This window comes from Sardina pilchardus, chromosome 15 (genome assembly GCF_963854185.1).
Source record: "Sardina pilchardus chromosome 15, fSarPil1.1, whole genome shotgun sequence".
NCBI lineage: Eukaryota > Metazoa > Chordata > Actinopteri > Clupeiformes > Clupeidae > Sardina > Sardina pilchardus.
In genome coordinates, this window is record NC_085008.1 from 29,799,049 (window position 1) to 29,925,198 (window position 126,150).

Genomic DNA, 126,150 nt, shown 5'->3' on the forward strand with positions numbered 1-126,150 from the left:
ACCTTTGCGTCTTGCGGGGTCAGTAAGCCCTGGTTAGCGTCTGGCGACCAGGCGAAAGGCAATGGCACTTGCGACTGGCGGTGCTGCCAAGCCTAGGGATGTGTATATAGTGTATATAGTTCTTTATCTATCTATCTATCTATCTATCTATTACCGGTGTGCTCGGTCCGCACGGTCTCCTCCCGGGGTGTCTTACAGGGGTTCCCCGTACATATGGAATATGTAACGGAGTGGAGAGATAGTCTCGATACGATAGAGAACGTTCGGTTTCGTTGTAACCTTTGTTCTCTGAGTGAAGAGACTATCTCTCCACCAGAGGGCCGCTCGGAGGTGTGTGTCGATCAATATGGAGCACTAGTTCCACGCCAGCACAGGTGTTTTAAACAACACTAATCAAGGGCGTGGCCGGTACAACCGGTGTGTCTTAAAGAGTATCCACGTTATTCGATCCGGTAGGTCGATTCCCCGTACATATGGAATATGTAACGGAGTGGAGAGATAGTCTCTTCACTCAGAGAACAAAGGTTACAACGTAACCGAACGATATGTCATCATGTGTTATCTTTCTCCAGGTTGACCAAGTGTTCCCTCACAGAGAAGAGCTGTGCTGTGATAGCGTCAGCTGCCAGATCAAACTCCTGCAGTTTGAAGGAGCTGAACCTGAGTAGAAATAAGCTTCATGATGCAGGAGTTCAGCATCTCTCAGAGCTCCTCAAGAATCCCCACTGTAAACTGGAGAAACTAAAGTGAGTCTGAACACACAACAACAGATCTGTATGTGGGGGAAAACCCAGTGATGTGTGAGTGGGGTGCTCAAAGATATCTGTGTGTGTGTGTGTGTGTGTGTGTGTGTGTGTGAGAGAGAGAGAGAGAGAGAGAGAGAGAGAAAGAAAGAGAGGGAGAGATTGAGTAAGTGAGTGTATTTGTGTTTGTGGGTGTTATTGTCTGTGGGTGTGTGTGTGTGCATGTGTGTGTGTCTTGTATAGTTAGAGATACAGTATGTGTGTGTAATAATCAGATATGTCATCATGTGTTATGTTTCTCCAGGCTGGATGAGTGTCTCCTCACGGAGAAGAGCTGTGCTGTGATAGCGTCAGCTGCCAGATCAAACTCCTGCAGTTTGAAGGACCTGGACCTGAGTTACGATGAGCTTCATGATCATAGGCGTAATTTGCGGGGGGGTTAGGGGGGTTATGACCCCCGCAAAAATCAGATCCAGCTAATATAACCCCCCCAATATCAAATAAAAAAATTATAATAAAAAATATTATCAAATTATAAAATATTCTGAATGAATAACTTTCGGTTCTTTTCTTTATTCATTTCATTTTCCAGCAAGATAGTATCATGTTTTAAATATTCTGAAATGTACCCCCCTGCCCACCGACTACTTGGTATTACCCAACCTGCGTTCTCAACCGAAAGTTTGTTTACTATTTTGCGCAGTCGCTGGGATGAATGGTTGGAGAAAGCTCTCAACTCAGGTGAGATTAAAAAGACATTGAAAGGCAGCCAGACAGCATTTTTTCATTGTTGGTTGACACCAACCAAAAATAGGAAAAATCCTGACCAAATGGAGGTATACCCCTATTGCTAAGTTAGCTGTTAAATTAGCTGATGACTTGTTGACTGGAGTTGGCTGGCTAGCCCTATGAGCCCGACGGACGCAAAGTGCGTCAAAAACACACCCATTCTTCGCTGTTACATTGCTCCGGGATAATTAGTCACAGCGAAATGAGACCTATATTGCACGAAAGAGCAGAACCGGGGCTTTCCAACGAGACTAGACACTTGTCTGTACGATCAAGTATGAAACTAAAATAAAATCATGAAGTTAAATCAAAGTATATCATATTTACAGTCTATATTGCTCTGCATTCACCCAGGCATCCAGTACTCTCGCTTGAATTACACGCCATCGGAAAGATATGGCACGCATGTCAGATGAAAGAGGAGAGCTAGAGCTATCCACAGATACCAAATACAACCTTCTAGGCCATAAAACAGACGAAGTGACAGCAAAATAATAACTTCATTTAGCTCCACTTACCCCATGTTTTTGTGTGGCATAATAGCCATAATATGTTCATAATCCAACGTTATCATGTGTTTCAGTTTCTCTATGGCAAGTCACGTTCATAATACGGTTTTGAGATCCTAACAAACTCCTGTATGGTATCCAATTCAAGACTCATATTGCATCCAAATTTGTTTGACAAATAAACACTTTTTTGCCTTTACTTTGTTCATTGCAATACAGTAAAAAATATTATAGAGAATCATCATCTGTGCACATCATGTGTGCTACCACACAAACAAGTCAGGTCAGATCAGCAAATATGGAGCACAAAAAGTGTCAAAAAGTCATTTCTCATCACTAAATAAAAATTGCCATTTATTTCTGGAAGGCACACACCACGTATGTCTGTAAATTGCTCAGCCCCAAAGTAGGCTATACCCAATATGGTTCTTATTGCAAGTCAGGCCTACACAACCATGCAAGTCATGTCGAGCTGTCAGCTTGCTGTGGTGAGATACATGTCAAAATGTAAGAATGTGTAGTATGCTTTTTAAATTTGTATTATTTAAAAATCTAAATCAAATCAATGCAAGTATTACTGTAATACATGTGGTAGATCTGGGTAGCCTAGACTGTGCTGAAAAAAAAAACAAAAAAAAAACAATATGTAGCATGTGTGAATGGCACTTACAATGACCAGGATAAGTGCTTCTAACTGAAAATGCCCTTAAAACAGCCTAGGGCTCATAGGGCTAGTGCAGGCGCGCACCTACACACAAGACGGTCCATGTGAGCACACTGAATTTAACTACTGTGTCATTATGGCACAAACAGTCAAGTGAACAGCTTAGCCTAGCCTAAATCATCATGATGTATTTCTAATAAAGGAACGGCAAATTAGCATGTTACCTTTTGCAGAAGAAAATGATTCAATAAATAAATAAATTGATAAATATGCCGCAAGTTTAACCCCCCCAATGGTAGACCCAAAGTTACGCCCTTGTTCATGATGCAGGAGTTCAGCATCTCTCAGAGCTCCTCAAGAATCCCCACTGCAAACTGGAGAAACTAGTGTGAGTCTGAACACACAGCAACAGATCTGTGTGGGGGGGAGAACCCAGTGATGAGTGAGTGGAGTGTGTGTGTGTGTGACTGACTCTCTTTGTTGAAGTAGGATATGAGTATGTTTGTCAGTGGCGTGGCAGTGGGTTTTGTTTGTGTCTAGCAGTAGCTCCCTATTAGGAACTAATGATGATGAGGTGCTGTGTGTGTGTGTGTGTGTGTGTTGTTAGGGGAGCACCTTTTAATGGGGTTTGTTTGTGTCTAGTAGTAGCTCCCTGTAAAGAACAAATGATGATGAGGTGTGTGTGTGTGCGTGCGTGGTATAGTTAGAGGTACAGTATGTGAGTGTATTAATCAGATATGTCATCATGTGTTATGTTTCTCCAGGCTGGTTAAGTGTTCCCTCACAGAGAAGAGCTGTGCTGTGATAGCGTCAGCTGCCAGATCAAACCCCGGCAGTTTGAAGGAGCTGAATCTGTGGGGCAATGAGCTTCATGATGCAGGAGTTCAGCATCTCTCAGAGCTCCTCAAGAATCCCCACTGCAAACTGGAGAAACTAAAGTGAGTCTGAACACACAACAACAGATCTGTGTGTGGGGGGAGAACCCAGTGATGAGTGAGTGGGGTGCTGAAAGATCTGTGTGTGTGTGTGTGTGTGTGTTTGTATGATGTGTGTGTGTGTGTGTGTGTGTGTGTGTGTGTTGTATAGCTAGAGGTACAGTATGTGAGTGTAATAATCAGATGTGTCATCATGTGTTGTGTTTCTCCAGGCTGAAATATTGTTCCCTCACAGAGAAGAGCTGTGCTGTGATAGCGTCAGCTGCCAGATCAAACTCCTGCAGTTTGAAGGAGCTGAACCTGAGTTACAATAAGCTTCATGATGCAGGAGTTCAGCATCTCTCAGAGCTCCTCAAGAATCCCCACTGCAAACTGGAGAAACTAGAATGAGTCTGAACACACAACAATAGATATGTGTGTGGGGGGAGTGTCCAGTGATGAGTGAGTGGGGTGCTCTAAGATGTGTGTGTGTGTGTGTGTGTGTGTGTGTTAGGTTATTAGGGGAGCTCCTTTTAATGGTTTTGTTTGTGTCTAGCAGTAGCTCCCTGTAAGGAATAAATGAGGATGAGGTGCAGAGTGTGTGTGTGTGCGTGAGAGAGAGAGAGAGAGAAAGAGAGAGATTGAGTAACTGCGTCTGTGTCTCTGTGTGTTAATGTGTGCGTTTGTGGGTGTTATTGTCTATGTTTGTCTGTGTGTGTGTGTGTGTGTGTGTTTGTTAGGGGAACATCTTTTAATGGGTTTTGTGATGATGAGGTGCGGAGTGTGTGTGTTTGAATGTGTGTTTCTGTTGTTGCTTTGTGTGTGTGTGTGTGTGTGTGGTATAGTTAGAGGTACAGTATGTTAGTGTAATATTCAGATATGTCATCATGTGTTCTGTTTCTCCAGGCTGGTTATGTGTTCCCTCACAGAGAAGAGCTGTGCTGTGATAGCATCAGCTGCCAGATCAAACTCCTGCAGTTTGAAGGAGCTGCACCTGAGGGACAATGAGCTTCATGATGCAGGAGTTCAGCATCTCTCAGAGCTCCTCAAGAATCCCCACTGCAAACTGGAGAAACTAGTGTGAGTCTGAACACGCAACAACAGATCTGTGGGGCTACCATGGTCTTGGTTACCCTGGGGGGGTGGAGGGGAGAGGGGTGGGGGTGTCTGTGTGGGGTTACCATTGGTCCTGTAGGGGAGGGGTACACCTGGCGGGGGTATGTGTTGCACTGAGAGTGAGAGGGGAGGTGTGAATTAGGCAGTTAAGCAAGCAAGAGCAGTGTCCGGGGGTGGTGGACAGACCACGTCCATTCAAGCTAGAGCAGGGCAGTCAAACCTGTTGTAGAAGTGGTTCAACTGGTTCACCCTGTCCAGATCTCCCTCCACAGAGCTGCTACTCCTCCCCAGGCCAGTGATGGTCTTCATTCCATCCCAGACCTCCTTCATATGTTTCTCCTGCAGCTTCTGTTCCACCTTCTTCCTGTAATCCTCCTTGGCCTCTTTCAGCCTGACTTTGAGTTCCCTGAACGCCATCTTCTTCCTATTTAGAAGGGTCTTGACACTGCTGGTTAGCCAAGCCTTGTTGTTTGGAAAGCAGCGCACAGTTCTTGTGCGAACAACAACGTCCATACAGAAGTTCAGGTAGTCAGTCATGCAGTGTGTGAACTCCTCCAAATCTTTTCCATTCTGTAGTACACTCCAGTCCATGGACTCAAAACAGTCTCTCAAAGCCTCATCCGATATGTTCCAATATGTTGTGTGTTGACTGAATGAGTAATGAACTGTTGTGTTTGTGTCTGTCTGTTTTTGTGTGTGTGCACGTTTGTATTTTTGCGTGCAAAACTGGATAAACTGTGTGCGTAAACATATGAGTAATCATTTGTCTTTTAGAGTGGATGGTCGTACCTTCCTGAAGGAGAGTCCAGCAGCAGCAGCCTCTGCTAGCAGCTCCCACTCAGATGAAGTCCAGCAGGACCCAGGAGCACAGCTGCCCTCTCTGGACACTCACATGTGAGTCTGGTGGAGAGGGGTGTAATGCTCTTTCTCTCTCTCTCTTTGCATACACACACACACACACACACTTTCTCACACACACACACACATACTGTAGATATACACACACATACATACATACATACAAACACACATACATGCACACACGTGACATGCAGAAAGACACACACACAATGACGCTAGCAAGTGGCCAGACATTCAGTGGCCACCACCTACTGTATATACATATACGCCTATTTGGTTGATAAGTGGTAACACATGGAAAACTAAATGCCTACATAATGTTGTAGTCTGTGGGTTTCTCCATAACATAGCTGTTACTTTCCTGTGTGTGTGTGTGTGTGTGTGTGTAAGAGATTATTTTCTCAGTCGCTTTGGTACATTTCTCATATCAGAATTGAAATTCTCAAAACTACCTGTTCAATCTTCACATCATTGTGTCACTTGTGCACATCAAAAAAGCAGTTTCTCATTCCTTTGAGCAAGTTGCAAATGTACGTGAACATGTTGTAATATGAGAATCCTACAGCACTGCATAGTTATAAGGAGTTTGTCCTATGGTCACATTTCTACTGTTTTTCCCTTTGTACTATGCAGTGCTGTTTTTTTTTCCTTTCTGTATCGCAATGACATGGTCTGTCAACAAATTACAGTAAAAAAACAGTAGATGTGAATCTTGTCCAGTCTCTTGCGTTGCGATCAAACTCCCACATACACTAAGGTGTAACCTACAATTTACAAAAATTGTCATCAAAACTATAGCCATCAGAACATCCCTCCAGAGTACACCGTTATACTGACAACACGACTAAGCCATTTGACTGTCTCATTCGTACACAATAACACAAGGACTTGTCATTCTGATGTACTGACATGTTCATTGATACAGATATTTCGTTTTGAGAGATGAACTAAGGATTTTGCGCAAGAAACTGGCTTTTGCAGGTAATCCATGGTGTTTTGGTATTTGTACAAATTGTTTTGAGAAATGCACTTACTGTGCGTTCACACCAAGACCGTCAAAAGCGGCAAGAGCGCCGGAAATCATTCATTTTCTATGAAGAGTCGGCGTTACCGGCGTCAAAAGCGTTCCGGGCGTGAGCGTGGCTTCATGAGCTTCACGGGCGTCAAAATAAAGTTGAGCCTCAGTTAACTTTATGGTAATTAGCTGTGACACGGTTCGGCGTCAACCAATTAGAATGTCAAACTCGCAGGATTGCTGCTTGTGATTGGTTCGAATGTTTCACGTCTTGGATTTGAAGCTTTCACCGCTGAACTGAGTTGAGCGTCGGGCTACGAGCTTCACCAGCGATTTTGACTCTTTTGACGGTTTCGGTGTGAATGCACAGTTACTGTTTTGCAAATCTCAAGGATGATTCAAGAAATGTACCAAAGCGACTGAGAAAAACTGTCTGGTGAATCTAGGCTTAACTATCTTCTGGTTAGCTTGCGAAAGTTCACGGTGTGTGTGTGTGTGTGTGTGTGTTTGTGTGTTAAAGGGAGGATCACCACATTGATGCCCCACAGAGGAGCTGTGAATCCTGTGCTGAAGTTCCAGACTCCAGCCACTGGGTCCTGGTGAAGCCTGAAGTCTCCACAGAGAAGAGCGTCTCCACCTACAGCCTGAGCTCTCCTGCAGGGAGCTACGAGTGCTCAGAGTCTGGTCTGCGCTGGACGTGTGCTGGTCCAGTCACCCTGCAGTACCGCTACATAGACTGGCATCTCTTGGCTGATGAGCTGCCCCATATGCAGTACAGACCAGCTGGCCCTTCAATGGACATCAAGCTCATGTCAGGAGAGCTGGAGGAGATCCACCTGCCACATTTCCTCTGTTTGGGAAGTAGCTCGTCTTCCCTGAAGGATGCTGTGGAGGTTCTGCATAAGCAGGACAGTGGAGTGTTGATAGAGAAGTGTGAGCTGAGTCGCTTCCATGCCAGGCTGGTGAAGCCCTCCTTTTCTCCTTTTGGGGTTTTCTACTCTCTCATATCTAATGTTTTCACTGGGAAGGAGGAGGAGAAGCAGATTGAGGTCCATGCAGATGTTCAGGTGTACCTGAGCAACACGTCACTGCCTAGTATCCGCACGTTCCGCACATACCTCCTGCCAGGAGACGCCCACCATAGGAAGTTACTGGAAGAAGAGGAGAGGAAATTGAGAGGCCACATGCTCCCCAAGCCCCGGCCTGTGAGACCTCTGCAGATGAATCAGTTCTATGTGTTACAGACCGACTGCAGCTCCAGGATCAGTCCAGATGACCTCAACCTCATGTACAGCACCATCCCTCCCAACTTCTTTGAGGTGCACATGAGGGAGACTGTGGACTTCAAGATGGAGCTCCTCAGCTCTGTAGACAAACGGAAAGTCTGGCAAGCAGAGATCTTGGGAATCGAATGCTGGAACAAACTCCAACAGGACAATGTGAACACCTCTACTGGAGTTCCTGTCTCTGCACGCCCACACCCTGCTGATATCCAGAGCCCTGTGGAAGGTAGTGTGGAGCTAGTGCTGTATGTGTAGTGTGTAGTAGTTTATTTATGTCCTTCCTCTCTTTGTGTGGTGCTGATGTTGTGCCTCTCTGCCCTTAGGCTCCTCTAGCCCAGTCCAGCCAGCCTCGTCCTCCATTACGGCTCACACTGGTGGAGTTGCTGTGGCCCCTAGTCTCTCTGGCAACACCTTCTATGGACCAGTGTACATGCCAGTCAAATTAGGTATGAAAGTTCAAGCACATTCTGTGTTTGTTGAGAGTGTGTATTACTACCATAGTTAAATCACAACTCGTACAACATTTTTAGTATTTTTTATTATCTATTGTTGAAGGATAACATTCTCTCTCTCTCTCACTCTCTCTCTCTTACAGATCCAATATCACCAAGGTGAATTGCTGAATGTTGCTGAAACCTTTCATCATCATGTTGCTGTAAATGGTAATCAAATAAAGCTTCAGTTTAGTAGCACTCAGGATTTTTAATTTCACAATTAAATGAAATGTAATGTTTATACTACAAGCCTCTGTGTAACATATCATTTATGTACAGTATAAAGTTCTGATTTCTTTAAGCTCAATGATTTTCTTTAATAAGCTTTAACTTCAATAAATAAAATCTAACCACAGTCATTTAGAGAAATACTCATTTCATGATGTATCTTTACTGTGAGGGTTGTATTTACCGGTGCTTATTTTCTCTGAAATTTGTTTTGCCTTTGTATACAACTGAACATGTACAACAGGAATGTTGTCTTGTTATAATTGTTTAGATAGATAGATAGATATACTTTATTTATCCCCATTAATGGTCAGTTAGTGGATGCGTTGTCATAGTGGTCAGTTAGTGGATGCGTTGTCATAGTGATTAGTTAGTGGATGCGTTGTCATAGTGATCAGTTAGTGGATGCGTTGGCATACGTGTCTTTTGCATTTTGAGTAGTTAGTAGGTAAATGTCATTTATACGCTACATTTTAAGACCTTAAATTCTTCACAAAGAAACAGGAAGAGAAGAAATGAAAGAGACAGACAAGCAGTATTAACAGAAAAAGAACCCTAACCAGACAAATAGTATAACATCGTCCTCCAAACCCCAATCAGTCAAATAGAGGAAGTCTTCAGCCGCCATTTCAAAGCAGTTGGGGTCGGTGTGTTTCTGAAGTCCATTAGGAGATTATTCCAAAGTCTCATCACAACGACAGCAAATGCACATCGTCTCCTTTGTGTTTGAGTGGTGACTGGTGCAATGAGCAGTGATTGGGATCATGCAGACCTTAAAGGCCTTAAGGGAGTATATACTATTGATGCAGTATATCAGCCACATTTGTGAGACCATGCAGAGCTTTGACAACAAGCAGCGTACTGAATGCAGTCAGTGTTAAAGCAGTGTACTGAATGCAGTCAGTGTAAAAGCAGTGTACTGAATACAGTGTAAAAGCAGCGTACTGAATGCAGTCAGTGTTAAAGCAGCGTACTGAGTGCAGTCAGTGTAAAAGCAGCATACTGAATACAGTGTAAAAGCAGCGTACTGAATACAGTCAGTGTAAAAGCAGCTGCAGCAGCACCAAATTTAATCGAGGTACCCTTCAGCAACATTTCCGGAAAGGTACCTCGATTAAATTCATTCTGGACTCTCTATCCGACCACATAAACACCTGGGGATACTTCGGTTTGGCTTTATGGACCCTCTACTCACTACCACGTAAGTGTATTGTTTAGCGTTTTGTAGCGGCGAAAGGACGTGCCACGTTCACTTCCAGGCTAACGAGTTTTGGATAAAAACGGTAAAATCGAACTTTCTCAAAACACATCCGAATGACATGATTTGATGTCAACTCACCGTATGTACTCCCAATCATCCGTAAATTGATCTACAGTGCATTTCTCCGGATAATCCCTTTAACTACTACTAATAATAACACAGAAGAACATGACTTCAGTCATGAAAATCCCTAGGCTACATCAATATCCCTATCAATATCCTATCAAGTCACTGATAGGTTTCTCCAAATTTACATACTGAACATGCAAAGCTTCAAAGGAGAAGCCGCCTATATAGAGAGCCGAAGTCCCGCCCCTTCCGTTTGCCTCCATGGGACCTATCTTTGGCAGTCAATGGGGAAAGATAAATTCTTTTCTGGTCCCGATTGTCTTGTGCCTTGATTTACCCATATGATGTTTGTCAATTTTAATGACAATTTGTCATGTAAAGACATTTGAAAAGTATGTCGTAACTAGTGAATTACAACATTGTGAAAGATCGTGTTTCCAACGGCTACAAACACATCAGTCACGTGACGTTAGACCAATTCACAGCCACGGGCGCCAGCAACAGGTTATAGAGAGCCGAAGTCCTGCGACTTCGGCTCTCTATTTGAGGTTCCCCCTTGCCGATGAAAATATCATGAGTCAGAGGATTAAACACATCAGATAAGTTGTATTTCATTCATAAACTGTACAAACACTACTGTTACGTGACTTAGCTGGCAGCAAGATGTAACCATTAACTAGCATAATAGCTAGCTAACTAGCCAGCCTCTTGTTTGCTAGTTGGTGACGTGCATCGTTTGAGACGAGAGATGTAGGCTGTGTCTGAAACATCAGTACGCATGCTGGGCAGTGTGCATTTTCCGGAAGTTACGTCAGAATAGACTGCCGAAAGTCAAGCGCTCTCACTAGTTGGGTACTTCGTTTGGCGTGATTTCCAAGCGTGCATCAATGCATCTTTTTTGCCCTCAGGTATCCCATAATCCATTGCGCAGCGCAGGTCAAGCTCCACACGTCATGCAAATTGTCAACACACCCCCCTCCCCGAGTCAGGTGACGCCAACTAGTTAGTGCTGTCCAAATGTATGTTGGGACGCATACTGAGGAGCAAGCTAACTAAGACGCTACTGGTAAGAAGGTACTATCCAGCGTGCACGCTTGACTTCTGGACACAGCCGTAGTCCACTGAACGGATTCGCACAAAACGTACATAACTTTTAAAGGGTCACTGCACCCTAAAATAGGTTTTTTGAGCTGTTGATTGATTGAAAATACTCATAAGTGGTGAGCTGTACTATTACCAGGGTTAACATTGACAAAAATCGTGTTTCTCGACAAAAGTAACATTTCGTCTGATTTTGTCTCGCGCATACTACAGTTTGAACACATGCCATGGCATGTTGGTCCAAAATACTATTGGAATGCTGACGTTGTCCTGCACTTCTAGTTCGACACTACGTCACCGGGTCGTTACAAATTAGGACTGAAACGCCCCAACACCTGCTGCCCTGATTAGCCTACCTGTGATAAGCCATGTCTGCAGCACTCATTCCCAGATTGACACGAAATCACCATGGTTGATTGGTTGCAGCAGTGCTGCACTCTCTCTCCAAATTTCAGAACGTCTCGCCCATTTTGAAAGCCGTTTTCAGAAATGTGAAGTGGGTGGAGTTATGGGGTGAAGTGACTCTTTAAAGTCTAACGAAAAACAGAACTTTATTAATGTGAACAATTTTTTAAATTCCCACACATCATATGTGAAATGCACGGTCCAACTCGAACGGGACCAAAAAATAATTGTTATCTCTCCATTGACTCCCGTGGGCCGTGCATAAAACATCGTGAAATAGGTCCCATAGACCGGAAGTAGAAGGGCGGGACTTCGGCTCTCTATTAGGGGCTATTTCAACAAAAATCTTCAGAACTTCTTACTTGTCAATTCCTATGTCCTTTTCTATGGCCAGCAGAAGGAGCTCAGACAGCCGCTCTTGACCACACTGATTTCTGAGCCTTGATTTTACCAGCTTCAGCTTAGAGAAGGACCGTTGCAGTGGACACGGGTAGAGTGGCATATATTTTGATAAGTTTGAATAGTGTGGGGAATATGATGTTAGCATTGTTTTCCTTGAACACTTCAAGCCTGGACTTGACTGTCCTCTTGGGACACTTGTAAGACACATGGAAGAGTCTCAGCTCTGTTTGAAGGTTGGTCTCTTCCCCCTGAAGACCATAAAAGTCACATAGCTGCTAGTGAATGTGCTGTATCAATACCAACAGCCATTTTGTTCTCGTCCAGGGGACATTCGATTGCTGGGACGACAACACCAGTGTGGCCATCTTGAGTGATGTCTGTGCTCTCCCAGGCGCCAGGTGTAATGCTTAGTCCCTTGAAAAATGTACAGTGTTAAGGCAGACTTTGAAAATTACTGATCAGTTTAATACAGCATGAAGTAAACAATGCATACATCATTCTGGTTTCAGACTTTTGGCACCTTTGTATTCCTTAACAAGCTAATAAAATCAGTATCATTACAATGGTCAATCATACATAAAGCAACATTTATTACCTCAATGTAATCTGGAGGGTTGGCAGGTGTTTGCATCAAGCCAACTGTCCAAAGCTGGTTTGGTGTGTGGTTGCCCTCTGAACGAATGGAATGATTGTTCCAACCCTGTGTGAATGAATCAAGATCCATTTGAATGCGGGGCATAAACACATACTGGGCACTGAAAAGGTGTGTGGTGTTGGTTGGGTCAAGCAACCCATTCTCCTCCAAGGAATGGAGCAGATTGTAATAGATGTAAGACACAGCATTCCAAACATCCCGCCATAAGCGTTCGATTTTGAAAACACACAGTCAAACCATTTAAATGCCATTTAGAGTACTAAGTAGTATATACCCTCCTAAGTATCAAGCTACCAAAGACATGTTACTGCTGAAGGAATGCAACCCCCTCCCTGCCTATCAAGCAAACATAAAGTGCTTTAACTCAATACAGGGACTAAAACATGGAGAGTTCTTACCTCTGGTTGTGAACGCTTTTTCCAGAGATGAAACTCCTTGGTCTCCTCGAACTCTGAGGTGCACAAATTTGAAGCAGTTCATGAATACGTGTGTGGTCATAATACTTATAAATGTATTTACAATAACACTTTCAATAGGTAGGTTATTTGTCCGTCTGTCTTCCCATCATAAAAGTGTTGCACAACTAGGTGGTTACAGTGTTACATTGTCTGTTAATAATTGGATTTGTACTTCCATTACTTGATTTACAACATTATAATACCTTGAAGGACAGCCATGTTGCTCAACAGATTCAAGAAAAAACTCCAAAGCTGTGGCTGCTCTGTTGTTGTTCGCAACTTGTAAGTACATGACCTACAAGTCAATGAGACACACTAAGCCTGTTTTCAATGACAAACATTGCATGGTTACAGCTGTCTGGTCCATGTTACAGTTAGCCTAAAGGATTTTATTACTTTCTTTACAGTATGAGGGTGCATTACTAACTTTTCGGGAATACCCATCAATTCCCCCGAAGATTACAATGCCATATCTGTGGGGGGCCAAAGAAATAACAGTTAAGTTACTCACTTTCTGAATTCCCTCAGTGCAATTTAAGACTACACATTTAACAAAGGACATTTAAGCAATATAAGTGTCTCATATTGTATGTGTAAGGCTGCTGCCAGTACTATGAAATAACCTTATCAATTTGTGGTTCGTGTCTATGTGGACTCGAGATAGAGGTGCTGGCACTCTGTACACCCTCCTTACAATGCATCCAACCTTCCTCATCCTCTCATATATACCAATGGAATCCACCCGGTGCATAGACTCCCACACCTCATCCATTGGATTCTGTATCCTTTAGCCCTCAAATGTCCCTTAACCATGACATGACCTGTAGAATAGAAACAAGGATACAAGGATGTTTGTCACATGCATTTGATTGCAACTGTAAATAACGCAGTTCTTTTGCTTATAGGGGGGAATTCTCCCATTCGCGTAAGGGTGCGTTAGTCCAAAAAACCGTGCAACTACGCGCAAGAGTTGTATGTATAAGAAACGCCCAGATTTTGGGGTTGCTCCACCCAACACGCGCAACTCTCTCTACCACGCGTAAATGGCCGACTTAAGTGGATGGCAGAATCCGCTTAGAGGGAAACACGCGTAGTTGCGCGTTTTTTTGGACTAACGCACCCTTACGCACCCTTACGCATGGGAGAATTCCCCCCTTAGAGCGTTGCTGTATGTAGCCAGTGAAAAAAATAGATAATATGGTGTACCATAGACTCAAGCAAACTTCAGGCTGAAAACGTGTGGATGGTTTGGGTTAGAAACTGGTGTGTAGTGTAGGAATGTTAAATGATACAAATGATGGGCGCTGTCAGGCACCAACCTGCATTTGGGGATTGACTTTTAATATCAGAGATTAGGTGGTCTAACTCTTCATCTGATATTGTACTGTAGGTCTCCGTTATTGAGAGACCCAACTGCCGCATCCTACGGGACACAGTCCTTTCAGAGACACCAACCAACTTAGTAATGGATGGCAATGAAAGGTCCATTTCTATCAAATATTGAAGGTGCTCTGCAGAAATAATATATCTCGGGCGACCCATATTCCCTACTGTTCTCTCACAGACATTAGTTCTCGGACGATCAATTTCTTGACTTAAGAGGGACAGCAAATGACGGCTGAAGAGATTTAAGCAAACACTTCAAATCTAATTCTGTTATAAAGGGGACCAAGGCGCAACGAAGCTCATAAGCTCATAACCATTTACTTAACTGACAACACACTAAATACTACCCTAGGGGGCTACCGCCGTTCATTCCGACATACCAGCACTCCGACATTGACGTCCAATTGTCGTAGTGGAGGCATGTCTCCTTATGGGAGAAAGTCCCACCACTCCGACATTTTTTTTTTTTTCATGGTCGCAGTGGCGGTATTTAACTTTTTTTTTCAAACAACGTGCCATTCCGACATGAGGTCATTAATAGGCTATTAATGTCATAACTATATCCAATTGTGTAAAATAATAAAGATTCACATTTAAAATGTCATTGTGAAGACTTCTTGATATGGTTATGTGTCTGTTACGTGCACGACTCGGGGAAGTGAAAGCAGTTTTCTTCTCTGTCTCATCATTCGCGGACTAAGTGGAGCTAAATTAAGTTATTATCACTTCGTCTATTTTATGGCTAAGAAGGTTGTATTTGGTATCTGTGGATAGCTCTAGCTCTCCTCTTTGATCTGACATGCAAGCCGTATCTTTTTAGCCACGGTTTCACGAGTAAATCAAACGAAAGCGGTAGCCGAAGCTATATGATTCTTATTTATTTGTCACTTCGTCTGTTTCTATAACACAAAAGGATCGATGTGTTTGGTATCAATGGAAAGCTCTGTTTCTCCTCTTTCATTTGATGCGTGTTATGTCTGTGCGATGCCTGGTCCTGGAGTAATTCAAGCGAGAGCAGTGGCTGCGTGGGTGAACGCAGAGCAATATAGACTGTAAATATGATATACTTTCATTTAAATTCATGATTTTATTTTTATTTTCATACTTGATCGTACGGACACATGTCTAGTCTCGTTGGAAACCCCCGGTTCTGAGCTCTTCATGCAATATAGGTCTCATCTCGCTGTGACTAATAATCGTGGAGCAATGTAACAGAGAATAATGGGTGTGTTTTTTGACGCACTTTGCGTCCGTCGGGCTCATATAGGTCCGTTAAATTGACGTGGGAAAAAAATAGGATTTGTAAACTGTCGGAATGGGGGTACTAAAATGTGTCGGATTGGCAGCATGTCGGAATAACACCATGTCTGAATAGCGGCATGTCGGACGAAAGGGATGTCGGACTGGCAGGATGTCGGACTGCCAACATGTAACCACCCTAGGGCCATGTTGCATTGGCTTGCTTATCAGCATTATTCTAATAACCAAGAGCGTTCAGCTAACTAAACATCCAACAATTACACTGTTTATTGTTTGGGTTTATTTGAATATTATATAGGCTTACAAGCTACATTTCTCTATAGAGTACAGATAACATTAGGTCCACTGTGTAGGTCCTACTGGTAGGAACAACCTGGAGTAGGCTCCAGCACAGGCCCCCTTTATAATCGAATGTAAGCCTAGCTCACTAGGTTACAGGTGGATTAGGAGTTTGTGCATGTTTTTGAGAGGTATTTCATTTTTATCTCAAATTGTTGACATCTCCCTTTACTGCCTGCCCCACAGGTGAACGTGTACCTGCGTTTTGTTTTGGTATTTTTGTATTAACGTGGAAAGTCAACAGATGTGATCATGGAAGTCTCATATACTTTTAGCGGTCTAAAATGCTTCATAGGGCGTACTCACACTAGGCAATTCGTACCGTACCCGACCAGTGTGATCGCTTCATTCCGTACTGGGGTACGGTACGCTAGTACGCTTTGAGGAGGTGGACTCTGGTACGGTAGCATGTAAGCACAGGATGTCATTAATTACGAAATAAACAATAACGTTCCGAACTTCCAATTAACAATCACACGTTTGCATAAAGATTCTAGAACACAGCAACTCAATCGTACCCAAGTACGGTTTGATATGCAGTGTGAGCGCAGACCAGGGACCAGAGGCAACCGTGCTCCAGTAGCCGGCTACCGCCGTTCATTCCGACATACCAGCACTCCGACATTGACGTCCAATTGTCGTAGTGGAGGCATGTCTCTTTATGGGAAAAAGTCCCACTACTCCGACATTTGTTTTTTTCATGGTCGCAGTGGCGGTATTTAACTTTTTTTTCAAACAACGTGCCATTCCGACATAAGGTCATTAATAGGCTATTAATGTCATAATATCCAATTGTGTAAACTAATAAAGATTCACATTTAAAATGTCATTGTGAAGACTTCTTGATATGGTTAGCGATGTGTCTGTTGCGTGCACGACTCGGGGAAGTGAAAGCAGTTCTATGGCACGTTTTCTTCTCTCTTTCTTTATTCGCGGACTAAGTGGAGCTAAATTAAGTTATTATTTTGCTGTCATTTCGTCTGTTTTATGGCCTAGAAGGTTGTATTTGGTATCTGTGGATAGCTCTAGCTCTCCTCTTTTATCTGACATGCAAGCCGTATCTTTTTAACCACGGTTTCACGAGTAAATCAAACGAATAGCGGTAGCCGAAGCTATATGACTCATATTTGTTGTCACTTCGTCTGTTTCTATAACACAAAAGGATCGATGTGTTTGGTATCAATGGAAAGCTCTGTTTCTCCTCTTTCATTTGATATGCGTGTTATGTCTGTGCGATGCCTGGTCCCGGAGTAATCCAAGCGAGAGCAGTGGCTGCGTGGGTGAACGCAGAGCAGACTGTAAATATGATATAGGCTACTTTCATTTAAATTAATGATTTTATTTTTATTTTCATACTTGATGGTACAGACACGTGTCTAGTCTCGTTGGAAAGCCCCGGTTCTGAGCTCTTTCATGCAATATAGGTCTCATCTCGCTGTGACTAATAGGAGCAATGTAACAGAGAAGAATGGGTGTGTTTTTTGACGCCCTTTGCGTCCGTCGGGCTCATGGGTCCGTTAAATTGACGTGGAAAAAAATAGGATTTGTCAACTGTCGGAATGGGGGTACTAAAATGTGTCGGATTGGCAGCATGTCGGAATAACACCATGTCTGAATAGCGGCATGTCGGACGAAAGGGATGTCGGACTGCCGACATGTAACCCCAGTAGCCTACGGTACGGGTGAAACGTACCTAGTGAGTGCGCCCATATATGTTTTACTGCGCGAGCACAAGTAAAGTTAACCATTTCTTAATCTAGCTAGCAAAGTACATTCTTCTTCTTCTTTTAAGGCTGTTTCTTGTACAGGGCAAAGGGAGAAATTAAACCTACCACAACTTCAGTGTCGTCCTCCATTTCCAGTGTTTCACCGGTCTACATGAATGTACCAGCGTTTCAGAATTAAGGAAGTGAGCTGATTGGCCGTTCAGTAAGCAGTGCTGTGATTGGCTGTTTAGGTCACATGACTTTTGGCGATTGGTAAAAAAGTTTTGCACTCCTGTAAATTCGTTTCGTATCCGCAGATCTGTTTCGTGTCTGTAGAAAACAGATACGCACTTGCAAAGGGAAAATCTGTGCGTGCAAAAACCGTTTGCAAACTCACAAAACTTTTTTCCACACAGTGACAAAACGGATTTGCAGATGTACGAATAATTTTTACATGCACAAAAAAAATGTACAACTACAAAATATTTTTGCATGTGCACAAAACATGTTTACGAACTCAAAATATTTCTACAGACACACAAAACTTTTGGCGAGGATTTTATACCGTAGTTATTGTCATCCTGCTTGATTATCGTCTGCTTTACACAGGTGTTAGCTAGCACCTTGAATGGCAGCTCTCCAGAAAGCACCTCCTCATATAAAGTTACTACTAATCACTACCTATAAGTAGGCCTATTTATTTATTATTACTATAGACTGTATAATAAGCAATTGATTGTTACATCTCTTGCAATGTAGCTTGAATGTTATTCTCCCTTGTAAGTCGCTTTAGATAATAGCATCAGATAAATGCCTAAATGTAAATGTAATCCTGTCCATAGTTATGCTATCTGGAAAGACCTGGAACTAAATACCCTAAACAATGTGTGACAACAAGGTTTTTATCTATTATATTATCCTATTATATTATTCTAGGTGCCAAATCTGATGACCCGCTGTCCCCTGACTGGGTTCCATCTGTCTTCTCTCACATCCCTGCCACCAAAAAGAAGAAAAGGGAGAAAGACATGGAAAGGTTTGTCTTTGAAGCCTGTAATAAGGATGTGTAATTCCAATACATATTTTACAATAGTAGTTATACAGTATTTATGTAACAAAACATCTCATTGTGTCCTTGTTAAAGGTACGAGCAGCACAGCAGAATGAAAGTCAAGAGGATGGAGGCAGAAAAGAAACAAGATCCTGTGGATGCCCTCTTGGATCTGTCTTCAGAGCCTGTGCCACAACAGTGTTTCAGCAATGACTGCGGAGATATTGCAAAACTATAGAAGGAGTGTGAAGACCTCAGGAAGGAAAACAGCAGGCTGAAAACCAAACTTGGAACATTGGACGAACAGGTTCTTGCAAATGACAATGAAAAAGTTAAATCACTGACTGGACTCCCCACGTTTGCCAAGCTGCAAGTAGTTCTGTATAGTATTCTTTCATGTCTTCCAACACACACAGCCCTCTCTCCTTTCCAACAACTTCTTCTAACTCTTATGAGGATGAAAATGAACCTGTCTCTTGTTGAGCTTAGTGTTCTCTTCCCAGTCTCGATATCAACAGCAAGCAGGACTTTTAGAACTACCCTTGACATGCTACATGCAAAGCTTGTACCTGCATTTTTATTTTGGCCACAAAGAGAAGAGCTTCGGCTGACATTGCCCATGGTATTTAGACAAACTTACCCTAGATGTGCCTGCATAATTGACTGTTTCGAAATTTGTATAGAAAAACCCAAAACTTAGCAGCAAGAGCACAAACATATTCGACTTATAAACATCATCACACTATGAAATACCTAATAGGCATATCCCCACAAGGAACAGTAATATCCAAAGGATGGGGAGGTAGAACATCAGACAAGCGTGTCACAGAAAATTCTGGGACAGTTGACGCTCATTATTCAGACGGTAGATTCGCTAACGTTATCTGATGTCAGTCGTGTAATCTTAACATAAACGTGGTTGATATGAGGGTTGCAAACAGGATAAGCATTTCCATGTCGCTGCCGTGGCTGCTCCCGTCTCCTTTCCTTGGGTAGCTCAGCTAGCGCTACTAACAAACTTTTCCGGAGCTGCCTTTACAAAAAAATACTCTCACCATATTGTACAAAAAACAGAATAACTGCCTGAAACGTGGGAAGTCGATGTAATGAAGAAAAGAAACCCCAAAGACGATTGGAAATTGGACTAGCTGTTTCTTTGTGGAGTAGACTACAGCAGGTAGGCTGCGATGTAACTAACGTTATCAGGCTAGTTGGCACTGGCAGACGGTTTAAAATAAATAGATAAATAAACTGCCATCAAGCTGTCATTCACCGACAGGCAGGGTGTAGCCTATGAAATCAGATGAGGACTTAAATCACACGATGGAACAGATGTAATTTTACTGCCTTTGTAGAGCTGCAAACATTAGCTAACGTCAGCGAGTAGCTAGCGACATAGTAGCACCAGAGGGTTAAAGCGGAGCAGCAGTAATGAAGGATCTTTGGTAGCACTCACCTTTGCTTTGATGATGAAGACATCCCTGTTTTTCACCTCCCATATGACAGCGCTATTTACCCATCCACTCTTGGAAAAAGATAGCTGTCCGTACTTTTATAGGCTTTCATTTTTTGTGCCGTATATGGTGATGGATTCTCGATCAGATGAATATAAATGTCTCCAAGCTCCAAGTTTGGCAGCGACTTTGCCAACTTCAAAGAGATGAATAAGTCAGCAGGTGCAGTATACGGATCACACGTTCCGATTATAGAAAGCTTTTCTTGATACCTATTTTTTTTTTCATTTTCTGACATATGGTCTAAATAGTGGTTTGAATCTAGTATCTTAAATCGGCAAGTCTGTAATTCCTCTGGCTGGCCACTGTTCGTCACCATTTTTCCAACGTTTGTTGCCCGCCAGGTAACCATGGCGGTCACGTGACTGCAAAGTATGAATATCCTTCCACTGCTCTGGGTCAGTGAGTCTATGTAGTGACATCACAATGTTGTCCCGAGTCTTCCCTTCCCCGTAAAATCTTCTCTCAAGCTCAATCTGTCCAGAAAGGTATAGTATGTTCTTCCCTGGGCGTTTCTTAGATTAAGGGCCAAATTGGGTTGCTGAAATTTTGAAAATTAAAATTCCAAATGTCACTAATTGGTATACATCAAATGATTGGTCCTTTAGTCAGGAGTGATGTTATGAGCTTGGTTGAGACCATACAATGGGAATTTATTATTTTTTTCCATTTTCTTAACTATGTCAAGTAAATGTGTCATTACCATCACATCATCAAAAACATGTAAAAAATAAAGCTAAAATGATAAATCAATGCTTTTAAAACATTTTCTGGTTTCTCATGAAATCTACTTCGTCTTTAGCTTAATGGGATTGTTGGTTTTTACTTGCAAGATGAATTATAGTCATTTAAGCATCTACATTTCTGATTCATCAATCTACCCTAGTTTGGAATATAAGTTTATTTTAAGGAAATGCCATAAATCAAAACTTTTTTAATACAGTGATCATTTAGACTGTCAAACATTGTCAAAATATATAATTGTTGGATATTTTTGTAATTTTATACCTAATATATTGGCAAAAATATGTATGTGATGGTGATGACACTGCAGCTCTGGTAATGACAGTTTGATGCGATAATGACAAATTACTGATATTAACCTAATACAGTGATCATCTAGACTGTCCAACATTGTCAAAAATACATAATAGTTTGATATTTTTGTAATTTATACATCATTTATTGCCAAAAATATGTATGGTGATGGTAATGACATTTTGTGGTGGTGATGACAAATCACTGATGAAATGTGCTGGTAATGACTGTGCTGGTAATGACATTTTTGCCAGAAAAATAGCTTTCCAAAGCAAAGATGATGACTAATCAAGTGTAGCTAAGCTTTCTATGTGTAATGTACGTGATTTAACTATTAACCCTATAATGCCTGAGACAATAAAGAATGGTCAGAAAATTCCAGTTTTTTAAATCTGAAGTCTTTATTAGGCCCTTTATCACAATGTAAAAAACAAAAATTAAAAAAATATTTGTAAGTATGTTTTTCTGTTTGTATCACATTTGATACGTTGGGCATTACACACAATTTGGGAAAGAATAAGAACTTTGTCATATGTACGATTTTTGGACATCTATCACATCCAAATCTGTATTTCTTTCTTTAAACAGCTGCCTTTTTAACCAGGTAGCACATGAAAACAACTTCAAAGACTTTTTCTATGCATAACATCTGCATGTTTGAACGCTGAAAACAACAGTCTCTTCTTTCTTTTACTTTGCCAAATGGTAATCAAGGAAACAGTTTCTGTCCTTGTTTAGGCAGAGGTGGACATTGCATTTCCCACAGAACACATGGGAAAAGTGAGGGGTTCCTTTGCAGTGCTTGCACCTTTGACGTTGGCCCCAGGTTGGGAAGTGGTCAACTCCATCTCTCCTCACATCTGGAGGAATGCTGCACTGTGGCCTCTTCCGTGGTGGGGTATGAAGTTGTGATGGTGAGGAGCTTGGTGAAGGGGAATGTGATGGAGAGGACAGTGGCCTACCGACCCTGACTTTGCCTTTCCCTGCGCTTGTCAGGCACGAGCCAACTGAGGCCTGAAACCTTCTCAGGGGCATAGTGTCTCTCTCCTGGTCTTGTGCCCGCAGGTCTCTTCTGTACAGGATCCAGGCATTGATCAGTGCAATTGTGACACTATGCCACCAAATATACAAGTACCATCTTCTGGATTTCAAGCTGTATTTGTACAGGGCAGAGAGCATATCCAAAAGGTCGACACCACCCATACATTTGTTGTAGCTCTCCACAATGGCTGGTCTTGGAACCATAATGTATGTCTTGGTCTTCCGATCCCAGCGTTTCACCTGACTTTGGGGAGTGATGCCAACAAAAGAGGACACCAGGTGAACAGATTTGTTGTCATACCACCGGACAATTATCATGCCGTTTTGGTTCACTCTATGATCCATGGACCCTCTTCCCTGTTCCTTCAGTTCTTTTTCCTCCTTCATCTGGCAGTTGCGTACCCTGTTCATTCTGATGGTGCCAACAAAGTGATTCCCTCTCTCCTGCAGGTGTTCCAGCAATGGGAGTGATGTGAAATAGTTGTCTGCAAACACTTTGTGGTTCTTTCCTGCAGGAAGGGTTGATGTCAATTTGAGAACCACATCTCCACTCACACCAACATCAGACATTTCCCTTTTTGGATCTGCTGGCCCTTGACAGACGTCAAAGTCATACAGGAACCCACTTTGTCCTGCACGTCCCCATATTTTGAATCCCCATTTGTGGGGTTTTGCTGGCGTGTAGACTTTCAGCTGAGATTTCCCCTGGAAAGGAACAATGATCTCATCGACTGCATGATGTTCCTCAGGATGTATTTGAAGGCATTGCTGTCGTAGCTTTTCAAGCCATGGTCTGAGTTTCCATATTTTATCCTTCATTACATCTTCAGTCACACAGAGATTGTCTTCGAAGTGCAGCAGCGTAAGCAATTTCTGAAATCGATCCCGTGTCATTACATCTGCAACTTTAGGGTACCTTGTATCCAATTCCCAAAAGGCTCTAACATTGGGCATCTGCACCAAGCCCATAAGCATGTACATACCAAGAACTTGCTCAATTTCTTTGACAGTAGTGTTGACTGATTTTCCTTCTCTCTGCACAAATTGCTTGAAGTACATATATGGTGTAAACTCAGACCTTTCTTCAATTGTTTCATCTACACTGTCATCAAGATAAGGAGAAAAGTCCAGGCACTCCAGGAATGGTGATGGAGGAAGGTGAAGTTAAAAAGCCTTTATTAGTAACTGGCTACATAGAAAACGCCAACATGTTTCGACCACACTTGGTCTTCATCAGGGCATATACAAATAAATGAGGACTCAAGCCTCACCTATATAGGGTCATGAGGTCATGTGACCAAGGAAAAAAGTGGATACTCTACAACAGGTGACCCACAATACATCATCATAGCAAAGAAGCACAACAAGGAAATACACAAAAACAGTATGTGTAATAAAAAATACATAATATTCTACATTACTATAGAAAACAAGTGAAGTCAATGTCTTCATTAAGACCTGGATATTCCATGGCATTCAGGCGATGTATCCAAAAAGACTCTCTTTGATTTAATCTCTGTAGCCTGTTGCCGCCCCTTGTCATAGGTCTAACGTGCTCAATGCCCTGTATCATTAACAAAGAGTCATTTTTGTTATGGTACTCATTAAAGTGTCTAGCGATGGGGTAATCTTTATCAAACACTCTGATGGCATACTTGTGTTCGGCAAGACGGTCCCTTAAAGGGATAATCCGGAGTGAAATGCACTTTAGATCAATTTTTCGGACTATTGGGAGTACATACGTTGAGTTGACACCAAAATCATGTCATTCGGATGTATTTTGAGAATGTTCGAGTTCACCGTTTTTAGCCAAAACTCGTTAGCCTGGAAGTGACCGGGGCAAGTCCTTTCGCCGCTACAAAACGCTATTTTTATACCTCTTCTACTGTTCCAACCAACACTACACTTACGTGGTAGTGAGTAGAGGGTCCCTAAAGCCAAACCGAAGTATCCCCACGTCTTTATGTGGTCGGATAGAGAGTCCAGAATTAATTTAATCGAGTCCGTACCTTTCCGGAAATGTTATTAAAATGTTGTTAACGCGTTGCTAGCTGCAGCAGTGACATTTCCGGAAAGGTACTGACTCGATTAAATTCATTCTGGACTGGTAGAAGAGGTATAAAAATAGCATTTTGTAGCGGCGAAAGGACTTGCCCCGGTCACTTCCAGGCTAACGAGTTTTGGCTAAAAACGGTGAACTCGAACTTTGTCAAAATACATCCGAATGACATGATTTTGGTGTCAACTCAACGTATGTACTCCCAATAGTCCGAAAAATTGATCTAAAGTGTATTTCACTCCGGATTATACCTTTAACCGTCTTTTTGTGCGGCCGACATAAAAGAAACCCTCCTCACAGGGACATGCCAAACGATAAATTACGAATGTTGTGTTGCAGTTAATAAAATCCCTCTGTTCAAATGTTTTGTTGGTTCTTTTGTCCAAGAACGATTTGGATTGATTAACATTAGCACAATGGGGGCAATGCATACATTTAAAAGTACCCACAGGTTTTTTAAGCCAAGAATCTTTTCGCTCGGGCGGGAGGTATGAACGCATGAGTTTATCCCTTAGAGTAGGCGCGCGTCTGAATGATATCACTGGAGGTTCAGGGAATACTTCTCGTAGTTGCCTATAACTCTCAATGATGGGCCAATTTTTCTTTACGATGTTTTTAATTCGTGCCGCGTGTTTACTATAAGTAGTGACGAAGTATGGTGTTTGTCTGTTGGTCCGTTTATGTGTTTTCTTCTCAAGTAGGGTATTGCGTTGAAGTGTCTGCGCTTTATTACTGGCTTGGGAAATAGCGTCTGGTCTATATGCCCTATCTGAAAACCTTCTTGCCATAGATTCAGCCTGTTCACTGAAGTCACTATCTTTGTCACAAATGCGTCTCAAGCGTTGGAATTGACCGTATGGGATATTCCGTATGAGGTGAGGGGGGTGAAACGAGTCTGCTCTAAGGATGGTGTTACGAGAGGTACTTTTCCTGAACGGTTACATGCTGCCACTCAGACATGCCACCACTACGACATGCTTCCATTTAGACATGCCTCTATTTCGACATGCTGCTATTTAGACATGCTGCCAATCCGACACATTTTAGTACCCCCATTCCGACAATTTACAAATCCTATTTTTTTCCAAGACAATTTAACGGACCCTATGAGCCCGACGGACGCAAAGTGCGTCAAAAAACACACCCATTTTTCTCTGTACATTGCTCCGCGATTATTAGTCATAGCGAGATGAGACCTATATTGCATGAAAGAGCAGAACCGGGGCTTTAACGAGACTAGACAGTGTCTGTACGATCAAGTATGAAAATAAAATAAAATCATGAATTTAAATCAAAGTATAGGCCTATCATATTTACAGTCTATATTGCTCCACGCAGCCACTGCTCTCGCTTGGATTACTCCGGGACCAGGCATCGCAGGCAACAGACACGCATATCAAATGAAAGAGGAGAAACAGAGCTTTCCATTGATACCAAACACATCGGTCCTTTTGTGTTATAAAAACAGACGAAGTGACAAACAAATAAGAATGTCATATAGCTTCGGCTACCGCTACTTTCGTTTGATTTAGGCTACTCGTGAAACCATGGTAAAAAATATATGGCTTGCATGTCAGATAAAAGAGGAGAGCTAGAGCTATCCACAGATGCCAAATACAACCTTCTAGGTCATAAAACAGACGAAGTGACAGGAAAATAATAACTGTAACATTAATAGCCTATTAATTACCTCATGTCGGAATGGCACGTTGTTTGAAAAAAAAAGTTAAATACCGCCACTGCGACCATGAAAAAAAAATATGTCGGAGTGGTGGGACTTTTTCCCATAAGGAGACATGCCTCCACTACGACAATTGGACGTCAATGTCGGAGTGCTGGTATGTCGGAATGAACGGCGGATACCTTCCTGAACAGGGTAGTGTGTAGCTGCCCCTCCAAACCCTTATATATGGTCAAATCCAAAAAATTGATACTATCGAGTGAGTATTCTAATGACAGTTTAATATTAGGATTAATGCCATTGACATACGTATGAAAGTCCAACAATTGAGTTTTAGATCCACTGAAAATCAAAAGAACATCGTCTATGTAGCGTCCACCACGTAATATATTCAAAAAAGGGATTACATGAGTTAAGTATGTGCTCCTTTTCCCACAAACCCAAATACAAACAGGCATAATTGGGTGAAAAACATGATCCCATAGGTACCCCAATTTTCTGTACATACAGCTCATTCATGAAAATAAACACATTGTTGTGAATGACCCAGTCTGTCAATTTCAAAAGGAATTCACTAGAGTTAACTCTGCCTGTGATATAATGATTCAGCGCAGACAAGCCCTGTTGGTGGTCAATGTTCGTGTATAAACTCTCAACATCCATGGTGACTAGAAAATGTGTGCGTACCTCGGGTAATGTCTTTAAGCTGTTCAGTACATCCGTAGTGTCCTCTATGAATGATGGAAGTTCCCTCACCAGTGGTTTGATGAAGGAATCAATATATTTAGATGCAGGCTCAGTGAGTGTGCCATTGCCTGATATAATAGGCCGACCAGGGGGATTGTCTCTGGGTTCTTTATGCTCTGTGTGATGTGTGACACTGTCATCAAATTGAACATCTGGAGATTCAAAATCTGCCTTTCTCCATCTGTACTCCCTCCTTGTTTTTTGCTTTGTTTTTGCAGATTTCTTTTTTTTTTTGGCTTTATCTTTACTTTTACTTTTTACTTTGCCTCTTCCATGCCTCTTTGTTGCTTGTGTAACTGTTGGAACTCCTTCTCTAGTTTCAGGTCTCTGGTCAATTCTTTCATCTTCCTCATTGCTACAACTAGAACCTTCCTCATCATTCTCTGCATTAGGAGTCCAATTCCTGTCTTCCACTTCATCATCTGTATCTACAAGACCCTCTATGTCGCTCAAATTGCCATCAAGGAATTGCAGAACGTCTTCAGCAGTGAACTTCCTTTTAGCCATCTATAAATTAGCCATAGCATAGATTTTTTAAATTAATTTTGAATAAGAGTTATGAATTATTTGTTGCAAATATCACATGTTAATATGTAAATTGTGTAACTGATTCATTAAAACACTGTATTGTGGACTATGGAAGACATAATAGACATATAACATCCAGAAATAAATAACCATGACCATTGAGGGATTTACCACAAAATACCTGCTGTATCAATTTTGATACAAGCATTTTCTGCTCGATTTTACACCAGACTACATTTAAAAATGTTAAGTAATTTTAAGTTTTTTGAACAAAGTAATCTTTCATTTTAAAATATTGATGCATATGTAAAGGTAAATCTCACCATATAAAATCATCAAATGACCAATATCCTTGACCTTTGCATGACCATCAGGGTGCTAATAGGCGCGTTCAAGTTGGCTGCGCAGCACAAAAACTGCGCAGCACAAGATGCACGTGGTTAAAAATCTGTCCACGATGGTCTAGATGGGCGTGTTTTCGACAGTCGGTATCACATGGCCTCAACTTATCGCGGGAGCAAGGCGTGGCCAGGCGGCTGCTCCGCAAAAGAGCAGCCGGTCTGGAGGTACTGCGGAGAGCAGCGGAGCCTAGACCCTGCCTTCATGACGTCAGGTCTTTGCCCTAATTGGCTTTTACATCCCTGACGTGTGTGCAGGTGTTTAGATGCCTCCCCATATCCACAAGAGTCCGTGCGGGTCCGTGCCTCGTGATTTGTCACATGGTCAAGTCTAGACCACGGGAAGTAGAGAGTGTACAACTTCATAGCAGCGTTTGCATCCCCGCCCCTGCTGCCACCGGCAGCTCTCGTTGCTGCAAAAGGTCATTTGGAGTTGAACTTGAACACGGCTAATGATATTCCGCCATTTTGAATTCTAACAAACCACAAGTCAGAATTGTTGTAATGCAAGCAAAATCCAACAGAGGGCAGAAGACAAGTAACAGATTGTATACAACAGGGTTTTATGCAAAGTTTATATCTCCATGGTGATGCAATGGGTCTCAGAAGTGCATGTATGAAATATGATACGTACGGGATTAGGGTTAAAATAAAGAGTGGATTTAGTTTTAGGATTTAGGATTTAGTTACTTTTCTGGACATTAGGGAATCTGTCTTGCAGCTTGAAATCCATGTGCTCCACTATGATATTAGGTTACCATGGCTACCAAATACATTTTTGATGAAAAAACAGTAGGAAAGTGCCTTTATGTAGAGTGTGATGGTAATGACGGCAATACCATGGGACAGGTATAAATAGAGCAAAATAGAGTATAAAATGCACATATATGCTTAATCTGTGCATATAGCCTATTAGTTCAGGTAAAAAATAATTCATATGCATGCTTTTTTTTAATTAATTTGTGATAAATAATGTTTGAGATATGATAGGACATCTGAAAGCTCTAGTTTGGGACAACACTAAAACACAGATTTTGTACCATAAAACACCAATAAAATGTATTAAAATCATTAGTATGAGCAACCATAAAAAAAAAAAGTCTATGCTTGGTTTTGCTTATACTAATTAGTGATGCTAAAATTGATTAGATTTAATTTGATTTTAATAGAATTACACCCTGTGGACAGAAATAGTCCCGAATTCTGAGAAATGCCCTGTAATATTCCTCCAAGGTCTGGACTGCATCATCTTCTGTTGCTGATTTGGAAGTGTATATCAGCTTTGCAGGGACTTTTCTTTTTCTAGCTGGAATATTTGTGGGAATGCTTATGTCGTTTTCCTCTGCAAAGGTTGTGGCAGTGTTGTATATTTGTGAGAATTGGCTGTCTCTCCTCAGTTCCACTACTCGCTTCAAGACACCATCTAACACAGAGTAAACAGCAGCCAAGTCCAGGTCATCCTGCTGGAGTACCTTTGAGGGAACTGATGTCTCCATGAACACTGGTGTTGCTATTTCAAGACACGCAAAAATTCTAAATCTATGCTGTTCAACAGCATGTCAGCTTCTCCTGCAGCCAGATCAGGGGGGGTCACACTCTTTCAGATCTCTCAAGTACTGTAGGGCAGCTGGGAGGACCTTCCTTATTGTCTTCAAAGCATCTTCCCTGCAGCTCCACCCAGGCGCGCGGGAACCTCTTTTTGACCAGGGGTGCTGAATAACAAAATAATAAAGAATGTCCAACGATTTCTCCCTGCTATACATGTTTTGGATTTTGACTGCTAAATACGTCATTAGCGCGTTGTAGTTTACGGTTGAGGGCAAGACGTTTCATATGTCCTAGTCCTTTGCAACCACAAATTCTAATGTTCTACAAATGCGACAGTACCAGGCGCGTATAGGTGTTCAAAAGATTCGGGGCTATACCTCGGCTGACTCTTCCATTTCCCGGGGGTCCGGGGGGTTTTCCCCCAGGAAAATGTTAAAATTGGGCTGTGAAAGATGCGATTTCAGCATAGTTTGAGAAGGAAAGTAAGGCCAATCGTTGAGGTCCCCGTCGTCATATATTTTTTTAAAAACAAAGCTAATTTCCCCACCAGACCGAAGTCTACGTCTAGATGTGTAGGCCTATGCCTAGGCTACATCTAGCTGAACGTTAATAACAGACTCTGACGAAGATGTAGGCTAATTGAAACGTTAGACGGTTGCTTTGCACCTTTGCAATAGGCTACAATAGGCTAAACAAACAAATAAAACCATTAAGCCTTATAAACTGAGCTGCTCCGGTATTTTTCTCTTTTTGATCAACTTGTCCCCTGCCGTGGATGCTAGCCTGGAAAACCAGCGCCAACTGCTGGACGGCAAAATGTTTTGCCTGCATTTGGGTCTGGCCTCGGACCATTGAACATTTTGAAAACACTGCCCTGAATCTGGCAGATGGCAACTAAACCAATCACAACGCAGAGATGTGTTTTGAATCAACGCGGGCGGGGCAGAGGGCTCTGGGGCGGGGTTTTGAGGGAGCGTTGGCCTATAGGCACAGACACGGTTTGAAAGACAACGGGTTGTGCTCATCAACAATGTTCCGTTGTATCCATTGATCGAGGCCAGACTAAATTAGACATCCAGTCCATTTAGGCTGGTTTATCAGGCTACGTGGATGCACCAGTTGCTTGTAGAAGAGCATATCTATTCCTTATTTGAAGTTCCCTATAGGCTATGTAGAGGTTTAATTACAACTTTAGAACGATGTGACCGGCCACCCGGTGTCCTCTAGTTTTGTTTATAAACGGGAAATACGTGTAACTAGAGGACGCCGGGTGGCCGGTCACATCGTTCTAAAGTTGCAACAAATGATTCGGGCTCCATAACGCCAGGTCAGCGCTAGTAACAATGTTGCAGTTGTGGATTGATACGGCTCTGGTGGCTGCTAGCCGTGGCATTCGTTTGGAATATCATAAAAACCTGTGCGCCGATTTTCATCATTACTTTTAAGGCACGAAAAAAAAAAACGCCTGCCGGCAAGGGGTGCTGCAGCACCCTCAGCACCCCACTTCCCGCGCCCTTGGCTCCACCGGGTGTCTTAAAGCCTCTGTAGTTCAAGGACACGTTGGTCTGGATTCATGGCTTTTTGAGTATCCACAAATGCAGCATGACGCTTTGTAGAGTTGGCAATGAATGTACAGCCTCTCAACGGCTGTGAAGAAATCCACAAAGTGCTTGTTGGATTTTGCACTCTCAACTAAAACGAGATTTAAACAATGTGCATGGCAGTGCACATAATGCTCTGTCATTCTGTCTCTGAATACGAGACTGCAGCCCATTGTAGCGTCCACTCATGTTGACAGCTCCATCATAACCCTGCCCACAGACATCTTGAATGTTGAAGTTATTTTCCTCAAGAAGCTTCATCACCACATTCTCCAGTGCCTCTCCCGTTGTTGATGCCACATCACACAGTTGGACAAAGCGTTCCTTTATGGTCATGTTGTGGACGTATCGCACAACAAAGGACACCTGCTCAATATGTGAGACATCAGTGGTCTCGTCCAGCAGAATGGAAAATTGTGACGCTTCTGTGACTTCCCGCTGTATGATTTGTTTCACATATAGACTAAGTGCTTTTATGATGTCATTTTGTGTTCTATTGGACAGTAGATGCCTGCCACCTTTGGTTAGAATAGATGTTTGTTTCTCCTTGACTGCTTCAAGATGAAGCCCGAGTAGGCTATGCTATCATATTGGCCAAGCAAATCCACCAGGTTCAGAAAATTTCCTCTATTTGAACTTGATAAGCCCTCTTCATTTCCCCTAAAGGCCAAAGCTTGTTTTGCCAAATATAACGTAATGTCTATTAAACGGAACATAATCGCTCTGTTTTTCTGCCTCTTTCTTTGGCTGCTTCCATGAATCAGCTGCTGCAAAAGCCCTCTGCAGTGTATCTTTTGTAAAGGCATTCCACCTAATCATACTTAGCATGTGCAGTTCACTGCTGCGGTGCTCCTTAATCTTCACTTTGGCCTGCCTCCATAAGTTTATCCCTACAGACTTCCATCCTGTCCTGCTCTGATATCTTTCTTCATTCATAAAATTCCTGCAGCTAAAGCAATGCATGGCATCATTCAGTGGACAATATTCCAGCCAGGGGTCTTCATTATACCATTGGGCTTGAAAAGGGCGCCCTTCTGGATTTTTAGGGAACTTTACCATAGGACAGCAAGGCCTGACTGAATTGGAAAATGTGATGAAGGTCTGATCATATTTAAGATTGTTCCTTTGTACATGAGCTGGATCTGTGGGATTAGCCAACCTCAGCAAACAATCAAAATCTGTTGACTCTGCTCCACTCGTCATCTCAATATCTTCCCTTGCTGATACTCTCGCTTCAATCATCTCATCCTCTTCCTCAATATCTTCCCTTGCTGATGCTCTCGCCTCAATCATCTCATCCTCTTCCTCATCTATCATTTCCCTATTTTGCCAGTATGTCCAGATCTCATCTGGGATTGGCTCTGGCTCTCTGAATGCAGGTGATGCACTGGGCTCATCATCTGTCCAATTACATAGTTATTACCATTATCATTATTATGTATTTATTGCCCACTAGTGGTATTTATGTTCTGCTCAGGCAAGATCTTTGAAATTACCTCTAAAATAGCCTAGGTTTTTTAGATTACAATTATTTAGCATGCAGCTCTTTAATCATGTACTTATGTATCTCATATTTGGTGGACATCACTTAGGCCTACCTGCCCTATGTGCCTCCTCCTGGTCCTCATGTGTCTCCTCCTCCTCACATAGTCTGGAGGCTTGTGGCTGCTCCTCATCTTAAATGTAATGTAATTATAAAACATTGCATTTGTAGGGTAGAATATGGGTCTGGTTAATTAATCAATTTGCCTACACAGTGTTGTGTCATGTCATCTTTATCACAGTGCAAAGTCTCTGTCTTACCTGCTGGTTGGCTTTGTTGGTGATGTGCTGCCCTTTGCTGCCTCCCTTAATTATTTCTCCCTCCCCTGAATCCGCCTCTTTTCAGTGGGCATCTTTGGCTTCAAACAATATCCAAAATAGTGATAGCATTTAACCACTGTGAATAAAATAATTAATGTGATGCATTACTGTCTTCCATCATTCATTATTCTTGCTAAAACTAAATGTGACATGTAGGCTAGCTTAGTTTGCCTATTGCCTGCCAAAAATATAGTAGCATAACATAAGCTATGTGATAACGGGCTGCTTGTCTGAATGCAAGCTAGCTGTCTGATTATTTAGGCTAAACGTGGCAAACTCAGCCTGGATTTATGAAGATTTTAATTCATTTCAGAAAACTTCGGATGATGATCGTTCGTTTGTTATACATCACAAACTCACCTTTTCCGACAACGTTGAGTCTCCTCACCCAACAACTGCGAGTCTGCGACAATCTCCTTCTAGGGCCGCTCATACAGCCTCAACTCAGGTGCTAGTGTTACATGGTAACTGGCTCCTGTGTCAATTGGCTTCGTTGATGACGTTCCACGATTCATGACGTGTTTTCGACAGATGTGGCACCTTGACTTGGCAACTTTCTGATATAAACTGGAGATGAACGAATACAAATATGCATGACATCTATAAATGCCAAAATTGACTGTATAGGCTATATGCACTGGATCATGAATATGTGTGTGTGTGTGTCTCATCATCTTTCTGCTCCTGCCCGGCAACACATGAGGCCTATGTGAAAATTTACCACACTGTTCACGCCACATACCAACTGATTTGATCTATGAAGTGCACTACAGTTATACCATTAAAACATGTCAACTCATGTTATCATGATTGAAATAGCATTTTTCGTTGATCACGCAGTACTGAGCTAGCACGGGCAAGAGCTCCAGCCCAAAATAGCAAACAGTGAGTTAGCATTTCAAATTCGCATTTTTAATCCACTAACATTGCTCAAAACAGCGCCAAACCTCGTCAGCAACTTGCTCTAGGTGTCTACACATAAAACGAAGCACCAATCAGTCTGTAAACGTTGGAATAGTTTGTATACAGTTAGAATTAGTTCGAGACAGCAACCCTATCTGAAGCACAGAAACTTCACGCGAGATCTCACACGGGAGCTTTGCATGATAATCACAGACTTTCCTTCATGAGGAGCTGGAAGGGGTAAGGGTTCATAACAGTCTTCTTTTATAAACGTCGGGTTCGTGAACCAAGTTGTTGGTGCTTCGTTTTATGTGTAGACACCTAGAGCAAGTTGCTGACGAGGTTTGGTGCTGTTTTGAGCAATGTTAGTGGTTTAAAAATGTGATTTTTGTCTACCCCTATTCCCTTCCATCAATAGTTCCCGTGCTTCCGTGTGAGATCTGCCTACCCTGACCGCACGTCACGAGGGGCATATGGGCAGTTTCCCAGGCAACCTGAGCAACCCCCCTGTGCACGTCCCTGATGACCACAGAATCTCGCTGCTCCTCTGTGAGCACAAGAGCAGAGATGATAGCTGCCACACCTTCATGTTGTTTCAAGGCGATGATGCTCTGCACATTAGGGATTGGGGGTGTGATTGGGGGTGGCTGAGGTGGCTCTGGTGACATCATCCACCCAAGACAAGTGAACCTCCCTAACTGGGACAGGCCCAGCTGAAAATCCTCTTTCTCCTGCTCTGTCACCTCTCTGGACAAGGCCTTGTAGGGTTTCGGTGGAGGGTACAATTCCCTTACTGACCTCATGTCTGTCTGCCAACTCGGACCTGGCATTTTCCACGAACATTCTTGGTCAGTCACCGAGAAATTGTGGATGGCAAATATGCACAGAGCTGCAGCAGGAGCGCATCTGAAGGACCCTTTTGGACATTCACAGAAGGAGCTCAGAATGCCCTTCTCGCCTAACTGGACCTGTAATGCACATGGCCAGAATGCACTTCGCATTACATTACATTACATTTGGCTGACGCTTTTTGACCCAATAACGACAACAGGGAAACAATCAAGCATTCTTCGATTAAGCCTACTGTAATGCCTCACAAATAAATTTCACATAATATTAGGTTTTTGCCTTATCATGGCATCATCATCTGCCACCATGCTGGTGCCCCGTCACCTCTTTCCCCAGGTCCCTTTGGTGCATCTGAATCAGATCAATGACTGCACCAAGGGACCATACAAATTGTACTTGGTGGTTATCTATCGCCCTCCTGGACAGCTTGGCAACTTTGTGAATGAGTTGGACATTCTACTGTCTGCTATTCCAATGGATACGTGCCCTCTGTTGATCCTTGGAGATTTTAATATTCACTTGGACAATTCCTCTTCAGTTGACTTCCTGTCCTTACTCTCCTCATTTAGTATCACACGTGTTCACAGTCCTCCTACTCACAAGGCTGGTAAGGATCTTGATATGATTCTGCTACGTAACTGTACTGCAGACAACGTTTGGGTTAATCCTCTACATGTATCAGATCATTACTTCATTAGATTCTCTGTGCGTCTCCTTGATAACCCTACAGTTCCTGCTCCGACGATGTCATTCCGACGGAACCTCAGAAGCCTCTCAAGTGAACATTTTGCAACATTAGTAACTTCTGCTCTACCTATTCCGAGTTCATTCTCATCACTTGAGGTTAATGACGCTACAGAGACTCTTTGCTCTACACTGGCATCCTGTCTGAATGTAGCATGTCCTCTTTCCACAAGACCCACTCGTTCTAAACCTCGCCATCCATGGCTGACAAACAGTATACGCTCAGTTCGCAAGGAACTTAGAGCTGCTGAAAGGAAATGGCATAAATCTGGAGATAGAAATGATCTTAGTAAATACCAGTCTATGCTTTCATCTTTTTCATCCACTGTCACACTTGCAAAAAGAACATACTATCAGAGTAAGATTGAGAACGCCACTGACAGCAGAAAACTTTTTTCTACGTTCAAGTCTCTTCTCAATCCTCCACCACCGCCATCAGCTACTTCACTGTCAGCAGATGACTTTGCAACATTTTTCACTGAGAAAGTTGCTAAGATAAGTGCTCAGTTTGATGACCCTGTAAGAAGGACTCTGCCTGGTGTTAACATGATGCCATCATTGGACTTTTTCTCTCCTCTTGATGAGGAAGCGGTCTCTCAACTGCTTCAGCGAAGCCGTCCAACAACATGCCCTTTGGATCCTGTCCCGTCTACTCTCCTGCAGTCTATAGCACCCGCTATTATACCGGCAGTCACACATGTATTTAATACTTCACTCAGTTCTGGAATAGTTCCTTCTTCTTTTAAACAGGCAAGAATTACACCTTTGCTGAAGAAAAGTACACTTAATTCAACTGATGTGAAGAACTACAGACCTGTCTCCCTTCTTCCTTTCTTGTCAAAGGTTTTGGAGAAAGTGGTCTTCAAGCAAATGTGTGACTTCCTCTATCAGAATAACCTACTAGACCCTATGCAGTCTGGTTTCAAGAGTGGTCATTCTACTGAAACTGCTCTTCTATCTGTGACTGAAGCATTGAGAGTAGCTAAGTCCTATGCTCAGTCATCAGTGTTAATTCTGTTAGATTTATCTGCAGCCTTTGATACGGTTAACCATGACATTCTCCTTTCTACACTATATGAACTGGGAATTTCTGGGAAAGCTCTTGACTGGTTCAAATCTTACCTTAAAGGGCGTTCTTTCAGCGTGTCTTGGCAGGGACAGATATCAAAGTCTCATGACCTCACTACAGGAGTCCCTCAAGGATCAGTATTAGGGCCCCTCCTTTTCTCTATTTAGACCACTTCTTTAGGTGGGATTATTCGCTCTCATGGATTTGAATATCATTGCTATGCGGACGACACTCAACTTTTCCTATCCTTCCCACCTGAGGACTCTAGTGTTTCCCATCGGATCTCTGCATGCCTGAAGGATATTTCAATCTGGATGAAGGATCAGCACCTTCAGCTTAATCTTTCAAAAACTGAGCTCTTGGTGTTTCCAGCAAAAACAGCCATTCCCCAACAGATGAACATCCAGCTTGATTCATCCTCATTGACTCCAACTAGATCGGCACGTAACTTGGGTGTCATAATTGATGACCAACTTACTTTCTCTGAGCATGTTGCCACAATTGCAAAGTCATGTCGGTATACCCTGTACAACATTAGGAAGATCAGACCTTATCTGACACAAGATTCCACTCAACTTCTTGTACAGGCAATGGTTATCTCCAAGCTGGACTACTGCAATTCCCTGTTAGCTGGCCTACCTGCTTGCGTATTAAAGGGATAGTTCGGATTTTAAGACACGAAGTTGTATGGGTTCCCTGTCAGCAACGTAGTGCATCAGCACTGACTTACCCCCGACAGCGTCCTGTGAGCCGAGATCCAGCCGGTTTTAGATCGTTTTTGATGCTGAAGAAAGTAGTCCGGCAAGTTTCTGGGGTCACGAAAGTAAAGTGTTTTTCTTCTCAAAACCATATGCGTTCAACAGAGTGATATATTTGCACCACAAAAACGTTGTCCAGGAAAAATTCAAACCTCGTTATCACTTACTTATTTTTCGCGATTCCTATCACTGCGCGCTACTGACAGCTGGACAACGTTTTTGTGGTGCAAATATATCACTCTGTTGAACGCATATGGTTTTGAGAAGAAAAACACTTTACTTTCGTGACCCCAGAAACTTGCTGAAGAAAATAGTCCGGCATCAAAAACTATCAAAAACCGGCTGGATCTCGGCTGTCGGGGGTAAGTCAGTGCTGATGCACTATGTTGCTGACAGGGAACCCATACAACTTCGTGTCTTAAAATCCGAACTATCCCTTTAAGACCACTACAGTTGATTCAGAATGCTGCAGCACGACTGGTCTTCAATCAGCCAAAGAGGACACATGTAACCCCTCTCCTAGTTACTCTCCACTGGCTCCCTATAGTTGCCAGAATTAAATTTAAATCTCTCACTCTGGCCTATAGGACACTGACTGGATCTGCTCCTAGCTACTTCAGTTCTTTGATCAAGATGTACATTCCCAACCGCGCATTGCGATCTTCTGAGGAGCGTCTGTTATGTCGACAAACCATTCATGCTAGGTCAAACTGTAGATCCTATTCTTCAGTGGTTCCGTGTTGGTGGAATGAGTTGCCCAGTGCTCTCCGTTCCAGCAACAGTTTTGGATCTTTCAAGAGGGGTCTTAAGGCATATTTGTTTAATATGCACTTAGTCTTTTGAGCGTTTGTTATGTGTTATGGTTTGTATAATAGTATTGTTTTGTTATAATTTGTCCATTGTTAGAATTTGACATTTATTCTGCTATTGTCCTTAAATTTAGCCTTACCATGCTATAGTTATTGTTATTATATAATTAACTGAGTGACTTGTTTGATTGCTATTCTCATTTCATTGTTTTATTTCTCATTAGGTTAGTGCTTAATTGATTGTTTTATTGATAATATTGCTATTCTCCCCTTTTGTAATTGTTCACTGTTATTTAATTTGTATTGTTATTTATTTGTATGTCGCTTTGGACAAAGGCGTCTGCTAAATAACCATAACCATAACCATAACCATAACCATAACCTGGATGACATGCGGACACCAGCCGGCGCCACTCTCTGTAGCCACTTCAAGAACACCGTCACATCTTTATTGTTGTGGGGGCCATGGGTTTGCCCCCAGGCCCCTCCCTGAGTGACCTCACTGCACTAATAAAGCAAACGTAAGTTGCTTTGAATAAAAGTGTCAGCCAAATACCTATTTTGCTGACACTTTATGAGGTCCCTGCGGGGAATGCTGTTCACGTATAACACTCGGAAGAAGCGGCTGATGTTGGCTCGCCTCATTTGAGCGTTATCGGCATCTTTCGGCCTGTTCTTGGTCCGCAGGTCCCTGCGGAAAAACTGGCTGAGGACCTCCTCTATGAAGCAAAAGGACCAAGTATTAAAGTGCAATGTAAGAAAATGTGCAATACAATGTATGAATAAGGGCAATGTGCAATATGGGAAAGAAGTGCAATGTTATCAATATGGGCCAATGCGCAATGTGTTAAACAGTGCAATAAGGACACCAAGTGCAATGTTATGAATATGGGACAATGTGCAATATTTTAAATAGTGCAAGTTGGGAACAATGAGCAATACTGGTGCAGTCATTGATCTGGTTCAGATGCACCAAAGGGACCTGGGGAAAGAGGTGACGGGGCACCAGCACATTGAAAGTGATGCATTTTTGCCTATGTGATCAGCTGACTTCAAAGTGTGGTGGCATACATACAGACGGCATCTCATCATAATCGTGGTTACCGCCCCCAGTTACCGTGGTTACCATGGCTGAAACACCCCCCGTGGGGGAAAACAGTTAGCCCATTGACTTTCATGTGTGATGATAGCATGTTTTCCCCCACAGAGGGGGCGGCAACCTTCTAACCGTCTGTATCTATAGGCAGTGGCGTGAAATCAATAGTCAGTCAAATATGTCCGCCAATGGGAAAGCATCCGCCCTCTGCGGTATGTTTGTCTCAAAATGATTCAATCAAAAGAAAAAACACTTCAAAACTTGTTTTCACCTCCAAAAGGAAAACATTTTCAATCAAAGAAAAAAAGGGTTCAAATGCAAATCTTTGGGTCTCAAATAGTTTTGGCATTCAAAAACTTTTTTCAATGACTGAAATAGTTTTTTTTAGTTCTATTGAAGTTGGGGTTTTGATTGATTTGTTTTTTTCTTTGAAGCAACATCTTTTTCTATTGAATAATAAAGACACAAATGTCCTACCCATATTATGGCCCAAACAAAAAAACATTACTTCAATAAAAAAAAAACATTTTCAATCAAAGACAAAAGGTGTTCAAAGGCATTTTTTTTAGTCTCAATTTGTTTTTGCATTCAAACACTTTTTTTCTTTGAATGAATGTGTTTTCTTTGACAGAAGAGAATGTTTTTTTGATTGAAGATACATTTTTTGATTGAAGCACACTTTTTTATGATTGAATAATAAAGAGACAAATCTACCTCCATAGTAGAAGCACTATCCCATTGTTGCTGCCCCATCCTTCTTTATGTAGATCAGTGAGGATCGAGGCCCGAGGAGCGAGGGAGGTCGTAAACGCTGCATGAGAGGCACCTACGGTTTCACGGTCTATGGTTTCACACCTAAAAGTTTGAGTACTCCTATTTGTTTCACACTACTCCCACTCCAGCCCGTTCGATGGCGGTAGTGAGACAACGTCGTTGTTTTGCCGCCAGAAGTAAAAGGGAAAGTAGACACGCATTCAGGAAGATAAACATTGGATATGTCTGCGACGTGGAGAGTTGCTGATTAGCGTTTATATTCATCGTGAAGTCGGCTAAGAGATACAATTTCAGTTGTATTGTTACTTTTACGTTTCAAATACCAAATGCGTCGTGAATATACATGTCGTATACAAATCACTAGACGGTGTCGATATGCGCCAATAAAAGCTGTTAGCTAACTGTTAGCTCTCTATCCATGACCTGCAACAACAATCCTGTGTTTCAAGATCCTTTCCCTAATGGCGTGACACATGACGTTAGTCCATTTTTATCTCAAACTGCATTTAGTTAATAGGTCCGCGCTAACCTTTGCTATCCTCCCTTTACACTTAAGGCTAACATAATTGCTTGTTAGGTGAGCTAGGTTGGGTGCGTCCACCCTTGTTCCTCTAGTAGCGGTACTCGAGTTACCTCTTTTTTTTTTTTTAAACCGAATGTTGTTTCGGTGAACAATGCTCTCTACCAGTCGATTTACTGCAGGAAGATGGTGGGTAATTTTTGGTCTGTGCAGTCTCTTGCTGTTGACGCACGGTCAAGATGACGATTGGGTCGATCCATTTGACATGTTGAACTACGATGCAACCTCAAAGTCTATGAGGAAATCCCCTGAGGTAAGCATGTTACTCGCCATTAAGATACACGTCATTTAATATTCAGTGTGTGTGTACACTTTAAATCTATTCCCCCTAATTTCAGTTCATATTATGCTTTACTTTTGACCTTAAAACCCCTCTACAATTAAGTAGTTTTGAGGGAGAATTATGCTACAGACCTACTAAATTTACCCCTGATTTCCCCTTGATTTAATCAAGGAATCCATAAAATAAAAGTAAGATATACCAGAGAATGTCTAAAAAGGGGAGAACTGGAGAACTGCCTCTGTTGTTATACTTCCGGTTTTGAAATGGTTGCAGTTCCACGCTGGTTCCATTAGAGGCGCTCACATTTGGAGTGCAGAATGAATGGAGGTCTACGGAGCTGTACCCCTCAAAATCCACTTTTCTCAGAATATAATTTTTTGTCAATTCATTTGAATGTTATTTTCGAAAGGGGATGCAAAGAAATGACGCATTGCAGGGTGTTTGATTTTTTAGAGTCACTTATTTGCTTTTAAACGTCTTTTAAAATGTAAATGACGTCATACACTCAAGCTTCATTAGAATGCTAGCGTGGTATGGGCAACAACAACTCAACCTGTGAGAAACCGGAAGGACATAAGTACTCGTTCATTCAACTTTTGACCTATAACCCATGTTGACCTTGCAAAAAGTACAATCAGATCTGAGATTTCTCAACGACAATAGGCCCTTTTCACGTGATGTCAGCAGCTGGGTATCAGTTCGTCCGGTAGCAGTAATATACAGTCATAACGTCATTTAACTTTACTCTCAAATCAATGCATCTACGAGAGCAATGATTGCAAACGATAACTGAACATAACATTAGTCCTAACGTTTAGGAGACCTGTGCTATACATAGCAGCAACTTCAGCTAGCTAACATGTTAGCAAGTTGGTTTGATATTAACGGGCAAAAACGCTGCCTTCTAAGATATCTTACAGGGGAGCGAGGCATCGTTTCACGTCCGAAACAAAAACGCTGCCTTCTAAGATACCTTCGTTTTGCCCAGTTTTGAAGGCAGCATAGATGTATCCTTCATGCTGCCTTCAACGGCCAAAAGTTCTATTTAACTATGATGTCAGTGAACGGTAAAATGCTTCCATTCACCTCTTTGTATTTAGCTTGCAAAAATCACGATAGGTCTGTTTACACGTCTAAAGCATGTTTATACTTCAAATTCTCTCCTCCACAACACCATCCCCGGGGTCTTAACAAATGAACCCCGTTGGCTGGTCAGGGTTTTAAAGCATTTCCAGAAATTGCCTGGTCATTACACATCAGTGGCAATTAATTTGCAATGACTAGCATGCTAATTAGCGATTTACGCTAACGCACCTAAAGCACAGCTGTCGGTAACATATCAACGGCGTTCTATCTTAATATCTTGCTAGGCTGTCCGAAACAGAGTTTTTAGCTGCTACCTTGTTGCCTTGTTACCTTGTCACTTGCTAGGCAGTGAGGCAGTAGGCAGCTGCCTTCCGTTTCGGACACAGCCAGAGAAAAGCCGTTCCTTATTTTGAATCTCTGTCGAATATCCACTATCAAACCAACTTGAAGCTAGCTGAAGTTGCTGCTATATATTAAGGATTAGGCTACTGACTTTACTCTCAAATCAAGGCAGCTACGTGACGGCAATGATTGCCAACGATAACAAGGAAAATGAAGATAATAAATACACGTGAAATATTAATCTTACCTCAAGAATTGTAACCGTATCACCATAGCTTTTGCATACGCCGGATGAACTGATACCCAGCAAAACTTCAAAGCGGAAAGTGTCTGACGTTAGCGTGGGAAGGGCCTATTGGGTGAAAGAGACAAATTTAGCCATTCTGCACTCAGGCGATCGCCCCCAGTGGAATTCTGGTGGAACTGCAACCAAAAGTTGTTACAATAGGACTTAATAGCGAGTGGCAAGGCTCTCCGTAGACGGGCTCTGGATATACTTAAATTGTCCTTAAAGGAATAGTTCGGAACTTTGGACATAAGACCTCATTTCCAACTTAGTCGGGGTGATATAGGTCGGTGGAGACCATTTTCAGTGATTTTCTGCGCTTCCTTAAAGGAACACTTTTTTTTTCATATTAAACTACGTTATCCCCTTAACTAAGACAAGTTGATACATACCTCTCACGTTTCAATGCGTGCACTCACTGGCTCTGGCGCGCGGCGCAACTTTGATAGCACTTAGCTAGTTCAATGCATTCATTAGGATCCAAACAGACATGAAGTTAGAAGCGACCAAGCACCTCCATGTTTTCCCTATTAAAATACAGTTACACGAGAAGTCACACGACCAAGTATGGTGAGACAAATTAAAACCTGGTGCATTTCTAAGCAAGTAAGAGGGATAACTATATCGTGTGGCGCAGTAATATCTTCACTCTTGCCCTTTCAGTTTCACTTTGGAGTGAGGATATTACTGCGCAGCGTCTAAGGCTGTGTTCAGACTGCAAGCCAAAATCCGATTTTTAGCCCATTCAGATTTGTATCGGATGTCAGTTTTGAAGTCTGAACAGTGACAGGTCACATGAAATCCGATTTTTGCGAAACGGTTGCAAACCACATCCGGGAGGTAGTTTCATATCGCATTCGTATCGGATATGGACAGATGCGTCTCAGTCTGAACAGCTCCCAACACTCAGATCGGATTTGACTGTCCGTGGCGTGACTTTACGTGAGTTGTGGAGCAACGTTATGGCTATGTCTTTTGACCATGTTATATTAAACGTGACTTAACAATACTCAATGCTAAATATAGCATTATACAGTCTCTGCTCTGTTTCAGGGAAGTTGCAAGAATCCACATTGTTCTATTAAATGCCGTTAGATAATTAAATAGCCTTCCAACAGTTTGAAGCGGAGCTTGCCACTGATTAGTTTCGGTTTCTGTCGCGCAAATGCGCACACGTATGCGTGCATTCAATGAACACTCACCTAGTTGTGTTGTTCTATGTTTAATCACACCAAATTAGCAAGTATTCCTGCCTGATGGCAGAAATGTTTGTTTTCGTTGCTACAGCAACCTGTCAGATCTGTTACTAATGTGACCCAGTCTGAACAGAGCCATATCCGATTTGGACACTTGCTAAAGGCAGTGTGAACAGTCAGCCCTAAAAATCGGATATGAGAAGGAATCAGATTTGAATCAGATTCGTCTGCAGTCTGAACGCGGCCTAAGTCCTCCCAATGTTATTCTGCCACACAATATAGTTAGTCCTTTTACCTGCTTAGAAATGCACCACGTTTTATTTTGTCTCACCATACTTGGTCGTGTGACTACTCGTGTAACTGTATTTTAATAGGGAAAACATGGAGGGGTTTGGTCACTTCTAACTTCATCTCTGTTTGGATCCTAATGAATGCATTGGGCTAGCTAAGTGCTATCAAAGTTGCGCCGCGCGCCAGAGCCAGTGAGTGCACGCATTGAAATGTGAGAGGTATGTATCAACTTGTCTTAATTAAGTGTATAACGTAGTTTAATATGAAAAAACGGTGAAGTGTTCCTTTAAGGAAGGGGTTAAACGCGATAAAAAACTGTCTCCACCGACCTATATCACATCGGCAACGTTGGAAATTAGGTCCTATGTCCAAAATTCCAAACTATTCCTTTAATTACCCCCTTAATCACAATAAGGAGACCCTGACTTGACACCTACATGTAGATTAAGGACACAACATGTCATTTTAAGGTCAAATGAAGGGCCGTTTTGTCAATTAAGGGCCATTTAATATAAATTGATCATTTTCAGGGCTAATTTAAAGTCAATTTGAGTTCACCACGTTTCATAGTGGCATTACCTAGATGTTTTAATATATTTATATTTAATTATTTTGTCTCATTTATATCCGTTCTCAGGCAGCAAGTTACGACAATGTACCCACCAAGCGAAGAGAATATGTACAGGAGTCCTGTCCCACGTGCCAGTGCCCTGATGTCTCTCAGTGCAACAATAAAGTGGAGGTGCTACAGAGGGAGGTAAGATATGTGTTGTAGTTTTGTAAACATTTATGATCACAGTCATGGTTGAAATTGTTGGCACCCCATGCTAAAGTTGACTAAAAAGAGGAATATAAAATAATCTTTTGGAAATTGACTTTAATGGCTTAAGTAAAAGACGGAAAAATCCAACCTTTAAGGATACCAATTTTCTTTGTGAATGAACAATGCATCATAAATAAATAAATGTTCTTCCCAAAATACTGGGGTCAAAAATATTGGCAACCCTATGGGAATTTAACACATAGGGTTAACATAGGGGCAGGCAGTTTATTTTTAAAGGGCACTTTATTTCATGGTTCCAGGATACTATGCATCCTGATAAAGTCCCCTTGGTCTTTTGAGCTAAAATTGCCCCACATCATCACACGCCCTTCACCATACCTAGAGATTGGTATGGTGTTTTGTTTAGTTTTGTTCAGTTAGGTAATTAGCCTGTTTGATGCTCATTGAGCTCAATGCAAATCAAATCAGCTAATAGGCTAACTGAACAAAACCGAACACAAAACACCATGCCAATCTCTTGGTATGGTGAAGGGTGTGTGATGATGTGGGGCTATTTTAGTTCCAAAGGTCAAAGGAACTTTATCGGAGTGCATAGTATCCTGGATCCATGAAATAAGTGCCCTTTAAAAATAACACTGCCTGCCCCCATGTTAACCCAATGTGTTAAATTCCCATAGGGTTACATAGGGGTGCCAATATTTTTTACCCCAGTATTTTGGGAAGAACATTTATTTGTTTATGATACATTGTTCATTCACAAAGAAAACTGATGTCTTGAAAGGTTGGATTTTTCCCCATTTTATTACTTAAGCCATTAAAATCATTTTCCAAAAGATTATTTTATATTCCTCTTTTTAGTCAACTTTAGCATGGGTGCCAGCAATTTCAACCATGACTGTAGATGGACGGTAAAATGTATGCTAGCTACAGTACAGCTTGAACAGCAATTTTGGATTCGGAAACAAAGGTCTTTGTTGCTTTCCTAGTTGCAGGAGCACAAACGGAAGACGACCTCTTTACTTCAACCTGCAACTTGTAATCCCATCTTCAAGCGATTCATCTCCAAACTGTTGAAGGAAATCTCGAGACTTGGCTTGGTGTGTTTTTACCTCTCCCCTCTCCTCAAACACTCAATTAAATGCATTCATTACATTTCCCAAGCATTAAGACAACCCAAAATAATATTTTTCTCTTGCTTTGATCCATTAGTCAGACGAAGGTCCAAATGGCATGTACTATGATGCCAAGGTACATTTGTCTTCACGAACTATGGCTGAGCTCCAGAAGGTAGTGGATGGGGAGACCTGGACAACAGGTTCTGTAGATGATGCTCTCAGTAAGATACTGGTGGACTTCAAACCTCATGACTATGAGGCCTGGAAGTGGCACTTTGAGGACACATTTGGAGTTGAGCTGGACACAGTCTTGAAGGTGAAAACATTTTAATGTCAATGTAAATGTATTTGTATAAAAAACAACAACAGTTGGCCAACTGTTGAAATGTACAGATAATGAACTTCACTATAACAACAATACAAGTTTTAACAGCTATGCAGTTTCATCAGAGCTGGGGAACTACACATACTACTGCTACATTCAGTTTTGTGGAACAGAATGATCTAAAGAGCTACAAAGACTAAGAGTGGTTCAGTTTTAACTTCAGAATGCCCTTTATATCTTGCAGACCTCCATGTGTGTTTTGGTCATAGTGGTGATGATCTGCAGTGAGCTTTGGTCCACGGTTTCATGGTTTGTCCAGTTCAAGAGGATGTTTGTCATCTGCTTCTTCATCAGTATTGTCTGGAATTGGTTTTATCTTTACAAGGTACAACACGAAAAAGTTCACCATTTACTACTTGTTGTCTTGAAATGTGTGTATACCGACCATGGATCTTGCACTCATCCTGTTTTGGATGGTTTCTTTTTTATTAGATTGCGTTTGCTGAGCACCAAACCAACATTGTTAAGATGGAGAGTGTCAATGAGAAATGTACTGGTGTGAAGAAGATAGACTGGAAGGACAACTTAAAAGGTATGATTACTTTGGCTATATTTGCCATAACTAATTGTTCTAACTGTAAATGTATGATTCACCCTTATTTACTTTCTCTTTCAGAGTGGTTTAGGAGCACTTGGACTCTTCAAGATGATCCTTGCAAGAAATACTATGAAGTACTCATGGTTAATCCCATATTACTGGTGCCTCCAACTAAGGTAAATGGAAGTATTCTTGTGTACTGAAGTGTTTTTTTGTAGATACCTAGTGTTATGTGTACCGGTTGTAAATAGTGAACTCTCTTCGATGTTTCCAATAAGAACTACTGTTCAACAGCTTATGGAAGAGTCCCTTTCATTATATCTCATTTACACTCCAGTAGAGCTAACCGTAAAGAAAGGGAGTCTGATGAAATGTTGTTGAATGTTAACTCTCTTGTTACAGGCCATCTCTGTCACCATTACCACCTTCATCACAGAACCTCTGAAGCACTTGGGCCAGGGGATCAGTGAATTTCTCAGGGCCCTCCTGAAGGATCTGCCAGTTACTCTTCAAATACCTGTCCTCCTCACCATTGTGCTAGCGATTGTGGTAATGACTTTATGCACCCATCTACAGTCTTCACACCTTTTCATGCATAGAGTAGGATGTTCTTATTCTGTCCCTGATCTGTATTACTAATCATAGCTATCAAAGGATGGTAGAATTATACAGGATTTGTGTTCCTTTTATGTGTCAAGTAACTGTTTACTTGTGTATTTCCCTCATATTTGGAAGACTAGCATTTTTAATATCTGTGTCTCTGTAGACCTCTTGCATTTAGTTAGACTCTGGTATTAAAAATGAGACTCATCAGGTCTTTTGGGAGTTAACATTCAGTGCCTACTTCTCTTCAGATCTGTACATATGGCAGTGCCCAGACTGTCATCCAGCATGTCCTTACACGCCCTCTGAGAAGAGGTCGCAGAGATCCTCCGCCACCACCCAACCGACTCCGGGACCATGACCAACACCCCCAGCTAGAGAAGAGAGACTCTGACGAGGATGAGGACAACCAGCACCACCTGGGGGCCGGGGATGCTCCGCTGCCCATACGGGGTGTGGATCAGAGGGGTGGAGGAGGAGCAAGAAGAGAAGGATGGAGACAAGAGGTCCGCCAGAGGAGACCTGTTCGGCCCAAGGAGAACCAGCGGCGGGTTTTTGTGGAGACCCTGCGGAATGCAGATCGCCATTTCAGCGGTGACGAGACTGACCAATCCAGGCTACCTGAGGAAGAGGTAGAGAGAGTAAGGGAAGAGGGGGAGGATGTTGAGGTTGCTGATGGGGACCAGGCTGCTGCTGCAAAAGAGGTTGTTAAAGATGAGAAGAAAAAAGAGAAGCACGACGACAAGAGAGAGCAACCTGTTGTCAAGAAAGAGCAACCCGTCGACAAGAAAGAGCAGCGGGTTGAAAGGAAAGCCAATGGCATCCACTCTCCACATACTGAGCCAGGCTCAGAGGGAGAAAGGACTGTGAGACCACCAGATCAGCAGAGCACAGCGTCAACACAGAGTCAAGGTGCTGCAGCACCAGAGCTGATAACATCATTACAAGGATTCAACGTAAGTATCCAGCGACTCGCAGAATAGAGAATCTGATGAGCGGGTTCTGTAAAGCGCCATGAGACGAGTGTAATTATTATTGATGTTCATTTTTAAATGAAGTTAATATTATTATTCCTGTGTAGAATGAATACATTGATAGAATAAATGACTAGAATTAAATTAAATTGATATTCAGCCATCTGTTGTTCCCCTATTTCGACATTTCAGATCTTATTGCTTATTGAAAGGATGATAACTGAGAAACTGGTAAAGTGACGTTCATATTTGTTGGCATATCTCATCACGCACAGTAACCCCCCACCCAGTCTGCCTGTGGAATGCTGTTATCAAAGTCCAACAGACCTTTCTTTGTGAAATTTGAGTTTCTCCCCCCATGTATTTAGTTATAGTCCCATGTAGGGGTGGGCGATATACCGAAAAAAAACTATAGCATCACACATTCACCAACCAATCCTAAACAGTCTTTTCAGAGGCGGTAGCATTACTAGGCTGGGCAAATAATGAGCTAGGTTAATAGAAAATGGGAGCGGTTCGGATTTTATATGAAATAGTAAGGGTTTGGATATCCACGCATTAAGGCAGAGGACACCTACAGTGCCTATAGAAAGTCTTCATACCCTTTTGAAATAGTTTTATAGTTGAATAGGTTTTTTTTTTCTTACAGCCTGAAATCAAAACCCATTTAAAAACAAATCTTTTCCCGTTTTATTTACAAATCTAGCTGTACAACATCAAAATAATGAAAAAAAAGTAAAGTTCTGAAATTAAATAGAATAGAATAACAGGGTTGGAAAAGTCATCATACCTTGTAGAGCTTCCTTTTTCTCTCTTTACAGCCATCAATCTGTTTGGATATGTCTCTATTATAGTTTTTAATTTCAGAACTGTTGACTGTGTTTTCATTATTTTGATGTTGGACAGCTAAATTTGTAAATAAAACTGAAAAAAGTTTTTTTTTAAAATGGGTTTTGATTTCAGGCTGTAAGACAAAAAAAATTAACTATTTCAAAAGGGTATGATGACTTTCTATAGACACTGTATTTCAAAACATCCACACACATGCTTTTCTACTGCGAAATGTTCATCTATGCTTTCACCAATGTGATTTTTAAATAACATTTTTGAGCACATTAAGGCAGATTAGGCTACTGCGTATGAGTGAATATTACTCAAACCTACTTTCAAAACGAGAGTGTTATTTAGCCTATCAACCAATAACCGAACGACTAATTAAGGAAAGCACCACACCACACAAAATAGCTTTATTTGAAAAGTTAACTAAACCCATTTAGCCGTTCAAAAAGAGAAGTGAGTTAACAGTGTATCCTGAAGAGTGGACAGGCCTTCCAAAGATGGCAGGGAAAGAAGAAAGGAGAATAATGTAGCCAAAAAACAGGCCCAGATTGATGCTCTGAAAATAGGCTAAAATAAATCAATGTACCCTATTTAGTAGCCTGGTCATACCAAACCCTCGTACTAATATCGTACAGAGGGTCTGGACCTACTCCATTCAGAATCGATTTCAAGCAGGAGGCGTGAACTCAAACGCGCATATGCAAACGCGTATATGCTCAACATCATCATTAACACCCAACTCCCCCCATCCCCGCCGTTCGCTGATTGGTCCAGTCGGAATGCATCTTCAGAAATCGAGTTCAATGCGATCAGACCCAGACGTAATGGTGAAGGGAAATGAAAATTGAGCGGAAGTTTACAGAGGGCCATGTCAGGCCACCTATTTAGGTGTGTCGACATTTTTGTGTGGACACTTTACCATGCAAACTTTTCATAGTAGGCTACTGGCAAAAATGTGAAACTACTTTCACCCCCGCTTTTACATGCAAATATAAAATAGAAACCACATATGCAAAACCAAGAATGTCTTAATGCAGATACAATTTACAGGCATTGGACTGGTATGATTTAGCCTAGCCTACTGCATTGTGCTGGTATAATTGAAAACATTACAAGGGTGAAAGTGCGAATTCATAGTCTTTTAGAGGAAAATTTTAAATATCAAGATATATATCTTATATCATGAAACAGACAAATATCGCAATATTAATTTTTTGCCATATCGCCCAGCCCTATTCCCATATAGCGTAATTCTTGTGAAATGTGGACATTTTATTTATTTGTATGTTTATGTACACTCTGTCTATTGCAATGTTGTATATTTGCTTGTGTAGTTCAACTCACCTCTAATACAGTTGCTGAACATGAGCTAAACTTCCTTCATATGAACATAGAGGCCAAATAACATTCAGTACATTTTGTGACTAAGCTGATGAGGCCTTACACTGTGATACATAGATCCATTTACTTTCAGTTTTTGTTTCATGGCTAGAGTGTAGGCAAATCAGCAACAGCAGCCTGTCAAATCAGCGGCTAGAGTGTAGGCAAATCAGCAGCAGCAGCAGCAGTCAAATCCATGGTTCCAAATCCAAGTGGCTAGGTCTGTAATCGCCTATAGAGCTGTTCAGACAATGACAGAAATGCTGTTCATCATGTTATGAGGTTATGTGCTATCAAAAGGATTTTAGCAACTGAAATAGTCACTGGGCAAAGCCGCGACAGAAATGGTTTTCAGTAAAAATGGCAGGTTGTAATACTCTGGACCAGCACCTGTTGCTGACGTCCCTGAATGGGATTTTGATGTGATTTGTGTGCAGTTCTGAGGTTAGTTTTGGAACCCAGTTTGAGGAATCCCTGATCCGTTTCCACAGAAGATTGTAGCTCTAGAGGCAGAGAATAGGGACATGTGTGTCTTGTGTATATTTTAATGTCTGACTAATGTCATGTCTTCCTGTTTTTAGGCAGAAGAGGCTTCTTCGGAGCAGAAGGACGCCTTAATAAAGAGTGGACATGTTGAGGATATTGGAGTACCAGTTCAAGAGAGTGGACAATAGATCATGTGCCATTAATGTAAATGGCCTTTGTTGTGTACATTTGTGTACATGTTTGCCAATGAGAAGAACTGTCTTTTTGAGAAGAACTGTCTTTTCAGAACTTTTAACGTATCAAGAATTACTACTAATTTACTAAATTAATGTGATAAATACTTTTTTATCATCATTTGATTTGGTAGTGTTGTGTAAAAAAATAAACAAATATTTTTACAATTATCATCTAGTTGTTACATCCGTAGCTTGCGCAAATGGTTGACAGAAGATATAAGTTGGTCAATATATTTTCAACCAGTGCTGATTTGCCTCTTCAACGGTTTGAGGTTGGCCCAGTTGTGGTCTGAACACACCTAAGAACATTTGTTGATTTGTCAGACGGTATTACAGCATTTGTTGATTGGTTGATTGGTCAGACAGTAGCCCCGTTTACATGGACACTTCTATTCCGATTAGAAACAGAAAAACAGCTCAATCGGAATAAAAATCGTGACATAAACACCTCAATCGGAATGAAAATCCTGATCCGATCAGAATTGTGATCGGAATGGAAGAGGTGGTGTAGTCCGTTCCTATTCCGAATGAACACCCATGTATACGGTCATTCGGATTGACTGCTATATCCTCCCAATGAAAAGTAGCAAAGAACGGCTATTCCGATCAAAGATTCTAAAGTGCTTACAAGCACCTGATTGGAATAGAAAGTAGCCCGTGTAAACAGACGGCGCAAAATTTTCAATCGGAATAGTTTAATCAGAATGATAAAAAAAAACTGTCCATGTAAACGTGGCTAGTGTCTTCGCTGTTTGACCACAGTCCAAACAGACTACATGCATTCATTTTGTTTGTGTAGCAGTTGTAATCCATGCATAATTTAAAATGATTGAAATGGTTGAAAATTACTGATTAGTTGAGGACTAATTGGTCAATGTCAAATAGTCTAAAACAATTTGCTGATAGGCTACTGAACCCTGGGAATCGTCACAGTAAGAAACATCTTTAAACTTTGGATCGAATAAAACGTCAGTGCTGTATGTTGTAGAATCTTCAGTTTACAATTACATGCAAATCGCCAGCAACAGTTTGCCATCCCCAAACTGTTTCCACAAAGTTAGGAGCATGGCATTGTCCAAAATCTCTTTGTTAATGCGAAAGCATTCAGAGTTCCTTTCACTGGAACTAAGGGACCAAGCTCAGCTCGGGGGCTCCTTTCTGTTCCAATATGACTGTGCACCAGTGTACAAAGCAAGGTCCAAAAAGACATGTATGACTGGTGGGGATGAACTTTACTGGCCTGCACAGAGTCCTGACCTCAACCCAACCCAACATCTTTGGGGTTAATTAGAGCGGATACTGAGAACCAGTCTCATCGTCCAACATCAGAATGTGACCTCACAAATGCACTTATGGAATAATGGTGAAAAATTCCCATGAACACACTCCTAAGCCTTGTGGAAAGCCTTCCCAGAAGGATGGAGGCTGTCATATTAAATATGGATCAAAAATGGGGTGTGACTAATGTTCATGTGAGTCAAGGCAGGTGAGCAAATACTTTTGGCAATATAGTGTATGTCGGTGCTGCCATTCAGAATCTCCCTTCCAATCTGCTGAGAATAGGCCACCAAGATCCTCTGCCGCCACCCAACAAGGACCGTGACCAACACCCCCAGCCAGAGAGACTGACAAAAAGGATGAGGACAACCAGCACCACCTGGGGGCCGGGGATGCTCCGCTGCCCATACGGGGTGTGGATCAGATGGGTGGAGGAGGAGCAAGAACAGAAGGATGGAGACAAGAGGTCCGCCAGAGGAGACCTGTTCGGCCCAAGGAGAGCCAGCGGCGGGGTTTTGTGGAGACCCTGCGGAATGCAGATCGCCATTTCAGCAGAGATTGAGACTGGACCCACCATTCTAGGTTACCTGAGGAAGGGGTAGAGAGAGAAGAGAGGGGGGAGGAGAAGGAGGATGTTGAGGTTAAGTCAACGGCATCGAGTCCCAGCATGTTGAACAAGGCTCACAGGGAGAGGGCTAAGAGACCACCAGATCAGCAGAGCACAGCGTCAACACAGAGTCAAGGTGCTGCAGCACCAGAGCTGATAACATCATTACAAGGATTCAATGTAAGTATCCAGCGACTCGCAGAATAGAGAATCTGATGAGCAGGTTCTGTAGAGCACCTTTAGAGAAACTGGTAAACTGACATCCATATTGGCATATCTCATCACACACAGTCCCCCCACCCCCCGCCTGTGGAGCGCTGTTATCAAAGTCCAACAGACCTTTCTTTGTGAAATTTACATTTTATTTATTTAAGTTTATGTCAAATTTGTCTATTGTAATGTTGTATATTTGTTTGTATAATGATTTAACTCACTTCACATACAGCTGCTGGACATAAGCTAAGAATTTCTCCATTGGAATATGGAGGCCAAATAACATTCAGCACAAAGCTGATGAGGCCTTACACTGTGACGCACATCCATTTACCTTCGGTTTTCATTTAGTGTAGGGTTTAAGTCAAATCTTTGTTTTGAACATCTACTGCTATTTAGCTATTTTACAAAGTTAGTTTTGAAGCAGATGAAAATGGATTGCCTGCTTTCAAAGGCTTTTCAGATGGAGTAATATCAGTATAATATGCTCATAATGGTTGTACATATAAGTAACTAGCTGGTCTTAATGGTGGTGATCTCCGCTTAAAAAGTGTTGCTAACAATTAAGCAACAAATATGTTAGTTGAATGGACAATCACCTGATCTGTGCAGCCAGCACATTAGATGCATCACAATCATGCCAAAAGAATGTTATTTTTGCTTTATCTTATAGCAACTGAAATAGGCACTGGGCAAATAAAAAAAAAGCCAGTAGTGACAAGTTTGATAGAAGTGTTTTGCCCATGGCAAAAGAATATCAACCTATGGGTTAATGCTCTTCCAGAATGGGATTTTAAATTATGTGATTTGTGTGCAGTGTGCAGTGAAGTTACAGTAATTTGGGAATTCATAGTTTGAGGAATCCCTGATCCGTTTCGACAGAAGGTTGTAGATCTAGAGGCACAGAATAGGGAAATGCTGGTCTTGTGTATAATGTATTTATGACTAATGTCATGTGTTCCTGTTTTTAGACGGAAGAGGCCTCCTCAGAGCAGAAGGACTTGATGACAGAGTGCACTGGAGTGCCAGAGTGAGAATTGTGTGAGAGACAATAAGGAAAGAAGTTGGATCATGTGCCATTATAATTGTTTAATGGCCTCTGTTGTTGTGTAGGCCACATGTTTGGGAATGTGGGAAAAGCTGTCTTTTAGAGTCCTTATCTACTACAAACAAACTAGCCTATCTATGATCAGATTTTATTTTCATTTTTTTGTAAACATTCAATAGGCTACCTTTTTTTATTTATTATTTTTATTGTCATAGGCTATATTTTGATGAGTTCAGTGCTGTTAGGCCTACATGTAAAAAATAAAACATTAGGCCTATGTAGTTCTTTCTGTGGTGAACATTCATAAAATGAATAGCTTGCACGGATAATTGGTAGATCATAATGTAGGCTTATTATACTTTAAACCGGCGCTGAATTGTCTCTGTAACGTTTTGAGGTTGGGTCACGGGGATGAACACACCTACAGTGAAAGACCATGTGTTGATTGGTCGGACGGTGCCATCGCGGAGACGCACCAAACACCAGCCATACGCTTTCATTTTTTCGTTAGTGTTCAGTTGTAGGCTAATCCATCCGTTATGTAAAATGAGGAAAATTTATGAAGATTATTGATTACTTTAGGACAAATTGGCGATTGTTAAATAGTTTGAAAATGGAGTTGTTTGCTACATATACTGAGCCCGGGGAGTCGGTACGGTAAGACACATTTTTCAACTTTGGATAAAATAAAACTTCGCTGCTTTGTGTTGTAAGATCAAACATGATATAAACATAAAGTTATTGTATAGATGTCGATCCCTGAAAGTGCTGTCAGGTCAGGTTGTGACCGCGTGGGCTGTGTAAATAAGCAAGCCAACTACCCTATGGACCAATGTCGTCAGGAGTGGAATTGTATCATTCGGAAATTATTTTGAACAGAGCTGAAAAACACAAACATAACAATAGACGATCTTTCGTAATCTGCTTTCTGTGAAGATCCAGAGTTCATTCTAAATAAAAATGCTTGTAATTAGATCTGCAAACAAACAAGCTACCGGGTTTTGATTGCTCTGGGTCAACCTTGGACTTTTCCCACATGAATGCTGGTAGTGTTCTTTTCACAGCACGTCCCATAACTTATTTGCACTTTTCCTTCCTTTGGAAACTCAGTTTAAGTTGGAGAAGTATGGGTCTGTATTACAAAATTCAACTTCTGCCTTTACAGCCAGTGCTGTAGGCCTATAACATGCCAATTCAACAACATTTCTTCCTCTTTCATATGAGGAATATTCATGTGACTTGGCACTGTCAATGACAATATAACAATTTAAAACAGTGCAAGAAAAGTGTAGACTAGTGTAGCTAACTCACTATAACCTGGTGTGAATAGCCAGGCTCACACCTTGCACTTCATAGCCTATCCCTTTTGTCATCCTCTTTATTTTTTGATAGGAACACACTGACTTCAAATCTCAGGACAGAAGAAATTTTAAGAGATGACCTAAAATACTACTTCATGAGCCCATGTGAAAAATACAGAGCACGACGTCAAAAACCATGGAAACTAGGCGTGCAAATCTTGAAAATCATCATGATCACCACTCAGGTGAATTACATGTATATTTGGTCCACTTCTAGCCCATAATTACATAGCAATCCATTCATGGTATGTACAGTATATAAATGTATGAAAGATCTCAGGTTTATTATCTTTACAATAGTTTCAACACAAATCTTTTTGTATTTCCAAAGCTTGTCCTATTTGGTTTGAACAACCAGCTTGTAGTGTCATATAAAGAGGAGAATCTGAAGGCTTTTAAGAACCTGTTCCTAAAAGGCTACAGTGGAACAGATGAAGATGACTACTGTGTGTCAATGTACTCTCAGGAGAGTGTCTATGACAGCCTATTTTATACAATAAATCAGGTGAGCTTATCATATGTCTGCTCATTGTCTTCCTTTTTTCCATATGCATGCATACATTAATTTCTCCCTGCAATTCTGTCTGTGGACAACCCAGGTCACGGCTCTCTAATTGGAGTTTAGGGACATGCAAGCTTCATTTAACCCTGAGGTTTAGGCCTGAAAACCCTCAAAGATCTTCTATTAGGTCTTCTATTCTTTGGGTCTTTCAAGAGGGGTCTAAAGGCATATCTGTTCAACATGCACTTTGTTTCGGAAGCGTTCCTTATGCGTTATGGTTTGTATGTTTTAGTATTCAGTTATTTTCATTAAGCTCTTGGTTGAATTGACATTGTTGTTTATCATTGATATTCCCCTTAATGTAATATTACCAACTTTAAAACTGTTTACTGTTAAATGTAACTATTGTTGCTGTTATTTGTATGTCACTTTGGACAAAAGCGTCTCCTAAATGCCATAACCATATTAACAGGAATGGCACCTCTGACCTATCATGTTAAAGTGATGACACCTAAACATGTTACAAACTATTTCTATGTGATAGTTCTTTAGTCCAGCCTTCTTCTAAGGGTAAGCCCAAGTTTCACATCACAAGGCTATGAATAGTAATGGTAGACTCTGCAGAAATGTCACCTTACAAAAAGAGCTCAGACAGTGTGAGTGTGCAAGCGAGCCCTCAGGCACTTTACAAGTCCAGTGTTAAGTCCTCAAACTTGATGGAAACACATCTCAAATTCTGTGAGTCAGCGAGTGTGGACATTGCGATTGGGGCCACTGTTGGTTAAGGTTCAATTTGTGAATGTTATTTTACCAAAACAGTGTTTTAGCACTGTTAAGCAGTCACTGTGGGGAGAGAGAGAGAGAGAGAGCGTGTCCAAAATGAACTCCGAGACTGACGTTTTATGAATCTTGTTCAACGGTGCTTTCAGCTTGATGAAATTGGCCGCTCGCCTGCCATTTCCGCTTGTGTAACCACAGGCTTGTGGTATTTGCAGTTTTCCAGGTTACGCGAGCTGACAATGGGCCCAGTGAGTTACGCAGAGCAGGAGGACGGAACCCCGGTGCCACTGACCATCTGTAAGGAGTACTACAAGAAGGGCAACGTGCAGCCCTCGGATGAGTACTATGACATCGACTCACAAACAGAAACAGGTCAATCAAATGATAGTTGATGTTATGTTACACTGGCGCAACCTCTCCTCCTTGCAGGACGAACCAGACAATGTGTGGCTATATATGATATATAATGTATAATAACATATAATATCTTTCTTTCCAACGATCTCTTCTACAGTTTGCTTGAGTCTCAATCCCCAACACATGGCCTCATGGAAGACAGACAATGCATCTTTTTTCGATCTAGATTTTTACAGGTAAATATATTTGACACTGAAATATACTGTATTTTTACACTGAAAAAAGTTACATCATGATGATATGAGGCTTTTTGTTAAATACAGGCTCATTGACATTGAGATCTCCTTTCAACTAAAAGGAATCAATCTACAAACAGTTCGTTCTCGAGAGCTACCTGACTGCTACACTTTCAGTGGCACTGTACGTTTAGATTTCTTCTGTTGTGTTATGCTGCCTAATTTTGCTATTATTAGATATGGATAAATCCACAAACTGAATAACATTTCATATTTTTTCAGATAACATTTGACAACAAGTGTCACAGTGGAATGGTGAAAGTATACCTGGATGTTGATGCTCAGAGCAATGCATGCAAAAACTGGAAGATCTCAGGAACTGGTATGCACAGCAATTGTTGAAGTAATGCAACTGTATTGGTTTTAAATCCATATAATATGTTAAATCCATATGTTGAACCTGGTTGTTGTTGACTAAATTGATTAAAAGCAGGGATAGTTATCCGTGTGTGTGTGTGTGTGTGTGTGTGTGTGTGTGTGTGTGTGTGTGTATGTGTGTGTGTGCGTGTGCACTTGCACTTGCACTTGCGGTTGATGTCACTGTTGAAAAGCACACACAATAGTGCACTTCTCCAGCGTTATATTTTGGTCTGTGTGTCCTAGCTCAGAAGAACACCCACTACCTCCTGGTGTTTGATGGCTTTGTTATCGCTGTGTGTCTCATGTCGGCTGTGCTCTGCACACGCTCCATTGTGCTGGCTGTCAAGCTACTTCAGGTATTGATTAGTTCATCTCAGATCGTCACCGTGGATAATTATTAACCGTATACACATCATTTTAGTTTTTTTTTATCATCATTCGACTATTACCCCCAATAACTACAAATGTTGAACTCCACACAGAAACTTGAATAATAAAACAGTCTCTTTCACACTTTCCAGAGGTTCTCAAATTTCATTCTTGAGAATTATAATGGCACTGTATGTGAGGATGACAAGAAGGAGTTCTTGAATGGCTGGTATGTCTTGATGATCATCAGTGACATTCTGGCAATAGTGGGCTCAATACTGAAGATGGAAATTCAGGCAAAGGTACTAGCGACTCTGAAAAAATCTGGTAGATGAAGTCCTGTGGTTTGAGATTCTTGGTGTTTAGTTAGCACATCAAAGTCTTGTACTTATGTGTTATGTGCTTATGTAATTGGCAGTACAGATTGTCAGGTAGTGCAATAAATGACCCTTTGAACCCAGTATAGTTTTTAACAATCTCCAACAGCATTACATGACTGAAGTGATATTTATTACATGACTGAGTCTGAGTTGACTTCCTTGTAAGCAAGTTCGCCAGGTTCAGATACACCGTTAGAGCATGATGACTTGGAAGGAGATGGAAAATATCAGTATGACTCAGACATGTCGGCTGTGCTTATATTGAGTAGCCACTGTTAGAATAAGACTTATGATAAAACAAATATAATGTCCGCAACACTGCTATTTGCTCCCATTTAATGTTTAAAAACAAGCAACATTTCATCAGGGAAAATGGCAGTAGGGTTGAAACGTTGCTTGTTTTTAAACATTAAACGGGAGAAAATAGCGGATATAACATTCTTTTTATTGAAGCTATTCTTCATTTGTCCTGCACCTGCAAGGTGGGATGTGCACACAGCTACTCTTTTTGAACAAGAATAAGACTTTGCCCATGTCAAACTGCTTAAAGCAAATATTTACCTTTCACCCTCCAGAGTCTTACCAGCTATGACGAGTGCAGCATCTTCCTGGGGACGTCAACCCTGATGGTTTGGGTCGGCGTAATCAGATACTTGGGTTATTTCCAGAAATACAATGTATGTTAATTAAGTCACGTTTCCCTCAAATACGCATGCAAAGCAATTTTAACATGACCCACAGTGACCGCTTCTGAGTAAAAAGCTGTGTGTGCAGCATTTTTGTCGTCATTCACTTTCACGCCTTCCTCTTTCTGCCCTCAAACACATCTGTCTCTGTCCTCAGGTTCTCATCCTCACCATGAGAATGGCCTTTCCCAAGGTGCTGCGCTTCTGCTGCTGTGCAGGGATGATCTACCTGGGCTACACGTTCTGCGGCTGGATCGTTTTGGGGCCTTATCACGAGAAGGTACCATACACACACACACACACACCTAAGGTTTGGGCTGTGGACACTAGATACAGTAGTCACTGTGCATATCTGGTTGTGGTAGCAATGGTACAGTTAGTTAATTATATGATTCTTAGGGTTCACATTCACTGGGTAATTTATGTTATGATATACTCACTGATGATACCCACTTACTGCCACTAGATGGCACTAGACTCTTGCTGTCTTATGTAAATGAACCATACCCTAGTGGTAATGCGGTTCGCAAACCAACCATATGCATATGTCTCAGGAATTGAATGACCTCTATATATAGTATTGCTGAGCCCAAACCCTGGAATGTGCTGCAAGACAAAAGTTTGGGTCTTTGAAACTTATAGAAGAAGTCTCATGTGTGCAGAAACGAGTGTTGTGTCCCAGAATGAATAAAGTTAAGACATATAACACATTCTGTTAGTTTTCTTTCTAACCACAGTCTGAGTGAGTTATAGTTTCTAGATCAGTGTTTATGCTGATACCTTTTAATGTGATTCTATAAACTGCTTAAGTTGCATTTTGGTAAATGAATGATGGTAGAAAAGGCTTAGCATGATTGTTAGTATAGGCACTGAAATCGTAGACAAAGTAGTTAAAGCTGAAAAGAGCTGAAGCATAGATGGTCTCTTACAGTAACACATTTATTTCTGAATGATTTTTTTTTTTGAAGTACATTTTTTTGGGCTTTTATGCCTTTAATAAGACAGGACAGTGTAGAGTGACAGGAAGCGAGTGGGAGAGAGAGTAGGGGCGGGATCCGGAAAGGACCACGGGGCGGGAATCGAACCCGGGTTGCAGGCGTGCGGTGCAGGTGCCCCAGCCAGTCACGCCACGACTGGGGCCATTTTTGAATGATTCTTTGAAAGACCCTCCACTGATTACTAGTGTTAGCTCTCGCTGTGTACATTTGAACAGTTCCCTTCTCTGCGCTTTTCTTCCACGTGACTAGTTTGAGGGCCTGAGCCGGGTGGCCGAGTGTCTCTTCTCGCTGGTCAACGGAGACGACATGTTCACCACCTTCGCCCAGTTTGAGCAGAAGACGACGCTGGTGTGGGTGTTCAGCCGCGTCTACCTCTACTCCTTCATCTCGCTCTTCATCTACATGGTGCTCAGCCTCTTCATCGCCCTCATCACTGACGCCTACGAGACGATCAAGGTACCCTGGGCACGGTGCTGCGATTATTCTACCCTGCTTCTCGCCCCTAAACACGTGACGAGTATTGTGCACGAGGTCAAGCTTGTGTGTGTGCTTTTGTGTGCTTGGGTGCTTGTGTGTGTGCTCATGTGTGTGTTTCATATGGTTCCTGCAAGAGGATGAAGTCCCTCGCCCCTCTTGAAAGTGCCCCATGCCACTTATTTTAATGGGACTTTTTCTGCCATTCCACAGAACTACCAGAAGAACGGCTTCCCCATGACCGACCTGCAGAAGTTCCTCAAAGAGCAGAAGGATTCCCCCCGTGCTGAGGAGGAGCGGCACGCTGTGAGCCAGAGAGCCAGCCTCTCCAGCCTATGCTGCTGTGGAAGGTATATCCAATCTCTGTCATCAGAGGCGGAGGATGGCTTCCTCCTCCTTGAGGTTAGCCCACTGTGGCATGAGAAATAAAATTAGTGGTGGGAGAAATGCGGACACGCCCGACCAATGTGCTGATTACAGAGAAATGCAGGGTTGCTCTGGGAAAGGCCTTTCCCTTTGGCTGCAGCGGCTCCGCGATAAACAGACAAGCACCCGAGACAAACTACAGTGGAGGGAGAGAGTTGTGTTCCACCACCACCACCACCGCCCCATCCCCCTTCCCCTTCCATCCCCCTTCCCCTTCCCCACCCAACCTACCAGCCAACCACCTCCTCCTAAGCCATATTTGTCTGCTGACGTGGTCTACAGCTCTCTAGTCCGTGCTCCCAATGAGTCCTCAAACAAGTCTGAACCAAATAAAAGGGTAATGAGGTGTATAAGCCCAATAGTTGCACTAGTGGTTATAGACAAAAAAGCCTGTTGTGATTGTGTGCCTTGGTTATTGCCTTGAAGTGGAGTGTAGTGATAGGGTATTTCCATTGGAACACAAGCCTGTGCAAAATTTGCTCATTGTACGGTAATGCTCTCAATAATAACAATTTGTCTTAGGAAGGCTTGCGAGTGTAAATGTTAGTGGCAACTTCAGATGCTTTAGAGTGTAGTCTTAAGATGCTTTTTTGGATGGGTAGGAACCACAGTTTGGGCTCTTCTGATTGGATAAACACATGTGGCGCTGCTTCATGGGCAGCTCTCTGACCTCACTGTTTGTTTGTCTTTGGGTGAGACCATATCTCCTCGTGGGAGCTTCAGATGCAAGGATATCCCCCACTGTAAAAAGTACTCTTGGGTAAATCCTGATAAAAGCAGGCTCTCTCCGCTATCTAGCTAGAAGACTGTTTGAGTCCATTTCGGGCTAAACGTTTTGCTTTCGATCAGAGATATCTGCTGGGTACCCTTTTTTTACCCTTTGTTTTGTCTGGGATCTTCACTGGAATGTATGTCCATTAGTATTCGCCAGATTTCTCAGTGGCAATCTTAGTTATAATCTACCCGGTGACATAACTTACTGTTTTTGCCAATGCAGTTTCACAGAAAATGATTGCATTTAGCTATACTGTAAATATGCAAAAAAATATTCAGTTCATGGAAGGAGAATTTTGCTTCAGCAGTCTGAGAGCAACACAGTCCTAAAACTATTTAAACGTATGGCACACAACAGTTCTGGTTGTCTGGGACTAGCTCTCTCCTGATTTAGTTCTGTAGCTACAGTATATAACTATACATTATGTGTGTCACTTATTTTTACTCTATAAAGCTCAGTGCTGTTTTGTTGAGTATACATATAATTGCTATGTACCGAATTGAAACAAATATTGGTTTTTTTTTGTGAGTCGTCATTATCAGCATGTTGGGCCATTGTTTGAACTTTTCTTAAGCCTGTTATTGAAAAACAAAGACAATAGGGAACTTCTTTCTTCTGATTCAATACCAAAAAAGTATGTACCTTGAGGGACTTTTAGGTATCTCTGTATAGAGGAAGCAGATCTTACTACTGGCACATGCATCTCTGATGAAATGGATGCATACCCTACACTTCCCTAAAGAATTTCACCAGTGTTGTAATTTCATTCTGTCAACATTGTTTTATTAATTCCATCCTTGCCAGGAGGTCAAGAAACATGTTTATAGTCAGCTATACTGTACCAACCCCCACCCATACGTCTTCTACCTTTTATCTGCATGAATATGAAATCTGAATAATGGGAAAATCTTAATTAATTCATCATCTGTCATGAATGTAATACCATATTCCTAATAATTGCAATTGTATAATTGTGACCATTGGTGTCGCCTTTAATTTCTTGTAATTCTTTCACAGCGTTGCAAGAGATGACATGGATGTTCTCATCAGCTGACGTCCCGAGAAAAGGCGTAGAGAAGAGAAGGAGGAAGGGAGCTAATGACACTGAATATCATGCTCAGCGCAATGCTGCTGGGCTCAGGAACAGTGCGGGTGAAATCTGAGACCAAACACAGGCTAATGCATCCAGCGGAGCTCGGCCAACTGAGATCACACCAAATGGCTCACTAACGTTTAGCCATCAGTCCATGTGGATGCATGATGAATGGGTCCAATCATTGCCCCATTTGCACAGAGCTGATGCCAAAAGTTTACAATGTTAAGTAATGAGAAGTGCTGGATTACCCAATTGTGCATCTCCTCAATTGCATGAAGAGTAATATTACACCAGCATCCTACGTTTTAATGTGAGCCAGCAGATATCATCCTACAAAGTGCTATAGTCAGTCATTACTTCCTGGGATTATTTACCAAGTTTGTATGCAATAAAGACATGTGGCACTTTTAAATGCATTTCTTAATTGTACTGTAGGCATGTCACTTCCTTTGTGTCTCACTATTCATACACACTATAATACTCTTTACCCATTTAAAGTTAAGAGTCTTTTAGATTTGGGTTAATTTTGTTCCACTGAACATGCCAAAAACCTACTGATGATTTTTGGTTGTCCTTTGGTTCTGCCTCTTAGATTCTTGCGACAGAACAGCCTGTAACTGTCTGGGATGAGTTGTCCGTTAGGCCCACCGTTTCTAGAACACTGGTTCTCCAGAGATAAAGACAGGAACTGTTGGGCATTTCCAATGGAGAAATGCTCGGAGAAGTATTCCAGGTGCTTGTAAGATTGGATCCAGCGCAGCTGTATACAGCAAAAGTAGAAGCAGGCCGAGCATACTCAAGAGAACCAGCATTTGTAGGTACGGTAGACAGCACCCCTGTGTGTGTTTCTGACAGGAGACCATCAGGAGTGGGGGTCTCATGATGCCAATGTCAACATCAAGATTGAGGCAATGTGTTCACTTTTCCAAAATATGTACAGGTGAGCCCAGCAAAAGAAGGCAGATGTCTCAAAGACAGCTCAGAGTGCCACAGTAAGTAGTCTCATATTTGTTAACCTTTGCAATGTAGCTTGGATGTTAATCCTCATTTGTAAGTCGCTTTGGATCAGTGTCTGCTAATTGCTAAATGAGTACATGTAACTGTAATGTAAATGTGGAAGTAACCTTGAGTTGTTTGAACCTCTAACTGACCACAGATGAAAGGTGCATAAAGTTTACTTCCCTAAAAGTGTTGAAAATCAAGAAACATGTACTTTCATTTAATCTTTTGCTATACCTATTTTGCTCAGTCTTTGTGTAATGACCATAATTTGTGTTAATCCCAGAAATAAATTAACTCAGTTAACAACTACAGTAACTCTCACTTGGACCATTCATGTTGCTTTCAAATTTCAAATGTACAATGAAAAGTTAATGCTTATGAATTCTGTGGAGAGACCATTGCAAGTTTCCATCATCAAGCCATTATTTGATATGTGTGGGTTACAATAAAAAAAAAAAAAAACAGGATCCGCTACTCACATCTTGAAGAAGTTACTGCAGTCGGTGATTCTACAGGAATGAAAAGGCACACATCATCATTTATTTTGTTACATCCCCATTCAAGACATCCACAGTGTGTGTCTGACATAATACAGTCCCAACACGGTCCTGTTCATTACATGGTTCTGCATTTATTTATTTATTTATTTATTTATTAATACAATAACTAGCAGATAATACTCTGGATACTAGATTCTTGGCAGTATTCACCTTCACAGTCCGACAAGTTCTCAAACAGTAATGACACAGACCTCATACTGATCACAGTACAAATCCTCAGTACATTCGCATCTTTTATCTTAGTATTTAGTACTATTTTATTTTACATCTTTTATTTTAGTATTTAGTACCATTTTTTATGTTGATTTGTTGATTTGCTGTTGTTGTTGATCATTCTGTTTACATTGTAGTGTTTGTGTGTGGTGTCTTAAGCTGCTGGGACCTTGAATTTCCCCTTGGGGATCAACAAAGTCTATCTATCTATCTATCTATCTAAGGTTGGGTATTTAATGTAACTGTGTAGGAAACCACTCACTGGGTCCTGTTTCCTTATCCTGAGTGTTGAAAGTGTCGAGATTGGAAGCTGACTTCACCTGAGCTCCAGAAGTGTCCTTATATTACTAATCACTGACGGCTGTTCCAATGCACATCTGTTCACATCTGATACCACAGAGTGTTTGTCTGACTCAGAAACTTACTGATGACTCAGTAATGCCCATGAAAATATTTGGACCTCTTTGTAAATCAGAGGAGGCGTTTGCATTATACAGTAGAAGTTAAAAAATCGCCCGGTTTGGCTCCCACACAAGATTTTTGAACCCAGATAAATATCCATGAGGCAAAGTTCACTTAAGTGGAGGAGGTGTGAGTGAATGTGAGTTGGTGTTGAAGCCAAAGACCCCCCTCAAGGCGTAACACAGTTTGGAGCTCCACTTTGTGTCAGCAATGATGCTTATCTTCACAATGCACCCTCCCATAATCAGGGATGCTGAGACAAGTCCTGACCTGACCCATGTGGGCACTCATTAAGGATGGGTCTGAGTCACTGCAGGGCATCACTCTGCTGTGGGTCTGATGGAATTTTCTCACTTCCACCAACCAAAGCTGGTTCCAGCCGGCTGCCTGTTTTGCCATTTTGTGTGTGTGTGGGGTGGGGTGGGGTTGGGGGGGTTCCACTTATTACACATACAGTGACATCACTCAGTGGCAGCGTCATTTCCTAAATGGAACTACACGCCATGAAATAAAAGAAAATCCTGATTCCTGAAATTAAACGGCTGTTTAATCAGAGGTATTGTTTGTGTATGCTTTTTTATTTATTTATTTATTTTATTTAAGTTTGTATCAAATAGCCTATTAGTCTTCATGGAAGAGTTGTTTAATTTTAATAGAACAACAGACACCTTGTTAATGATCGTGGAGGTGGCATAAAATACAAAATAAAAAAACTAAAAGCAAAGCTGCGTAAGATGAAAGTGTTAGTAGGCTAGTTTCGCCAGGTCTTCTTTCCTCGGTAGGAAAATCAGCTGTCGCTTGGCCCAGTTGTAAATTGCGCAACATGTAGCCTAGGCCTAATTGCCCCTGGGTCACAGAGGGTAGATTCGTGAAACTTCGCCACAACTTGAAAGAGCACCTGCTGCCACAGACTGAATACCAAGTCAAACAGCTTCGGCATTTTCTTCTGACACAAAATCGTTGAAGAGTGACAGGGATTTATAGACCTCTATACAAATAAATAAAGACGTTCTCTATGGCTCCTCTTTATTTACCTTACATTCAGTTAAGTTGGACTGAGATAGTCTGAACTGTAAGACATTCCAACGCAGCCTTTTTTTTTTTTCAAAATGAAAGCTGTTATCCACACCCACTGCCGTGTGTAGACGTCTCCCTGCTCAACTTCGCTCCTTGACGTATTCACTCACTCAGGTGACTACTCTCGGCTGCTGTCCTCGCTGCTGTTTCACGGACGCTTTTGCCATTTTCTGTGGATACAGAAAAGTAATTTGGGAGTAACTGCAATGCCCGAAATCACATGAATTTGATTCAAGTCTTCGGTCGGTAAGTGATTCACTTTCTTGTGTAGTAAGAAAAAAAAACTACTTAAAAAAACCGTTGGATTGTTCTCATTTTCAGGGAGATTTCCTTGGGAAACCTTGTCTGTTAGTTAGCTAGCCCCAGATCAATATGAAATTGTTATTTAGGCTACACTTTCGACTAAAATACATTCACTATTTAAAATGTGTGTAGGCTACTTCAAGTTTATGATGCAGTTGTAGCCTACCTCCAGTTTGCCTTCATCTTCATTTCTTGATGAAGCTTGCTTTTAGGTTCTAATTTCTTTACAAGCTGCATTTTGTGTAGGCTACTAGGCTTATTAAGGTCGACTGTTGGTAATTCAGGCATAGAACGGAAGGTAGGCTATTGATTTTTTTGTTTTTTTGACGTTTGTCTGAAGTTATCTCTGATGAGTTTTTCATTGGTACTGGTAAGTTTTTTTTACTTTGTATGTTTTTGCCATCCCTCAAACCGATTGCATGAATGAAAGTAATTTTCAAGTGGCTTGACTTAAAGTGACTGAACAATACATGGTTAGACAAAAAAACGTTCAGAAGCTATTGTGACATTAGTGTTTATTTGGATTTATCTTGCCAACCCTCCCACACACACACACACACACACACACACACACACACACACTCACACACGCACTCATTCAGTCTCTCTGTCGCTCTCTTTGTTTACAGTCAGTGCGCAAGATGGCAGGTCAGAACCAGTGCTACCATGACCAACTCATGGGATTCTTCTACAACAACAGCAACCAAACCAAAGATGAGTGGGACTCTACCCAGCTCATTCTGGTGCAGTGTGTGGGCTCAATATTCTGCTGCTTCATCCTGGTGTCCAATGTCATGGTCATTGCAGCGGTCATCACCAACAAGCGCTTCCACTACCCTTTCTATTATCTCCTTGCCAATTTGGCAGCCTCAGACTTCCTAGCTGGAATTGCGTATGTGTATCTCATGTTTAACACAGGTGAGGTCTCCAGAAAGTTGACTGTCCAAGGGTACTTTATACGGCAAGGGCTGCTGGACACCAGCCTCTCAGCTTCCCTGTCTAACCTGTTGGTGATAGCCCTGGAACGCTACATCTCCGTCATGAACTGGAAGGTGCACAGCAACCTGACCAAACGGCGGGTGACGCTGTTGATAGTGTTGGTGTGGGCCATCTCCATCCTCATGGGGACCGTGCCCAGCCTGGGGTGGAACTGTATCTGCAGCCTGGACAAGTGTTCCACTCTGGCGCCCATCTTCAGTCGGAGCTACCTGATCTTTTGGTCGGTGTCCAACCTGGTGGTGTTCCTGATCATGGTGGCGATTTACCTGAGGATATACACCTACGTCACAAAGAAGACGTCAGTCCTGTCGCCTCACACCAGTGGATCTATAAATCGCAAAAGGACGCCGATAAAGCTCATTAAAACTGTGATGACCGTACTGGGTAAGTTCAGCATCCTTCAGTCTTCTCATTAGCTCTGATGATGCAAAACACACGGTTCTGACATTGTCACTGGGGCCTTCATTAAAGACCCCCCCATTTCTCTGTCCACAACAATATTGACAAACTATTTAGGGGCTAACTGTGTCAGGAGAATGTATGTTTTGATTTTAAATTACATTGAAAGAAAACACCAATTTCCTTGACTTATCTTAAAGACATTTTAGTGATTTTCTAAAGTAAAAGATAAGGATTTTAATCAGAGTAGTCTTGAAGTCTAAATCTAAGTCTTTTATCTGACCAGTAGATAATGAGGTAAGGGGTGTATTGTCTCTCTAAAGAGGAGAATGAAACAATTGAGGAATCGCTCAATATACAGTAAGTGGTAGTTGGCAACTTGCTTAACACGGATAGCATGGTTTACATTAATTGTCCCAAGGCAGATTTTGTGGTCTTATCTATGAAAGCATTTGAAGCGCACTCATGAAAGACAATTGATTCTAAAAACACAACCATTCCATGATGCATGCATTGCCACTTTAATTTACTGACACACTGGCATCCTCAGTTGAGTGACACATTTGTCATCTGCTTGGTTTTCAGTTAAAACCTTCATCAGACCACAACGTAACCCTTTCATGTGTTCAAATGCCTCTCGTGCCTTTAATTGACCGTACTGTAATGCAGTACTGGCAGTGAAAGGCCTTATGCAAACCATTTTACCATTTGCCACTTTCCACCGCAGCGAAACCTCAGCCCACTGTTTCAACAGCTCTCTTTTAAAGACATTCATTAAAACTGTGCTGTGGGGAATTTTATCCACTCAAGCGCTCACCCTTAAAGGGACAAGAGAGACCACTAAAGGTGTGAGTGGAACAGGATATGCTAGGTCAGACACATGCTCAAGAGACGACCGTCGTCTCCTCCTCCACGCCCTCTACATGGTGTAGTTGTACTGGTCAAACAGGTAAGACAGATCATAATCAGCCCGACGCCTGAGTTGGGCTTCTTCTCTCTTCATCTCGACAGGGTTCCCCTTGCACAATGATATGCAAAATGTGCTTCGATCAGATTTCTGCGGCGTCCGTGTAGTTTTGGCCTGCTCTTGTGTAGATTCAGCTGGGTGTCCATTGTTCTTTGTGTCTCAAAGTTAGGCCGGCAGAGAGAGTGAAAAAGTGGAGGAGCTGCCTTTTATTATACACAGTGTCCTCTGCAAGACTGTAATTATCTCGCACAAGGCCACTGCTAACGCCGCCCGAAAGCCGAACTGAAACACTCAAGTGGTTTTCTTAGCAATGCCTGGTCATACAAACTGTGAGTTTTTTTTAGTGGACTTTTTGGAGAAGTGAGTGCTAGACGTGATTATCCAGACCTAGTTTCTGTAGTTAGCAGTTTTCTTCTCTTTGGCCTAAGAAATACAATTCAGCTAGGTCGTATTTATATGGATTCTTATATTGCATTGTCAAATGTATGAAAATACACTCTGAACACGCTGTGCTCTCTTTCCCATTGATGTGGTAAGACATTTTACCACAAATTCTTGCCCATGTCTTCCCCCCTATAGTAATTCTAAATAGGGAAAATGTAGTCAACATACATCAGGGCACACCAGGCTGCAGATACTGAAAAAAAAAACCTCCTCTTAAAAAAAAAAAAAAACCTCCTAACAAGCTTCTTGGGCCTCCACACATACTTGACATATTCGAGTGATAAACCGTTATGTGCCATGATACAGGGGAGGAATGAATACAAATGAGGGTGAAGGAATCCTCGCCTCTGATCTGTTTGGCTACAAATTCTTTGCTCCCCACAAAGTTACCAGCCCTTGAAAGCAGATGTTCCCAAAGTGCTTTGGCAATTTTGCTCAACTTTAAAGGTTTTCTCTGACAGGACATTTACTGCTCGGGAGAAAAAAACAGCAGCTGTGTATGCTTAGGATAGCTTCATCCGCAAGTGTTTCATCGGGGCCTCATGGATGTTATAAGCAGGTGTGGCAGGATGGGTAAGACCACACCGCGTGGAGAGAAAGGTCTCTGTAAAACTATACCCACAAGTCTAATTCCCAGTCTACTTATCCCCAATTTAACAATTGGTTAGAGTTCCTCTTTTCAAAAGCTTCCTTGAGTAATTTGACCAGACTCTTTTCCCTAGACTCGCTCCACTTCCTAAGACTTCAGTTGTTATGTTAGCTGTTATAGGATGTGAACTGGAGGTTGGAAAGGTGTGATGGGATGTAGACGTGAGGTTGGATAGGTGTGATTTTTGGGCCCTATATTGCTTGTTTTGTGACTTTTTGCGCCACCTTGCGCAAGGTGCACGAAGGGGCCCTATATGTTTTCACATTAACATCATGTCTCTGTAACACTTTACTTAGTTCTACCACAGAGACACTTAAATTCAGGTTCAGTACATCTCTTGGCTGAACAATTACTGTACATCACCTCAACCAAATCCAACCCCTAACCTTAACCTTAACAATACATTAGCTTATAGTTAACATTGTCACCAGTTTGTTGTTTCTTGGTGTTTTGAGCCCCCAACGTTGTCTTCAAGGCAATGCTGCCTGGAAGGCACTAGGGCTATGCATGGGTTAGGGTTGGGGTTAGGATTAGGTGCATTTAAGTCGACGGTGGCAACGCTGCCTGGAAGACGACGTTAGGGGCTTAAAACACCATCGAGCCAATTTGTTGATGATCTGAGACATCAAAGTCTCCCTTTACTCAAGAGCAATAATTCAGGTATTCAAGGATCTTTACTGGCATTCCAACATTCACATGGTCAGGTCCCAGTGATGAAACCATGCTCACCATAACCCTATAAAACTTCATGGTAGAAGTACAGTATCTCCAATAAATAATAATAGATAGTAAAATATCATTGCAATTGTGCGCAGTGATTAGCAGGAGGAGAGGAGGCTCTCAAGATAACTCAAGTCAGTGTTACCGTGCGTAGCAGCATGCAGGGCATATGAATGCACATAACTGTGTTGTGTATTTGCATTTATGCCAGAACAAATGCGGCGAGCTCTCAAGATTTGTCTGGTTCCCAGGCTAAGACACTTCCACCCAGGTCACATACATACTCCTGTGAACATTATCACATCGAAGTATCTGGTTGGATCTAAAACCCAGGACATATCACACCGACAATCCTTTGATTGCCCACACTAGCCTGCATGTTTTTGGGTGGATGGCAAATGCTTGTGTTGAAAAGCCACGGCAGGTGTGCAGCCCAGACTTGTGTGCAGCTGGATATTTTTTTAGTGTGTGTGTGTGTGTGTGTGTGTGTGTGTGTGTGTCTCTGTCTGTGTGTGTGTGTGTGTGTGTGTGTGTGTGTGTGTGTGTGTGTGTGTGTGTGTGTGTGTGTGTGTGTGTGTGTGTGTGTGTGTGTGTGTGTGTGTGTGTGTGTGTGTGTGTGTGTGTGTGTGTGTGTGTGTGTGTGTGTGTGTGTGCATGAGTTCATGATTACGTATGTTTGTGTGTTCGTGTTAGAGCAGATTAAAGATGCATTATGTGTAGGGGCTCAACCAAAGCACATGGCTTGGCTATCTTGAGTCAGGTTTGATGATCCCATTTAACCGCTGGCCAGGCTTTTAGTGTCTCTTTGTGTGAGCCATATGCATAGCACTGCATCTATCAGAGAGCACTGAACTCTAAACACCCCCAGAGAGGCCCTCAGCAAACCTCCACATATGTTCCAAACATGCGTTGCCCTCCATTCCAGATGTTTTTAATGAGATTAGAGAGGATGAATGTACACTTAAATAAGGAGTGCACCAACAGAAAAAAAATCCCACAGTGGAACCCCGTTTGATGGGGTTTTGTAGTAAAATCTCAGTAGCCATTTTTCTTTCTCTCTCTCTCTCTCTCTCTCTCTCTCTCTCTCTCTCTCTCTCTCTCCGTCTCTCTTTCTCTCTCTTCTTTTGCACAGGGTTCACCATGGTCATGAGAAAGGGAGCGTTTCAGTTCAGTGTTTTGTTGCACTTTTTAGTCAGCTTGGGTTGCAGAGCAAGGGGTGTGTTCTTCTCCGGCTTTCTTGTTGTCAAGGGTACAGAATTACCTTTGTTCCGCTGCCTCTGAGCCACTCACTCCAGACAAGCCTTCACACGCAGGTCCCTTCCAAAATCTCTCCAGATTCCCAGGCTTGTGTCTGAGCAAGTCCAGTCACAGTGTGTGCATTCATACGGGCGCATGGTCAGTGACACAAAGCGTAGATTAGATGCCCAGGTGTGTGTTTCTGCCAGGCTGAGGGGCATCCAAGAAACAATTCCTTTCTTTAGACAGGAGATGTTTTCTGAACACACCTCACAAGGAAGTTGTGTGAGGTTATTTAGCAACACATGACATGCACAACATATGACTTGTAAGGGCAAAGTAATAGTCACTGCTGGACCGATGTTTGCGTGACTTGGTAGCTGAAAATCATAACAATAATATGTGACCGCACGTATTACGGAACAAATGGACTATTTTTGTTTTGAATAACATTGCAGATTAACTGCTTAATGAATTGTTGCAAGTGTATGTTTTTTTCTCTCCTTTAATTCAGTCAAGATTGATTATTTGAAGGATTTTGTATTTGTGTCTGTGTCCCTGTGTTCAGAAGCTGATGTGACGTTTGTGTGTTGTGTTTGTGTTTACACTGCTCTCTATGTGGTGTATATGTATGGGAGCATATGGCCGTGCGTTCATGGCTGTTTCTCTGTCTCTCAGGGGCGTTTGTGATCTGCTGGACGCCGGGGCTCATCGTGCTGCTGCTGGACGGCCTGGACTGCGAGCACTGCAAGGTGCTCAAGTTCAAGCGCTGGCTGCTCCTGCTGGCGGTGCTCAACTCGGTCATGAACCCCGTCATCTACTCCTACAAGGACGAGGAGATGTGGACCACCTTCAAGAACCTCTTGCGCTGCGTCTGCAACGGCACGCGCCGCCAGCGCTCGTCCAAGGCCAACATCCGGCCGGGACAGGAGTCCGGGAACAGCCTGAGGCTCTCGGAGGACACCAAGAACTCCGCGCAGGAGATGCTCAAGGCCTAGAATGGGAAACTTGTTTTGGGTTGGACTCTGAGTGAGGACCGTGAGAGGAGGAGCAGTAACCCTGTCGACCATTATCTTCTATTGACGTGTGACTGGCATCAGAAACAAAACTGTGTGGTCCATTGCTTGAGTTTGGGGATCTGTGAACAAATCTGTGAAAATATCAGGTTTATGGACTGAAAAGGTAACAGTACATTGTACAGAAGCGTACAGAGGTACATATCATTGATGATTTTTTTTATTATTATTATTGTTTTTTTGTTTTTGTTTTGTTTTTTTACCTCAAAGATATTGACTTCTAAAGACCCTTTTCTCTACTCATTACGTTCATCCCTTAACCTGAAGTCAATCTTGGAGAATGCAGAAAATACCACTTGTGCTTAATACATGCAGTTGCCTATTCATATACAGTACTGTCATTTTTTTATAATTTTTTTTTGGTGTTGTTTAAAGGTACAATGACTAGTGCGTGCGTGCGTGCGTGCGTGCTTGCGTGTGGTGTATGCCCGGTCACACTCCCTTGATCAGAGCAATTTAATGTATTTTTCCTTATTTCCTTGGAAATAACTGGTCAAGGAAGCCATACACAAATTAAATCATATAAAAAATATCACACTCATAAAAGTAGATGCATAATGCTAGTATCCAGACATAGTTACCTGCCTCTGTTTAGAAGCCATACATGTATTGTGTAACATAACAGCAGATGCACGTGTTTGTAACTCCTGCATTTCAAGTGTCTGCATGCTTGGGCAACATTCCTCTCGTCACCTCGTAGGCACCACCTCTACTATTTTAACTCTGTTTTTTATCCATCTGTAATTCTACTCTTCTTAAATCATTTCTCTTTCTCTTTCTCTCTCTATATATATCTCTCTTTTTTGTCTCTCATTCAATTTTTCCTCTTTATCTCACCATATACGCAACTCGGTAGCCGTGGGAGTGGCAGTTCACCTGAGCTTATGGCCTTGTGCCATAACTGTGTTAGCACTCCTCTGTGTTGGCTCCTTCAGGCATGTCTGTGTCATGAAGCAAGTCGTGTGTCATGCTTCAGAAGTATGGTAGGAATCAGGCTACACAAGTCTGAGTGACGGAATATTCCTCGACTTGCGACACAATGGATTATGAGAATGAGAAATCAATCTTTTGAAAGACATGAGTATGAGAAATCCATCTTTTTTTTCCTTCTTCAGTTTTTCTGTTCAAGTAGCCTGCAATTTGAATCAAAATCTCAGGTAGATGGTAGTTGCTGTGACTGAGGGTATGGTGGAGCTAATGTTGCTTACTGTAGCTGTTGCCTTATCTCTAATGTCCTGGCCCTGATGTTGCCACTGTGAGAGGGGGTTTAGAGTGTCTCCTGCGCCGTGCTTCCTGCTCTTATAAACAGGATGGCACACGTCCTGTCTAGATGATGAAATGACAGCGATAAATCAGCCCCGTGTGCGCTGTCCCATTACAAAATGACCCGAGGCCGAGTTTGTGGACGTGGGCTCTTGGTCTCGGGTAAACAGGAAGGATACATATTTAGGGAACTACCAAGGAACTGTACACACATTCCTTGTTGTGCCTCCCACAGAGGGGAGATTCACAGTGACCATGTCAAGGTAAAGGGATCCGTCTAGGATGAGGTGAGCACCAGATTGCAGTAAATTGCCTTTCTCTCTGAAGGAGGCTTAACTTCAGCTAATTTGCTTTACTTTGAAGGACAGGCCAAGGGCTCTTGGTTACCATGGCGTCAGTGTGGTTATTACTGTGGCCTATTTCTGTCTTGCACAATGACATCAGGTGCGTCCTTAACTAAATATCCTCAGATTCATCAGACAAATGTCTATGGTTAGCGTTTACTGCTATAACTTGCATTTTTGGACAGGTAAATATATAATCTGATATAATCAGGTATACCACTGCAACCTGTGGAGACTATCACCCTACCCTCTAGTGATTCCTTGTTTTATGCTGTAAAGATGATGGTGCATAGAGTATATGCTCAACTCCATTGCCTTGTAGTACTGTTAAACCACTTTGCCCTGCCTTTTATAGAATATGTGTCTGAGCGTATGGTGCAGATGTGTAAAAAGGAAATGAGAATTATTAGGGCCCGTATTCCCTGTGATTTTTGGGAGGTGATGAATACCTTCTAGAATCATTTCTTTGATGGGGTCAGAGGTTGCCCTGTCTCACATTCATTATGTGGAATCCTTGATATTGATGGCTGTCAAGATACCATTAATTTTAGAAAGGAAAGCTGTTTACTTAAATCTCTGACATTTCCAGTCATGATATTAATTTCAAACTTGGCAAACTTGCAGTCTGCTATAAACCTCAGAAATATTATTCCTGTACGCATATTGTGATTGTTCCAATGCTTCTCCAGTATTCCAAGTTTGCCACTATCGGTACTGTTCTCATCAAGCATTCAAATTAAAGTCATACTATGCTGTAAACTTGTACCCTATTTAAGGGGTGTGTTTGTCACTGTAATAATATGTACTAACGCTATAAATCTGAAAGCTCTACAAATATCTGCATAAGCTCTGTTTAGTCTTTTTGAAATAACATATCGATATGTATTAGCTGAATAGCTCTCACAGTTTTCTCAAGAAAAAAAAACCTTTCCAATTCATTTTTTCTCCAAGTATTTATTTTTCATGAGTCCACCCATGGAAGGAGCCTTTCTTTTTAGATATATTAAAACCCTGTGAATGCGTGTGTCTAAGATCTTTGAGAAACATGGGATATGTTTTGGCTTGATTAACCGTAGCTGCATTGGCCTGAAAATTCATGTTCTTTTTATTTATTCAGAACCCTACCTTTTTCCAACTGAAATAAAACAAATTCACTCATGCAGGGTATTTGCTTGGACATGTTTGAAACTACACACAGCAATAAGTCACAGAGTCTCTCATAATCACCAAATGAGAAAGACTTGGAATTTTAATTGGCATTTAAACGGGAAAGTGTTCAATGAAAAACGAAAAAGAAAATCTGGCAGGCACACCACACTGGGTTATGGTTTAATTAAGAGTACCGTTCTGGCAGCTGAGGCCCTTTGCCCAAATACACAAAAAACACTCCCTACCCTAACCGCTGCCCAGATTCTCAGAAAGAAACAGTGAAGTGCATTCTGGAGACCTACTTGCAGGAGTAATTTTGAAGTTAAGTGTCTTTAAAATGCCAAAAAAATTTCACAGATGGGAGGAAATGGAGGCCTTGTCCCTGAGGTTGTTGATTTTAGTGCTATTCACTTTCACTTTCAGACGTACCGTAACCAGATTTTTCACCATTATATTTGACATTAATTCCTGAAGTTGTCACTGACATATGCAAAGCTATGCACCATTTACAATGACACACCAAATCATTCTGATGGACTTAGTTCAATGGTGCATACTATGAAATGGATGTACACATATCAAAACACCCAATCGGCCCCCACTACAAAACACACAGACACACGCACGCACACACGCACACACAAACACACACACACACACACACACACACACAATCATCTGTTGGGGCTAAAATGGGCGGATGTCCTGTGCCTAGAGGGTGCCATGGTGGGTGAGGGCGACGCGAGTCTCCTGGGCGGAGAGGTCGGAGGGCTGTCTTTGTTCTGATTAAAGGAGCCCACTTCCACTGATTTAACAATTAAGGGGGGTACTGAAGCCAAGAGCCCAGCTCTCACACACAGGCTGAGGGAAGTCAGTCCCTGGGGACATGCACCTGAGCGTCGGGGAGCACGGCAACATGGCTCTCTGGGCTGCCTCACTCGCGTCCCTTCTCCTGGTGAGTGCTCGTGTTGATCTTTTGCTACAAATGCAACTTCTGTGTTATGACATTTAATTGTTGTTGCCATTCTAATTTGTATGTATGAGGTTTTGTGCATTGTGGTTGCTTGGTGATAAATGCCTCAAGTTGGGTAGACGGCGCTGATTTGTGGCTTGGGAGGCTTGACACTTCTAAGTGTTTTGTGATGCACTGCCACATTCAAGTGGGTTTTGTTGTTTTTAAATGTTCAGTAAATATTCACCATGTCTTGGGTTCCTTTTTTTGGCTATGAAAAGGAGAGCTATTTTGGATTCGGTCATCTGAAATTGGGGGACACCCTAGCTTTGTCTGACGTACAGAAACACTCGTTTGAGCTTTGTTTGACATGTCAGAAACACTCGTTTGGAATTATGTGCGACATGTTGAATGTGTTCCACTGAGGCAAACAGCATGGGTGCTGGTCCACAATAGCATCCTGAAACCGCTATTTGCAAACTCAAGAGGGCACATGTGTGTGGTAAATACAAGTCAAATCGACAAATTATTGATTTTTTTATGAGAAACTATACTAAATGACTATTGATGTCTATGAATGTGTGTTGAGTGTGTGTGTTTGCGCTAAGGACATTGTGATCAGTTACCTCTGTTTTCTAATGTCTACATGTATCTGTGCTTGTAATCAAATCTCAATGTGTAATTAAACATCTCAGTGAACCTGCAATTTGGTGGTGGATGAATATGCTTTGTTGCTTTTAATGAGATAGATAAAGAGGTTGATTTCCCTCACCAGGCTGTTGATTGCTGGCATGACCTTGACAATACAGAGTATGACTGCTGGCCTATTGCTGATCCCAATGATTACAATATGATAAGCTGTGGAGGTGAGTAATATGAGATGTTTAAAGAGAATCTAATATCATAGAGGGAGTGTTGGGCAAACATGGTTTTAATTTTCTGGGGTTGTGAACTCACCATTTGCAATATCAAACACAGTTAGACTCAAAAAATGAGTTGAAGCTTGATGTCTGTTTATATGAGTAACATTTGTAACATTTCAAAAACAGACTATCCAACAGTTGGCCGTGACCTTTTTTTGCCTTCATAAGGAATGTACATTATCTGAAATAATAATACAAAATGTTCTGTTCGGAGACATAATGAGACATTTTATGATATTTTTTAAACACCTTAGATATTTATGACCAATATATGAGGTTTTGGAACTTTGTGGTTCTGTGCTGCATCAGGACTCGAGATGGCCTGGGTCCAACGGCCTCCTGAGAAAGTAACGGAGGGGGAGGAGTTCAACGTTACCTATTCAGTTTCGGCTGCCGACTCCTTCTACGATTATGCGCTGAAAAACAAGATCTTCCAGTTCAGGTGATCCTGTGGCATAACAGATTGTCTCCCTTCACGCCGTAGCTCAAACATGGCATTTAGAATTATTCGAAAAGTTAACAATTACATATTCGTCCCTTGGCTAATATTTGCTTGCCATGCATGCTGCACTATGAGGGCAGAACTGCTTTCTGTTGCTTCACTTTTGACATATTGAAATAAAAAGACAAATACTGTCTAGGTACACACAGGCCCTGAAGCAGACTAAAGAAGAGAAAACCCATCTCTATCCATTGCAATTTCTCACACGTGTAATCGCTCCTCTGTGTTCAGTTTGAAACAACTGGTGTCACTGGTTGCGTGTGAAAAGAACTGACGCCTGTCGTCACTTTGGTCTGATTGGAGGTTCTCCTCGCCTGTTCTTTTCCTTTGCAGCGATGCCTCGGAGGCCAAGCGCTTCTGTCATGAGCACGAGTGTCCCGCCAACTGGAACAACGCCGACGAGCACAACTGTTGTGTGTACCATGCCAACATCCACTCCTGCCCTCTTGCCCTCATGGTCAGTAGTGCCCACCCATGCTCAGGGAAAATATTACACTGTAAGAAAGAAATATATGGATGTTTGCAAAAAAAAAGAGTTGCTGTTTTTTTGTTCCAACTTGCTTTTCTGTGGGGTTTGTGTGTGTGTGTGTGTGTGTGTGTGTGTGTGTGTGTGTGTGTGTGTGTGTGTGTGTGTGTGTGCGCGGGTGTGTGTGTGTGTGTGTGTGTGTGTGTGTGTGTGTGTATGTATGTCCATGTGTGTGTAGGCAACAACAAGCAGCTGGGAGCCATTACGCACACACACTGGGCCCCTGGCTGTATAATTATCTAGCTGCTGACAGTAAAACATTTGATTATTGTGAGAAGGGCTGCAATCCTACAAGTATGGCTCATCAGCGGTGCGAACGCAGGCTTTAATTAACCCTCGTTAGGCCCTCTCCTCGCGAGCACCCAGGACTCTCTACGTTGTGTACACATGCCGTGACCTTCATCTGAAGAGTGGGTCGTTTGATAAGAGAAAATTGCTTTTGATTGCCATAAGCGCTGGCCATAAGCGTCTCTGTCTCTGAAGATCTCACTGCCTTCCTCTCTCTCTGTGTTTGTATATATATATATGTGTGTGTGTGTGTGTGTGTGTGTGTTTGTATACATCATCCTTCTATTGCTCTCTCAAATAGAGGCAGGGGGGTATATGTGGACCCTGGATCCCAGATGATGGCGAGATTGTGACACACACTGTTTCAAAGGCAGGGAAGATGAGTCAGCAACTCTGGACGTCAAAGGTGACGATCTTAACACCCAAATCCCCTCACCCCTTTCTGATACTGCCACATCTCAAAATTGATGAAGTAGAAGTACACTGTCAACGTTTTATAGGCCTATTCAGTTTAATGGGGGAAATAAATTAGAACACTTTAGAACGATTCTTTAGTCATGTTACAGGACTGTTTCCATGCAGTTTTCAGTTTTTTTTGCGTCATTTTGATGCACTACTCAGTGGTAAAGAAAGCCATCACTCTCGTTGAGGCATGTCCCTTCTTGCTTGATTCTGCACAGGTGGTGCTGGTGCACCTGGGCGTGACGTCCCTTATTGCCCATATAAAAGTGGGACAGATGCACGCCGCGCTGGAGTCCAAGGTTCTGGTCGTCAGTGCGCAAGGTCAGCATTAGACTGTTGATATAATCTGTCCACTGCATCATCCTATCACTGAGCCAGAACATTGTGTACCATAAAGTCCCAAGGGGTTCAAATGTTGTATACCACCAATCAGAAAGAGATGGGAGAATTAAAGAATTCCAGGGACCACAGATGCAAATTAGCTGTATAGCTAAATCTGGTACAGGAATTGTTCTGTACATGGCCCCTGTCAAATAAACAAATAATCTAAAAACTAAAATACACCATGGACAGTCAACTTGTGTTGGCAATATCACAGATTGCCCTTTCTGAAATAAAAAAAAAATAAAAATCTAATAAATTAAATTTGGACATACTGCTTATCACATGGGGTGGTTTGAAAGTCAATTGACAGACCAAACAGGTTAATACCATTGCCATATACAGTACCATACGCCCTATTATCAGTCATGACAAAAGGAGACCTGACATAAATTTCCCTCTGAAACTCATGTGTGCTTCTCGTGACATGCAGCTGTTTGCTCTTTCCTGCCTGTGTGTACCAGTGTGTGGAGATAACATCTGTGAGCTGGAGGAGAACTGCCTGAACTGCCCGGCGGACTGCGGCGTCTGCCCCATGTCCATGTCCATTAAAGTTGCCATCGGGCTCCCTCTTGCCCTCTTCTGCAGCGGCTTCATCTTAACCATCGTGGTGAGGCGACGCCCAGTGTTTGGGGCTTTGACCCCACTGAAGTCTCTCTGTTTTGTTTTCCTCAAAGGCAGTGTATGTGAGTGTGTGTGTGTGTGTGTGTGTGTGTGTGTGTGTGTGTGTGTGTGTGTGTGTGTGTGTGTGTGTGTGTGCGCGCGTAATTGAAAGGCACATGGAAACAGTGCGATGTGAATGAGTAAATAATGGCGAGCGCACATTTCCATCGACGACAAAGTTTTACATGGGTGCCACATGTACCAAGTAAACAGCGCTGGGCAGTTTTGAAGTTAGAGCAAATACTCACAACACTTGAAAGTCTTTGGCAGTCGTAATGGGAGTTGTTTTTTTGTTTTTGTTTTTGTTTGTGTTTTAGTGGATTCAGTACCAAAAGCAGAAGATGTTTTGGGATGAGAGCTGGATCATCAACTACAACAACATAATGTTTGGTGAGGCGATACCTAAAATAACATCTAAACTTCCAACATGAGGCATAAAGTCAGTTTTACATCAATAGCCCAACCCTTAATGAACAACAGACCTCTCCCTTTTACTGATGAGCTTACTACCGATGAGACATTGGAAAGTTTGAAGAACTGTCAGCATTGATAGCTAAGGTCCCTTTAGAGCCTTTCTTGCTTTCAGCTTGACAAAAAAACATTACCTTTGTGAACATATGGTAGTTCACCCAAACTCTCCAAGCAACCTTGACCACGTATGCCCCCACATAACTGATCTGCTCTCCTCTCTGCCGTGGTGCTGTGTTGTCGAGGTTTAAGTGTGTATCTGCCCTCTCCTCTGGCGTGGTGCTGTGGTGCGTACTGTAGGTAAGATGTGCTACATGGGATTCTGCAGCACCACCAGCCTGCAGCCGGTGAAGAGCAACTCCAGCGTGAGCCGGGCCACAGACGTCACCGTCTGCACCGTCACCAACTCGGGCTTCAAACCGGGCTTCATCCAGCCAGGCATTTAGTGAGTCTCGTCCTCATAACAGGGCTTCATCCAGCCAGGCATTTAGTGAGTCTCGTCCTCATAACAGGCGTCATGTGGTGCGAGTTTGCTGTTGGGTTGTAGCTGAGGTTAGTTATCATCAATCTGTATTTATTGCTATGAAGCAGACATTCCTCGTGGGGTGAATTTGCATCAAGCGTGTTGGGTTGTCTCACTTGAGGCTAAATGCAATGGAAAAGAAACAAATCTCTGGGGTGTTATCTTTGGTTTTTACACAGGAAGCAAACATGTTTACAGGCTTTAAATACAATCCTTAGTGGGTTAATAAACAACAGGCTACCATCCTCCATTGCTGTGTTTGTTTACAAACAGTGATGGCAGAACTGTGGCCGTGAAAAACATCCAGAAGAAGCATTTTACCCTCTCCAAGACCATAAGGAAAGAGGTGAAGGAGGTTCGGTGAGTGGGATGTTTGGCTCGGTGATGGTTCTGTTTTAATTCAAACTAGCTATGTCAGCAAAATGTAGCAAATGTCATAACTGAGAACACTCAAATGAACACTGATTCTGATGCTGCAATTATTTGTGTGTGCTCTGTCTGACTTTCTTCTGTTCTGTATGTTTTTAATGTGATGCTTCAAGTAATTGTACACTGTGGTTACCTTTACTTTCAGTGTCCATAATTAAAGTCTTTTATAAATATTATAGGCAAATAAAAGATCATGTATGCTTTTGATAAATACAGCTTAACCTAATGTTTGATCAATAGGCCTACTTATTATAAAAAAATATTCGATATCCGATAGGAGGTTCTGATATTTGCAGACTTCCACCATCATGACATATTTGATCAGACATTCAGTGTAGAGTGTTTTCAGAATGAAGACACAGTTTACTCAAGGCTGATCAAAATCTGTTATGTGGCCTAATTTGCATTCCAAATACACTTAGGCAAAACCATGGAAAACATCATTGATTGATGGGGAAAAACTTTCCCTCTATCCTTCCTTGTTCTCTCTCCTTGTTATTTGTTATGGCAGTGAACTGGATCATCCCAATCTCTGCAAGTTCATTGGTGGATGCATTGAAGTCCCATTTGTCAACATCATCACAGAGTACTGCCCAAAGGGAAGTCTTGCAGATGTCCTTCTGAATGAAGACATCCCAATCAATTGGGGTTTTCGGTAAATTCCCCCTGGAATTCAATTCTTACATCTTGTCGCTGAAGTGTCCAGATATGTATTTATACTTTAAAGTTGTTACTTCACTTCAATGTGGTTATTGGAAATAAAGAAAAGCTAGATTATTGTGTGTAGTATGGAAGAACAAAAAATGGAAGGGAAGGTTAAAACTCTAGGAAACTCTCACAGTTGTACTAATTTATGAGGGTGGATTTACCTAAATCTGTTTTATACTGACAGTTGTCTTGATATATGTATTGGCATATTTACATGCTGTATGAAGCAGCTGAAATCTTGATATGTTTCCAGGTTGTCTTTTGCCACTGATATCGCTCGTGGCATGGCCTACCTGCATCAGCACAAGATTTTTCATGGAAGACTTCACTCTAGAAACTGTGTCATCGATGACCGTTGGGTCTGCAAAATTTCAGGTGATCCAGCACATCCAATCAAAGACTCCTGACACAATGACAAAATGTATCAAGCATTATCACATCATTTTCTGATGCCTATTTACATGCCTTCGTCCATAGATTATTTTCCATAGTGAATGTTTTATTGCGTTTATACCTTACCAAACCCATGTACCCAGTTCACTGGTGAAGTGGTTAGGCCACAGGAAATAATCAATTTGTAAATAAATAATGGGTCTTTCCTCATCTATAGACTACGGCTTAGAAGCCTATAGGAAGGAGGACTTTGAGGCCGTCAGTAACACTTTCCACTGTGAGAGCCCCTTCCGGATATACTGTGCCCCTGAAGTCCTCCTTGGCAGTAGTTCCACCCTCACCGCTCCAGCTGACATATACAGGTGAAGTATATGGTTTGTTTACCCAAAGGCATGGCGGATGTCAGTGAGGGACTCTGCGGTTTCCAGGACAAATGTTTACCCATCAGCTTGAATTACATACAGGTGTTGTCATGAGACCGGACACACACATACACACAAACAGATACTCACACACACACACACACACACAAGGAAAAAGTTTTATTTGTGATACTTAAAAGATTTGCATAAACCCAGTGTACATAAAGATGATACATGTGGCTGTACATAGTGTGCTGAACCATAATCCTGACAGAGAGGTTTAAAACAACTTTATATTAAACTTTGGCCTCTCTGTCTTCTTCAGTTATTCCATAATTTTGGTGGAGATTGCGTCCCGCAGTGATCTAATTTCTGTGAGTATGATGGCCTACCTCATGAATGAGTCGATTAAAGCAGACACAGATTAAAATATTGTTGTGACATCTGTCAATCATCTTGGCGCCAGGATCAGACGGAGCTTGTAAAGCTGGATGTCATGTGGCGTCCGCTGCTTCCTGAGCTGAAACCGGGGAAAGCGGACACAGACTGCCCCGATCAGACTGATTACTGTGAGGTGTGTCACAACACACATGTATAGGATTGTCTGCTGCTCATTTGTAGATCTCAATCTTTTTATTTGTCAAGTCAAGTCACTTTTATTTATATAGCACACTTAAACGCAATGTAATTGACCCAGGTGCTCACAGAAATGAAATAAATACAGTAATAAAAACAAAAATGTAAAAATACAAATACAAAAAAAGAGATAAATGTACAGTGAAGTTGAAGATGTCAGTTATATAATGCTGAAAAGAAATAGAAATAAGATAGATAAACAAACAAGGGGAGAAATTAATGGACGTTATAGGCCAAAGAAAATAGATAGAAAATAGAATAGGGTCTTTACATTTGATTTAAAAGTACTGTTAGTGGACCAGGACTTAATTTCAATAGGAAGATTATTCCAGAGTCTAGGGGCAGCAACAGAAAAAGCCCTATCACCTTTAGTTTTTAGGGTTGCATTTGGGACTGAGAGAAGAACTTGTGAGGAAGACCTCAGTGGCATAGAAGGACAGTAGGAACTTAAAAGGCCACAGCTGTGGTGCCATTCCATTTAGGGCTTTGAAAACAAAAAGTAAATCTTTAAAATGAATTGTCTAAATAAACCACCAGAGAGTTTTGTAAATCAATATTGTAATGTGCACATTCACACATGCTTATACTCACGCAGCTCATCAAAAGGTGCTGGGCGCACAACGCTGCCATGAGACCAACCTTTGACCAGGTGAAGAAGTTTCTAGACAAAATGAACCCCCACAAAGTCAGCCCTGTAGACATGATGATGAACCTGGTACGTTTTCCCACTGTTTTCTCTTGGAAGGAAACCAAACCATATTCTGATTTATTATATGATTTTTTTTTTTTTTATTCAAGTTTTGTGTTTTTTTGTGGTCTTATAAATACGAGTCACACATTTGTGCTATCCCCACTCCTCAGATGGAAAAGTACAGCAAGCATTTGGAGGCTATTGTGGCTGAGCGGACACAGGATCTTCTCCAAGAGAAACAGAAGACGGACCGCTTACTCTACAGTAATTTACAACATTCTTTTTTTGGTTCACTGCCTTAAAAGCACTGTAATGACATGGCAGGTGGAATGGTAATGCAGCACTCTCCGTAGAACATTTTAAGTACGAAGCGCCACCTAGTGGACAACCAAAACACTGACATTGGCAGAATATGTTGCATTATGTTACTAATTACAATAGTCTGAGTGTTTACTTTACTTTACTTTATGTGCTTTAGTTAACTTTTGAAATGGAGGTGAAGATATTTCTCCATCATTAATTTCCTATCTATTCATTAGTCTTCTTTTCTGTAATGTTGGTTCAAAAAAGGAAACGGTAGTCTATGAATTTGATGTGCGTAATTGAATTATGAATACTGTAAGTCTAATTTCTGTAGGTATGTTACCAAAGCCAGTTGCTGATGACCTCCGTCAAGGGCGTACAGCTGAGGCTCAGAGCTACTCTAACGCCACTGTGTATTTCAGGTGGGAGTTGTTTGGTACTGTACAGTAAGCACCATTTGATAACTGTTTCTGTTGTTTTATATTTTACATTAACAGATGTTTTTTGCATTTCAAAAATCATATTTATTAGCAATGTACATGTTAAATTTAGCTAATGTGCTCTCTGATCATCGGTTCCTGTCTTCCTGCAGTGACATAGTGGGCTTCACCCAACTGTCTGGCTCCAGCACCCCCCATCAGGTGGTGAACTTCCTCAACAAACTCTACACCACATTTGACGACATCATCGACAACTATGACGTGTACAAAGTGGAGACCATAGGAGATGCTTGTAAGTACTGCCAAGGCATTTGTTTGTAAAAGCCAAATACTTTCCTGGTCCATTACCTCTAATCATCATTCATGTGCACACACAGTGACAGCAAGAATCATCCCAGCTCTCTCTCTCTCTCTCTTCTCTCTCTCTGTGTGTGTATGACTGTCTCAGACATGGTGGTCTCTGGCGTGCCCAACGAGAATGGCATCAACCATGCAGGAGAGATTGCAAGTATGGCCCTGGATCTCATCAGTGTGTGCCACGCCTTTAAGATCCCCCATAAGCCCACCACACAGCTCAAGATACGGGCTGGCATTCACTCAGGTCAGGCTCACCTCCACAGCATGTCGACTCTGACAGGAAACACAGAAACCAGAATGTGGTGTGTGAATTTGAAACTGGTGTTAGAATAGTACACCAACAGATTTGGAGTTCCTGTTTTCTGTTTTCAATGTACAGTATTATGGATCACTGCCAGAGAAGGAAAAAATTACATCAAAATGCATAAATAAAATAAAATGCCAAATACAGTCATTTAAATGTATTAAGGTTCATTCAAAATACTAAAAATACTTTTGAAAAGGAGCATGAAATCACTTTGTAAACCTTTCATACCTGTCTGTCTATTCCTTCATCAGTGCAATGACTCTGTTGCTATGCTGATACAGTATGTCTGTTATACTGTACATCTCATAGCTTAAATACAGTATCAGAGATGTACTCAAAAAGCCACAACTGAACTTTTCAAGCAGTACAAACTAACCACAGAACCCACTGAGAGCTATAGAATGTGGGTTAAAAGCAACCCAATGCAGTTCTGTTACCTTAAAATAGACTTCAAACCTGTACTCTGACATACAGTATAATACAGAGAATGAAGTCTCTGACATTGTCAATGCATGCCTAGAATGCATGATATTGCTTGAGGTGAAACATGGGCACACCCTTGCGAGCAGGGTAACAACACAACCAGTTCCATGTAATCCGATCGTATAATTATGTTAATGTGCCTACTGTTTAAACTTCTCAAGAAAAATAAGTTACCCAATATCAAAGGCAACGTGCCTGAACAACGCTACTCAAGAACATTGCCCAGCAACATTGCTCAGAAAGGTGCCTTGTGTATCATCAACTTTAGAGGACACATACACATCACAGTCAATGTTGTTCCCACATTCTACCAAGAACAGGCAAACTTATAAGTGTGAGCAAGTAACCAAGTGGTTGAGTGAGTGGTTTGGTGTGATTTGGCAGTATTATCAAAAATACACACCTATAAAGTATTAGTATAGATACGCAGCCATTTTCTTTAACCCAATAAATAATACAAATGGCAAAATACTATTTTGTTTTTGAAATACATACTGTATGTCATAAATACTGCCCATCCCTGATCACAACAAAATTATTGTCTTTGTGATGGTTTATACTGTACAATAGCTATTTTATATTATCTTTCTCACTGCAGATTATCTTTTCCGTGTCCTCTAGAGACTAACAGGGTTTCTGTTAATGACAAGCTATTTTTCCATGATTAATGAAGTTGGACTCTAGCGCTGGCAAATGAGGATGATGAATGTGACTGAATAAAAAACGTATGTACTGACTGAGCCTTTTTAAATCCACACAGGCCCCGTGGTTGCCGGTGTTGTGGGAACGAAGATGCCCCGGTACTGTTTGTTTGGCGACACAGTGAACACGGCGTCCCGAATGGAATCCACAAGCGAAGGTGACACAGTGAGCCGACCGACATGCTAGTGCAGCTCTCCTGATCTGGCACAGGTCCTGGATCATGGTGTACCTCTTTTTTCTGGCCTGAAAGGTCTGATAGCAATCACTTGCAGCGGCATGAGAAAGATGAACACCTTCCTAATAATAGGCTAACACTGACCTCAATTTGGCACGAATATGGAACACAATTCTCTCTCTAATCCTCTTTTTTCTTGGTTACAAACCAGCATAGCCCATTTTGAGAGCCACAACCCGAATGGCCCATATGCAAATTAGTTACTGAAATTGTTAATATTGAGTAGTTGTCAATAACCTTAGCTCATCACTCCTTTCAACTACGGTAGTCCAGCGGAAGGCTCTGCCTGTACTCCTTAAGGTACTGGTTATCCTCTTGCAATCACAATCTCATCATTGCAACATTGCAAATTGCAACTTGAAACCTCCAGGCAAGATTCCAGTAAATACTTGTAGCCCTCCTTTTCAAAGCCCAAGCATCTCATCTCCTCTCTTCCTCCCCCAGCTCTGAAGATCCAGTGCAGTGCTCCCACGGCTGACCTTCTGTGCACCCTGAAAGGGTACATCCTGACCTGCCGTGGATCACTTGTCGTCAAGGTAAATAGTGGTCATATTTGGTAATGCTGTTGGCAGTTATTAGGATAATGATAAGACGGGGAAAGGCTATGCCTGTAGTCAGTCAAAGCCCTCTTCAAATGGTTGGTATGGGGCCAGGGAAGATATCGTAGGCTAATTCAGTCCTATACACTAACAATGGAAAGTAAAATTGGTGTGGTTAAATCAGCTTGCTAGGAAGTGTTTTGGCGTGCTCGCTCTGGTTGCTATAGAAATCTCTCCTCAAGGACACACAAGCACATTCCAGACTGACAGGATGATGTATTCACATGGCCCTCAGAGTAACAGAAAATAGAAAAATGCTACTGTGGCTTATTTGTAAATATAATATGAAATTATTTATTTGACAGTTGCTATAAATGTCAGCCACACATTGCATTTAGGCCAGAGTGTTTATGGAATATTGGACCCAATTCTATTTGTGAGGTGTATTTTTATGCAATGAGAAAGTGGTAGGGAATGTACTGTATGGTGTAAAGGACAAAATATGTCTGTTTGAAAATCGCTTTACACAGTAATGTGTAACATTACATTACCTTTTTTTCTTTTGTGCACTGAAACAAAAGGGTGTGGATGTGGAACACAAATGTATGTGAGGAGTATCCCCTGTGGTCCCATAGGGATGGGGTGGGGTGGGACCTCATCTGGAGCCACGCTAGTGGTCTCAGCTGGCCATGCTCATGATGGCCCTCTCTTAATGGCTCTTCATTTGCCATCCACTCTCAGAGTAGTCTGTTTCTCAAGGGGGAAAGGGAACCAAATCCATAGGTCAGGAGCCCCTCATCAATTTAAATATTCTAGGGTGTTGTTTCAGAGCACAGCTCTTTGTTTTTCAGGGCAAAGGGGAGATGACGACTTGGTGGCTGGAGGCGAAGAGAGATCTGTCTGACCCACTACAGGCCAACCGAGAGCCTTACGGGGTTCCAGTGCCTGTCAGCAACTAGCCTGGGATAGTCGTGAAAATAGAATCATGGACAAAATACAGACTTATAAGCATGTTCCAGTGTTGAATCATGTGATAGAAGGGAAGAATTCAAAGAGGCAGCTCATGACAAAAAGAACATTGTTCAGTAATATACAGTATTGTATATGGGTTTTGGAACAATGTTGCTATTTTTTTGTCATCAATATATTATATTGTATCAATGTTTTTTGTCATCCCTTGTGAAATGTGAAATCAAATGTAGCGTCTCAGTAGGCCTATCGTTTGCAACGTCTGCTACGTTTTTAGATGGTCAGATGTGAGTGTATCCAAAGAATAACTCCAATGCACTATCCTATTGTATTTAACGTGTTGTAGGCCTATTGAACTGCCTTAGAATATAAGCACAAATGTAGCGTAAGCAATTTCAGTGTTCTTAGTTTTAGGCTACATCACTACAAAGTCTTAGACAACTTGAATGCCTGTTGTTAGTGTACTGCTAAACTGAACTGGAAACAAATAAAGCACTTACTACAGAAGAGGCATTTCTCAGTAAAGTTGTTTGAAGATGAATTCGCGTACAATTATTAAGATTTTACAGCCAATGAATTTGCAAGGTCTTCGTTGCCTGACGACGAGTTCTCCAATGAATGACTGCGCAGCTGATTATACCCGCCGTGAAGTGAAAGCACGGCAGTGGGCTGTATCAGCGCAGTTCCAGAGTCCGCGTCAGAATACCGTCTTCAAAACAGCTGTGAGTAGCCGACATGGGTTTGTTCTTGTGGACTTAATCTAGTCAATTATTTCATATTATCGACAGATAACTGTTTGACCTGACTCCCTCAATAGTAGGCTTGATCTAACAGAATTAAAATGTTGCGCACGATAGGCTACTTGATCGACCTCTGACTGCAATAATCTTTAGGAAGATAACACTGAAAAACATTTTACATAGGCTATAGCTGTTAATCAATGCATGCAATGTTATTGTGTTTTTCGTAATGATTTACCTTCCATACAGTGACGATGCTTGATTTTCCAATAATGAAGTCTTGGCCGACTGTGAATCTCAGTCAGTGCAGTGGCCGTTGTGTATAGGCGACAATATCTTTGATGACTAGATGGCTCTTCACCGAGTGTGTTGTGTGTTTTGTGAACTTCTAAGTATGCAGCCTATGATATTTCAATAGGCTATGCCATGTTCTCTTTTAACTGGACATAATCTTATAACTAATGTTTCATCAGTTATTGTGAATGTTCTGCCTGGCTTCTGTTAAGGTGACAGACTCAAATTGTGGTAGCCTATTCGTTTTGGTACTTTACATTATTTCTAGCCTATTTACATCTTAACATTGTCTTAAAGATACCAGTCAAAATATTGCGTTAGCCTAATGAGCAATTTCTCAGAATGTAGCCTACATGTTAAAAATCCTTAACAGAAGAATATTTCTTGCTGTTCACAGACCCTGAGTCTAGGGAGTAGCCTATTTCCACTGCAGTGATGCCAGAATCCACACAAGGTGACTATTGTTTTATTATCGTTATTAATATTGACTAACTTCAACAAGAATGAATGTCTCTATGCAGTTTTTGTTTGTGGGTTTAAGTCAGTCACTGTCTCTCTTTTTCCTGCTCTACATCTTGCTGGTCTCGTGTGAGAAAAGCCATATTAAGAACTCAGAAATAACAGCTGAAAGCTATTTGAGGATCTTGTGACTTTGACTGACCTCAGCTTCAAAGATGACTTGCCTAATTATGTCTAGTCAAATCAAATCGGAGACAGACTAGTCTTGTACTGTGTGATACAATACTCTGACTTGTTTTAATATGACCCAATTAGCTATCACTCCACTGACCTATATGTAGCTATTTTTTATATCCTTGGTGCAATGAATGTGTTAAGATGTACTGTGCCCCCATATTGATTGAATGGTATAACATTTGATATGCTGTCTTCTCTTTTGTCTTTGCACAGAGTTTCCAGACATTTCCTATGATTCTTACAGGAGCAAAGGGAATCTCCTGGGACATTACACTCAGTCTACTAACTTTTATAGTCCGATAAGTGACTTTTGCACAGAAGACAACATCCCAGAATGTATATTGTACCTGAACCAAGTAAGTGGTATTGTTGACCTTTTCAATTGGTGAAAGTAAATGAATATATACTTTTTTGATCCCGTGAGGGAAATTCAGTTCTCTGCATTTAACCCAATTTAACCGAATTAGTGAACACACAGCACACAGTGAACACACAGTGAGGTGAATCACACAACCCAGAGCAGTGAGCTGCCTGCCCAACCAGCGGCGCTCGGGGAGCAGTGAGGGGTTAGGTGCCTTGCTCAAGGGCACTTCAGCCGTGGTGGACTGGTCGGGGATCGAACCGGCAACCCTCCGGCTACAAGCCCGATGCGCTAACCAGTACACCACGGCTGCCCACTGGTATTGTTGACCTTTTCAATTGGTGAAAGTATGCACAATGCATTAGAATTATTATTGCTATTACTATTTGGGGGATTTTATATAAATTCTTAGTTTAGGGAATGACTTGATTTTAGATTCATTTGTATTGAATGCTGTATCTTCCTGCACCCCTTGTACTGTACCGTGTCCATGTCAACTGCTTTTTACCCCCTGTACCTTTTTTGCTCAATGGTGTTTTGAGCCCCCAACATCGTCTTCCAGGCAGCGCTGCCACTGTTGACTTAAAGGCACTTAATCCTACCCCTAACCCTAACCCTAACCTTAACCCATGCCTAACCCTAGCGCCTTCCAGGCAGCGCTGCCTTGAAGACAACGTTGGGGGCTCAAAACACCAAGAAACACCTTTTCTGTTTGTTTTACTGATTTCAACTTACCTTAACTTCTACCAAGCACATTGCACCATGTGTGATTAGACACAGCTTTCTGCGCTTCTCCTTTTCCTCCTTGTAGGAGGCTGCATCCCTGGGTTTCCCTGCTGCCCAGCCAGATCCCGACGGAGGCGACGGGGCGCTGGACGTGGATGTGGTGTCCCTGCTGAACAGCATGTATGCCCTGCTGGAGCGCCACCACCGGGTCCTGAGGGCCCTGGACCAGCTGGAGGCCGAGAGGCTCCGCAGCGTCGGCGACATGCAGAGGCAGCAGCTCAACCAGGGCCGGCTCAAGGTGAGCTGCTGTCGGCCACACTCTCTCCGCCTGGCCCACTTAACAGGGTTATTATTAGTAGCAAGAAGTTGTTATGTGGGTTAGCCGCGCACAGGGACAGGAGTGAACTACCTACAGTATGTGCATAGATAGATGACTGAATACCTGAACATGAACCTGAAGTTGTAGAGGTAAAGTTATGGCATTTCATCCCTCCAAATGCTCTGGACTTTGATGAAGACGTGGCAAACGTTGAAACGTTAGTCCACTATGTTGGCACCTTAATAAATATGTAAAACTTCACATCTGAGTTGCTCCGGTGAACATTATTTCTTCACTACAGTTTGTCTTTTCCCGTTGATGCACCAGATAGTGATTCTCAGGAGCGCAGAGGACTTTTGTTTTTTCCAACATGTATACATTATCTGTGAACTGATTTGGCCGAATATGCCCGTGAAGAAATCTGTGTGAATATCAGTAGCTCATAATTTCTAGACAGACTGGAGACTGGAAAGAACCCTATTTCTAAATGATCCTAGTGTTTTCATGGCAAATCAGAGAGACTGAATTTCTTGATTGTGTTTTCTCAGGATCAACTTGAACTAACCAAGAGGGAAAATGCAAGACTTCAGGAGAGAGAAAGACAGCTGCAGTTAAATATTAAAAGCCTGAAGAAATCTCTTAAAAATGAAAAAGAGGAGGTGAGAGAGACATTCACTCCAAGATAGATTTTTATAGTGAAGAGCTCCCTGTGAGATTAAGTGATAAATCTGGTCACCTGGCATTTTCATTATATGACAATAAAGTATTCACTTCATACTTTGCACATATAAAACAAGCCCAAATACAAATGCATTAACCAGCAAGGCATTACTCTATGGCCTGCCCTATAGAGACAGTAATAATCCTAATGAGTGGCCTTTCCCAGATTTAATTCCACTCATTGGCTTTTGCACAATTTAGAGTAATCTTACAAACACAAAATACATGCAATATGATGTTATAAAGTTTTACATTGCAATTTTTTTCACTATTTAGTTTGATCCTATTAGACCTTATAGTTAGAGTTGAAATATGCCCCTTTCTGGAGTAGGCTAAACTCATATCACAATGGCATCAACAGGTGCAGAAGCTGCAGAACATTCGAGCAAGTCGCTCTATGCAGTACAATCATGACATGAAGAGAAAAGAAAGGGAATACTACAAGCTGAAGGAGCATTTAAATCAGCTGTTGATTGATAAGAAGGATAACAAACAAGGTGTGTATCTCCTCAGTAGCCAGTGGCTGTATTAACATGTGCTACACAATATACTATTGTGAATCAATTATGCTTCTGTCTTTTAAATAATGATAATACAATATTATTTTGGTAAATTTAGAAATGCACCTCACAGGCTTCCTAAAATGTGTGACTTGTCATAATTAGAGTTTTGCTCCTCAACAGCTATTGAGGTTCTGAATTGTGTGGGTAGATCAGATGGAAGAAGAGGTCAGTGGAAAACTAGAAAGACAGAAGCCAGGTAAACAGATTTCTGTAATATTAATAAAAGTTATTGGGTGTGTTATTCTTATCAATGTTTACAGTTCATGTTTTTCCCATGATGTTGAATTAGTAAATTGATTTAGTCTAGGTATTAAATTAACTTAAAGGAATAGTTCGGAATTTTGGACATAGGACCTAATTTCCAACTTTACCGAGGTGATATAGGTTGGTGGAGACCGTTTTTATCGAGTTTAGCCCCTTCCTTCAGTTGCAGCGTCCCCCTTTGCTAATAGTGCGGCAGATTAGTGAAACGATCGTTCACTTTGTGGTACAAGCATCAAATTTTGCACACATATTCTTTGGGACCCACTTTATCCAAAAAGCACATTAGCCACACAAAAAATCCAATATGGCTGCCATTTTCCAAGATGGCCGCCATTGAAAGCCATTATACTTGTTTTTGACCTGGATTGGATTTGGATAATCACATTTTGATGATCTTGACATCTGAGTATAGGTTAAAGGGTCTGGACTTTCTAATTATACAATGAAGTGTAAAGAAATGTGTTAAATTGTGAAGATAAACATAATTAATGGCGAAAATAGCTCATTTTAGTGCTAATTTTAGTTTTTCTTTTTCTTTTTTATTTTTTTGTTAAAAAAACAAATGTGGTAAGGTCAGTCACACCTGCGGGATATTGATCTGGATAGTTATGTAACAGGTGTTTGTGAATCAGGTTCACCTGCTTTGATGTCAACAGAATTTACCACAGCGCCAACTATGAGACGACCATCACAACAGGAATGGCTTTACAGCTAGTGGCAACTGGTATTTTTTCCATCTTTATCCTTCTTGACAGATTTTTCACTATCTTTGCATTTGGTTTGGGTCAGTGTTACTACTGGTAGCATAAACCAGTATGTGGAGCCCAGAGCCATAGAAAGAGAGTTGCGACCTGCGCTGAATGGCTGAATCGTAGGAGGGTGGGATGTACTTCTGGATGCTGGAGGGTGTAATCAATTAACTCATTGACTACTGACCAAGAGATTGGTTGTTAATAGTTCCAAAAATCCCATAACGCGGATATACTGGAAAAGCGCTGCCATTTTTTCCTATGGAGGTCTATGGGAGTGTCACCACTCTGTTTTATCTACCCCTCTGGTGGAGCCTACAGAGGTTGCACGGGTAGTGCAACTCCTCCAGAATGACACACATATACTTTCCAGTGCCAGAAAGATTGCTGTGTCTCCCACTGCAGTCTCAAGAGCATGGAAGAGATTCTAGGAGACAGGCAGTTGCTCTAGGAGAGCAGGGCAGGGTGGATGGTAAAAGGTCCTTAACCCAGTAGCAGGACCAGTCTGCTCCTTTGTGCAAGGAGGAACAGTAGGAGCCCAGCTGGAGTCTTACAGAAAGACCTCCAGCATGCCGCTGGTGTGAATATCTCAGACCACACTGTCAGAAACAGACTTTATGAGGGTGACCTGAGGAACCGATGGCCTCTAGCGGGACCTGTTCTCACTGCCCTGTTCTGTGCATCCCTCCAAGGGTATGCCTACCAATACCATTACTGACCCACCACCAAACCAGTCATGCTGAATGATGTTGCAGGCAGCATTACGTTCTCCACGACATCCCTTTCATGTCTGTCATATGTGCTCAGGGTGAACCTGCTTTCATCTGTGAAAAGCACTAGAGGCGGACCTGCCAATTTTGTATGCTATGGTAAATTCCAATTGAGCTCCATGGTGTTGGGCAGTGAGCACAGGTCCCTCTAGAGGCTTCGACATTCCCATGGTTGACAAGATATGAAGAGCTGTGAGAAGAGGCGGCAGTTACTTGTACCTAAGTCTGACTCTTGGTCTTCTTTTTAATTGGTTTGTAGCAGGAAGCTTCATTACCCAAACCATTGAAAAACTCTTTGAAAGAAACCTTACATTTCTTAAGATAAGAGCCAACAAGCTCAGTGGCACTAGGGTGTGCAATGGCTTTTGAGTCTAACACGAGAAGATCTCTGGACTCCTCCTGAAAAGGGTTGGCCAGGTCCTTCATCACATCAAACAACTTCTGGACCTGGTCTATGAAGGATTTCTGAGACTGGCTAGTCTGTTCATGGTGTTGGATATATCTTCACTGGCTACTTTGGCCTGAGATGCAGACTCATACTGAGAAACCAAATTACTAATCTCTGGTCCAGATTACCATCCATCGCCTTAGGGCTGGAACCACCATCTTCTTTGACAATTGCATTGGCCTGTTCATGGGCATGGTCAATGATTGACAATACAATGTGAACTTTGCTTCTCTGAAAGACTTGGTCAACAAGAACATCACCAATTGCATTGACATCACAAGCTCCCAGAATTGAAACTGTGGACTCTTCATCTGCCTCTTCTCACACCAGTCTTCCCAACTTCAAGAAGTATGGTCTTGATTGTTTTCTTCTCTAGAGTAGTATTCATAAGCTTCCTTCTGGAGCATGCAGAGGCAGCATGCTGTGACCCAGTGAATTTGCTGTGTTCTTGTCACACCTATAAAATAAATGATTCTGCTATTCCAGAAGAACCCACACCATCCTCCACAAGAGCACCTGCCAACCCACTGTTTTGGAGCAAGGTACCAAGAGATCTCAACGCAGCCATCTGTATGTGGAGATGGGCAGGGAGCACAGGTCCCTCTAGAGGCCATCGGGCCCTCAGGTCACCCTCATGAAGTCTGTTTCTGACAGTGTGGTCCAAGAAATTCACACCAGTGACCTGCTGGAGGTCATTCTGTAGGGCTCTAGCAGGGCTCCTTCACCTTGGATTTCTGATGTTAGATGCTGAAAGAGAGATACTTGTGCCTTGGAAGGCAGTAGTTACAGTTGTCAATGATGGGTTATGGTCAATGTTATCTATTGCAGCTGTGGAGGAAGAGGCCTTTTCAGAGAATGGGGGGATAAACTTCTTCAAGGTACCTACTCACAACTAGCCTGGGTGTTCCCATCCTGCCTTGGGCGGTGACTTCATTCACACTGCTAAGGCAGTCTGGAAACTACCGCCCTAATTTTTGACTGAGATAGGAGACCAATCACAGAACAGGGGGGAAAGCAAGACCATGATGAGCTATGCACAGACACATTTGATAGACATCCGTGGCGCCGCAATGAACGGATCTGGGCATTTTTTCAAATACGACAAAATGAACGTCTGGTTGCCAGACCACATTTCATTGAGAAATGGTAGGCGCTAGCCAGGCTAACTCACAACTGCATTTCCAAACTGTGCTGGAATGTCAAGTACTCAGTCGTATGCAGTGTTGATACCATGGTCATGAAACATTTCTAAATGGCTTTTCCAGTCTTAGCATATGCGCACATCCCTATATAGACAGGGAATGGAGTTTCATGATCTTTAGAATGCCTTTGAGTTGCAGCACCTTCTTTGTAATTTGAAAAGCAATTATACTGAGGAAGCTCAGCCATCGCAAGGTCTGTCCTGGTTGCTCCAAACCTCAGCTGAGATTTTGTGTCAGCCCCATGTTCAACCTTACAGACAAACTGAAGCAAAGCTGGAGGTACAGTGTCAGTAATAGCACTGTTGTGGACAATTCCTTCAAACTAAGATGTAGGCTACTGTGGTCGCATTTGCCTCAATATTTTGCTATTAAATTTGGTTAGCATCATTAGCATGCTGCACACATTTGTTTGAAACTCTTGCATTCAAGTTGACTGATCATCTCAATACCAATGTTTTCCAAGACTCAAAAGGGCCTGTCCCCAGGAGAAAAATTATTACTTGGAAACTTGAACACACGTGGGGAAACTAAGCAGTCCAACCAGAAGACTATGATAAACTAGCCAACTATGCTACTTTGTTTACAATATTTCCATGCTCCAACCAGCCAGCTGAATTAAAGAGGTAGAGTTGGTTACATGTCGGCAGTCCGACATCCTGCCAGTCCGACATCCCTTTCGTCCGACATGCCGCTATTCAGACATGGTGTTATTCCGACATGCTGCCAATCCGACACATTTTAGTACCCCCATTCTGACAGTTTACAAATCCTATTTTTTTCCACGTCAATTTAACGGACCCTAGCCCGACGACGGACGCAAAGTGCGTCAAAAAACACACCCATTCTTCTCTGTTACATTGCTCCACGATTATTAGTCACAGCGAGATGAGACCTATATTGCATGAAAGAGCTCAGAACCGGGGCTTTCCAACGAGACTAGACATGTCTGTACGATCAAGTATGAAAATAAAAATAAAATCATGATTTTAAATGAAAGTATCATATTTACAGTCTATATTGCTCTGCGTTCACCCATGCAGCCACTGCTCTCGCTTGAATTACTCCGGGACCAGGCATCGCACAGACATAACACGCATATCAAATGAAAGAGGAGAAACAGAGCTTTCCATTGATACCAAACACATTGATCCTTTTGTGTTATAGAAACAGACGAAGTGACAAACAAATAAGAATCATATAGCTTCGGCTACCGCTACTTTCGTTTGATTTAGGCTACTCGTGAAACCGTGGTTAAAAAGATACGGCTTGCATGTCAGATAAAAGATGAGAGCTAGAGCTATCCACAGATACCAAATACAACCTTCTAGGCCATAAAACAGACGAAGTGACAGCAAAATAATAACTTAATTTAGCCCCACTTAGTCCGTGAATAATGAGAAGAAAACTTGCCATGTCTATAGAACTGCTTTCACTTCCCCGAGTCGTGCACGCAACAGACACATAACCATATCAAGAAGTCTTCACAATTACATTTTAAATGTGAATCTTTATTATTTTACACAATTGGATATAGTTATGACATTAATAGCCTATTAATGACCTCATGTCGGAATGGCACGTTGTTTGAAAAAAAAGTTAAATACCGCCACTGCGACCATGAAAAAAAAAAATGTCGGACTGGTGGGACTTTTTCCCATAAAGAGACATGCCTCCACTACGACAATTGGACGTCAATGTCGGAGTGCTGGTATGTCGGAATGAGCCGGTAGAGTTGTAATAGAAATAGTAGGCTATATTTTTTAAACTATATTCTAGACAGAGATATAAAATAAATTATATTTGAGAGAGTGGTAAGAGGATAAACGCTATTCGAGAGTAAGCTTCAATAAACAATATTTGAGTGCAATCCAACTGTTTATGGCCGCCATCTTGGAAATAGTCTTTTTTTTTTTTTTTTAACCATTTGATTTACCATGTCAAAATAACATACAAATTGATGCCTAGATCATTTAAATACACCCATCCATCAAAGTTTAATAGCAAAAATGTTTTTCTTACATTTGATGTGGCGGCCATCTTGAAAAATGGCCGCCATGTTGGATTTTCAGGTGGCTAATGTGCTTTTCTCAAAAAGTAGGTTCCATGGATTATTCATGCCAATTTTGGTGCTTGTACCACAAAGTGAACGATTGTCCTGGAATATGGACTTAATCTGCCGCACTATAACGCTGGTTTTGAGCTACCGCATTTCTACGGTAACATCAGTCTGACATCAACAACAGTCTTACTCACTCCACCGCACACCCGAGACCAGTCAATTAAAACGTCAGACTATCGATATACATGTCCGTGTTGATAGAATAATTTTAGAAATAAAACTAACCTTGCAACTCAATGATTTATTACAATTTGAGGGACTAGTTTCTCAATATCAATCCGCCACTGCCATACAGGGAACAAAGTAGGCTATTGCAATGCGATGCAAGGTTAGTTTTATTTCTAACATTGTTCTATCAACATGTGGCATGTGCATCGATAGTCTGACGTTATAATTTATTTGTTTCGAGTGATCTGTGGAGTGTTTTCAGAGGCAGGCTGGATGTTACCGTTGGCTTGCGTTATCTCGGCACCTACGTTAGCACGAGATGAACGCTGCAACTCAAGGAAGGGCAGAAATTCACTGAAAATGGTCTTCACCGACCTATATCACCCAGACTGAGTTGGAAATGAGGTCCTGTCCAAAATTCCGAACTATTGCTTTAATTAGACTTAAGACTTTGCTCTTTGCCTATCATTCAAAGGAGGGCCCTCTGTTTTTTAGGCATGAGGAAGAGATGTACCAGACTCTTCTGAATGACTTTGATAACCGTCAGCGAGAGCTGATGCTGGAGAATGTAGAACTGCGGAAAGTGCTTCAGCAAATTAAAAAAGAGATGATCAGTATCTTAAGTCCAAAGCAGTCCAGCTGGAGAGAAGTGAGGCAGGAACACTGCGAAAACCAGGTCAGTCATCTGACCCATGCACCAACCATTCCTCTTGCTGCTGCAGCACAGAGTTAAAATATTATTTGTTGTGCCTATGTAAAATATTATTTATTACATAACAAGCTGTTAAATCAACCTATAAAATAATGATGAATCTTTTCGTATACTGTAACACTCTTGTTCTATAATGTCATTATGTCCTAATGCTTCCTAAATGCAGCATTAATGATCTGTTTATGCATTATTTATTCCGCCTCTGTCCCCCGAGGATGGAGGTTCTGATGAGGAGGTTGTGTGCGAAGCTGGCCGAGACAGCATGGAACAGAGCTGTGAGCAAGCCAAAGAAGAGCTCACTAACAGCATTCGCCAGCAGTGGAGGAAACTCAAACACCACGTGGAAAAACTGGATAGCCAAGGTGCTCGCAGAAGGGCTTTTCCAGGGGAAATAAGACTCACATTTTGGGAAACATATTTTTAAACCTTTTTTTTTTTTACCTATTTTAGAAGCACATTTAGGAAAGGAAAAACAAGGTATTGAGGTTCCCTTTTTACAGAGCTTGATATCTTTAAGAGCTATTTTCAGTATTCAGCATTCCAAAAAGGACCTAAAAATTTCCTGTTTTGTCTTCACATTCTGCACGTGAAAAACAACTGAAGAGAAAAGTCACTCCTTTACCTTCTTGGACTTGCTACAGTAGGACTGCCCTCATTAGTCATGTGTTTATTTGCCCCAGTGTCTTCGGTGCACATTCAGCAGAAGGACAGTGAGGTCATGGCCATAGAGGCCCATGACAAGGAGATGGAGCAGCTCCGTCAGGAGATCCAGCAGTGCAAGGACTTCATCCACACCCAGCAGCAGCTCCTGCAGGTGAGCATGACCCACACACTGAGATTGGCACCTCACCTGTTGCTATCCAGAGCTGTAGTCTGAACGTGCTAACACAGGGACGCAGTGGTACAGTAGAACATCTTTTATCCTCATGAATCACATATGACCTTCATGTGGCTCGCACATCTGCCAACTGACACAGCGGTTTCTTCGGGGTTCACACAGGGCCTTGAAACCTTTTAAAGTGTGAATGTGAGAAAAAAATTCAAGGCCTTGAATCTTTTGTGAACAGGAATACATCTGTGTGGCTCATTAAGGGAGCATCTGCAAAGCCTCCCAGTTTTCATCATAAAAATTCTCTGTGTTGTTGGTGTTGTGATTGACTTTGATCAGTGTCTCAAAACTATGTAGTGTTGAGTCTTTGAGTCTCTTCGATTTGATATTTAGGAAGGTGTGTTATCCCTGAATATAGTATAGTTCTAGCATGTAAGTAGCTACAAATAGCATCAAGTGGTGGATACAATCCCTTAATAGTTTTCTGAATCCCCTTTGAAAATGCAGAATATCATTAGTGTTTCAAACTACAGTGTTTTGGAAGAGAGAGTGAGAAAGACAAAGAGAGAAATAGGCATCGGATCATACAGTATAATGGAGTTGTCACTGTTAATGAGAAGTCTCTCGTCTGTGTGCTGGTTCTCAGCAGCAGCTCAGCTCCCCCTGTGATGAAGAGACCGCTTCTCTTCTGAAAGACTGCTACATGCTGGAGGAAAAGGAGCGGCTAAAAGAAGAGTGGAATGTTTTTGAAGAACAGCGCAAGAACTTTGCTACTGAAAGACAGAGTTTCACTGATGCAGCTATCAGGCTTGGCCGTGAGGTAAGGAACACAATATGTATAAAGAGCAGCAATGAGATACTGCTGTGACATAGTAAAAATACATTTCACACATTGATTTACAATTTTCGTAAGTGTGAATTTTAGATTCAACATACACATTTGGAATTCTGCCAAAAATGAACTGTAATTAAGCAGTACTTAAACTATCATGCTTTACAGCACTTTGGTCAACTGTGGTTGTTTTTTTAAATGTGCTCTACAAATAAATTGACATTGACATTGACATTTACAGAGGAAACTCTTTGAAGAAGATCGTGGTACCTGGCTCAAACACCAGTTTCTCAACTTGTCATTTGCAGATCATGTGAACCAACCATTGTCAAAGACTACAGGCGTCTTATCAGAATGTAAGCATGTCAGCCTCATAATATGAACCACATATAGTATAAGGAACACATGTAAACAGCTTAATAATTTATATATATAAGTATTTTAAATTAGCCTGACGACGTCATACTCAATTCTTGTCAGAATATGAGTCTGAAACTGCTCCATTCAGCTTCGATTATGGGGCGTGATTCAACTGATACAGGGCGGGGGGGATAGCTCTGCACTCATTGGATAGCCCAAACCAAACAGAACAAGTTATTGGCTGTCAGTATCTGCGAAATCTAAGACAACGAAATATGTCACAGGGTAGGCTATATGGAAAACATCCTCCCTCGTTTTAAAACATAATTCCTTCAAACTGTATGCAATGAACAGCTGGGGAAGTGTGTCGTTAACCCAACGAGCAAACAGATATGTTTAAACAAACGGGAACAACATCACCCAAACATGCTGTTTTAACTTGGTGAAAGTGAAACTGAAGTTTTCCCACATATCCACGTTGGTCTAAGTGTTCAGAAATAGTTGTGTGAATCCGTGATAAAACCTCCGTTTCAATAGCTAAGATAAACGAAAGGCCAAACTGCATGAACAAATTATGCATTCATAGTCATAGCGTTTCTGTTGCAATCAAAATCAACCTAAGCCAACACGGTCTCACACCCAGCTCGTTGAACGAGGACGCATGCAGCCGTGAACCTCACTGCTGTTCATCTGTCAATCATCACGTAAAGCCCGCCCTGACAATGTGATTGGTTCGAACAGCTCTGTATCTCGAATAGTAGCAGCTGAACGGAGCAGTGCCAGACCGAAGTTCCCTGCAGAAAAAGAATGTAGGCGGGGCTAAACTTCGGTCTGGCATCCAGGCTAATAAAAAATAGTATCTAAATGGAAATCAAATGGGGGTATAATATACTGTATCCTCTAGTCTTTTGATTGAAAAACTTTTTCTGTTTGTTTGCGCCAAAGCTGTTTGTGTCAACTTATTTTCAACCAAAAATGAAAATATGTTCTGTGTTGTTGTAGATGTGGAGGTGTCTCCAGCTCCATCGTCGCTGAGTGATGTGCTGTCTCAGATGGTGTTCAGCCCTCCCGAGGGCTTGTCTGTGAGACCGTCGTCCTCCGCCGAGTACCAGCAGACCCACCTCCCTCAGAGCAGGTTCTGAGAACTTAACGCTCATGCTACAGCTGTAATGTGCATATGGAACCACATGGGGGCAGCCCAGGGGCAGTTGCTGAACTGAGGGACGCAAACGATGGCCCACTCTCTGGACAGTGCTTCCCAGCACAGCTTTATAGTGACAGGCAAGCTGCTTCACAGACTGGATTTTCATCAGCTGGTGAATTTTCTACTGTCACAGTCTGAAACTCCATGCACTGTTGCTAAAGCATTTGTTAACAGTAAGATCACCCCCCCCCCTCCCCTTGAAAGCGGGCAAGTAAATATATGACTAAACATAGATGCAAATAGTTTGTCATTTTATTATTATTTATGATAGAATCCAATTAATGCGGAAAATGCTAGATGAGCCATGTCTTGCCTACTTCAGAGAGCTGACAGATGCCATGCAATTATTCATATAGTGAATTAATGTACCTTACCTAAAGTACCTTACGCTTGTGATTATTGCTCATATAGACTAAATAAAAACACTTAATTAATTAATTCACAGATACAGTAATTTATGTGTCTGGTTTTAAACATTTACATTATTTTTTGCAGTTTTTGCTTTTTGAGAAGCTTACCACATTAGTATATGTAGTATGTCTGCCAATGCTCAGTGGGTGTAAAGAGCTCATGCAACTCCATTCCACGTTCTTTATAAACTTACTGTTTATAATTGTAGCATTACAAAAATGTATACACATTTTACCAGGAGGAATTGCCAGTTAGTTATTTAATGTTTAATGTTTATCTTCATAGGCTAAGTTTGGCTTTTCCCAAATACATTGTACTTTTCTTCGTTCTATGTATTTGCACTCAAATGCAGAGCAATATGACAGAGGGCTGCTGTCCTTGAATTATAACTGTTGCTGATAAAGTACATCACAGGAGTAAAAGGTTTAGGTTAAGTTGTGCTTCATTTAATGCTTTCAGATTAAATCAATACATTCATTACTATGTCATGTCATGTGCATTAACATTAACATTGTTCTTCTGAAAGTTTAAGATACTAGTGTTCCCATGCTGCCTTGCGCGCAATCTGATTTTTGCCTCAGATAGGGGACCAATCACAGAACAGGGGGGAAAGCAAGATGATAAGCTATGCACAGTGTCGTGTCGGGTCATTTATTTGTAGTTCTCCAAAGTTTAGCTACAGGACTAACTAAAGTGCCATTCCAGTAGCCATTGAGGTTTTGCAGCATAACCAATTTGTTTATTTGTTGTTGAATTGCCTCGTGCACTAGTCAGTGTGTGCTTTCTATAAATAACTCTGGAACAACTGGTTTGGTCAGTACTGCTAAGTGTCTGGCTGTTCAAATGATGCCCAAGCATTTTATGCTATCAGTTAAAAGTATGATATAGGCACTTGGGTGTGTACTGTTTGCCTTGCAGGGAAACAATCGATCTTACGGTCAGTTAGAGAATAAGGCTCACAGGATCAATAACGGCCCCTTTAATTGCTGGTAATGAGATTGATGGCCTGTGTGTGATTAGGATGAGGAAAATAATCCATTGATATATTTGCAGCTCAGATTAGTTTCACAGTGTTTTTCTCACAGTTCGAAAGTAATTTTAAAATGCAAAGTACTCAGTGAAAATCGTGACTTAACTGTCTTAAATAAATGTGCAATAACTTTGTATTAAAATAGCTATGAATTTGAGTGAGTTCAAATTAACGTAAGATAACATAACATAACACCGCGTAAAATAACATGGTTTTCCATTTGAAATATTTAGGTCTGCGTCAACAAGATGATGGTATTTACAGAAGCTACCACTAGATAGAGCTCTGGGAACAAGGAGAGAGAATCATAATTTCCAAGTCTACCATCAGTGACGACTGGGCCAGTGATGAAGTCTGATTGAAAATATGCGTGCATTTCTACAGGTTGCAATATACAGTACTTGTTTTAAATTCAATTTCCATATGCATACACATACAGTATGATACATGTTTCTCAAGAAGCTTCACAGAATACTGAGAGCTAGACATGTGACAGCACCTACACTATACATGATGGCAATGGACAGTACAGGTAAAACCTTGACCAAGCCCTTAAGGACAGAGCCCATCCACTTGAGGCTTGCCTAGGAGAGAAGTAAAACGATGACAAGGAGACAAAGCAGAGGAGGCTGTATGGGAAGGTGCTGTATGCACGTGACAGTAGCAGTGTGAGAGCACTCATCCAAAACTGATGGGTAATTGGCTTGATAGTCTTTTGGGCCCCACTGTTGACTTCAAGGCACCTAATCTTAGCCATAACCCTGACCATAACCATAACCTTTTACTAACCAGTGCTGTGCTTCCTTGAAGGCGATGATGGTGGGGGCCCAAAAGACCATATAACGGGTAAATGTGAGTATAACTGTATATGCAGCGTAGGCCTAAATGTGTGTGTATATTATGTAAAAGAGCTCCTTAAGTTTATTTGGATGTTTACCTCCTTCTACCATAATCATGCTTGGGAGTAGGGAAGCCAAAGACCAATGGCAGGTAGTGAAGTCCACATAATTTTGAGGGGGAATATATTATGTAAATTACAGTAGAGGCAGAAGATGCCTACACAGTCTGGGGTACTGGTCTAATTACAGAGAAAAGCAGACAGTTTGAACATCTTCCAAAATGAAGAGAAAAGATTAAGAAGGCGGCCTGTACTTTGTGAATGAATAGTTACTTATGATCAATGGGGAACTGTTAAAGAAGGTTTTGGAGTGAAGCCATTTTGCGCATCGTGGGTGGGGAAAAAACTTGAAACAAGTCCAACTTAACAGGATGCCAGTGTACTGTAGTTAGGCCAGATATGAGCTCAAATATTATATCTCTGGCAAGACGAGAAGAGGCCCTTTATGTCATTTGGAAGACTTGAAATTAATGATCAGTACATTTAAATGGGAATGTATAATAATATATGAACATAATGGGGGAACAAATGTTGCATTTAGACTTTAGTTTGAAATATGATTTGGGAAATAATTTCACGGCTATTGTAACACTCGTTTGGTTCAAAGCATGAGAAACAAAAGGGATGACCACACGTAGATGATAATCGATTAAGCATTTTTATTAAGGCAATAGATAAAAGTCAGTATAATGGAACAAACTAAAAATATAGTGCATGTATATGTCTAGGGGTATATGTATCAAACAAAACAAGACGCCGGCGGGGGAGAGGAGAGGGAGCCCGTCTGCATTGCGGAGTTAAGCCTTCTTATCGTAAGGGCCATCAGGTTAACTCTGCACACCAACGCGTCCCCAGCCACCTTGCTGCAACAGACAAACACAGGACTGGTGGAGACCCGGCCGGTTCCTGACACTATTACAACAATCTATTTTGAAAAATAACATTAACAAGAGAGGTGGTCAAATATCTGCCATGGCATGATGTTACACTATGGGAAAATGTCACTAGAGGGAGCTCTGCAGTATTTGTAAACATTCAATGGGATGCTGTAGGCTGAGATGCTCATGAATGGGTTCCAGAGCACTGGGCTTGGTCAGTGGAAAGCAACAATATCTCCTTTGGTGGTCGAACTGTTTAAGGTTACAGTAGTTTCTCTATTCTCTGAAACAGGCCAACATGATTCACTGTTCAGGAAAGAAAAATAGATCACGAAAACATATGGGACCATTCTTTAGCCTGAAATCAGTCATAGGTCGGCTATGGCAAAATACAGAATAAAACATCCAATCAAAATTCAGGACTTAGCGCACACAGATACACTTTGTGTATACCTGTTGCAACATTTGGTGAGCCTTTTAATCCTATCTAGTTTATAATATATTGCCTGACAGTCCATGGTTTGAAATGTGCAGTATTCCATTACATTGAAAGGATGTCGGTGTACAGTAAGTCTAATTTGGTCTATCTTGGCAATGGTTCAGTCTGCATCTCATGACACAGGGCTTCCCAGTGGCACATCTGGCAAAGAGAGAGACCCATTGTGCAATGCCATGTCCTCCAACTACCAAGACCTCTCAGCTGTTAACCTTTGGCTTGCTGCCTGGTGCCTCACCCTGTGAGTGACCTGCAGAGATCCCAGACAGAGACCCAGTGCTGCACATTACCATTTCCATTAGCATCCAGTCATTCTGTTCGCCCGGTGCACCTGAAACCTGGTGCATCACATATTGTGGCTACATGAGATGACTTAATGTGGAGAGTAGGCCTACATCAGTCTGTTGCATGCAATTCAAAATTGATTTTTCATGTTTCACAATAATAGTGAGTGATTTGGTCTCGCAACTTGCAGAATACCTTGCAGAGACACTGGAGAGAACACTTAAAACAGAAGAAGAAAAAAGAAGAAAAAGAAAATGGGATATTTAAGATATTCATAATAAACAATAATGTTCATGGTGTGATTCAACCTTCGTTTTTATGTCAACTCTCCAGACCAGACACATCAATCAGTGTTAATATTTGGGTAGGCTAATCTCTTTATATTGCAGTGGTGATGACAGCTGACTGAATTTAAGCTCTCCTGTATTGATCTAACTTTAAACTCACTAATTCTTATGGGTGTTAAGCCATATCTGCAAAAAAATCAAATACTAATAAATACATTAAGCTTAGTAGGCAATGCAACAGAGTTCAACTGTTAGCCAAGTAAATGCATTTAGAGGCAATGCAACAGTCTAAGTAGGATATATTTTTTTTTTTTTTTAGCAGAACTTCATGTTCGACTTCGCAAAAAGGTTAAGAACTGAAACAGCATGAACCCTCTTATCACAATCCGTGGTCTTTGCTTACTATGTCCCCCTCCCTTCCTCTCTGTCTTTAAGTTCGATTGCATGTTTCAGAAAGGCCTGTAGGTAAGCCTGTGTGTCAAGCTGTTAACATGCTATTATACCAGCCCTTCAGGTAATGAACAAGTTGTGCTCAAAAAGGCAACCACAGGTCATCTTAAATCGATGGTACGTTTGATTGAGCCTTTGTTCGTCAAGTTATTATGAATATTTCATTAAGATGTCTATTAGGCTATTGTAATAATACATACATCCACAGTTGTTTAAGTGTGAGCATTACACATCTGTTAAATTGACATTAATGGCAACATCTTGAAAGAATGTTACATTTACTTATGCTTTAATTAAGTTTTAAACACTGCGCGAGGTGGAAATTGATATGGGCTAGCCACATCACTGTAAGTAGTATTACCTCCACACTGTTGCTGTAGTTTTGGATTATCTGATGCATCACGGGTGTAGCGAATTCTAACGTTAAAACGACTGGATCATTACGATCTCTCTTTCTCGGACCCAGCGGTGTTAAAGGCAAAAACTAAATTATTAAGTAGAAATGTAGGCTACGACAGACCATGGCCATGGAACTGAAGAATTACGGACACGATGCTGGTAAGAGGAGTGAATTATTTATGATGTTTTAATTGCCGAGACAGTGATTGGCGACTCCCATCGACTGTGAGTGGTCACCTGTCTGATTCCGTGTGGTGCTTGAGGCAGCTTTCTGTGTGACTGCATTTCTACTTCTCCTCTCACAGTCTGCGGAAGCACTTGATGCAAACCACGGGAAAATATGGAACTACATACCACATAGGACCGTCACATCTTGAACGGAGATAAGCGCCAACATGGGTGGACACTCGGCACTTTTAGGTAACCTATCTCCCATTGCCCAAGAGACACTGGGAAGTTTCTAGCGTTGGTCTCGTGCAGATGCTGCTGCACACTTTCTTGCTATTGTTGCGGCAAAGTGCATTTAGCGCCTCGTTTGGTTTTGTCTGAAATTATGATTTTTGCGTTTTGTTTCGACATACGCAGTCTGATTGAACGGTGTGTCTTAACTTGCCCATTCCTGGGTGCGTTCTGTGTTTGACAGGTCTTGAAAAATAGCATTTTGTTGCCAGCATCAGAATCATTTTCTCTTTGAAAGACAAACTTCATGGGGTAATTCCTTTTGATATGGACAGCTGGCACTAGAAACCTGTTTGTTCTACCTCTATTCATGGTTTTCATCAGGTCTGTTGCACAGATGTATAAAATCAAGATTCTAGATTATACACCTAGATTATACATCTAGATTATGAATGCAGACTGCATTGGTTGATATACCTGTGGAAAGGGGCCTGATGAGACCCATGAATAGAATCAAACTGTCTTGGTTTGGCGACAAGGTAGCCCAGAATCAGCCTGTGTAAAACAACTATGGAAAACAAGTGCTTCAGTTGCTGTGTGATCAGAAAGGCTAAGGACTTTCTGTCATGGGCATGGATAAATTATAGATAATACTGGTGCAGATGTTGATTTGAATGTATCACTCATCGCACTCTCATTGTAAACCCATAATTGTGGATGTGTTATATGGGAACAGTTGTAATTGTACTGTTTGGACTTGATCTAGGTCTTTATCTGTCCAGCTTTCCTTTCTCTCAGAAGTATGTTGCAATCTTTTTCCATTCAACAGATCATTCCATTGATAAAGGTATTTATTTGTCACACCATCTAGATTAGGTGTCACAAAAGCAATAGGCAGCTAAAACTTTGGAGAAACTGGCCATCTTTGTTTGATGATAGGGTAAGGTTATGTAGCGCAAAACCTCGACATTAAAGAAGATTAATGACATCAAAGATTTTTGGAGAAAGTTGTCTCTATTGTAACTGTTTTCAGTATGATAATTGTATGATTGAGCATTTCATTAGAATGACAGTGACAGTCCTCAGTCTCTCTTAATTATGTGATGTTGATATTGATGTGTCTCATACTGTAGCACTTTTGCTCCAAAGTTGTTTTACCTGGTCAGGACCAATTTCATAGATGTCTGAGAGGTTTATGCATCATTTGGCATGATTAGAACAAACGAAAAGACTAAGTAAACACAAGACATCACAAATGTTCATCATCAAATTCAGCTCATGATTGAGCCAAATCATTCCATCCGATCAATATGTTGCTTTAGGAGCACAGAAGGGATGGGGGTCATTTCATTATAGGCTTACAGCTCAATATATCAGCTGATGTTGACAGTAGCTTGTGGATTATACTTTTAATGTACAGTATAAACTTGGTCAGGTTGGGATTAATTTTCTTGGGCTTTTGCCCTTTTTTGACAGTGGACAGTGAAGAAAGAGACAGGAAGCAAGAGAGGGAGGCAGAGATGGGGTGGGATCGGGAAATTACCTGCGTCAGACTCGAACCTGGGTCCCCGTGGGCAATTGGACCCACATGTGATACGGTTAACCAGTTGCACCCCAGCGCCCCCCTGTCTGGGATTCTTGATTCGGTTGTTGAGGTGATGCTGCTGGCATTTTCTTTCAGAAACTGAATGCCTGAATGGGTCAATCACTTGTCTATGGAGGTCAGATCAGTAGCGTGTGTATTATATGTGTTCTTTAAATATACTTCAGCATTCAGAAATGTATGTTTGGTCTTCTTCTGCAGGCGTGGGTGGACTGTTTTTGTTTTTCTCCAGGACACCTGCTTTAAATCCTAGACTGCAACAGCACTGCTTCCTCCATTATGTAAAGTTGGGTTCTCATAATTATGTATTGGGCACACCAGATCATAAAAAAAACACTCTACGAAAGCACACGTCTTTGAGACATTATGTCTGTCATGAAAAGAGGCTACTTTTTCAGTGGTGGAGACAACATTGCATAGAAGTGGAAGCATAATGTAGGATCTAATAGGACATTAGTAGGCTGCCTGCCTGGAAAGTCAATGATGAGGGCATAATTAAGAAGTCATTCCTTTCTCTCTCTTGCAGGCTCGCTCACTGATTAGTCATGTGGTATTCACTGAGATGTGACATGCATTTTACATTTCCTTAATGCCTAAAGAATTTGTTCACATTCACCACTGCCATTAGATGTCATCCCATTGTGTAGAAATATACTGATTTAGCTGTATTAGACTAACACTGTGTGTGTGTGTGTGTGTGTGTGTGTGTGCGTGCGCACATACATGTATGTGTGTGAATTTAAACTTAGTGTATTATACAGTCTCATTTTCCAGCTTAAATGATTGTGTCAGTTTCTGTGCAGAGCCATATCCATGTAGGCTATATTAGAATTATAATAGTATTTACTTTAAGTCGCCCGTGGAGTATGTGGATCTCATTAAGTACAATCATTGCGTTTAAAAAATGGCTACCTGTTGAACTGTTCAGCTTGCTCTGTGACTGTGCTGCAAAGGAGTTGCTGAACATTTGAATGCCAATCCATGTTATGTTGAAGACGATGGCTTGACCAATATTTATCCTCATGATATATTGTGAACACACAGTATATGTAAGTTTTGGACACTGCTTGAAATGTTTTTTGAAGGACAGGAAAACACATAGGGGTTGACAATGCAGAAGATGAGAGATAGTCCTTCAAGGTTTCTGTGCCTCTCCCCCTGTAGCTACAGAGCTATAGCCGCTCTATTATGCAGCGGAAATAGTCGTACTGTATTCGTTGTGCCATTCGGTTCTCAGTTTTATTTTTTTCATTGTCTGTACTTGCTCAGACCTGTGGAGTCAGTTCAGCCGCGTAAAGATGAAGTCCTTGCTGGGTTTATTACTTAAGTCGAGAATGGCTCTATTTCAGGGGGTGCTAATGAGAAATCCTAGAAAGTGCAAATTAGTGCTGTGTCTATAGGAGGCCATAATCCCTCGCATCATTATTGCACATGGACATCATGGCTTGTATGATAACAGTTCTTCAAGCTGACAGTGTCACAGTTTAAATAGTGTTCCTTAGTTCTGTTTTTTTGGATCATGTTCTTGCTGAGTCATGAATGTGTGTGTGTGTGTGTGTGTGTGTGTGTGTGTGAGGGAGTGTGTGTCTACTGTAGAGCCATGGCACTGTTGAATGTCCTCTGTCTGCCCACATACAGTATGCGTGGGGCCCCTTCTCTTGTCCAGGTGCTCTTTTGTTGATCTGTTGATGTTGTTGCTTACCAGACACCATTGCACCATGGCGTCACACTTTGGATTGTCCTTCCAGTCATTCATTTGAGAGTGTCCAACACCATCAATCAAAACACAGGCTGAGAGGAAGGCTTCAGCATCTGAAGGAGGATCATGCTCAGTTTGTGTGTGTGTGGGATCATGCTCAGTGTGTGTATGTGTGTGTGTGTGTGTGTGTGTGTGTGTGTGTGTGTGTGTGTGTGTGTGTGTGTGTGTGTGTGTGTGTGTGTGTGTGTGTGTGTGTGTGTGTGTGTGTGTGTGTGTGTGTGTGTGTGTGTGTGTGCATATGTGCGTATGTGTGGATGCAAGTGTATGTGTGTGTGTGCGTGTGTGCGCAGTACTTTTCCCCACAACTTAGCTTTTAATCGACTAATTCAAAGAACAGATTGATTGCCCATGAGAGCCTCCTTCTTAGGGTTGTTTGGGATAGCTTGATTAGCAGTGGATTGAAAGGTTGAAAGCCAATGTGCACTCTCCACACAGGGGGCAGATAGTTTGAGCTGTGAGTCTCCACAATCTGAGCGTGGTGTGTCTGTCTGTGAGTCTGTGACAAAGTCACACATGCTCGCCAAGCTACAGGAAGGGCTGCCTGCTGAAGGCTTTAAGAATTTCTCCTGAAGGCTTTTTAGACTCTGTGTAATGACAATGAAGCAGCTGGATTTCAAAGGGAACAGCGAGACAACCCGTGTTGAGTGTCTCTTCCTGCAGAGGTCTGAGCAACAATATTTTTGAGTAGTCATGCTGTCACCAATAATGGCTGTAACAAAACAGTGGGCACCTACAGGTGCTTTGGATGGGCTCACTTGCTCTGTCTGCTTTCTGAAATGATGCAAAATCACATCAAGAGACACTCAGACAACGTCCCCTGAACCAGCTTATGATAAGCTTTGCGGTTTTTCATCTAGTGATCAACCATTGTACGCAAACAGAGACTCTCTCTCTCTCTCTCTCTCATTATTTCTCTTTCTCTGTCTTTCTTTCGTTCTTTCTCTCTCTCTCTCTCTCTCTTTCTTAGTTGATTTGGAACTTGTGTTGGCAGGATGTACCCATCATGTATCTGTCCCTGAAGAGAGAGACACATTTACAAATCTATGCAGATGTTTCCCCGACACACACACCCGGCTGCCTCTTGAGAAGGAAAACTTCTGCCGCGCAGAGCTGAGCATTTCCTCTCCTGTTTCTTTTGTAACTTGCCAAAAGCAATAAGCCTCGACAACTGGACTGGTTAGCTTGAAAGCTTTTCAATCTCATTCTGAAAGCCGTTCAAGCTCTAGGATTGCGCAGTTTGTTCTCAGCCGTAATGTCTAGAGTACACCTGAGATGCGTTCCACGTGGACATTAAGGAAACGTCCTAATCTTCTTACGTTGATGACTCCTTTTGGTCGTCTCGTATGAACATAATTATATTTCCCGGTAGAGGTGAAATATGAATGTATGGGGTGGTTGATGTGGAAACCGCAGACAAATATAGATTATGTAGTCCCACTCAAGAAGACACAATGTATACAACCTCCTCCCCTATATGACCCAAACAAGCATCCAGAGGAATTGAAGGACACTTTTTCACGTAACCTGGTCACACATCCCACACAGTTCAGACCTTATTTAGAGGCTCTGCTCACAGCAACACCCCGACAAATATGGGCAGCACGGGATCCCTTTCTCTGAGCAGGGGGTGTACTCACCCACTTTAGTTGGTGTTAAATTGTATCAGGGGATGGTGCGAGGGGCTTCCTGGAGCCTGTAATAGGATTTGTTCAGGGTTGTTTGAGAGCAGCCACGCGCTAACGCAATAGTCACAGCCACTGAGCTTCATTGAGTTGGAGCTGGGCACCCAGCTGTTGATTGGCTGTCAAGCTGTGTACTGTATGGTTTTGTTCTACAGATATTTGTCAGCAAATGTGTTCGGTCCTTGATGTCGAGGGCAACAATATGAGGTACTGAGTGCATTATGTTGTGTTCAGTGTGCTGTATGTTGTACTGTACATCCAAAACAAGAGATTGTGCACATCTCAGTAGTACAGGTGCTGGACCAAAAAGAAGTGAAAAGAAATGACAAAGGTCCGCACACTGATAGAAGGTCCCAAAAGTCTATTTAGCACGCTAAATCATTTGTGCTAAATAAACGTTTGGAAGCTTCTATCAGTATGCGGACCTGTATGTTGTTCATACCATAGACTAAGAGGGACTGAGGTGTCAGGGTTTTTTGGATAATTTTAATAAAGAATGACTTATTGACACAAGATATATATTTTTGTCAAACCACCCACAGGCTATTGTAATTAAACATTCATCAGAATTGTTTTGTAAATTGAATCAGAATACAGATAGGATTGCTTGAATTTTTAATATACGTTTTATAACATAATTTGTATTCAGTATTGCTCGAAGCTTTGTCTAAATGATCAATGCCTCGTGAACTTTAGTTGGTGCTCAATTGCATCAAGGATGGTGCGAGGGGCTTCCTGGTGCCTGTAATACCATAGGTGCTTCTCAACATGCCTCCTCGATCCTCGATGCTCGATCCTCGAGGGGCGTTTCCACTGATCTATAACTAACACTGGATTGACTATCGCACTATCCCATTGTTGCCGTCCCATAATTCATCAGTCAGGATCGAGGCCCGAGGAGCGAGGGAGGACGTATAAAGGCCCAAATGAGTGGCACCCAATGACTACTATTGACTAGCTTTTGCTATATGCTCCTCTTTTGGAAAAGGGTCTGGCCTAGATCCATTGCCAAATGTCTCCCTCCTGGTGGGTTTCCTGGACACTTGTTTGAAGTTTAAAATGGTTGGTGTTATGGCTGCTTCGGAGTGTGGATGTAGCAAATGAAAAGATCATGCCTGTGTAACGTAATCTCTCTCAGATGCACCCTCTATTCGTTGGTTGGTTGGTGGCTCTCAGTAGAGGTTCTACACAAGAAATCTTGCACAAGAGAGCTTATCTGTGCCAGTCTCAGTACTGAAGCTAAACGAAATTGAGCGGAAGTACGTCGGAAGCCAGGCTCGCTAGTCGCTAAATACAACATTGCAAAAAAAGAAATTTTTCCTCACCACACAATGGTCATGTTGTGCTGCTGCCTGAGGATGGAACTGTCATCAATGGTAAAAGGGTCTCTGATGTGAGGTCTGTAGTCATTCATGTCATGCAGTGAGATTTACATGATAATTCGAAGTCAACAGTAAAGTGGCAGCACAAAAGCCTGTGTGTGTGTGTGAGAGCAAGTGTGCATCTGTGTGTGTGTGTGTGTGTGTGTGTGTGTGTGTGTGTGTGTGTGTGTGTGTGTGTGTGTGTGTGTGTGTGTGTGTGTGTGTGTGTGAGATGAAACATCATCTGAACAAAGGCAGGGGAGGATGCCAAAAAGTTCCAGTCAGAATGCATGTGTCAAAGAGTGCAAAACCTCTTACCAAAGAACATTTGTTTTTTTTAAACCCAGTTTTTCACATTAGCAGGGTGTTATGGAACCACACAAAACAAAGAATCGTTGACATGTATTCACTGTCAGTGTTTTCATAGTGTGAGAATGTTAATAGATGGCTTTCACTTTAAACACAGATTTCCTCCCTTGTATGTCTGTTATAGGCTGGGTGAGTGTAACAACAGCCCTGCATCAAGACTCTCCAATTAAGAGAAAATCATTCTTTCTCTCTCACTCTGGTCACTGTTTTCACTCTGTGAAGTTTTTCAGACCGCTGTGTGTGAGGGACTTTGAAGTTTTTTTTTCTCTTCTTGTTGGCTTCGCCCCTTTGCTCATCGGAACCTCTTTTTTATAAAAAAAACTGATCTGCTGCCATAGGTCAGAGCTGGTCTCGGCTTCTCTCTCATCATTTCGCCGAGCGACAGACTAAACAAGGTGGGAGAGTGGTAGAGGGAGAGAGTGAGCGAAACCGCCTGCTGCCTTTGGGGATAATGAAGGGGGTCGGCTGCAACCAGGGAGGAAGCTCTGGCTCACCATTGTGTAGGGGATTACTACAAATGTATTATAACAATGGTGTGGTGGCTAAGGTGAGGTGCGGTGAACAGGCCTACAGTATATATTTGACATCTGTTCTCATTATCAATGCTTATCTCGCTGCCATAGCAGCTTTGTAACTAAGAACAGCCCTGTCAATATCCAATGTGTTATCAGTCTTCGTGTGAACGGACTCCATGGAGTACAAACAGTCTAGCATTGGAGCTTCAGCTCATTCAGGGCTGAACATGAAAGAACACTTGATATTGGCACTAGGTTGCATGGATTTGATCTTTCCTCACAAATGATATCACTTTGACCTTTATAGCTCCCCTGGAAAATAAACACAGCTTGGTGTTGTTATGAAAAATGGGAAGGTTTAGTGATTCACCATGGCGTCAGGGTCTGTTGGTAGTTTATTGACTCTTTTATATTCAGGAAGATGTGAAGATGTTGTAATTGCTTCTTCTCAACACATTTCTTTTGGTCAAGAGCACAAGTGGAGGAGCCACTTAGCAAGTCTTTACTCTCATTCCTGTCACTGCAAAGCCTTGGGAACATCTATTGAAAGCCTACAAATACATCTTTGTGTAGTTACTAAGGTAGTACTTCTTTATTTGACAATGATAAGTGACCAGTATTGGTTGGATATGTGGTCCGTTATCATTGTGCTCATCACCGCTGTCCAGAAGAGATGGCCAATGTGACATTTACACATTGTGTGTTTTGTTACAGTCTTCATAGGGATTAACAGAGTCTTGTTCTCGTTGATATCATACAGTACCGTCACCAGATGTTTAGTGACCTATATTGTTTATTTGGAAAAGTTCCATCATCAAAAGCTGCAACAAAAGTCCAAAAGGTATTTGTCGGCCATTCCTGCTGGAGGCTCGTCCCTCTTTATTATGCAGCCGCAATTAATCCCCTGCTGATACAATTCAGCACCAAAGTTATGATGCAAAGGCCCGTTACTACTTCACACCAAGTGGAGGGGAAAGGTGTATAACACCCGGCCTTGGTGGCGTGATGTTGAATAGTCTCTGCCTGGACTTGGGTTGATATGTGCCTTTGTGTGGTTGCTGATGCCTGGGGAGCAGATCAGGAGCAGCTCCACTGCAGTCACCTGCTGTCTGGGAGGTTGCCTGGCAGCTCCTCAGCCGTGGAGAGCCAGCAGAGCAGAGCGAGATGGAGAGAAGGGTGGGGGGAGAGAGGGAGATGTAGAGGAGAGGAAAGATGAAAAGAGGAGAGTCAGACAGGGAGATGTACAGATAAGGGAGAAAAGGAGATATTTGAGAGGGGAGGGAGGTGTAGATGAAGAAAGAACAGAAACAATAGGATGAAGGCAAGAATAACTGGAGATTGAGACATGGGCCATTGCTGATCCTTGAGACACTTGAGCAGCCATAGTCCCTGTTGCCAAATACCATTACAGCTACTTGGCAGCAAAACTGAGCCAAGGCACAGAGAGAGGGGGAGAAGAAAAGGTAGAAAAGAGACACAACAAGAAAAAAGAGAAGGCTAAAAGATTAATTCAACTGTCTGTTCTGTTGAGCAGGTATGTGTGTGTGTGTGTGTGTGTGTGTGTGTGTGTGTGTGTGTGTGTGTGTGTGTGTGTGTAGCATGTGGTTATGCATCTGCCAGTTCCTCGTTGCTCCCTCTCCCCTCTTCACTAATCAGCCACGCAGACGTCTGTGAGAGAAATTCCTATGAGGGCCATGGAGCGCATGATTACAGAGCTCCACCTCCATTGATTCGACTCACAGTTTCCAAGCTTTCAGTGTTTTTTAATGGGGCTGAGGGCCTGTCAGCCTGTTTGGGCCAGAATGACAGGCCGGCGGTCGGGCTCTCATAAACAGCAGGAATAATGATGCTGCCAGTGAAGGAGCGAGAGTGATGGTCGATGGTCATTATTTGGATGGGTCCCTTCCTGTCCTAACCACTATGCACTGCTTCTTGCTTTTTCTCCGTAAACTAACCACAAGCCCATTTCTGGTTTACTCTCAAGGCCTGCTTCTTAGAGAGCAGACAAACTCATTCTTGCTGAGCCTTTAGTGCTTCTGCTGAGAGAAATATCCAAGTGGAAGGTGTATGAAGGTGCTGAAGTAGGGTTCAGACCAAAGATTCCCGAGGAGACGAGCCGCTACTAAAACCTTGCAACTGCGATTAAACATGTTGAATGTTCTGCGACGCCTCGCAACGGCTTGCAACTCCGTTCAACTTCCAAATCACACCGCTGCAACTCGGCTTCGTTGCGCCGGGAATCTTTGGTGTGAATTGGGCTTAAGATGCACCGTGGCACAGCAGGTCCGATTAGCTGGCAGTGCCAGCTGTGGGGTGCTGGACTATGCCCAGGCACCTGCCAGCTCAGGCCTGATGTTTTTCTGGAGCAATCTCAAGGAGCAGCCCTCCCCAGACCTCCGTTTTTTTTTAACAGCTCAGTCTGTGGCCATTTGAAGTCGTTGTTCGTAATTGAGGTCAGAGGGGTAGATAGAACTAGGCGTCTGAAAGTCTTTCTTGACTTTACTCAGACTTGTGTTCCTTTTTGTGTCCTTTTCTTCCCTCTCTTTGTTCCTTTGCCCATTTTCACACTCTTGTCTTTTTCTTCTGCTCAGAAAAGGTGAAGACATCTGAACCTGACTGGTCTGAGGTCAGCCCAACCCTAGTCCTTGAAGTGATTACGCTTACGTAAAGAGTGGGCTAGGCGGAGACGCTCTGTTAAATGTCTGAGAGTCAACGGAGTTTCACTTTCTTCACTCGCCAGTGAAGACAAGCTAAGGTTCAGGGGTTTAATGGATTATGAGTCACATAGGTGTATGTGTGCTCTCTCTCTCTCTCTCTCTCTCTTTCTCTGTATCTGTCTCTCTCTCTAGCCTCCTGTTTCTCTCTCTGCCTCTCTCTCTTCCTTCCTCTCTCGCACCATGCTTGGGTAAACAGCATAGTTGGCTGGAACAGATGTGCGGGTGAAACGTAAACAAGGCGAGGCAGATAAGAAGAGCCTTGCTATCCGCCTCGCCACTCTCAGGTTTTACGCAGGTGTGAGCCATTTGGTCTGCCGAGTGGAATAATGGCCCGACATCATCCCCGGCCACATGTCACCGCGATTAGACACAGCTACGGAGCCGAGAAGCTGCGGCCTGCCGTCATAGAGAGTCTGCTTTCTTTCTTTCTTTCCTCTGTTGACAATGTGAGCGGTGCAATTGCGAAAGATTATAGGATATAAGCAACAGTGTGAAAATCTAGTGTAACCTGATCATTCTGGAGACGAGTAGTGAATAATGCAGTGTGCGTAATGACATATTTAAACATTTCACAACGATTAAATGTCTTACATGTTTACAGGAAAATTGAGAAAAAACACTTCTCAATTGCATGTGGTAAAAGTGTGGATCTCACAAAACAGTTCAAATATATCATTTTAAAGCTGCACATTCCTTGGCCTAGTAAGCATTTACGACATAATGACTTGCACTTGTGACATCTCATAATTACCAGTGTTTGCAGAACCAAGAACACGAGCTCTTACCATGATAAGTTAGATCAGCTTGTTTCTCTCCAGATTATCCTTTACAGCATCATTATGAATCATCTCTACTCAATACATGATAGTGTCATTTTCTGTGGACCAGGATACTGTGTTCAGACTCTAAGAAATGTAAGGCTTATTTGTATTAATGACTAAATTATCAAGTAGATGTGATGTACTTTTTTTTTTAAATCAGATGTTTGTTCTTTGTTTTCATTTTTGTACTCGGAACTCCATGAAAAGAATTATTGCCCTTTTTTCTTCCTCTGTGAAAATAGATTCTAACCATGTCCTCTGCTTGGTTCTTCGGGAGTAATGAGCCTGTTTTGCAAAAGCTCAATTCAAGAGCTATTCAGAAATAAATAAAAGAAATGTATATGTGCAGACAGGATTAAGACGAAAACCAAATTGTACATTCAAATTCAAACAGGTGGATTGCGTGTTCTCTCTGTTCCTGTCTTGTCGTCACCACTTGCGCAACTTCTGTTTGGCTTTTTACAGTAATTTCAGTCTCTGTCATTTCCATAGCCTCTCCCATGGCTGTTGTAAAATGCAATTTTGCAAATGGATTCATGCCTCTCCCCTGATCAATGGATGCAGTGCCTTTTAGCGCCAGCCACTTTGCTTGGGAGAGCTCAACGCGATATTGTTTGTGGCAAATACATATTTATAGTACCGGTACGCCACCACCCCTCTCCCCAAGCACCATTCAATCCACCTGACTGTCTCATCCCAGAGACTGGCGTGGCTAAAGGGCCCTAATTAGGGCTGTCGCAGGGGTCTCGGCCGTGGCAGGTGTATGTCTGCCCTCTCTGCTGGAGGCTCGGCGCTCATTGCTATGCAGTCGCAATTAATACCACTTCCAATACAATCCAGCGTCCGGGCATCACAGCGAGGAGGCTCGTCATTACCTCACACTGAGTGGAGGGGGAAGGGGGGGTTGACACCCAGCCTAGTGCTACCCAGTGCTACGATGAGAAGAGAGAGAGTTAGAAAGAGAGAGAGAGATGCTTTTTCCCAAGGGCTGGTGGCGGTGGGTAAATGTGAAGTCTTATGTAAGAGTCGAAGGGGGGAGAAACGTCAAGGTTGCGTAAGAAGGACAGGAGCCCACTGGATGACAGCTTTTGAGTGTCTAGGTTGGGCTGGGAATTCGTCAGAGTATGTTTCAGTTAACAAAAGATAATTTTTTTCTTTACCTGTCTGGCATGTTGTTTTAATGTTTCAGCTGTGTGGTCTGACGAAGAAATGCACCCAGTGCTTTTGTAAACTGTTTAAAGCTTGTTAAGAGGGCTCGCTCTGTGTTTGTTTTACCCTGACGTGGTGGGAAGCCAGGATGTGACAGCCGTAATTGCTCCACAGTGGAAAACAACGGGCCTCGAGAGAAAGAACAGACGAGAAGTCCTTCTTCGTCCATTCGTCTTTCATGTTAACTTTCTCCGTCAGTTGTTTACGACAACAGAGCAGAGATAAGAGATTCTGCCGTCTGCTGTGATATTTTAAGCAACAGCAGAAGACTCCTAGGAGAAACAAAAGTCCCTACACTGAATCACCCTGTTGGCTCGGGTTGTTTCCCAACGCACTGTTCCATTTAGCTGTTTACACCTGGAACGCCTTTTTCAATATCCATTAGCATCGGTGTTCATCTATCCCCAGCTGCGCCATTCCGGGGCCCACGCTCTGTCTCTGATAAAGTCTACGAGGTACCCTGGGATCTGGGCCATGGTAAATACAGGAGACATAAACAAACTGTTGAAGCCAACTGCCCTAATTCCAGCTCTGTAATCTAATGAGATGCAACGCCAGCGCCATCCTGGATTTGCATGACGGATGGCAGCACTGCCATCGCAAGGGGACTAATGTGTTTCTTGTGTATATGTTTATTTTTTTCCCCTTTCGTTTCGTCTCGTTTCGTTTTTATTGGCTCAGTCTCGTAAATTTATGCAGTGTCAGCTGCGGCTCTGTGCCTTTCCCGCCCATTAGGAGCGAAATTAATTTGCGCCTCGGCCCTGCAAATGAGGTGCCTCATCGAAAACAAATACTCTCCTTCAACCAAAGCAGCCTCAAGCTGTGTACACACACACACACCTAGTTTCTCCTGCCTGACATCACATCTCACACTAGTTGACAAGGATGGCTTCCTTGGGTCCTTCTATCTCCCAGATTGGAGTGTTTTTTCCCTTTGGGAACCCAGCAGAGTGCCAGCCAGAGAAACCTCCAGAACCTCAGTAAATCTAATCGTCGTTGTCTTCATAACTCATAGCTGGTGGTATCCACTAGCCTGCTTTGAGAGCCTAATTGAACTTGCTTGTCATTTTTCTTTTTGATGATGCAGATGCTATTGATTTTTGTCCCATCTGGTGGACCACCGACTGAACGCTTGCTGCCAACTGAGAAGACACCTTTGATAGTGGAGAGTCTGTACAGGGTCTGAGGACTGTGCTGTAAGAGACTAGGGGGAGTATGACTGGACAGATTGCTTGTACGCAGTGAATAGCTCCTAGATGCAGGGTGCTTTTGGCCTTCCAGTGGAGTGGAGTTTCTTCGTCTAATCAAGAGTTGACCTTTTTGTCCGAAAACTAGAACGTTGTGTGTTTTCAGTTCCGTTTCTCATGATTGGATTCCAAGCCGTTGATTCACAACTTTATGTTCACCCTGAATTGAATGTCAGGTTTCATAATGTCATGACCTACTTTGAATAGTTTATTAAATAAACATGTTCATAGTGTACTGTCACCACCAGGGCTTGTCGAGTGCAAATGTCTTTTGTGTATTTTCTTCCCTGGGACAATGAATGACAATAACTCCTTGTGAAGCGTATGTAAAATAAGTAGTTTTTCATTGCCACTTTTCAGTCTGACTTTTGCAATTACTCAAAAGCATTACAAAATCTGCTATTCTGTACTCTTTCAAGAATGAGTTTAGGTGATACTGTATATTTTATTTCCACTTTATAGTGAGGCTGTGGTGGGTGAGGGCACTCACCCTCTCTTTGCCGATGTGATTGTAACATTATTCTTATCTGACTCAAGGGGAATAAAGAAAGATGGATTCAATGTCTTGTGAAAACGTGGCATCCATTCAAAAGAAGCTCCTGTTGGTTAATGAATGCATTTTTAAATATTTATGTGGCACAACTGTGCTGGATTTTCACTCAAAATCCCTTTATTTTATGTGTGCACAGAATTTGATGTCAAACAAATGTACTGAACACTGTAATTGGAAACTCTGTTCCTGAGGCCAGCACTGAGGGTTTTGTTTGTTTGTTTGTTTTGTTTAGGCTATTGCAGAAATGTGTTTTATTCACAGAGTGGTCGTTTGGAGATGTAGGAGCTGTTTCTGAGCAGGAGAAATGGAGAGCAGACACAGCAGTCACTGTGACATGCAGCGGTCTGTGGAATCAGTGAATGTTCATCCTTCACAAGGAGGTTCAATAAAACGGTTTTCCCAAGACCATATGGGTCCACCGCTGGCTACATTGCCATGGGGCCTGGGGAGGCTGGCCATGTTATTACTGTGTGATGCTTTCCACATCTATATCAGCCTATTTGCTTTACAGAGTCTGGGTGACCTAGAACATGCTCCGTGCTTCTGTGGGGGTCACTAAATGTGTTTTCCTGTAGATGCCGAGAAAACAGTGGCACAATTTATACAGCAGCTTCTCTAAAGCTCCAAAGCTTCTCAAATCTCCATCACTGTCCATTAAATGTGTCCGAGTCATTGACATCTTGCCCAGGCCGCCTCAGGAGTGTTAGAAAGACATCCATGGTAGAATAAAGGTAGAATAGAGGTAGAATATATCCCACCAGATTGCACCTTCTGACTGAGTTTGATTTCTTCCCTGCTGTTCTAACCCTGGATAGCAGTAAAGCAGCTGATTTAGAGCAGTGATTACTGAAGTGCTATCAGCTTGGCTTCATGCCCCGCTTTTAAGAGGCTGTATAATGGGCTCGGTGGACTGGATCAGGGCCTTGAATGCTGTCCTGTGACTGCCGGGGGTCCAAGTCAACATGCCCAAGGAATCAGACCTCCATTTGCCTCTGTTCAAATCAATTCAGATTTTTTTTTTTGGGGGGGGGGGGGTGGTTTCTAATTATTTGGATAATTAACAACAAAGCAATGTTTGAGACGAGCGCACACGCTTCCATTATAGACTGTAAAAAATAGGCTTACACGCATACAGTACACTCATACACACATACACGCATACACGGATGGCATCCCATTTCACCTGTATATAAAAAATATCATATCCTCTTTCAATTTGAGTTCCCAGTTTACGGTAATATCTTGCTCATACATCTAGTTTATTACATGCATATAGAGTTGTCTGTATGGTCCTTAATAACCTGTATGTAATTATTTATGAACTTTATGTAAAAATTCTTTCATAAAGCTAGACATCTATTGGCACTGAAATAGTGTAAGCGTATGTTTGCCCCTAATATATTGCTGACCATAATGTTTATAAAATCTAAACCAATCATGTATTGTTTATAGACGCTGTTATGCATAATACGTAGTGGCTCTGAGCTGATGGGTTCTTTCTTCTCTCTCTTGCAGCATTATGCTGAGAGGCAGCCTCCCGCAGGATGCTGGAACTGGGCGCGTGTTCGGTCAGTGCGCAGGCCTCCCTATCTGACCGCCATGCCCACATCCCCCCTCCACCTCTGGCCACCGGGGGCAGCCGCGGGGGGGTCAGCCTGTGCCCCGGCGCCGTCCCGGCTCCCCGCTGCTACGTCCTGCCGCCCGAGGACCCGGAGAGCTGGCACAAACACCGCAGCGGCTTGGGACTGTCCGGCGGCACCGCCGCCATGGGCCTGGGCCTGGGCATGGGCATGTCGTCGTCGCGCTCGGGCTCGCTCCTGGAGCCGCCCAGCCTGGCCGAGAGCCTGCTGTCGCGCAGCAGCAGCCGCGACACGCTCTACGTGCCCCGCGGCGCCATGCTGCCCTCCTCGCTGGAGCTGGTGGCGGCGGCCGGCCTGGAGGGTGTGCAGGGGGGCCTGGAGCCCGTCATGAGCATCAGCCCCAGCGTCATTAAGAGGCGGCGCGGGGGGCTGATCGAGCAGCGGGACATCATTAAGGCCCACCAAGCGCACAAGATCCAGAGCACCCCGCAGGCCCGACGCAAGGAGTGGGAGTGAGTACCGCACGGACACACACACACACACACGCACACACACACACACACACACACACACACACAAACACGCAACACACGCAATCACATCTCTGGTCTCAAGGGCAGCACTTTCTCACAGTTAACCTTCAACTCCCTCCTGTTCACACCCCAACAGCCAAAGGTGTGGTGTAGAGGTAAAGGTCTCTCACCTGTTCAGACACGTGGCTGTGCTGCGTGATAGGCTCTCTGCAGACCAGTCGGAGTAGTACTGGGTGTGTCAATCCATAACACTTACAGAAGGGCATTTACAAACCCAACGTAGAGCATACTCAGAGGTTATTGACAACTCTAATGCACAGTAATGCACTGAAAATGTCCCCATGAGAAATTGCGTCGTTTATTTGTTGATTTGTAGTCTGACAGCCCTTTTCATTTCTGACATATTGATAGGAATATGCGAGAAGTCCAGTCCATTTTCCAACTCAACCTCAACATCCTGAACATCCTCTCTCCTATCTCATCCCCAGCTCTTAAACAGTGCGGTCCCCATAACAACCTCTCCCCAGCAACAATTCTCCCAGCATGTTCAGATGAGTGCCACATGTTTTAACAATGGAGGACATGCATCCTCGCCTCCTATTGGCCTAACCTCTCCTTGTTATGAACAGGGAATGAGGGCTGAGGTTTTCTGGCTCTAGCTGCGTAGACGTAATACAGTATGTAAGGAGTGAGGGGAGGAGGGGGTAACCTCGGTAACAGGGATGGGAACATACAGAACAGACACAGTACCCATCTCCACGCCACAGACATCTACCTGTTTATTAAAAGTTGAAGCATGAAAACCAAATGCTATTTCCTGCCTCGGAAATCGAGTTAAATGCAGATGGCAGATGCTCGCATACATCCCGCCGTATAGGTTCCCTCTCCGCTCCATGGCAAGAAGGCTCCATCAGAGCCGATCAGGGGCTCTAATATGAGCTCATGTCGTAATTTGTTTGTGCTGTTTTCTTTCGCCTAAATGGACGTGAGTCATATCAGGCAGAGCAGCCAGAGTTCATGGGAGTTTATTTTTTACCTCAAGGGCTATTAAGAAAAAAGCAGAATGGATAGAAAGGAATCTGTTTTTTTTTTTATGGGGAGAATCAAATAACAGCGTCAAAAAGTCAATTTAATCCACCGTTAATTAGTTTTGCATAGTGGAGACATGCTCAGTGTGTGATCAAAATAAGGTGGGTTCTTAGAAGTCTGCGAAAAAGCATTTCCTAGGCTGGTTTGAGTTGTTTGTACAAAATGCCATTGCAGGAAGGAAATCACATCATTTTGAGACCAAGACAGTTGTTTGTTACAATCAGACTAAATTGTCTGTTATTATTATTTATTGTTATT

At 42.2% G+C, this 126,150-nt stretch overlaps 5 protein-coding genes and 2 long non-coding RNA genes across 8 annotated transcripts; 5 read left to right on the top strand and 2 right to left on the bottom strand.

The window, feature by feature from the left end:
• Window positions 1-12,115: 12,115 nt before the first annotated feature.
• LOC134058333 (uncharacterized) lies at window positions 12,116-12,944 on the bottom strand. Its single transcript, XR_009934990.1, has 3 exons — window positions 12,908-12,944; window positions 12,450-12,554; window positions 12,116-12,268 (listed from the first exon to the last, which is right to left on the bottom strand). It is a non-coding gene; the product is annotated as an uncharacterized LOC134058333 (long non-coding RNA).
• Window positions 12,945-13,394: 450 nt separating this feature from the next.
• On the bottom strand, window positions 13,395-17,835 carry LOC134058334 (uncharacterized). Its single transcript, XR_009934991.1, has 3 exons — window positions 17,785-17,835; window positions 13,591-13,788; window positions 13,395-13,440 (listed from the first exon to the last, which is right to left on the bottom strand). It is a non-coding gene; the product is annotated as an uncharacterized LOC134058334 (long non-coding RNA).
• Window positions 17,836-39,923: 22,088 nt separating this feature from the next.
• On the top strand, window positions 39,924-51,499 carry clcc1 (chloride channel CLIC-like 1). The gene is made up of 10 exons (XM_062556309.1): window positions 39,924-40,562; window positions 44,431-44,550; window positions 45,564-45,674; window positions 45,787-46,008; window positions 46,262-46,402; window positions 46,510-46,609; window positions 46,694-46,791; window positions 47,018-47,164; window positions 47,470-48,174; window positions 50,994-51,499. The coding sequence occupies exons 1-10, from the start codon at window positions 40,404-40,406 to the stop codon at window positions 51,084-51,086; spliced, it is 1,896 nt and encodes a 631-aa protein (XP_062412293.1). The 5' UTR covers window positions 39,924-40,403; the 3' UTR covers window positions 51,087-51,499.
• Window positions 51,500-54,727: 3,228 nt separating this feature from the next.
• Window positions 54,728-64,499, top strand: mcoln2 (mucolipin TRP cation channel 2). Its single transcript, XM_062556124.1, has 14 exons — window positions 54,728-54,937; window positions 55,673-55,826; window positions 55,973-56,146; window positions 57,139-57,295; window positions 57,438-57,516; window positions 57,604-57,700; window positions 57,799-57,898; window positions 58,180-58,292; window positions 58,458-58,607; window positions 59,261-59,362; window positions 59,529-59,651; window positions 60,619-60,825; window positions 61,057-61,193; window positions 63,062-64,499. The coding sequence occupies exons 1-14, from the start codon at window positions 54,840-54,842 to the stop codon at window positions 63,096-63,098; spliced, it is 1,728 nt and encodes a 575-aa protein (XP_062412108.1). The 5' UTR covers window positions 54,728-54,839; the 3' UTR covers window positions 63,099-64,499.
• Window positions 64,500-66,556: 2,057 nt separating this feature from the next.
• Window positions 66,557-76,021, top strand: lpar3 (lysophosphatidic acid receptor 3). The gene is made up of 3 exons (XM_062556674.1): window positions 66,557-66,700; window positions 67,387-68,140; window positions 72,850-76,021. The coding sequence occupies exons 2-3, from the start codon at window positions 67,399-67,401 to the stop codon at window positions 73,167-73,169; spliced, it is 1,062 nt and encodes a 353-aa protein (XP_062412658.1). The 5' UTR covers window positions 66,557-66,700; window positions 67,387-67,398; the 3' UTR covers window positions 73,170-76,021.
• Window positions 76,022-76,889: 868 nt separating this feature from the next.
• On the top strand, window positions 76,890-89,492 carry LOC134101624 (atrial natriuretic peptide receptor 2-like). Its single transcript, XM_062555329.1, has 23 exons — window positions 76,890-76,958; window positions 77,731-77,821; window positions 78,188-78,320; window positions 78,714-78,837; window positions 79,496-79,600; window positions 79,875-79,977; window positions 80,502-80,647; window positions 81,018-81,090; window positions 81,469-81,613; window positions 81,965-82,051; window positions 82,632-82,775; window positions 83,082-83,203; window positions 83,439-83,583; window positions 83,909-83,957; window positions 84,050-84,157; window positions 84,815-84,934; window positions 85,081-85,174; window positions 85,548-85,635; window positions 85,806-85,945; window positions 86,102-86,254; window positions 87,561-87,659; window positions 88,182-88,273; window positions 89,128-89,492. The coding sequence occupies exons 1-23, from the start codon at window positions 76,890-76,892 to the stop codon at window positions 89,233-89,235; spliced, it is 2,538 nt and encodes an 845-aa protein (XP_062411313.1). The 3' UTR covers window positions 89,236-89,492.
• A 421-nt stretch (window positions 89,493-89,913) lies between these two features.
• On the top strand, window positions 89,914-104,209 carry LOC134102113 (afadin- and alpha-actinin-binding protein-like). Of its 2 annotated transcripts, none has more exons than XM_062556112.1 (13): window positions 89,914-89,967; window positions 90,677-90,733; window positions 91,189-91,331; window positions 92,148-92,360; window positions 92,930-93,040; window positions 93,463-93,598; window positions 93,785-93,860; window positions 99,880-100,060; window positions 100,311-100,458; window positions 100,777-100,910; window positions 101,572-101,745; window positions 101,999-102,113; window positions 103,120-104,209. In XM_062556112.1, exons 2-13 carry the CDS (start codon window positions 90,715-90,717, stop codon window positions 103,257-103,259), a joined length of 1,590 nt encoding a protein of 529 aa, XP_062412096.1. In that variant the 5' UTR covers window positions 89,914-89,967; window positions 90,677-90,714; the 3' UTR covers window positions 103,260-104,209. The 2 variants fall into 2 exon arrangements, with proteins under 2 accessions (XP_062412096.1, XP_062412098.1); XM_062556114.1 differs by having other exon boundaries at window positions 101,575-101,745.
• Window positions 104,210-126,150: the final 21,941 nt, after the last annotated feature.

Excerpts from the sequence above, each read along its gene's own strand:
- clcc1 (XM_062556309.1), top strand. The coding sequence starts at position 40,404 with ATGCTCTCTACCAGTCGATTTACTGCAGGAAGATGGTGGGTAATTTTT. Across the intron at positions 46,009-46,261 it reads AGCTGGACACAGTCTTGAAG|ACCTCCATGTGTGTTTTGGT; the intron begins GTGAAAACATTT and ends TATATCTTGCAG. Across the intron at positions 46,403-46,509 it reads ATTGGTTTTATCTTTACAAG|ATTGCGTTTGCTGAGCACCA; the intron begins GTACAACACGAA and ends CTTTTTTATTAG.
- mcoln2 (XM_062556124.1), top strand. The coding sequence starts at position 54,840 with ATGAAGATTATTGATTACTTTAGGACAAATTGGCGATTGTTAAATAGT. Across the intron at positions 54,938-55,672 it reads GAGCCCGGGGAGTCGGTACG|GAACACACTGACTTCAAATC; the intron begins GTAAGACACATT and ends ATTTTTTGATAG. Across the intron at positions 57,517-57,603 it reads TTCGATCTAGATTTTTACAG|GCTCATTGACATTGAGATCT; the intron begins GTAAATATATTT and ends TGTTAAATACAG.
- lpar3 (XM_062556674.1), top strand. The coding sequence starts at position 67,399 with ATGGCAGGTCAGAACCAGTGCTACCATGACCAACTCATGGGATTCTTC. Across the intron at positions 68,141-72,849 it reads AACTGTGATGACCGTACTGG|GGGCGTTTGTGATCTGCTGG; the intron begins GTAAGTTCAGCA and ends TCTGTCTCTCAG.
- LOC134101624 (XM_062555329.1), top strand. The coding sequence starts at position 76,890 with ATGCACCTGAGCGTCGGGGAGCACGGCAACATGGCTCTCTGGGCTGCC. Across the intron at positions 80,648-81,017 it reads GCTTCATCTTAACCATCGTG|TGGATTCAGTACCAAAAGCA; the intron begins GTGAGGCGACGC and ends TTTGTGTTTTAG. Across the intron at positions 82,776-83,081 it reads CCAATCAATTGGGGTTTTCG|GTTGTCTTTTGCCACTGATA; the intron begins GTAAATTCCCCC and ends ATATGTTTCCAG.
- LOC134102113 (XM_062556112.1), top strand. Across the intron at positions 93,861-99,879 it reads ACTAGAAAGACAGAAGCCAG|GCATGAGGAAGAGATGTACC; the intron begins GTAAACAGATTT and ends TCTGTTTTTTAG. Across the intron at positions 100,911-101,571 it reads CCCAGCAGCAGCTCCTGCAG|CAGCAGCTCAGCTCCCCCTG; the intron begins GTGAGCATGACC and ends GCTGGTTCTCAG.